The sequence below is a fragment of the Rousettus aegyptiacus genome, unplaced genomic scaffold, assembly GCF_014176215.1.
Source record: "Rousettus aegyptiacus isolate mRouAeg1 unplaced genomic scaffold, mRouAeg1.p scaffold_m13_p_12, whole genome shotgun sequence".
Lineage (NCBI taxonomy): Eukaryota > Metazoa > Chordata > Mammalia > Chiroptera > Pteropodidae > Rousettus > Rousettus aegyptiacus.
The window spans coordinates 44,356,847-44,501,025 of record NW_023416287.1 but is presented as its reverse complement, the minus strand read 5'-3'; the positions used below and the strand labels follow the sequence as shown (position 1 = coordinate 44,501,025).

The 144,179-nt window shown below is 39.5% G+C and overlaps 2 protein-coding genes and 1 pseudogene across 5 annotated transcripts; all 3 read left to right on the top strand.

Annotated features, from left to right (window-relative positions):
* The first annotated feature begins 33,797 nt into the window (after nt 1–33,797).
* Nucleotides 33,798–34,880, top strand: LOC118610018 (mitoregulin). The gene is made up of 2 exons (XM_036229807.1): nt 33,798–34,133; nt 34,750–34,880. Exon 1 carries the CDS (start codon nt 33,835–33,837, stop codon nt 34,003–34,005), a length of 171 nt encoding a protein of 56 aa, XP_036085700.1. The 5' UTR covers nt 33,798–33,834; the 3' UTR covers nt 34,006–34,133; nt 34,750–34,880.
* On the top strand, nt 34,004–114,357 carry NPHP1 (nephrocystin 1). 4 transcript variants are annotated; one of them, XM_036229806.1, is made up of 21 exons: nt 38,667–38,735; nt 40,324–40,419; nt 41,179–41,252; nt 42,807–42,867; nt 43,653–43,777; nt 52,681–52,900; nt 53,202–53,303; nt 70,714–70,805; nt 71,156–71,198; nt 72,005–72,092; nt 73,424–73,518; nt 75,180–75,308; nt 81,674–81,748; nt 89,950–90,060; nt 92,153–92,235; nt 94,074–94,150; nt 94,970–95,069; nt 105,179–105,291; nt 107,306–107,379; nt 112,311–112,355; nt 113,888–114,357. In XM_036229806.1, the coding sequence occupies exons 1-21, from the start codon at nt 38,667–38,669 to the stop codon at nt 114,158–114,160; spliced, it is 2,145 nt and encodes a 714-aa protein (XP_036085699.1). In that variant the 3' UTR covers nt 114,161–114,357. The 4 variants fall into 4 exon arrangements, with proteins under 4 accessions (XP_036085698.1, XP_015990005.1, XP_036085697.1 ...); XM_036229805.1 differs by lacking the exons at nt 38,667–38,735; nt 40,324–40,419 and adding an exon at nt 34,004–34,133 and having other exon boundaries at nt 113,888–114,160; XM_016134519.2 differs by lacking the exon at nt 40,324–40,419 and having other exon boundaries at nt 37,294–38,735.
* LOC107504883 lies at nt 36,406–37,172 on the top strand (annotated as a pseudogene).
* Nucleotides 114,358–144,179: the final 29,822 nt, after the last annotated feature.

The window sequence follows — 144,179 nt, the reverse complement described above, 5'->3', positions numbered from 1 at the left end:
CGCCGTAGAGGGCCATACTCTCAAACAGAACATGCTTTGGACTCTACGAACTCGTACGAGTTCCATGACAGCTTTTCTGGAGTGAGAGGGGTGGCTCTTCTCCAGTTCCAGTTTGCAGGGTCTCTTGGCCAAAGTTAAGAGAAGCCGCTGGATCCGGCTTCGCGTGTGCAGGGGATTGCCAGGAGAAAGCTTCAAGGCGAATTCGTGCTTGTGTGGCTTTATCGCATCGGCGCCGTCTCATAGCAGCATAAAGGCATCGAGGTATGTCCGTACTAGTGGCAATATCCCAGCGCGCTGACACACTGTCAGAGGATTGTGGCTGGCCTCTCTCTCAGGACTTCTCCTCATGAATTTTGAAGCTATCAGCGATCATGCTTGGACGAATTCCCTTGACTTGAGCCACCGGCATGCAGCACGCTTCAACCTCCTACGGGTACGCCAAACGCATCGCACATGGCAAGTGAAAATGTATCATGAGGTCTGCCTTCCGTAATGCTCTCAGAGTTGACTTGACATCGGCTGTACGTAGGAAAACTTGGACCCTCCTAACATCTTGCCACTATGCAAGCCACGGGTGAGAACGGAGAGTTTCATTCGGGAAATTCGTACGAAGCGGGATCAGCCTTCCACGGCTTGGACGGAGCCTCTTTGTTGAGGAGGACTGAAAGGTCTGTGAGAGACGACTCGGAGTGTTCCTTTGAGCACCTAATCCCTTTGTTCGCTCAGAGAGGACTTAAAACACTAGAAAGTTCGTGCATGTTTACATCCGCGTTCAGGCACGCTCGTCATTGAGTCCGTAGGTCTGCTAGGCCCGAAACACAGTTCACCGTTCAAGGGTACTGACAGGGTTTCTCTGCATCACTCAGACTACGTAAAGTACGGTGGTACGGTGTTCAGCACGAGTCGCTTAATGGGAGCAGTGTTCGCTGTCGTGTTCTCGACCGCAGGGGACAGGAAAGCCACGCTGATATGACTGTTGCTGAGAATTGCCCGCCACGTACCACACTAGTGACGAGCGTCGAAATACTCTTGGAGAGCTGTGCTCTCAAACAAAGACTCTCCAGCCAACATTTGAAGAGAACTGATGCTGTGACAGCCGTCCTGTAGCTGAGAGCAGTGAGTCTGCGTTACGAAGATGGTGGAAAATTCCCATGCGGAAAAGAGAGAGCGGCCCTCGCCGCTGCATTGTAGGGTCCGGGGTGATGCGAGGACAAACATTTGGGTGAAGGTGAGGTTGGAGTGTGTATCCTCAGAGAGCCCATCCCTAAATCAACGTTCATGAGATTTGAGACGCCTATGGACATTGGAAGTGACTTTCCAAGATGTTATCTCAGAGGCTCTGCACTCTGCTAAGTATCTTGCAGGAGGCCACGAGATTTAACAGGAGGTGTGTTGTCTGTGAGGATGAAGGCTTCAGGCAAGGGCTTTGAAGGGGTCCACGTGCATTCTGCATGCTTCTTTTTCAGAATGCATTGACCATGGCTTTCTAAGGAGTACTCTTTTCCCTGCTCTCCATATCTCCAGATACGGAGAGAAAGTAGAGATCGACGGTCATATCATCATCTGGTCTCTCCGGTCGAAAACGCCGGAGCGCGCCATGCTCCAAACACCCGTGTTCCCAGGTAACTCTGTAACATTTGAAGTAGTATGAGTGATGCCTTAGACCTCAGAGGTACCCTGTTAGGCCCATTGTATCGATAAGTGTGTTTCTGACTAGCAAATGTACCGTTTCAACAACAAGCGTCTTCGAACCTTGACACAAACCTTCACGATCCTTCACCGTGCTTTATGTCCTCTTCGAGGGTGAAACGAAATACGTTATTGCTACACAATACAAATGCTTTCCTCACAGACCTTTTTCAGTCCTCCTTCACCTAGCCGCTACCTTTCAACACACAGTAGGCGTATCCCGCTTTGTACGAATATCCACTATACATAGTGTCTCTGTTCACCACTTGCTTTCATAGTTCGTAGGGATTACATGTATCCCAGGCTGCTCACGCATTGCTGTTCCCAAGTCGCTTCCTAGAGCGATGGGGAAGGCAAATCTGACGTTGAATTTTCCCTTGACATATATGACGCATTTGGTGTACGTGTGGGAGGTAGAAACTTGCGGCACGGCAGTGGCTGGATTCAAGGCCCTTGTTCCAGGCATTCTTGCTTATGCATTCTAAGTTTATGAAGAAACGTCCTGAAATCCCAGAATGAATGCTCTTACAGCGCTTCAGTGCCCCTCGAACGAAGGCCTTGGCAAAGTTGAACTCTCATGTACATCGCACTAGGCGTTTCTGCCTCACATAAGGAATTGCGTTCATGAGAAAAAGCAATACCATCTCTTCCTTCCATAAAGATTTCTCCTTCCATCCCAGGGACACTACAAGAAGGATCCAGTGGCATCTGTTAATTCGGCCAAGAAATACGGTACAGTGACACGGGTGAAGATCCGCTACTCTCACTACAGGAAAGATGTCATTGTTTTCACATGTGTTCACATCTTTTAAGCAGAGGTTTTGTTTGAGAACATCGATCTCTAAGGAGTATTGCTCCCCCATAGATGATACTGAGGTCCGAGCGTGAGCAAGCAGCTACCATCGTGGGAGACAGGTTTTGTAAGTCCTTGGCATCAAGAACCTGGGCAAAGAGCTCTTTCTCAAATCAGAAATGCGCTGAATCCTATGTGAGGATAGAGAGCAAGGGGACATGCTTTGGACTCCAAGGAGCCCTATGGGTGGGCGAGAGCTCCTCAAAGGTCTACAGCCACGGACTGCAGATGACTGAACCTTCCCTACATATGCCCAGGCCACTGGGAAGCCTGTGCATTTCTCGCAAGAGAGACCATTTCTCGGAAAGCTCCCACTGCGGCTTGAAATTGATGGCAAAAACTGTGTTTCCCCAATCCTCCAAGTATATATGTATATATATAAAGATGTATATCTATATATAGATGTAGATATAGATATGTCTATATATATATGTGCAGATATAGGAATGAAATGCACATATATATGGAAGATTTTAAGTAAAAAAGGCCCCATTGCCCCAGACCTTGTAAAAATATAGGCCTCTCATCTCTCACCGTTGTGTCTCAGATCGCCGTTGTGGTCCTTTAATGCGCATTTCAGATGAAAAACTGGACCTCACAGAGGGGACCACAGAGGTGATAAGTGACCAACTCAGAAGTCAGGCGCACAGTGGTCTGAAATCTGCCAAAAATGACCTCTTTCCGCCACTTCGTGGCTCCACTACGCTTTTTCCTCGACCAGGAAGATGCGCATTGGGAAGATGCAACAGTGGGCCAGGCATGCCTGGGCAAGCCCACTGTGGCTGGCCCTGAATCCGCTGTGAGGAGAGAGCAGGGGAACATGCTTTGGACTCCAAGGAGCCCTATGTGTGGGCAAGAGCTCTTCAAAGTTCGACAGCCACCAACCGCAGATGACGGAAACTTCCTTACATATCCCCAGGCCACTGGAAAGTCTGTGCATTTCTCGCAAGAGGGACCATTTCTCAGAAAGCTCCCATTGCGTGTGAAATTGATGGCAAAAGTGTGTTTCCAGAATGTTCCAATTATATGTGTATATACATATAGATGTATATCTATATATAGATGTGGATATAGATATATCTCTCTATATATGTGCACATATTGGTATGAAATGCACATATATGCAGGATTTTAAGAAAAAATGCATCCATTCCCAAGACCTTGTAAAAATAGAGACCTCCCATCTCTCAGCATGGTGCCTCAGCTCGCCGTTCTGGTCCTTTCATGTGCATTTCAGATGGAAAACTGGGCCTCACAGAGGTGACCTGACAGCTAATAAGTGACTGAATCAGAAGTCAGACCCACAGCGGTCTGAAGTCTGCCGAAAATGACCCCTTTACACCAGTTCGTGGCTACACTCTGGGTTTCCCTCGACCAGGAAGATGCGCGTTGGGACGAGGCAGCGGTGGGCCAGACATGCCTGGGCAGGCGGGGTGTGGCTGGCACTGAAACCGCTGTGAGAATAGAGAGTAGGGACATGCTTTGGTTTCCAAGGAGCCCTACGAATGGGCGAGACCTTCAAAAAGTTCTACAGCCACCGATCACAGATGACTGAACCTTCCGTACATAACCCCAGGTCATGGGGAGGAATGGGCATTTATTGCAAGCAAGACCATTTCTCAGAAAGTTCCAATTGCAGCTTGAAATTGATGGCAAAAAGTGTGTTTTCCCAAGCCACCATATATATAAATATATCTATACCTATATTCAGATGTAGATATATGTAGATATAGATATAGATGTAGGTATAGATATAGATAGAGATGTAGGTATATATGTAGATATAGGTATGCGTATAGATATAGATATCGATACAGATATACATTTAGATATAGATACAGATATAGATATAGATACATGTGCAACGTATGAATGAAATGCCCATATCTCCGGCGGAATTTAAGAAAAATGGGCTGTGTTGCCCACAGGAGTTGTGAAAATACAGGCCTCTCATCTCTCCTCGTTGTGTCTCAGCTCGCCATTGTGGTCCTTTCGTACGCAGTTCACATGTCAACTGAACCTAAGTGAGGTGAACCCACAGGAGATCTGTGACAGAATCAGAAGTCAGACCTACAGCTGTGTGAAATCTGCTGAATCTGACCTCTTTCCAGCACTTCATGGCTCCACTCTACCTTCTTTTTGACTAGGGAGATGCGCGTACGGACGAAGCAGTGCCGGGCCAGGCAATGCCTGCGCATGCCCTCTGTGGCCTGCCCTGAGTCCACCGTGAGTATACAGAGAGCAGGGGGACATGCCTTGGATTCCAAGGAGGCCTACGGTTGAACGAGAGCCTCTCAAATTTCCCCAGCCACGGATGCCAGATGACTGGACCTTTTCTACATATCCCCAGGTCATGAGGTGGACTCTGCATTTCTCGCAAGCGAGGCCATTTCTCAGAACGGTCCAATTGCGGCTTCTAGTTGATGGCAAAAAAGTGTGTTTTCCCAAGCCTCCATATATATAAATATATCTATATCTATATCTATATCTATATAAATGTCGGCATAGATGTAGATATAGATATATATGTAGGAATAACTAGGAATACAGATGTAGGTATCGATGTAGATACAGGTAGAGATATAGGTATAGATGTCGATGTAGATATAGATACAGACATAGATAGATATATGTGCCATATACGAATGAAATGCCCATATCTACGGCGGAATTGAAGAGAAAATGGCTCTGCGGCCCACAGCAGTTGTGAAAATATAGGCCTCTCATCTCTCCGCCTTGTGTCAGCTCGCCGTTGTGGCCCTTTTCTACGCACTTCCCATGGAAACTGAACCTCGGAGAGGAGGCCCCACAGGTGATATGTGACAGAAGCAGAAGTCAGACCCGCAGCTGTGTGAAATCTGCTGAAAATGACCTCTCTCCACCAGTTCGTCGCTCCACTCTACGGTTTCCTCGGCTAGGGAGATGCGGGTAGAGTCGAAGGAACGCTGGACCGGGCATGCCTGGGCATGCCCTCTGTGGCCTGCCCTGAATCCACCGTGAGGATACAGAGAGCAGGGGGACGTGCTGTGGATTCCAAGGAGCCCAGCGGATGGAAGAGGGCTTCTCAAATTTCCCCGGCCACTGACCCCAGAATACTGAACCGTGCGTACATATCCTTAGCTCATGTGGGGGACTGTGCATTTCTCGCAAGCGAGGCCATTTCTCAGAAGGCTCCAATTGTGGCTTGAAATTGATGGCATAAAGGAGTGAATTTTTACCAATCCTCCATATATATAAATATATCTATATCTCTATGAGATGTTGGTATAGATGCAGATATAGATATATATGTAGGAATAGGTATAGATATAGATGTAGGTATAGAAATACTCTTTGATATAGTTATAGATATAGATATAGGTATGCGTATAGATATAGATATTGATACAGATATACATTTAGATATAGATACAGATATAGATATGGATACATGTGCAACATATGAATGAAATGCCCATATCTCCGGCGGAATTTAAGAAAAATTGGCTGTGTTGCCCACAGGAGTTGTGAAAATACAGGCCTCTCACCTCTCCTCGTTGTGTCTCAGCTCGCCATTGTGGTCCTTTCGTACGCAGTTCACATGTAAACGGAACCTAAGAGAGGTGAACCCACAGGAGATATGTGACAGAATCAGAAGTCAGACCTACAGCTGTGTGAAATCTGCTGAATCTGACCTCTTTCCAGCACTTCATGGCTCCACTCTACCTTCTTTTTGACTAGGGAGACGCGCGTACGGACGCAGCAGTGCCGGGCCAGGCAATGCCGGGGCATGCCCTCTGTGGCCTGCCCTGAGTCCACCGTGAGTATACAGAGAGCAGGGGGACATGCCTTGGATTCCAAGGAGGCCTACGGTTGAACGAGAGCCTCTCAAATTTCCCCAGCCACGGATGCCAGATGACTGGACCTTTTCTACATATCCCCAGGTCATGAGGTGGACTCTGCATTTCTCGCAAGCGAGGCCATTTCTCAGAACGGTCCAATTGCGGCTTCAAGTTGATGGCAAAAAAGTGTGTTTTCCCAAGCCTCCATATATATAAATATATCTATATCTATATCTATATCTATATAAATGTCGGCATAGATGTAGATATAGATATATATGTAGGAATAACTAGGAATATAGATGTAGGTATCGATGTAGATACAGGTAGAGATATAGGTATAGATGTCGATGTAGATATAGATACAGACATAGATAGATATATGTGCCATAAATGAATGAAATGCCCATATCTACGGCGGAATTGAAGAGAAAATGGCTCTGTGGCCCACAGCAGTTGTGAAAATATAGGCCTCTCATCTCTCCGCCTTGTGTCAGCTCGCCGTTGTGGCCCTTTTCTACGCACTTCCCATGGAAACTGAACCTCAGAGAGGAGGCGCCACAGGTGATATGTGACAGAAGCCCAAGTCAGACCCGCAGCTGTCTGAAATCTGCTGAAAATGACCTCTCTCCACCAGTTCGTCGCTCCACTCTACGGTTTCCTCGGCTAGGGAGATGCGGGTAGAGTCGACGGAATGCTGGACCGGGCATGCCTGGCCATGCCCTCTGTGGCCTGCCCTGAATCCACCGTGAGGATACAGAGAGCAGGGGGACGTGCTGTGGATCCCAAGGAGCCCAGCGGATGGAAGAGGGCTTCTCAAATTTCCCCGGCCACTGACCCCAGAATACTGAACCGTGCGTACATATCCTTAGCTCATGTGGGGGACTGTGCATTTCTCGCAAGCGAGGCCATTTCTCAGAAGGCTCCAATTGTGGCTTGAAATGGATGGCATAAAAGAGTGAATTTTTACCAATCCTCCATATATATAAATATATCTATAGCTCTATGAGATGTTGGTATAGATGCAGCTATAGATATATATGTAGGAATAGGTATAGATATAGATGTAGGTGTAGAAATACTCTTTGATATAGTTATAGATATAGATATAGGTATGCGTATAGATATAGATATCGATACAGATATACATTTAGATATAGATACAGATATAGATATAGATACATGTGCAACATATGAATGAAATGCCCATATCTCCGGCGGAATTTAAGAAAAATTGGCTGTGTTGCCCACAGGAGTTGTGAAAATACAGGCCTCTCACCTCTCCTCGTTGTGTCTCAGCTCGCCATTGTGGTCCTTTCGTACGCAGTTCACATGTAAACGGAACCTAAGAGAGGTGAACCCACAGGAGATATGTGACAGAATCAGAAGTCAGACCTACAGCTGTGTGAAATCTGCTGAATCTGACCTCTTTCCAGCACTTCATGGCTCCACTCTACCTTCTTTTTGACTAGGGAGACGCGCGTACGGACGCAGCAGTGCCGGGCCAGGCAATGCCGGGGCATGCCCTCTGTGGCCTGCCCTGAGTCCACCGTGAGTATACAGAGAGCAGGGGGACGTGCCTTGGATTCCAAGGAGGCCTACGGTTGAACGAGAGCCTCTCAAATTTCCCCAGCCACGGATGCCAGATGACTGGACCTTTTCTACATATCCCCAGGTCATGAGGTGGACTCTGCATTTCTCGCAAGCGAGGCCATTTCTCAGAACGGTCCAATTGCGGCTTCAAGTTGATGGCAAAAAAGGGTGTTTTCCCAAGCCTCCATATATATAAATATATCTATATCTATATCTATATCTATATAAATGTCGACATAGATGTAGATATAGATATATATGTAGGAATAACTAGGAATACAGATGTAGGTATCGATGTAGATACAGGTAGAGATATAGGTATAGATGTCGATGTAGATATAGATACAGACATAGATAGATATATGTGCCATATACGAATGAAATGCCCATATCTACGGCGGAATTGAAGAGAAAATGGCTCTGCGGCCCACAGCAGTTGTGAAAATATAGGCCTCTCATCTCTCCGCCTTGTGTCAGCTCGCCGTTGTGGCCCTTTTCTACGCACTTCCCATGGAAACTGAACCTCGGAGAGGAGGCCCCACAGGTGATATGTGACAGAAGCAGAAGTCAGACCCGCAGCTGTGTGAAATCTGCTGAAAATGACCTCTCTCCACCAGTTCGTCGCTCCACTCTACGGTTTCCTCGGCTAGGGAGATGCGGGTAGAGTCGAAGGAATGCTGGACCGGGCATGCCTGGGCATGCCCTCTGTGGCCTGCCCTGAATCCACCGTGAGGATACAGAGAGCAGGGGGACGTGCTGTGGATCCCAAGGAGCCCAGCGGATGGAAGAGGGCTTCTCAAATTTCCCCGGCCACTGACCCCAGAATACTGAACCGTGCGTACATATCCTTAGCTCATGTGGGGGACTGTGCATTTCTCGCAAGCGAGGCCATTTCTCAGAAGGCTCCAATTGTGGCTTGAAATGGATGGCATAAAAGAGTGAATTTTTACCAATCCTCCATATATATAAATATATCTATAGCTCTATGAGATGTTGGTATAGATGCAGCTATAGATATATATGTAGGAATAGGTATAGATATAGATGTAGGTGTAGAAATACTCTTTGATATAGTTATAGATATAGATATAGGTATGCGTATAGATATAGATATCGATACAGATATACATTTAGATATAGATACAGATATAGATATAGATACATGTGCAACGTATGAATGAAATGCCCATATCTCCGGCGGAATTTAAGAAAAATGGGCTGTGTTGCCCACAGGAGTTGTGAAAATACAGGCCTCTCATCTCTCCTCGTTGTGTCTCAGCTCGCCATTGTGGTCCTTTCGTACGCAGTTCACATGTCAACTGAACCTAAGAGAGGTGAACCCACAGGAGATATGTGACAGAATCAGAAGTCAGACCTACAGCTGTGTGAAATCTGCTGAATCTGACCTCTTTCCAGCACTTCATGGCTCCACTCTACCTTCTTTTTGACTAGGGAGACGCGCGTACGGACGCAGCAGTGCCGGGCCAGGCAATGCCGGGGCATGCCCTCTGTGGCCTGCCCTGAGTCCACCGTGAGTATACAGAGAGCAGGGGGACGTGCCTTGGATTCCAAGGAGGCCTACGGTTGAACGAGAGCCTCTCAAATTTCCCCAGCCACGGATGCCAGATGACTGGACCTTTTCTACATATCCCCAGGTCATGAGGTGGACTCTGCATTTCTCGCAAGCGAGGCCATTTCTCAGAACGGTCCAATTGCGGCTTCAAGTTGATGGCAAAAAAGGGTGTTTTCCCAAGCCTCCATATATATAAATATATCTATATCTATATCTATATCTATATAAATGTCGACATAGATGTAGATATAGATATATATGTAGGAATAACTAGGAATATAGATGTAGGTATCGATGTAGATACAGGTAGAGATATAGGTATAGATGTCGATGTAGATATAGATACAGACATAGATAGATATATGTGCCATATATGAATGAAATGCCCATATCTACGGCGGAATTGAAGAGAAAATGGCTCTGTGGCCCACAGCAGTTGTGAAAATATAGGCCTCTCATCTCTCCGCCTTGTGTCAGCTCGCCGTTGTGGCCCTTTTCTACGCACTTCCCATGGAAACTGAACCTCGGAGAGGAGGCCCCACAGGTGATATGGGACAGAAGCAGAAGTCAGACCCGCAGCTGTGTGAAATCTGCTGAAAATGACCTCTCTCCACCAGTTCGTCGCTCCACTCTACGGTTTCCTCGGCTAGGGAGATGCGCGAAGAATCGAAGCAATGCTGGACCGGGCATGCCTGGGCATGCCCTCTGTGGCCTGCCCTGAATCCACCGTGAGGATACAGAGAGCAGGGGGACGTGCTGTGGATTCCAAGGAGCCCAGCGGATGGAAGAGGGCTTCTCAAATTTCCCCGGCCACTGACCCCAGAATACTGAACCGTGCGTACATATCCTTAGCTCATGTGGGGGACTGTGCATTTCTCGCAAGCGAGGCCATTTCTCAGAAGGCTCCAATTGTGGCTTGAAATGGATGGCATAAAAGAGTGAATTTTTACCAATCCTCCATATATATAAATATATCTATAGCTCTATGAGATGTTGGTATAGATGCAGCTATAGATATATATGTAGGAATAGGTATAGATATAGATGTAGGTGTAGAAATACTCTTTGATATAGTTATAGATATAGATATAGGTATGCGTATAGATATAGATATCGATACAGATATACATTTAGATATAGATACAGATATAGATATAGATACATGTGCAACATATGAATGAAATGCCCATATCTCCGGCGGAATTTAAGAAAAATGGGCTGTGTTGCCCACAGGAGTTGTGAAAATACAGGCCTCTCATCTCTCCTCGTTGTGTCTCAGCTCGCCATTGTGGTCCTTTCGTACGCAGTTCACATGTCAACTGAACCTAAGTGAGGTGAACCCACAGGAGATCTGTGACAGAATCAGAAGTCAGACCTACAGCTGTGTGAAATCTGCTGAATCTGACCTCTTTCCAGCACTTCATGGCTCCACTCTACCTTCTTTTTGACTAGGGAGATGCGCGTACGGACGAAGCAGTGCCGGGCCAGGCAATGCCTGGGCATGCCCTCTGTGGCCTGCCCTGAGTCCACCGTGAGTATACAGAGAGCAGGGGGACGTGCCTTGGATTCCAAGGAGGCCTACGGTTGAACGAGAGCCTCTCAAATTTCCCCAGCCACGGATGCCAGATGACTGGACCTTTTCTACATATCCCCAGGTCATGAGGTGGACTCTGCATTTCTCGCAAGCGAGGCCATTTCTCAGAACGGTCCAATTGCGGCTTCTAGTTGATGGCAAAAAAGTGTGTTTTCCCAAGCCTCCATATATATAAATATATCTATATCTATATCTATATCTATATAAATGTCGGCATAGATGTAGATATAGATATATATGTAGGAATAACTAGGAATATAGATGTAGGTATCGATGTAGATACAGGTAGAGATATAGGTATAGATGTCGATGTAGATATAGATACAGACATAGATAGATAGATGTGCCATAAATGAATGAAATGCCCATATCTACGGCGGAATTGAAGAGAAAATGGCTCTGTGGCCCACAGCAGTTGTGAAAATATAGGCCTCTCATCTCTCCGCCGTGTGTCAGCTCGCCGTTGTGGCCCTTTTCTACGCACTTCCCATGGAAACTGAACCTCAGAGAGGAGGCCCCACAGGTGATATGTGACAGAAGCCCAAGTCAGACCCGCAGCTGTCTGAAATCTGCTGAAAATGACCTCTCTCCACCAGTTCGTCGCTCCACTCTACGGTTTCCTCGGCTAGGGAGATGCGGGTAGAGTCGACGGAATGCTGGACCGGGCATGCCTGGCCATGCCCTCTGTGGCCTGCCCTGAATCCACCGTGAGGATACAGAGAGCAGGGGGACGTGCTGTGGACCCCAAGGAGCCCAGCGGATGGAAGAGGGCTTCTCAAATTTCCCCGGCCACTGACCCCAGAATACTGAACCGTGCGTACATATCCTTAGCTCATGTGGGGGACTGTGCATTTCTCGCAAGCGAGGCCATTTCTCAGAAGGCTCCAATTGTGGCTTGAAATGGATGGCATAAAAGAGTGAATTTTTACCAATCCTCCATATATATAAATATATCTATAGCTCTATGAGATGTTGGTATAGATGCAGATATAGATATATATGTAGGAATAGGTATAGATATAGATGTAGGTGTAGAAATACTCTTTGATATAGTTATAGATATAGATATAGGTATGCGTATAGATATAGATATCGATACAGATATACATTTAGATATAGATACAGATATAGATATAGATACATGTGCAACGTATGAATGAAATGCCCATATCTCCGGCGGAATTTAAGAAAAATGGGCTGTGTTGCCCACAGGAGTTGTGAAAATACAGGCCTCTCATCTCTCCTCGTTGTGTCTCAGCTCGCCATTGTGGTCCTTTCGTACGCAGTTCACATGTCAACTGAACCTAAGTGAGGTGAACCCACAGGAGATCTGTGACAGAATCAGAAGTCAGACCTACAGCTGTGTGAAATCTGCTGAATCTGACCTCTTTCCAGCACTTCATGGCTCCACTCTACCTTCTTTTTGACTAGGGAGATGCGCGTACGGACGAAGCAGTGCCGGGCCAGGCAATGCCTGGGCATGCCCTCTGTGGCCTGCCCTGAGTCCACCGTGAGTATACAGAGAGCAGGGGGACATGCCTTGGATTCCAAGGAGGCCTACGGTTGAACGAGAGCCTCTCAAATTTCCCCAGCCACGGATGCCAGATGACTGGACCTTTTCTACATATCCCCAGGTCATGAGGTGGACTCTGCATTTCTCGCAAGCGAGGCCATTTCTCAGAACGGTCCAATTGCTGCTTCAAGTTGATGGCAAAAGAGTGTGTTTTCCCAAGCCTCCATATATATAAATATATCTATATCTATATCTACATAAATGTCGACATAGATGTAGATATAGATATATCTGTAGGAATAACTAGGAATATAGATGTAGGTATCGATGTAGATACAGGTAGAGATATAGGTATAGATGTCGATGTAGATATAGATACAGACATAGATAGATATATGTGCCATAAATGAATGAAATGCCCATATCTACGGCGGAATTTAAGAGAAAATGGCTCTGTGGCCCACAGCAGTTGTGAAAATATAGGCCTCTCATCTCTCCGCCTTGTGTCAGCTCGCCGTTGTGGCCCTTTTCTACGCATTTCCCATGGAAACTGAACCTCAGAGAGGTGGCCCCACAGGTGATATGTGACAGAATCAGAAGTCAGACCCGCAGCTGTGTGAAATCTGCTGAAAATGACCTCTCTCCACCAGTTCGTCGCTCCACTCTACGGTTTCCTCGACTAGGGAGATGCGCGTAGGGACGATGCAATGCTGGGCCAGGCATGCCTGGGCATGCCCTCTGTGGCTGGCCCTGAATCCACCGTGAGGATACAGAGAGCAGGGGGACGTGCTGTGGATCCCAAGGAGCCCAGCGGATGGAAGAGGGCTTCTCAAATTTCCCCGGCCACTGACCCCAGAATACTGAACCGTGCGTAAATATCCTTAGCTCATGTGGGGGACTGTGCATTTCTCGCAAGCGAGGCCATTTCTCAGAAGGTTCCAATTGTGGCTTGAAATTGATGGCATAAAAGAGTGTTCTTTTACCAATCCTCCATATATATAAATATATCTATATCTATATGAGATGTTGATATAGATGTAGATATAGATATATATGTAGGAATAGGTATAGATATAGATGTAGGTATAGAAATACTCTTTGATATAGTTATAGATATAGATATAGGTATGCGTATAGATATAGATATCGATACAGATATACATTTAGATATAGATACAGATATAGATATAGATATATGTGCAACATTTATGAATGAAAGGCCCATATATACGGAGGAATTTAATAAGAAACAATGGCCGTGTTGCCCACAGGACTTGTAAAACTTCAGGCCTCTCATCCCTCACCCTTGTGTCTCAGCTGGACATTGTGGTCCTCTTATATGCCTTTCACATAGAAAACTGAACCTCAGAGAGTTGACCCCACAGGTTGTATGTGACAGAATCAGAAGTCAGACCTACAGCTTTGTGAAATCTGCTGAATCTGACCTCTTGCCACCACTTCATGGCTCCACTCTACCTTCTTTTTGACTAGGGAGATGCGCGTACGGACGAAGCAGTGCCGGGCCAGGCAATGCCTGGGCATGCCCTCTGTCGCCTGCCCTGAATCCACCGTGAGTATACAGAGAGCAGGGGGACATGCCTTGGATTCCAAGGAGGCCTACGGTTGGACGAGAGCCTCTCAAATTTCCCCAGCCCCCGATGCCAGATGACTGAACCTTTTCTACATATCCCCAGGTCATGAGGAGGACTCTGCATTTCTCGCAAGCGAGGCCATTTCTCAGAACGGTCCAATTGCGGCTTCAAATTGATGGCAAAAAAGTGTGTTTTCCCAAGCCTCCATATATATAAATATATCTATGTCTATTTACATAAATGTAGACATAGATGTAGATATAGATATATATGTAGGAATAACTAGGAATATAGATGTAGGTATCGATGTAGATACAGATAGAGATATAGGTATAGATGTCGATGTAGATATAGATACAGACATAGATATATGTGCCATATATGAATGAAATGCCCATATCTACGGCGGAATTTAAGAGAAAATGGCTCTGTGGCCCACAGCAGTTGTGAAAATATAGGCCTCTCATCTCTCCGCCTTGTGTCAGCTCGCCGTTGTGGCCCTTTTATACGCATTTCCCATGGAAACTGAACCTCAGAGAGTTGACCCCACAGGTGATATGTGACAGAATCAGAAGTCAGACCCACAGCTGTCTGAAATCTGCTGAAAATGACCTCTCTCCACCACTTCGTGGCTCCACTCTACGTTTTCCTCGACTAGGGAGATGCGCGTAGTGACGAAGCAATGGTGGATCAGGCATGCCTGGGCATGCCCTCTGTGGCTGGCCCTGAATCCACCGTGAGGATACAGAGAGCAGGGGGACGTGCTGTGGATTCCAAGGAGCCCAGCGGAGGGAAGAGAGCTTCTCAAATTTCCCCAGCCACTGACCCCAGAATACTGAACCATGCGTACATATCATTAGGTCATGTGGGGGACTGTGCATTTCTCGCAAGCGAGGCCATTACTCAGAACGGTGCAACTCGCGGCTTGAAATTAATGGCATAAAAGAGTGTTCTTTTACCAATCCTCCATATATATAAATATATCTATATCTATATGAGATGTTGATATAGATGTAGATATAGATATATATGTAGGAATAGGTATAGATATAGATGTAGGTATAGATATACTCATAGATATAGTTATAGATATAGATATAGGTATGCGTATAGATATAGATATTGATACAGATATACATTTAGATATAGATACAGATATAGATATAGATATATGTGCAACATAGGAATGAAATGCCCGTATCTATGGCGGAATTTAAAAAAAATTGGCTGTGTTGCCCTCAGGAGTTGTGAAAATACAGGCCTCTCATCTCTCCTCGTTGTGTCTCAGGTCGCCATTGTGGTCCTTTTGTACGCATTTCACATGTAAACTGAACCTCAGAGAGGTGAACCCACAGGGGATATGTGACAGAATCAGAAGTCAGACCTACAGCTCTGTGAAATCTGCTGAATCTGACCTCATGCCACCACTTCATGGCTCCACTCTACCTTCTTTTTGACTGGGGAGATGCGCGTACGGACGAAGCAGTGCTGGGCCAGGCAATGCCTGGGCATGCCCTCTGTGTCCTGCCGTGAATCCACCGTGAGTATACAGAGAGCAGGGGTACATGCCTTGGATTCCAAGGAGGCCTACGGTTGGACGAGAGCCTCTCAAATTTCCCCAGCCACCGATGCCAGATGACTGGACCTTTTCTACACATCCCCAGGTCATGGGGAGGACTCTGCATTTCTCGCAAGCGAGGCCATTTCTCAGAACGGTCCAATTGCGGCTTCAAGTTGATGGCAAAAAAGGGTGTTTTCCCAAGCCTCCATATATATAAATATATCTATATCTATATCTATATCTATATCTATATCTATATAAATGTCGACATAGATGTAGATATAGATATATATGTAGGAATAACTAGGAATACAGATGTAGGTATCGATGTAGATACAGGTAGAGATATAGGTATAGATGTCGATGTAGATATAGATACAGACATAGATATATCTGCCATATATGAATGAAATGCCCATATGTACGGCGGAATTTAAGAGAAAATGGCTCTGTGGCCCACAGCAGTTGTGAAAATATAGGCCTCTCATCTCTCCGCCTTGTGTCAGCTCGCCGTTGTGGCCCTTTTCTACGCATTTCCCATGGAAACTGAACCTCAGAGAGGTGACCCCACAGGTGATATGTGACAGAATCCGAAGTCAGACCCGCAGCTGTCTGAAATCTGCTGAAAATGACCTCTCTCCACCAGTTCGGCGCTCCACTCTCCGTTGTCCTCGGCTAGGGAGATGCGCGTAGAATCGAAGCAATGCTGGGCCGGGCATGCCTGGGCATGCCCTCTGTGGCCTGCCCTGAATCCACCGTGAGGATACAGAGAGCAGGGGGACGTGCTGTGGATTCCCAGGAGCCCAGCGGATGGAAGAGGGCTTCTCAAATTTCCCCAGCCACTGACCCCAGAATACTGAACCATGCGTACATTTCCTTAGCTCATGTGGGGGACTGTGCATTTCTCGCAACCGAGGCAATTCTCAGAAGTTCCAATTGCAGCTTGAAATTGATGGCATTAAAGAGTGTTTTTTTTACCATTCCTCCATATATATAAACATATCTATATCTATATGAGATGTTGATATAGATGTAGATATAGATATATATGTAGGAATAGGTATAGATATAGATGCAGGTATAGATATACTCATAGGTATAGTTATAGATATAGATATAGGTGTGCGTATAGATATAGATATTGATACAGATATACATTTAGATATAGATACAGATATAGATATAGATATATGTGCAACATATGAATGAAATGCCCTTATCTACGGCGGAATTTAAGAAAAATTGGCTGTGTTGCCCACAGGAGTTGTGAAAATACAGGCCTCTCATCTCTCCTCGTTGTGTCTCAGCTCACCATTGTGGTCCTTTTGTATGCATTTCACATGTAAACTGAACCTAAGAGAGGTGAACCCACAGGAGATATGTGACAGAATCAGAAGTCAGACCTACAGCTCTGTGAAATCTGCTGAATCTGACCTCTTGCCACCACTTCATGGCTCCACTCTACCTTCTTTTTGACTAGGGAGATGCGCGTACGGACGAAGCAGTGCTGGGCCAGGCAATGCCTGGGCATGCCCTCTGTGTCCTGCCGTGAATCCACCGTGAGTATACAGAGAGCAGGGGGACATGCCTTGGATTCCAAGGAGGCCTACGGTTGGACGAGAGCCTCTCAAATTTCCCCAGCCACCGATGCCAGATGACTGAACCTTTTCTACACATCCCCAGGTCATGGGGAGGACTCTGCATTTCTCGCAAGCGAGGCCATTTCTCAGAACGGTCCAATTGCGGCTTCAAATTGATGGCAAAAAAGTGTGTTTTCCCAAGCCTCCATATATATAAATATATCTATATATATATAAATGTAGACATAGATGTAGATATAGATATATATGTAGGAATAACTAGAAATATAGATGTAGGTGTCGATGTAGATACAGATAGAGATATAGGTATAGATGTCGATGTAGATATAGATACAGACATACATGTATGTGCCATATATGAATGAAATGCCCATATGTACGGCGGAATTTAAGAGAAAATGGCTCTGTGGCCCACAGCAGGTGTGAAAATATAGGCCTCTCATCTCTCCGCCTTGTGTCAGCTCGCCGTTGTGGCCCTTTTATACGCATTTCCCATGGAAACTGAACCTCAGAGAGGTGGCCCCACAGGTGATATGTGACAGAATCAGAAGTCAGACCCGCAGCTGTCTGAAATCTGCTGAAAATGACCTCTCTCCAGCAGTTCGGCGCTCCACTCTCCGTTGTCCTCGGCTAGGGAGATGCGCGTAGAATCGAAGCAATGCTGGGCCGGGCATGCCTGGGCATGCCCTCTGTGGCCTGCCCTGAATCCACCGTGAGGATACAGAGAGCAGGGGGACGTGCTGTGGATTCCCAGGAGCCCAGCGGATGGAAGAGGGCTTCTCAAATTTCCCCAGCCACTGACCCCAGAATACTGAACCATGCGTACATTTCCTTAGCTCATGTGGGGGACTGTGCATTTCTCGCAACCGAGGCAATTCTCAGAAGTTCCAATTGCGGCTTGAAATTGATGGCAGAAGAGTGTTTTTTTACCATTCCTCCATATATATAAATATATCTATATCTATATGAGATGTTGATATAGATGTAGATATAGATATATATGTAGGAATAGGTATAGATATAGAGGCAGGTATAGATATACTCATAGGTATAGTTATAGATATAGATATAGGTGTGCGTATAGATATAGATATAGATACAGATATACATTTAGATATAGATACAGATATAGATTGAGATATATGTGCAAAATAGGAATGAAATGCCCGTATCTATGGCGGAATTTAAAAAAAATTGGCTGTGTTGCCCGCAGGAGTTGTGAAAATACAGGCCTCTCATCTCTCCTCGTTGTGTCTCAGGTCGCCATTGTGGTCCTTTTGTACGCATTTCACATGTAAACTGAACCTCAGAGAGGTGAACCCACAGGGGATATGTGACAGAATCAGAAGTCAGACCTACAGCTCTGTGAAATCTGCTGAATCTGACCTCTTGCCACCACTTCATGGCTCCACTCTGCCTTCTTTTTGACTAGGGAGATGCGCGTACGGACGAAGCAGTGCTGGGCCAGGCAATGCCTGGGCATGCCCTCTGTGTCCTGCCGTGAATCCACCGTGAGTATACAGAGAGCAGGGGGACATGCCTTGGATTCCAAGGAGGTCTACGGTTGGACGAGAGCTCTCAAATTTGCCCAGCCACCGATGCCAGATGACTGAACCTTTTCTACACATCCCCAGGTCATGGGGAGGACTCTGCATCTCTCGCAAGCGAGGCCATTTCTCAGAACGGTCCAATTGCGGCTTCAAATTGATGGCAAAAAGGTGTGTTTTCCCAAGCCTCCATATATATAAATATATCTACATCTATGTCGACATTTATATAGATATAGATGTAGATATAGATATATATGTAGGAATAACTAGAAATATAGATGTAGGTGTCGATGTAGATACAGATAGAGATATAGGTATAGATGTCGATGTAGATATAGATACAGAGATAGATATATGTGCCGTATATGAATGAAATGCCCATATGTACGGCGGAATTTAAGAGAAAATGGCTCTGTGGCCCACAGCAGGTGTGAAAATATAGGCCTCTCATCTCTCCGCCTTGTGTCAGCTCGCCGTTGTGGCCCTTTTATACGCATTTCCCATGGAAACTGAACCTCAGAGAGGTGAACCCACAGGGGATATGTGACAGAATCAGAAGTCAGACCTACAGCTGTGTGAAATCTGCTGAAACTGACCTCTGTCCACCACTTCATGGCTCCACTCTCCTTCTCCTTGACTAGGGAGATGCGCGTACGGACGAAGCAGTGGTGGGGCAGGCCTGCCTGGGCATGCCCTCTGTGGCCTGCCCTGAATCCACCGTGAGTATACAGAGAGCAGGGGGACATGCCTTGTATTCCAAGGAGGCCTACGGTTGGAAGAGAGCCTTGGGCAGCATCCAACGTGGAGGAAGCGTAGGATCTCTGAGTGTACATCCTTGACAACTTTGCTGAGTTGAGAAAGGGCTCTGGGTCCACCTCCAGAGACGCAAGGAAAGAGCGCGGCAGTCTCACACGACTGCAGTTTTCTGCTAAACCCCAGATTTCGGTACCATCCTACGCAGAGCAGTACGCCGTGGAGGGCCATACTCTCAAACAGAACATGTTTAAATCAACGTTCATGAGATTTGGGAAGCCTATGGATATTGGAAGTGACTTTCCAGGATGTAACCTCAGGGGCTCTGCACTCTGCTAAACATCTTGCAGGAGGCCACGAGGTTTAACAGGAGGTGTGTTGTCTCTCAGGGTGAAGGCTTCAGGCAAGGGCTTTGAAGGGGGCCGCTTGCATTCCACATGCTTCTGCTCCCGAATGCATCCACGATGGCTTGTGAGCATTCGTCATCATGTTCCCTTGCGTATCGAGCTCGAAGCAGATTGGACGTGGAATGTGTGTAAGCATTCTGGGACTCGTCTCACGTCACGAAAGAGGCAACCCGATTCGTGAATGCTGACAGTTTGGACAGCGGATAGTCGTATGAAGCGGGTGGGGACGGCCCTGTGTGGGAAGGAAGGGCGTGCGTGGAAGAGGATGAACCAGTCGTCATCCAGAGGAGTGGGTGCTGTTCTATACTGTACTTCTTTCTTCCCTCGTACTTGGCATGGGGAACTCTAAAAATGAGAGAAAGAGGGCACCAAATTCCAGGAAACGGGTGTTTGCTCATCTGCTTTGGGTGAGCCACTAGGGCAGGTAACGACTCGGTGTTGATATTGTGTGCCCTGTGGAGCCTCGGGCAGCACCCAATGCGGAGCAAGCGTAGGGTCTTTGAGTGTACATCCTTGACAACTCTGCTGAGTTGAGAAAGGGCTCTGTGTCCACGTACTGACTCGCAGGAAAAACCACGGCAGTCTCACACGTCTGCAGCTTTCTGCTAAACCGCAGATTGCGGTACCACCCTAGGCAGAGCAGTATGCCGCAGTGGGCAATACTCTCAAACGGAACAGGCTTTGGACTCTATCAACTCCTACGAGTTCCATGACAGCTTTCCTGTAGTGAGAGGGGTGGCTCTTTTCCAGTCCCAGTGTGCAGGGTTTCTTGGCCAAAGTTACGAGAAGTCGCTGAATCCTGCTTGGCGTTGTCCAGGGGATTGCAAGGAGAGGGCTTCATGGCGAATTCGTGCTTGTGCTGCTTTATCTCATCAACGCCGTCTCATAGCAACGTGAAGGCATCGTGGACTGTTCGTACCCGTTGAAATTTCCCAGTGCGCTGACACACTATTAGAGGATTAATGCTGGGCTCTCAGGACTTTTCCTCATCAATTTTGAAGCTGTCAGCGATAATGCTTGGACGAATTCCGTTGACTTGAGCCACCGGCATGCAGCAAGCTTCCACCTCCTACGGGTACGCCAAACGCATCACGCATGGCAAGTGAAAATTTATCGTGAGATTTGCCTTCCGTAATGCTCTCTGAGGTGACTTTCCCATCGGCAGTACGTAAGCAAATTTTTATTCTCCTAACATCTCGCCACTATGCAAGCCACCGGTGAAAACGGAGAGTTTCATCCGGGAAATTCGTACGAAGCGGGATCAGCCTTCCACGGCTTGGAGGGAGCTTCTATGTTGGGGAGGACTGAAAGGTCTGTGAGAAACGACCTGGACTGGTCGTTCCAAAACCTATTCCCTTTGTTCCCACAGAGAGGACTTAAAACACTAGAAAGGTTCGTGCACGTTTATATCCGCATTCAGGCACGCTCGTCATTCACTGAGGACGTAGGTGTGCTAGGCCCGAAACGCAGTTCACCGTTCAAGGGTACTGACAGGGTATCTCTGCATCACTCAGACCCCTTCAAGGAGAGGGTTACGCTGTTGACCATGAATACGGTTTTTTGGGAGCAGTGTTCGCTGTCGTGTTCTCGACCGCAGGGGACAGGAAAGCCACGCCGACACGACTGTTGCTGTAGAATTGCTCGCCACGTACGGCACTAGAGAAGAGCGGCGGAATACTCTTGAGAGAGCTGTGCTGTCAAACAAAGACTCTCCAGCCAATATCTGAAGAGAATTGATACCGTGACAGCCGTCCTGTAGCTAAGAGCAGTGAGTCTGAATTACGAATCTTGTGGCAAGTTCCCACGCCGTCGAGAGTGAGCGGCCCGCGCCGCTGCCTTGTAGGGTCTGGGGTGATGTGAGGACAAGCATTTGGGTGAAGATGAGGTTGTTATCTGTGTCCTCAGAGAGCCCATCCCTAAATCAACGTTCATGAGATTTGGGACACCTATGGATATTGGAAGTGACTTTCCAGGATGTTACCTCAGGGGCTCTGTACTCTGCTAAGCAACTTGCAGGAGGCCACGAGGTGTAACGGGAGGTGTGTTGTCTCTGAAGGTGAAGGCTTCAGGCAAGGGCTTTGAAGGGGGCCGCTTGCATTCCGCATGCTTCTGCTCACGAATGCATCGACCATGGCTTGTGAGCACTCGTCATTATGTTCCCTTGCATATTGAGCTCGAAGCAGATTGGACGTGGAATGTGTGTAAGCATTCTGGGACTCGTCTCACGTCAGCAAAGAGGCAACGCGATTCGTGAATCTTGACAGTTTTGACAGCAGATATTCGTACGAAGCGGTTAGGGGACGGCCCTGTGTGGGAAGGAAGGGCGCGTGTGGAAGAGGAAGAACCAGTCGTCATCCAGAAGAGTGGGTGCTGGTCTATACTATGCCTCTTTCTTCCCACGTACTGGGCATGAAGAACTATAAAAATGAGAGCTAGAGGGCACCAAATTCAAGGAGACGAGTTTTTGCTCATCTGACTCGGGTGAGCCGCGTGGGCAGGGAATAACTCCGTGTGAGACTGTGTGCCCCGTGGAGCCTCGGGCAGCACCCAACACGGAGGAAGCGTAGGGTCTTTGAGTGTACATCTTTGACAACTTTGCTGAGTTGAGAAAGGGCTCTGGGTCCACGTCCGGAGACGCAGGGAAAAACCGCGGCAGTCTCACACGACCGCAGCTTTCTGCTAAACCCCAGATTTCGGTACCATCCTAGGCAGAGCAGTACGCCGTAGAGGGCCGTACTCTCAAACAGAACATGCTTTAGACTCTATGAACTTGTCCGACTTCCATGATAGCTTTTCTGGAGTGAGAGAGGTGGCTCTTCTCCAGTTCCAGTGTGTAGGGTTTCTTGGCCAAAGTTAAGAGAAGTCGCTGGATCCGGCTTCGCGTGTCCAGGAGATTGCAAGGAGAAAGCTTCAAGGCAAATTCGTGCTTGTGTTGCTTTATCTCATCAACGCCGCCTCATAGCAGCATAAAGGCATCGAGGTATGTTCGTACCAGTGGAAATTTCCCAGCGCGCTGACACACTGTTAGAGGATTGTGGCTGGGCTCTCAGGACTTTTCCTCATCAATTTTGAAGCTCTAGGCGATCATGCTTGGACGAATTCCGTTGACTTGAGCCACTGGCATGCAGCAAGCTTCCACCTCCTACAGGTACGCCAAACGCATTGCTCGTGGCAAGTGAAAATTTATCATGAGATCTGCCTTCCGTAATGCTCTAAGAGGTGACTTGACATCGGCAGTACGTAAGCAACCTTGGACTCTCCTAACACCTACCAACTATGCAAGCCACCGGTGAAAACTGCCAGTTTCATCCTGGAAATTCGTACGAAGCGGGATCAGCCTTCCATGGGTTTGAAGGTAGCCTCTATGTTGAGGAGGACCGAAACATCTGTGAGTGAAGGACTCGGATTGGTCGTTCAAAGAACCTTATTCCCTTTTGTTCCCTCAGAGAGCTCTTCAAACACTAGAAAGGTTCGCCCACGTTTCTATCCGCATTCAGGCACGCTCGTCATTGAGTACATAGGTCTGCTAGGCCCGAAACACAGTTCACCGTTCAAGGGTACTGACAGGGTATCTCTGCATCACTCAGACTGAGTAAAGGAAAGTGTTACGGTGTTGACAACGAATACGTTTATTGGGAGCAGTGTTCGCTGTCATGTTCTCGACCGCCGGGGACAGGAACGCCATGCCGACACGACTGTTGCTGTAGTATTGCTCACCACGTACGGCAGTAGAGAAGAGCGGCGAAATACTCTTTCGAGAGCTGTGCTATCAAACAGAGACTCTCCAGCCAACATTTGAAGAGAACTGATGCTGTGACAGCCGTCCTGTAGCTGAGAGCAGTGAGTCTTAATTACGAAGATGGTGGAAAATTCCCATGCGGAAAAGAGAGAGCGGCCCGCGCCGCTGCCTTGTAGGGTCCGGGGTGATGCTAGGACAAACATTTGGGTGAAGATGAGGTTGTAATCTGTGTCCTCGGAGAACCCATCCCTAAATCGACGTTCATGTGATTTGAAACGCCTATGGACACTGGAAGTGACTTTCCAAGATGTTACCTCCGAGGCTCTGCACTCTGCTAAGCATCTTCCAGGAGGCCACGAGGTTTAACAGGAGGTGTGTTGTCTGTGAGGATGAAGGCTTCAGGCCAGGGCTTTGAAGGGGGCCGCTTGCATTCCGCATGCTTCTCTTTCCGAATACATCGACCATGGCTTGTGAGCACTCGTCATTATGTTCCCTTGCATATTGAGCTCGAAGCAGATTGGACGTGGAATGTGCGTAAGCATTCTGGGACTCGTCTCACGTCAGCAAAGAGGCAACGCGATTCGTGAAGGCTGACAGTTTTGACAGCAGATATCCGTACGACTGGGTAGGGGACGGCCCTTTGTGGGAAGGAAGGGCGTGCGTGGAAGAGGACTGAACCAGTCGTTATCCAGAGGAGTGGGTGCTGGTCTATACTATACTTCTTTATTCCCCCGTACCGGGCATGAAAAACTATGAAAATGAGAGAATGAGGGCACCAAATTCAAGGAAACGGGTTTTTGCTCATCTGCCTTGGGTAAGTCACAAGGGCAGGTAACGAATCACTGTTGATATTTTGTGCCCTGTGGAGCCTCAGGCAGCACCCATTGCGGAGGAAGTGTAGGATCTTTGAGTGTACATCGTTGAATACTTTTCTGAGTTGGAAAAGGGCTCTGTCTCCAAGTACTGAAATGCAGGCAAGTACAACGCCTGTCTTACACTACTGCAGCTTTATGCTAAACCCCAGATTTCGGTGCCATCCTCGGCAGAGCAGTATTCCTTAGAGGGCCATACTCTCTAAAGAAACATCATTTTGACTATATGAACTCCTACAGGTTCCATCACAGCTTTTCTGTAGCGAGAGTGGCGGCTATTTTCCGGTTCCAGTGTGCAGTGATTCTCGGCCAAAGTTAACAGAAGTCACTGGATCCTTCTTGGAGTGTCCAGGGGAATGGAAGGAAAAAGCTTCGTGGCGAATTCGTGCTTGTGTTGCTTTAGCTCATCAACGCCCTTTCATAGCAGCATAAAGGCATCGTGGAATGTCCGTAACAGTTGAAATTTCCCACTGCACTGACACACTGTCAGAGGATTACTGCTGGGATCTCAGGACTTTTCCTCATCAATTTTGTAGCTGTAAGCGTTAATACTTGGAACGGTCCTTGGACTTGAGCCCCTGGCATGCAGCAAGCTTCCACTTCTTACAGGTACGCCAAATGCATCGTGCATGGCAAGTGAAAATTTATCATCAGATCTGCCTTCCGTAATGCTCCAAGAGGTGACTTGACATGGGCAGTACATAAGCAACCTTGGACTCTCCTAACACCTACCAACTGTGCAGGCCACTAGTGAAAACTGACGGTTTCATACCGGAAATTCGTACGAAGCGGGATCAGCCTTCCATGGGTTGGAAGGAGCCTCTATGTTGAGGAGGACTGAAACGTCTGTGAGAAACGACTTGGGATGGTGGTTCAAAAACGTATTCCCTTTCTTCCCTCAGAGAGGACTTAAAACACTATAAAGTTTCGTGAACATTTGTATCAAAATTCAGGGACACTTGTCATTACCTCCTCAGCTCCAACTCAGATGGGTAGTGACTCCATTAGGGTGGGATGGAGCAGGCCAAAGCTGTTCAACCACACTCCCAATATACCCTGTCCCTCTCCATCCATGGCTCAGATCATATGGGAGACCTGGGCACAACTTGAGAGCTCAGAGGACAGGGCTTCTGTCAGTGGTAGAGATGGGGGTGAGGTGAGGGCAGCTAGGACAAAGCCTCTGGCTGGGAGGGGCAGGTGGCCTCTCCTCTGTGGGCCCCTGAGCCAGTCACTGTCCCTCTATTGGACTCTGTCTCTTCTTGTGGTAAATGAAGGGATCACTGCTCTGTGCTGCAAGCCTCACAGGGTGGTCATGAGGTTCAGGAAAGGACTGTGCAGAGCTTTTTGCCTTGTTCCACCTAGAAGCGTGAGCATGAGAACAATGATGGTAGTGACACTAAGCCCTCAGGAGAACCTGTGAGCTAGGTGGAGTTCTCTCACTCTCCAGAGGAAGAAATGGTAGGCCAGGCTCCAGGCCCAAGGTCACACACTGAGTAATGTTAGAGTGGAGATTGTTCTAGAATCAGAGCATGCTAGAGTCAGAGTAATATTGGTAGCAGCTGACTTTGGTCAGATGCCCAGGGACTGAGGTCAGGGGTGAGGGTAGAAAATAGGGTGAGAAAAGTATGAACTCAATGACCCTGTCTTTGATGCTGGCAGAAGCAGCTATCCAAATTTGTCACTCTGATAATGAACCTCCAGGGAGCTCAGAAGAGGCTGCATTAAAAGCAAATGAGCCTGTCTTGCAGGTGCTCCTGGGTTAGAGGAGAGAAGGCTCTGCTTTCCCAGATGGAGTCCTCCAAGTTAAGAGGGGGTGAGGGCCTTCTGCCTCCAGCATGCTTCCTGTTGCCATGGAGCTTGAAATCCTCCATTACAAGTGACAAGGAGGAGGGCCTAAAAGAACTGTATGCAGGATGTATATGGGGGTGCAGCTAGCCAGGAGACCACAGAACCTGTGATTTGCCAAAAAACAGATCCTGGAGGGGATTAGGATTCCAGAGTTCTTTGAGTGAGAGGAGGAAGGATTGAGGGGAGGCTGCTCCAGATGGGAACCCTAAGGTGGGCCAGGAGGCTGAGGGTCTGTGGGAGATCCTGAGAGCAGGAGCTCTTGGCCTACCCTCATCCCCATGGCACAGTGTGTCCCCTTCTTTGAACTCTTCCTTATCGACCCAGAGATGCTACATACTGTGATGGCAGATCATCTGGAATTTGGTGACCTGGGGCCCAGGCAAGGGTGACCAGGATTGAAATCTGGGAAGAGACAGCCCTGTACTGAGTGCTGAGCTCTCAGTACTTGACAGTCTTCCTGTTATGAGAACCTTACAGTTGCCCCTGGGAGTTGGGGCATCATGCCCATCTTAGGGAATTCATGTCCCTCCTTCTCTGGAGCCCAGAGCCTGGCCTAGGTCCAAGTCTTATTTTCTGTATATGTCCCCCTCTCCTAGAACCTGGTGGAAGTACAACATGAGAAGGGATGGGCATAGGGTATCAGTCATAGCCAGGGGGCTCTTTGTGATGGACTTTGGCTATCTGCCTTCAAGGGGAGTGAGATCACTTTAGGAAAAAATAATGAGATGAACAGCTATGGAGTTCCTGAGGGGCAGGGGAAGGGAGCAGGAATCAGAGATGCCAAGGGCAGGGGAAGGGAATGGGAATCAGAGCTGTCTCTGGGCAGAACACTCCTAGGCTCCATCCCCTGCATCTTACATTTATTGAAAGAGTTTAATAACAGAGAAATGGGAGACCCCTCCAGTTGGCGGCTGGGGGTAGGATGAGATCAAGGATAACTTCCTGGAGGAAGGGCTATTGATGCCTATCTCTAAGTACAGGTAGGGCCTGGATGGAATTAGGGGATAGAAGGGTTCCTGTGTGTGCAAAGACCCAGGACTGGGTCCCTGCCCCACTGCTAACCTCCTACAAGGCCCTACAGCATCCCTCACCAAGGTCATGTCTGCATCTTCTCCTTCCCTCTGACCCCAGGAACACAAAGTAATGGAGGAGATCATGCTGCTACAGAAGGCTGCCCATAATTAAACACTAGAGCCCAAGGAGCAATTTGGGGCTTGGTTCAGGGACATGGAGTACCTCAGTGAGAATAGGAGGGGAAGCTGGGCAGGAGTTGGGCAAGGTCAGGGGTAGATTATCCCTGCTGGACAGTACAGAAAACCTGTGTCTCTGGCTCCCTGGTCAGCCCCAGACCTTGCTGTTTAGTAATTCCTGGGGCACCTAACCCTGAGAGAGACACCTGAAGTGTGGCTCCTGGGAGTTCACAGGTGCCACTTTGTCCTATAGTTAAGCCTATCCTGCCAGCTAGAGCCCAGTCCTAGTTGTCCAGCAGAATAATCAAGGCCAAGAACATTAGGTGCAAATGGGTGTCCAGGTGAACAGCACAACCTATTCGTTACCAGTGGGAACACAGCCGGGCACCCAGGTACACTGGGCCAGCTCCTTCTGGATAGAGAATGTTATGAGGCTTTCCCTGGTGTCCCTTGAAAGCCAGGAGGAAAGGGATGACATTACTTCCCTCACAGCTCTTCCCCAATGCCTATCTGTCTAGTGGAAAGGGGAATATTTATTTGTTACACATAGTAAGGGCAGATTCAATATTATTAAAGTCCTGTTTCTATTACAGACTGGGAGTTGTGGTTTGTTTGTTTTTTTTCACTTCCCATGCTCATTTCAATGAGGTACAGAGTCTCACATTTCTTCTTGAACTAAGAAATATTGCATCATCATCACTGTATTGTCTGTGGGAGAAGGGAGAAGGGCTAGCCCCGCTCCCTGGCTACTGAAGGACACCTCCAAGTCCTCCTTCCTCAGAGGACATGTTCATTTCAGTATCATGAATCTGGGCTAGGAGCAGACACAGCCTCTCAGAACCCCTGAGACTTAGAGGTTGAAGGTACTTTCATAAGTAGAGCAACCACCACTGAAACTGGGTATCTTTAAAAACATCACTTGCCAGGGCCACTGCCTACTCCAGGACAGTGGCTGCCTTGCTACGACTGGGAGAAAAAGGAAACATTCTCTGCTCCTCATGTTGAAGTTTCTTTTGATCAAATATTTGTAACTTGTTTTCTAGTTCAATTTCAGGAATTGTGTCAGCACAAGTGGGGAAAAGCAAGTAAAAGGATTGAATCTTGGATGTGGAAAAAACAAGGTCACGGGAAGATCATTAGTAAATGGACTAAAGGAAGGCAGGACTGTCCATCCCCAAGCACCCCTCTAGGGGCTCAAGATTCGCCCTTTACTGAGATGTGAATCCTGGGATCCTGGCCCATGACCTCCCCATTCCTATTCCTGCAGGTTTCTTCTCTAGAGGAAAGATTTGTGATGCAGATTTTAGAGCTACAGCTGGGCCTCATTCCATAAACATCTATACTCTATGTTATTTAGGATATCCAGCCTCCCTGCCCTTCCTTATACAATTCTGTTTCAGGCAGAAACCCCCTGGAGGACCCCAGCCTCTCTGTCAGTTACATTGTGGCCACTCCTTCCTGGCTGGGTCCTGATGGATCAAAGATGGGTTTTCATTTGCCAGATTAGGCGTCCATATCTTTAGCCAGGGAAAATCCTCACACACTTCCTTGCTTGCTGGCCAAGGTGACTTCTGGGCCATGTGATTCTGAAGTCCATCGTCTTAGACAATCACCAATTTGTACACTCAGTTATGTTGTTACTGACTTGTCCTAAAGCGGCAGCTGAACTAGAGCCCACAGGGCTTGGAACCCCCCGGGACGACTTGGCAGAAGGATTGGGGGATCGAGCAGGGAAATGCCACCAAACTGATGATCTATAGGCATGCATGAATACAGCCTTACCTATTAAAATAATGTACTGAAATGCTTCCCATCTGGGAGGAAAACATACTGCTCTGAGCTAATCCTGAGGACCCAGCCCATGATCTGGAGCTACAAGGTTATTGTGGCCTTTTGAACATTATCCCCTGGAAACACCCTATAAAAGCAAGACCAAAATGAATTGCTGGGCAGTTCCAAGTTATCCCCTTACATCTGAAGGCTGCAAATGTCACTGGCTCTGCCAGGGAGGCCTTTTCTATGCAATAGGGTGCTGAGCATAAATCCTGATTCCTAACAGCCCAGGCCCTTCCTAACATAGCACAACCATCCACAAACATGATTTGCTTAAGGAAACACAGGTAAGACTAAACCTCCAAAGAGAAAGAGATGTCCAGGTTCCAGGGCTAATTGGGAAGGTAACAGTTCCCAAAGGGTTTCTACTGCAGGACTGTGAAACTCTTGAGAGCCAATCCTGCTTGAAGTAATATTTAATAACTCTTGTGCCTAATGATATAGCAGAAGAGGAAGAACTTATTGCCTCTTTGCGCATCCAATTTTCAAAAACACCCCAATAGTCATCCAGAAGAGAACCACATACGCAGCGAGGGTCACATATCATGCAATCTATTTTTTTACATTTATGTAAATTTAACTGACATATAAAACATACAGGAACATGCAAACTTATTTACAACTGAATACAAAAAATATAACAATCAAATCCATGCTTTTGCAGTTAGTCACTTTTTCAGAACTGGTATTTAAAACTACCTTCTTCCATTGCCCATTTCATATTCTCTTTGTTCTCAGCAAGCACCTCAGCTAGTCCTAGGTTTTGCCTGGTTGGATGTCCCTAGGGCCATCATGCCTGGATTGGTTTCTTATAGTTTTCAATTGATTGTATCACAAGGCATGATAATCCTAAGAAAGCCCCTAAAAGTCTCCTATATTCCTGACCTCCATTGTGGAGCAGTTCTCTTATTTCCCTTGGTAATCAGAATTACTCACCCAACCAGTACAGAATCTCCCTCTTTACTTATTGATTCAGAGGCATAAGGAATCTTAAGTGGCCGGGTGGCAGTCTTCATTTCCAGTCCAGTGAAATCGATGTGTTTCTCAGAGGAAGCTTTCCTCCCTTTGGAATGAAAACACCCTGACCATAAGGTCACATGGACATGAAGCATAAATTATGCTAGTGAATCACTAGTGACAACAGAGATAATAGCGGGTGGTGCCACACATCTATGTCCACATCAGTTGATGGACTTCTGAATCCTGGCTATGAGGAAATCAGTGTTATATAAGGGACACTGATTTAGAGCCTAAAGCAGCCTCCTGGGTACACTATCTCAACCATCCAAGGTATCACAACCTAGGTGGTGCTTCAACTGACTTACAAGCCCATTCTTCTGTTCTATCAGGTCAGCTGCTTCAGGATGGGGAACAGGGAAAGACCAGCAAATTCATGAGCATGAGCCCATTGGCACACTCCTGTGCAGTGAGTCTCTTGATCAGAAACCATGTTGAATGGAATACCATGATGGTGGATAAGGGACTCTGTGAGTCTATAGATAGTAGTTACCAGAAACACTGTGTGAAGGGAAGACTACTCTGTATCCAGAGTAGGTGTCTAACCAAATAAGAATAAAACTAGTTCATGTATGATAACCAAGCATACAGAAAGACTGAAGTTGGTGAAAGACCTACATCAGTACTTGTTCTTTCTGACCAAAAGAAATCTGAGATCTTTTGCTCTCACCAAAAAAAGGGGAAAGTGAAAAAAGCAACTGTTGTGGAGGCAGTGGCACTCAAGCAGCAAAAGTGGCCCTGCCAAGTTTCTTCCCTCTCGGCATCTCAGCATCCAGCCCCAGGACTCTGACTGTGTCTGGGAGAATTTGGGCTATATCTTCATTGACTCTGTACATCTGTTAGCAAAATGTGTTAAGTTCCTGTGGCAGAAAAGCCTGAGAGCAAGTGAGGGTGTTACACTTATTATAAAACTGGGCGTACTAACCATTTTGATCATGATTAACATGTTAAAGCCATTGTGCCTGCACTGAATTTTGAGTCTGGGAATGCTCAAAAATTCTCCCACAGAAATTAATGGTACTCACTTCTCCGCTTTCCGCCAGGTCGCTTACGAAGTTTCATAGGAATGCTCTACCTTTGGATATCTTGAGGGACACCCATACTTGTTGAAATAATGAATGAATTATAGATTGTTACTTACCTCAGAATTATGAGGAGACTGGCAGGTGTCTTACCCTGAGGATTTTCCCATTCTTCCTGAAAGAATTATACGAGGCCATTCTATTGTGCATTCTTCCAGAATTACAGACTGGAGGGGCTAACCTGAAGAAGTGTTTTATGGATCCTGTCAAAGAGAAGGATCAGGGCTCATCTTTCCCCACGGCATTCCCTGCATTCTTGCCTGCACACCAAGAGGAAATAATTCATACTTGGATCACAAAACCAGACACATTTATTTGGTACTGCTTGCCACCACCCCTAATGCCAGCCTCTCAGTGTGTGCACTGTAGGGGCAAGTGAGTGAGCTCAGCACAATACCCAGCCACACAGGGACTTCTCTTCCCACTTCCAATAGCGCTGGGGGAGAGGCTAGGAAACAAAGGCTCTGGCACTTAAAGACTCACAGGGTGGGCACAAGCCCAGCAAGAGTTTTTCAGAGGCAAAATTCAAGGACCTATTGAGGTGAATGCCCGTTTTAATCATGGCAAAGCTACACCTTTTATGGGGGCTGTAGAGTGTAAAATAATTGCTCTGTTGCTTAGGGTCCTGGAGCTGCAGGGAATACCAATTCCTTTACATGCTTTAAATGAACTTACAACCAGCAAGAGTCTAATACTATAAATGGTAACATCTTTTGCCTTGGCAAGCACTTCAAACAGCAAACTCAACAGTGGCAGTTAAAGTTTTACTCAAAAAACACTTGTAATGAATTCACTCATTAAACATGACTATTCAGCCTGTTAATCATTATCTCAAAGCAGGTTGACCATTATCAAGTCTACTAAAATGTCCCATTCAAGCAATTTCCCCCAGGGGGAAAAAAATGCAAACTTTCAAGCTGGGGACACAATGGCTCTTTAAAAGGGATTTTAAATCTTAGACCTCTCCCTCCTTCCCAAAAGCTTTCTCCCCGCTGGCCAGAATTTCCTCCTGCTAAAGTAAGGGCATTTCTATGGTCTCTGCCAGTTCTGCATGCCTAAGATGTTCCCATATTTAAGGCTCCAGTGTACATGATCTGGTTTATTTTTAACCAAAGGCCATTTAGTGGTGAGGCAAGAATTTCAAGCAAGGTTCAAATTTGCAATAATACTAGTAGCCCAAGTACAGCAAGTCCTCAAATAATGTTTCATTCAACATTGTTGTTTTAACATTGATGAAATGCTACAGGAACTTAACTCATTTATGTCAATTAGCATGTGGTAAAATTGGTTTCACCATACATCATTTCACTTAAAGTTGCAGAACATATCAACAACATTGAGGACTTACTGTACACAACCTCAGAATGCCAAACTGGCTTTAAAAATGTCTTAAGAGCTATAGAACCACATCAAACTCTGTATATTACAAATGAGGAAACTGAGACTCAGGAAAATTTAGTTTCTTCTTCCAAACATCCTACTTATCTTTCAAGAGCTTGTTCAGCCACCCACCCAGACGCCTTTCCTGCCCATTGCCTGCTATCATCAGCACTAAACTTTTACTGAGTGTTTTGTGTCAACCCCTGCTGTCATCACTTATGATTCGCCAGTATACAACTGAGACAAAAATCCCTGCTTCGAGTAGCTTATGTGATAGTGGGTGACAGGTAATAAACAATACCAGTAATGAGTAAGTAAATCCTACAGCACATGGATGGCAGTTCAGTGTTATGGAAGAGAAGAAAAGAGCAGGAAAATGGAGATCAGGAGTGCCAGAGAGTGTGGATTGGTTTGTTTTATGATTTTAAAATAGCCAGGTAGGCCTCATTGACAGGTGACAAGCACCTAAAAAAGGTGAGGAAGTTAATCATGCATGTACGTGGGCGAGGAGTATTCCAGGCTGGGGGACTGCACGTGCAAATATTTTTAGGTAGAATTATGCCTGGTGAGCTTCAGAAACAGTGAACAGAAAAACAAACAAAACAGTAAGCAGGCCAGTGAGACTTAAGGGGTAAGGTAAACTGATCCTTTTGACCCTGCCTTCGCAGCAGTAGGCGGCTCTGGGCACGCCCCGCCCCGCCTACTCCGAAAGCGCCTGCGCCATTTAACCCCGCCGCGGCGCTACAGGCCATTCTGCACGCCTAGTGACGGTGATGGCGGATGTGTCCGAGAGGAAGCTACAGCTGTCAGTGATTTTGGCCTTCGCCTGCGGAGTGCTCGTGGGCTGGCAGGCGAACCGGCTGCGGAGGCGCTACCTGGACTGGAGAAAGCGGAGACTTCAGGACAAACTGGCGGTGATGCAGAAAAAACTGGACCTGGCCTGAGCCCCTTGCTTTGGGCCCCGGATGGCCCCAGCGTGGCCACCTTTCTTGCCCGCTTGGGGCCTGTAGCCTGAGCCGGGCTTGCCTCACACTCACCGCCTGCCGAGAGCCAGGCTCCTCCTGGAGTGTAGGTGAGTAGTACTTAGAGTGGCTCTTTGGAGTTGGGCCAATGTCTGGGGGCAAGGATGCCTTTTGGACATCTCACAGAAGGTGGCTTGCACCTGCATGCACCAAAAAGAAGAGAATGTTTTGTTTTCCCCAATAACTTGCACTTAGTGTCGTAGTTCAGTTCACTGCAGTGTATTTAATGGGAACGTCCTACCACGTGCAATATCTCACTGTTGGCAGTATTCAGCTTCAAAATGCAAATACTGGAAAGAACGAAGATTAAAAGAAAAATGGACCATGGAGGTGTTCCTGCTATCATTTTCCCCTCTTATCATTCTTTTCAATAATATTCTAGGTAGCACCATAGTACCTCTTTGCATTCCTGTTTTGTAATCTCCAGTCTGAATTCTTCGGTTATTGGTAGCCTAGTGGAGTGGAAAGAGCGGTGGCCTGAAAGTCAGGAGCCTTGCATCTAGTCCTGGCCTTTTCATCAGAGCTGTGCAAATTTTCAGGTTCTCAGTTTTCTTACCTGTAACACTAGATCTTCTGGTTCATGGTATAACTCTACAATAAGATAATTTGAAGTTAATGATTATGTATTTCTAAGTTTTTTCTCCCTCTTTTTTCTGTTGCCAACAGCATGTTGAAGATGGATACAAAGCACTGGACAGAAATCATTTCACCTTGTACTCTATGAATCAATTTTATTTTTAAAGTAAACATATTTCAAACATCTTAGAACTTTTTTTTAATAAAATAAAAATTGGCAATGAGGAGGCTGGGAAACTCCTGCCGTGCAGTTTACTGCATTAAGAGATCTGGGTTCTCAAACTAATATATTGGTATTTTTGAGCAGCTATCTTGATTTTGAGGGAATGTATGCAATTTCCTTGGTACAGTTGCAAATTAGAGTTGGGCCAGGTACCATATTGAGTCATTTTGGTCAGTTATTTTACTGGACCTGTTCAGGAAAGCAAGAAGCTATGTAAACACAACTGAGGTAAAGGTGATCTATGTGAAATTTGCACGTCTAAGAGCGACAACATACTGCCAGTACAGAGTAAAAGTTTCATTGGCAAAAATTTTGTTTGTTTCAGTATGGAATATACACGTAAAGGAGAAACTCTCTTGAATAGAGCTTAGTGATAAATCCCAACTATATCTAAAAATCAAGAGTAAGTGACCGAGTCCCTGGTTATTTTTTGATTTGCAAGAGGGTTTTATAGAACACTGCTCTTGTTTCTCTAAAGATTAATTTCGTGTCTTAGCAAATTTAATTGTAGCATCATGTTAACATAAGAAAAATCAGAAAAGTTGTTTCCACAGGAGGTTCCCCTCCTCCCCATTTACAGGGGTCATTATGCTTTGCTATTTCCAACTTTTGTTCATTCTGTGAATGCAGTACTTAAAGACTGAATTGCTGGTTCTTAGAGCTCTGTCCCATCCAGGCTGCAGTTTGCTGAAGTATACTAGTCGCCATTGCTCATTGAGGTTCTCTAGGACAAGGTAGGATTTCTTAAGGCACATGGTGCTCCGACAGTGTTGGTATATGCCCTGATGAACATCTTGGTTATTATGACTAGTTCTGCCTGTTCATAGGCTATGTTACGGGTGGACCTGGTCTATCCAATGTTGTTTCCTTTCCCATTACTTATGTGTAGCCCCTGACACATTGTTTCCCTCTCCTGTCTTACCTCAATGTTCTGTCATCCCTGCCTTTTTGGGCAATTGCTGCTTACCTGAAGTCCTGTCTAGGTCCTTATATGGTTTTCAGCCATACCATTCCACTCTTAATCTTCCTCTCGTTTTCTGCTTATTGCCTCTTTACACTGTGGCTGTTTGTCCCCAGCTCTATGGTGGGGAATTCCCCTTCGCATTGCCTCTGTCACCATTTTTCCTCTAGCTCTATACCCCTTGCCCTACTTATGTGTTTGTTTGTATGTTTCCCCAAAAATATCTCACATGGAGATGTTACCTTTTCCAGATTAGCTGAAATTGGCAGTAGGAGGCTGGGAGATGGGTTATGATGCCAGTTGTGTATCCTGGAAATGACAAATTGTTCACATATCGAAATACATGTTCCACCCCCCACCCTCACCCTACCCTGCCATTTGATGTTAATGCTGTTCCAAGACTCACAAGGAAAAAAATGCTTTTAACTCTGAATATGGTACAAAAAATGTATAAAATCAGCTCTTCCCATAAGCGGCCTGAGGTAACCTCTGAAAATGGTTCTCTATTCACTTGACCCAGAAAACCCCACAAAATGATGCAAATCAAAAGGTTCACATCTTCATGTTTACTTTAAGAACACTCATGAAAACTGCCCAGGCCATCAAGGGTATGCATATCTGAAAAGCTGCCAAGTATCTGAAGGATGTCACTTTACATAAGCAATGTGTGCCATTCCGTTGTTACAATGGTGGAGTTGGTAGATGTGCCCAGGCCAAACAATGGAATGGGGCTGGACACAAGGTCGGTGGCCTAAAAAGAGTGCTGAATTTTTGCTGCACATGCTTAAAAATGCAGAGAATAATGCTGAACTTAAGGGTTTAGATCTAGATTCTCTGGTCATTGAACACATCCAGGTAAACAAAGCTCCCAAGATGCAGTGCAGAACTTACAGAGCTCGTGGGCGAATTAACCCATACGTGAGCTTGCCTTGCCACATTGAGATAATCTTCACTTAAAAAGCAGATTATTCCTAAACCAGAAGAGAAGGTTATGCAGAAGAAAAAGATATCCTAGAAGAAACTGAAGAAACAAAAACTTATGGCCTGAGTAAATTTAGCATCAAATTCTAATAAACATAAAAGCAGAAAGAAAATGTATAAAATCAAAGTCATCTTTCCACCTGAGGTGAATAAGAATAATGAACTTTTTGTCATCCTTCTTCATTGCTCCTACATATACACATATGTAGGGGTTCGTTTTTATTTTTACCGACATAGAGTTAAACTATATTCATGACTAATTTTTGCACTTAAAATGTGGAAATCCCTACAAATCAGATACAGAATATTTTCTATTTATAGACATTTAAAATAAGGATTTCATAAACAGATGGTCTTTAGTGTTTTTTTTTTTTGCTTACCTCTTACAAGATAACTTAGAAGTACTAATTTATTAATCCATTTAAAAATATTTTACAGCACTTACCACTTTCTCATTTGTTACAGACATTTCTAATGGAACTACTATGTGGTATTTAAGTGAACTTTTAAGTACAAGCTGTAATGGAGAAATTAATTCAAAATAAAGACATGAGCTACAAAAAGCTGACAGTACCAAGTGCTGTCAAGGGCATGAAGAACACAACATACACTGATGGTAGAAAGTAAATCAGTACAACTTTGGGAAAATAGGCAGTATCCACTAAAGCTGTACATAAAACATACCCTGTGGCTCAGCTTTGTACATATATGGTCCTAAGTAGCTGCAATAGGCTTAAACTGGAAACTACTCAGGTGTCCCAACAACAGTAGAACAAAGGAGTGTATTAGAGTACATCACACAATGAAATCTCACAATGAACAAGCTACAACTACACACACTGATGATACACCTCACGAACATGTTGAGTGCAAAGCCCTACAAGATGCCAGGATACATAGCTAGTGTTTACTTTTGGGGGAGTGGAGGTAGGTAGAGACTAGGAGAAGGAGAAGAGTACTAGGGTGATGGTAATGTTTTGTATCCTAATCTGGGTGATGTTACATGGGGGTGTGTTCACTTGGAAAATTTAGTGAGGTGGACGCTTGTTACTTTTCTATATATTATACTTGAAGATAAAAGTACAAAATAGTATGGTAGTTGGGCCTGTATGTAATATATGTTAGTGTAGTTCCCTTGAAAAGTGAGCTCAAATAGCGGAAAGTGGACATTGGATTTTAAAGATTCAGTCCCACTTGGGAAAGTGTTAGTAAAATCTCCATTAGGGTAGGTGTAAAATGGGCATAATTACTTGCTCATAGGCTTGCTGTAGAACACAATCACCACCCTCACAGAATTCCGTATGGACAACGTGCAAAACTGAGGTGAAATGAAACTTCAGCAACACCCCAAATGGCAAAGAACTAAAATCACCTTTTGAAATGAAAGTATGCGCAACAGAACCGGGTATCCCATAAAGGCCATATTGGAAAACTACCCTTGCAATAAATTTTAAGAGTTTAAGGTGCTTAAATGGGGTAGCTTACTGTTCAGCAAAACTGGCATCAGAAAACCAATGCCGTGACACCGAGTCCCCCAGCGGGCATGTGAGAGCAATATTTCGGTATCGTGGGACACACTCTCCCACGCCGTGAGCATTCCCCCACCTCCACCCCAGCTGGCCAGGAAAAGACGACCACCTGGGCGGGAAGCCTGAGAGCTCGCGCCCTCTGGAGGAAGTGGGTACTCACACAGAAATAACCTCGTACTCCGCCCACCCAGACGCCCGGCGTCGAGCTGCGAGGCGGGCGCGCGCTGATGGCGTAACCCAGTGTCGTCACTTTCCGGGACCGCCGCCGCGGTTCCCCTGGTGACCGGCGCGCGCCCTGAACGGAGGTGAGGAAATGTTGCCTCGGCGGCCGCGGGACCCCCTGCAGTCGCTGCATCGCCGGGGCCAGGAGCTAAAGCAGCAGGTATCGTCCGGCTGTCCCGCGGGCTTGGACTGTGCGCTGGCGGGGCGATACCAGGGCACCCGAATCTTGGAAGCCAGCTCGACCCACAGACCTTCCCTTCTGTGATGCTCCCATTCCCAGTATCCCCTACCAAACCCGACCTTGGGGGCCAAACCTCCCGAAATCGTGACCTTCGACTGAGCACCCACCCTCTGCCCTCCCCCTAACATCTCAGTCTCAACCGGAGCACCTCCCTTAATCCACTTTACTTCTAACCCTAAACTTAACAGTAACCATTTCAAACCACCTCTACGCCAACACTATTCTCTACTCTCCAGGCCCCTTTTTCTTCAGCCCTGCTCCAATGGAAGCTGTTACTGCTTCACGTGAATTCAAGCAAAATAGAGGAGTCCTCACGTGTAAGGGCAAAGAACTGAACTAAAGAAATACAAATAACTCATACATGAAAAAAGTTAACTTCAAAGATAAGTAATTGCAAAGGAAATAAGATATCACCGACATTTTAAAATCCATAATACTCAGTACTGGGGAGAGTGCACTATCCAGGGTATAAGTTAACAGCATTTCTGGATAGCAGTTTGTAGCAAATATTCATACTCCTAAGCTGGACGATTACATTTCCAGGAGTTTACCATGCATCATCATCATCATCATCATCATCATCATCATCATCATAATAGGACAGATATTGATGTATAAAAGTATTCATCACAGTATTACTTATAAAGTAATAGACTGGATAAAAAATGATCAGTAATGGGGAATGGATACATAACTTAGGATAGGCTATAACACTGTGTTTAAAATTTTGTTAAAGAGATTTTAATGTGTTAGGGAGAGTGTGATAAAATGTCAGTTGAAGAAAAGAACATAAAATTGAATATACAATATTTCAATAAATTTTTACATATATGTAGAAAAGGGAAACATGGTAGAGTGGTCACTGGTAGCATGCTCCTATGTTTCTTTTAATCCTTTTTGGTATTTTCATAATTTTGAACACCAACTGTGAATTACTTTAAGAAATAAAAAGTACATAGTAATTAGTGGGTTGTTAATTTGTTTTCTGAAATTCTTACTTCACTTTGCTAATTTTACTTTTTAATTTTCATATAATCTATTACTAAGTGTTGTTTTCACTAAATAAAGTATTTTCTAATTTTTGGCAGACAAGATTTACTGAATGCTCATATTTTATCCAGTTTTGGACTTTCATTTAAAAAGTACCGAAGATTTGATGGATAAATATTTCTTCAGTGACTCCATTGGAATTACAGTAGCGCAACAAAAACAAAATGCTCAGTATAAATAAAATTAAAAACTCAATGAGGCATTGACTTAAACTAAACTTTGGCTAAATGCTTAATATGGTTCTGTATCTAATTTTAAATTTAATGGGATATTGGGAGAACCAGGAAAAATGTGAAAAGTAAACTACAAATATTGTTATGAAAACAAAGATGAAACAAAAACTATTAGGTTTATTTGATGTGGATTATTCAGCGTGAAGAATAGGCTCAGGAGCCTTTGGTACCCTGAACGTCTGAAAGAGCTCTTTGTGTGAGCAAATTTCTCCCCAGCCCCACAGAGGATCCCTGAAGTAAAACACAGAACAGATTTCCAACTTGGTGTCCAGGGGACAGGTGATCAAGAGCTCATGCCTATGATGACTCACTGTAACCAGGTGTGAGAATTTTGTAACCACTCAGGCAGATGCAAAATAGCAAGAGTAGAAAAGAAGATAGTGAACCTTTATTTTTCTTTCTTCATTCATTTTGTTTTCTCTCCATCATTTATAGAGAAGAACCCAACGAAAGTATGTGCCTCTTTTGTGGATACATTGGCAAAGTTAAATGTAGTGTTTGGAAAATACTAAGTCAAGTTAGTATTCATGAAATGAATACTAAGCAATAAGAAGGAATAAACTAATGATAACACAACAATATGAAGTATCTCAAAAATATGCTATGTGAAAGGATTACAGAAAAGGGTACATACTTTCTGGGAACTTTTCGGTGTAATTGTAATTTTCTATGATGGGGTTTGAGTTACACAGGTGTATGTGTTTGCCAGAACTCAGCAAATGTACACTTAAGATTTGTACATTTTTATTGTATGTAAATTTTACAGGAAATCTGAGCTCTAGTTAGCTATCCCCATGGCGCATTATTTAGAAGGAAATGCATTGATGATTTGCAGTTTACTTTGAAATATATAAAAATGAGATGGACTGATGAACCGATGGATCAAATAACTATAGTAAAATGTTAATGGTAGAATCTAGTTGGTGGGTATATGGTGTTCACTGTAAAATTTTTTCCACTTTATTGTATGTTTAAACGTGTTCATCATAAAATATTAGGAAAAAATGATTAGAGTTTTATTTTCTAAGGTTATATGGTATTTTACAATTGATATTTTAAACAATCTCCATTTATTGTAGGTTGATAGTTTGCTTTTTGAGAGTCGATTGAAAGGAGCTCTAGAAGCCAGTAAAAGGAGAGAGATTTACCAAAGGTAAAGCATACTAAATTTTATAAGCTTACTGAGAACTGTACTTGCATTTAAATGAGTGGTGTTTGCAGAATAGAAATTGTTTGAGGCATTATTTCTTTCCTTTTTTTTTTTTTTAATACAGTTCCTTAAAAAGGCAAAATGGAAAATAATCCTGAGGTAACAATGAATGAAATTTTCCAAAACGTATTCTTAAATATTTCTTGCAATTATCTATATCTACCAGGTCTAAATATTGATAAATGATAAGATTAAATAGAGAATTACAAATGTTAAAAAGATGAAACTTAATTTATTTTTTACTCTCTACCAAGCAGTATGGTCCACACTTGAGAAAGTTTTTCTTAATTTTTGCAATAACATCATGAGATGATTATTAATATAATGTAAAAAATTAAGGTTCACAGTGGTTAGTTAATATGTCTAACATCACTTTGCTATAAGACATTAAGAGCAGGGAGACAATACAAATGTTTTAAATCTAAAAACTGCAGAATTCAGTCAAGCAAGAGAAGGAACTTTCACTGAAATCTCAGTAGAGTCGCAAGCTTTGGTCCATTTGAACAAATGGAAGAATTATATTGTGGTTTAACTTGGATCTAGGAGAAAACAACCAAAACTTGAAGGTTGTGGACTTGCTTTCATGATAGCAACTATAAACACTGCTCAGAGTGAACCTTAGTGGTTTAGGCAGAGTTATGGTAGATCCTTGGCCTGTGTAGCCCCAATCCTGTGACCTGGTCAGAAATCTCTTAGTAATTCCACCAGGATGGTGACCTTAACTCCTTTGAGGTGGAAAAACTGTTTTCTTGGTGGATAACTTTTTTCATTTTGTTTTGACTTAAAACAAAACAACAAAACCCTGGGAAAGTTTAAAATGAAATAGTGTTTAAAATTATGTAGTCCTGATGAACGAAATTGAATTAGACTATTAATACTTTTGTATTAAGTTTAGGATATCGTTAAGATAATCTGAGTTTGGGATATTTAAGAGTATATAACAGTCAAAGGAATGTGATATTCATACTATTAGTTTAAATGATTCATTAGAATCATTTGAAAAAGTTTAACTTAAATCAGGCATTCAAAGTACTTAAAAGCAAAATAAAATTTATACAAATTTTAACATGCTGAAGGGAAGTTAATTAACTACATTTATTAGTAGGATTGATTAAGGAGTTTAGATCAAGTTGAATTAATCAAACAATGAAAAAAGTAAAGGTGATTGTACTTGCTTTACTAGATTTTTAAATCGAATAAAATTTATAGGCTGAATTTAGCCCTTATGTTTGATTGATAATTAGCTGGATATAAATTAAAAATAATTTCTACATAAATCTTTGAAGACACGGTCAGATTTCTTTGCGCCCAGTGATGCTAAGGTTGGGGACCATTCCTTTATAATGTGCGGAAAAACATTTATATGTGAATTTTTAAATGTAAGCCATATAATTGCTAATTGTTTTGCCTGCTTAAAGACTTATGTATGATTTTATAAAACTACTTTCTGGTTTTAACAGTAGAAAAATAAATATTTTTTTCTTTTTAAAAATTTAGGTGTATTCAGTTGAAACAGACAATTGATGAAAATAAAAATGCTCTTCAAAAATTAAACAAAGTAAGTATTATGATTAATTTCTTTTTACAAACATTTTCATGAAGTGGGACTTCATTAGAGTGGGGAAGTTCTTGGGTTTTCCTTAGTGGTAAAGTTGGACTGTAGTCAGTGCTGACTCGTCCAGCAGGCTTACTGAGTGTGAGCTTTAGAGCAGAAAAGCCAGGGCCTCAAATATTGATGAAAATTCGGCTTTGGTGAACTTACCTAGCACTGAGGACTCAGAAAATCCAGGAAAAAACTATTTTTATTTTTATATTGTGTGAGTTTTACATTTTACACTTTAGGATTGTTTTAATTTGAATTACATTGTGGGAGAGAGTACATAAGCTGGCTGAGGGTAAGTGGTCAATAAGCTGCTTCTATCACATGGCAGCTCTAACATCAGTGACTCTGCAGAAATAAAAGGAACTTATTCCTTGCATTGCCTTCAGGAATTTTTCTTTTAACATAAGCCTGAGCTTCAGGTAGGTACCAGGGCTAGAAGACTCACAAACATTTATAGTGGGAAGACATCTGCTATCCATGTCCTATGGTACTGCATCTGAGACAAGTGGTCACTGGGCAATACCTAGCAAAGAAACAAAACAAAAAATAAGTTATATAATTTCATTTTTCATTTGGTTTGCTTTCTAACATGATAATCTACATTTCTCTAGGGTAAGCATAGTCTCACACTGATCTTTACTTTGTCTTCTAGCATTTACTGGAGTTTTTTTCTTTTAAAATAAATATAATATGAAACTGAAATAAATTTTTCAGTGAAATGGGCTTATCTTCTCTCATAGGCTGATGAACTTGCACCTGTCGGAGACTATCATCAGAAAAAGGAAAAGGAGCACTATCTCTTGGATAAACTTACTTACCAGCTGCAGGAACTTGCCATGTCCTTAAGTGGAGAGAATATAACAGAGTAGGCTTTTTTCCTTCCTTCTTTTCAGATACTATGTCACCAGCACTTTTAATGTTTTACTCAGGATAAAGACACAGTAGTATAGCTATAAACAAATGTCAGCAATGGGATAATCAATTGACATTTGTTTATTGAGTGTGGTAGAAAGTGTGAGATCCCATGAGAGCTGTAAAGGATATCAGCCCCATTTGGTTGATGTTCAGTGACTTCAAACAGCTGTTGTGTATATTTTCTACTTCAGCAGAAAAACAATGCATGTTTCTGCCTCCAATTTTTAAAGAATATTTCTGAAAGGAGGAAATATGCAAGTAGATAATCCAAATAATTTTTCTGACATATCAACACTGACATTAACAACATCATCCTTTTTTTCTAACATTTGTTTATTTAGCTTATCAGATCTCTGCTTTTTTTCCACAACTAGATTATAAATTATCTGACAGCAAAATTATGACATCCTTTCTTTACACCTCTTATGGAATCTCACACTTTCTACTTTATATCTAGGAATGCTACATAGTATTTCAGCTGTATGTTTGGGGGCCACTTTCAGTGACAGAATTATCAAAAATAAGCACAAAAATGCAAAATTGGGGCACTTGTTTACAATATAAGAGTGGGGAAAATAAAAAGGCAGAATGTCATCTTTTTCAACTTCAGCCAGGAGCATTGCATCAGGAAATTCAGAATTTTTGCTGCTTTGCACACATCCCTGAATGACCACAAAAGCCCTGCAAGTATTGATTTGGGGTTACAGATAAATTTTAGCAAGTAGATGAATTTAAAAATACAGAATCCACAAATAATGAGGGTCGACTCTATGTAAAAGTAGAATATATGACAGCAGTGGCCCAGCGATAAACAGCCAGCAGGGTCCATGGAATGATATCATCTTAAAGTTCTTTCATTTTTGGTGAAATGTAATATTAATTCAGGTTAGACTGTGATAAGTTAGGGATGAATATTGTAATATCTAGAACAATCACTATCAAATAATAAAGAAGTACCTGATAAAAACAACATAAATGATAAAATGGAATACTAAAAATGACTCCACTTTAAAGATAAGCTTCTCTGACATATGCTGTAGGAGAGCAACGGTCTATATTTTGTTATATCCCAAGCACATAGTGTCTTTCACACAGTAGGTGCCCCATAAATATTTGAGGACTTTGCTGAATTGTAAATCAATAAGTAAAGCTCAGAGAGATTTAATGACTTATCCAAGCCGTATTATTTGAGCTCCTCTTTTCTCCTTCACCTTCCATTTTACTTCTTTTATTTTTCTAAAATGTCTTCCTCTTTACCTCCTTAATGCTGTTTTCCTAGTTTATCCTGTTGTCATTTGTCATTTTTAACAGCCACTTTTCCTTTAGTCCTTCCTCCAGTCCATTCCCCATGTTGTAGTTACCTTTCTAAAGTGCAGAGCAGATCCTGCCCTTCCTTTACTTCTTAGGGGCTGCCTTAGAGATGACACTCATGTGGGCATCATTCTGCATACCTCTTCACAGCTTCACCTTTCTTATTTCTCCAGCCTCGTCCTACCTCCTTAAGGTTCCCTGATTTTGAGCCTACTTTCTCTACTCCCTCTGCCTCCTTGCTGCTTACCTCTTTACCTGATAACTCCAACTCACCTCTCAAGACCTAATTCCGACTCTTTCTTGATCCTCACACAAGTGGTCTAGGTGTCCTCCTTGAGTTTCCTTAGTATCTTGTGTATACCTCTGTTGTACTACCTATTGAACTATGATGTAATTATCCATTTTCTGGATTGATTTGTTATAAGCTTCCAAGAATTGTATCAAGAATTGTGTCTGGTTTACCTTTGTATCCACTGGTTAGACATGGACCATCATCATCATAGATGACTTTTGTTAAAAGCTTGTTATATCCCACATATGAGTAAAATCATATAGTTCTCAACATTTTCTATCTGACTTGTTTTGCTTAGCATGGTAATCTCAAGATCCATCCATATTGCAAATGGCAGTATTTCATCTTTTCTGATGACTGAGTAATATTCCATTCTATAGATACACCACAGCTTCTTTATTCAGTCATCTATTGAATACATGTTTTCAAATTTTGGGGAGTAAATATCCAGAAGAGGGATTGCCGGGTGGTTTTTAATTTTTTGAGGAACCTCCATACTGTTTTTCATAGCAACTATGCCAATTTACATTCCCACCAGCAGTGTATGAGGGTTCCTTTTACCCCACAACCTCCCCAACACTTCTTATTACTTGTCTTGTTGATGATAGCCACTCTTACAGGTGTGAGATGGTATCTCATTGTGGTTTTGATTTGTATTTCCCTAATAGCTAGTGAAGTTGAGCTTCTTTTCAAGTGTCTGTTGGCCATTTGTATGTCTTCTTGGAAGAAGTGTCTCTTCAGGTCTTCTGCTCATTTTTTAATTCAATAGGTTCTTTTTTTAAATTTTTCCTAGTTCTATTTTTCATTTATTTATATTTTTATGGTGACACTGGTTAATGAAATCCAGTGTTTTATCTGTACACTTTAACTGTAAAGCATATATATATATACACTGTGTGTTCACCTCCCACAGTTAGATTTCTTTCTTTACCACATACGTGACACCCTTTACCCCATCTACCTCCCTACTCCCCACCACTCCCTACCCTCTGGTAACTACTAGTCTGTATTCCATATCCATGAGTCTCTGTTTGTTTGTCCTATTCATTTGTTGCTTTTAGGTTTATATCTCACATATAAGTGATATCATGTGTTTATCAACCTTTTCTGTCTGGCTTATTTCACTTGGCATGATTATCTCGAGGTCCATCCATGTTGTTGCAAAAGGCAGTATTACATCTCTTCTTATAGCTGAGTAATATTCCATTGTATATATGTACCACAGCTTCTTTATACAATCATCTATTGTAGGACACTTTGGTTGCTTCCATATCCTGACCAATAATGCTGCTATAAACATCGGTGTGCAAATATCTTTTCGGGTATGGGTTTTCAAATCTTTGGAGTAAATATCAAATAGAGGGATTGCTGGATCATATAGTAGATCAATTATTAGTTTTTGAGGAAACTTCGTACTGTTTTCCATAGTGACAGTACCAATTTGCAGTCCCACCAGCAGTGTATGAGGGTTCCTTTTTCTCCTCGTCCTCTCCAACATTTGTTATTACTTGTCCTGTTGATTATAGCTATTCTAACAGGTGTCAGGTGGTATCTCATTGTGGTTTTGATGTGCATTTCCCTAATAGCTAGTGATGTTGAACACCTTTTCATACATTTGTTGGCCATTTGTATGTCCTCTAGGGAGAAGTGTCTGTTCAGGTCCTCTGCCTATTTTTTGATTGGATCATTTTTTGTTGTTGTTATTGAGTTGTATGAGTTCTTTGTATATTTTGTATATTAGGCCCTTAGTGAAGGCATTGTTTGCAAATATCCTGTTCAGTTGGTTACCTCTTTTTCTTGTTGATGATTTTTTCTGCTGTGCTGAAGCTTTTTAGTTTGATATAGTCCAATTCATTTATTTTTGCTTTTACTTCCCTTGCCTTTGAGGTCACATTCATAAAATTCTCTCTACATTCAAAGTCCATGTTTTTTTCCTGAAATTTCATTGTTAGTATATAAGAATACAATGAATTTTTGTACATTGATTATGGTATCCCACAACTTTATTGTATTTGATTATTGTTTCTCTAGTTTTTTTTATTGGAGTCTTTAAGGTGTTCTATATATAGAATCATGTCACCTGCAAAAAGTGACAATTTGACACCTTTATTCTAAATTTGGATGCTTTTTATATCTTTCTCTTGTCTGATTTCTCTAGCTAGGACTTTCAATACTATATTGATTAAGGTTAGTGAGAGCAGGCAGCCTTGTCTTGTTCCCGATCTTAGAGGGAAAGCTTTTAATTCTTCACCATTAAGTATGATATTAGCTGAAGGTTCGTCATATAAGGACTTTATTATGTTGAGGTACTTTCATTATATACCCATTTTATTAAGTGTTTTGATATTAAGTGGATGCTTTGTCTTGTCAGATGCTTTTTCTGCATCTATTGATATGATCATGTGATTTTATCCTTCATTTTATGTGGTACTGTATCACACAGATCGATATGCGAATGTTGAACCATCCTTGTGCCCCTAGAATGAACTCCACTTGATCGTGATGTATAATGTTTTTAATGTATTGTTGTATTTGATTTGCTAGAATTTGGTTAGAGTTTTTGCTTCTGTATTCATTAGAGATATTGATCTGCAGTTTTCTTTTTTGTGTGGTATCAGGTGATGTTGGTCTCATTAAATGAATTAGGAAGTATTGCCTCTTCTTCAGCATTTTTGGAAGAGATTAAGAAGAACAGATATTAAATCATCTTTGAATGTTGGGTAGAATTCACTAGCAAAGCCATCTGGTCCTGAACTTTTACTTTTGGGAAGTTTTCGATGATTGTTTCAATTTCTTACTGTTGATCAGTCTATTTATATGTTCTACTTCTTTGTGATTCAGTCTAGGAATATTGTATATTTCTAAGAACTTGTTCATTTCTTCTAGGTTATTAAATTTGGTGGCATATAATCTTTCCTAGTAGTCTTGTATGATACTTTATATTTTGGTGGTATCTGTTGTAACTTCTCCTCTTTCAATTCTGAATTTGTTTGTGTCTTTTCTCTCTTTTCCTTACTGAATCTAGCCAGGGGTTTGTCAATTTTATTGATCTTTTGAAAGAACCAGCTTTATGCTGCATTAATTTTTTCTATTGCCTTTTTGTTCTCAATTGTATTTAATTCTGCTCTAATTTCGATTATTTCCTTCTGACTTTGAGGTTTGTTTGTTCTTCCTTTTCTAGTTTTTAAAGATATAATGTTAGGTTGTTTATTTGGGCATTTCTTGTTTCTTGAGATAAGTCTGTAATGATATGAACTTTCCTCTTATTACCACTTTTGCTGTTTCTCAAAAGTTTTGATATGTTGTACTTTCATTCTCATTTGTATCTCTTGATCTTTCATTTCCTCTTGATCTTTCATTTCCTCTTTGACCCAGTTGTTCGTTAGTAGCATGTTGTTTAATCTCCACATTTTTACGGTTTTCCCTTTTCTTTTTGCAGTTGATCTTCATTTTCAAAGCATTTTGGATGGAGAGTATGCTTGGTATGATTTCAATCATCTAAAATTTGTTTAAGCTAGTTTTGGGTCCCAAAATATGGTCTATCCTTGAGAATGTTCCATGTGCATTAAAGAATAATTTATTAGCTGGTATTTTAGGATGAAAGGCTCTGTAAATGTCAGTTATGTCCAGTTGGTCTAATGTGTCAATTAACATTGATATTTCCACATTGATTTTCTGTTTGGATGATATGTCCATAGTTGTCAATAGGGTATTTAGGTACCCTACTATAATTATGTATTTTTCCATTCCATCTTTAGTTTGTTATAGTTGCTTTAAATATTTGGTACTTCCTGATTGGGAGCATATATATTGATAAGTGTTATGTCTTCTTGGTGTATTGTCCTCTTTATCATTATCAGTGTCTATCATTGTCTCTTATAAACTTTTTTATCTTGAAGTCTATTTCGTCATATGTAAGTATGGCTATACCCACTTTTTGGGATGCCATTTGCTTGGCATATCTTCTTCCACCCTTTCACTTTGAGTCTACATTGGTCCTTGCAGCTGAGATGTGTCTCTTGAAGGCAGCATATGATTGGGTTTTGTTTATTGATGTAATCTGCTACTCTGTGCCTTTCTGTTGGTGAGTTCAGCCCATTTACGTTCAGGGCAATTATTTATTTATTTATTTATTTTAATTATGTTTTCAGGGGAACATAGGTTAATACAATTATATAATTTTCAATTGTACATTATCATTTGACATCTGTATATTCAATTGTGTGTTTAGCACCCAATTCCCGTTTCAAGTCCAGTTTCCTTCAACTACCATATATTTGATCCCCTTTACCCACCTCACCCTCCCCCATCCCCTTATATTTGATTCCCTTTATCTCTTCTACCTCCCCCCTCCTCCCTCCACCTCACTAGTAACCACTAGTCTATAGTCCTCTGGTAACTACTAGTCTATAGTCCATGTCCATGAGTCTCTGTTTGTTTGTCCTACTCATTTGTCGTAGGGAGATTATTTAAATATGAGATTTTCCTGTAGCCATTTTATCTTTAATTTTCTGGTAGCTTGGTGTCTCTTGCTTCTTTGCCCTTTTGTTTCTGTCTATTATTTTAGTGTGGTGATTTTTTTTCCCGTTCCCTCTTGCTTTATGTTATGTGTCTTAGTTCTGGATTTTTTGTGTGTGGTTGCCATTAAGTTTATGTAAAAGAAAATTACACATATGCAGTGATCCTTTTTTCTCCATGAGTTTTATCTCCATTGCTCTTTGCAAGTTCAGACCTTTATTCCCTCCCTTGTTCTGGTTTTGTTGTCTCAAATTGTACCTATTTATGCTGTGATTCCATTTCTGAGCTGCAGTAGCTATTGTCACCTAATTTTAAAATATGTTTACCTCCTTTAACCATTTTATATAATTTAAGTTTATAATACCCTATTTTGAATAAAGGTTGCAATTTCCTATTTCTGTCTGTTGTTAGTCATCTTACACAAGGTTTTGTATCCTTTTGGTCTTTTTGTTTCAGGTATAAAAACCTTCTTCGGTATTACCTGTAATGCAAGCCTTAGGGTAGAAAAACTCAGCTTCTCTAAGAATTTTTTTACTACTCCTTCATATCTAAAGGAGAACTTTGCTAGATATAATATTCTTAGTGGGTAATTTCTCTCTTTCAATAGTTTAAATATTTGATTCCACTCCCTCCTAGCTTACAGAGTTTCTGCTAAAAAATCTGATGATAACCTAATGGATTCTTCTTTGTAGGTCTTCTTTCCCTGGATACCTTGAGAATTCTATCATTGTCATTAATTTTTGACAGTTTTAATATAATGTGTCTAGAAGAAGGCCTTTTTGGATTGAGATAATTATGGTGTTCTGTTTGCCCTTGGATTTGAGGATCCATTTCTTTTCATAAGTTTAGGAAGTTCTTGTTGACTGTTTGAATAGGCTCTCTGTTCCTTTCTCCCTCACTCTTCCTTCTGGTATAACAATTATTCTTATATTGCTCTTTCTGATGGTGTCAGATAGTGCTTGTAGAGTTTACTTTTACTCTCAAGTCTTCCTCTTCTGTGTCATTTCCAGATTTCTGTCTTCAAAGTCACTAATTCTTTCTTCCATCTGGTCGGCTCTAAGCTTGCTACTTCATTCTTCATATCCTTTATTGAATTCTTCAGCTTTGGAATTTCTATTTGGTTCTTTCTTAGAATTTCATTCTCTTTGGAAAGTATTTCTATTGTTTGTTGATTTTGTTTCTGAGTTCGTTAAACTGCCTATTGAGTTTTCTTGCATCTCATTAATTTTTTTCAGAATTACAGTCTTGAAATCTCTGTCATTTAGGCCTTTTGAGCCACGTTTCTCTTGCTTGGGTCCACTTCCATGTCTGGAAGTGTACTTTCTCTTCTCATAAAGCTTTTCTTTTCTGCTGTGAAAAAAAAATCTCTGTCATTTAAATTGCATATTTTTATACCTTTAAGTTTATTTTCCGGAGACTTTTCATTTTCTTTCTGAGCTGCCTTGTCATCTTGATTGTTTATGGTATTTAATAGATTATTTCTTTGCTTAGGCATTTATGGGAATGAATTCTGTTTTCTAAAAAATTTTATTAGTATCGATAGTACTCCCTCATTAGCAGGTTGATAAGAAGAGGTTTTTCTTTTGGTTTTCAGTAGGTATTGCACAAGCCTCCTCCACCACCTCGACTTCCCAGATCTCTACTGTGTGGCAGAAAAAAAAAAAATGTTCTTTGTTTCCTGGGGAGGTGTGTGTCTCTCTGTGATCAGGTCGCCTCGGTCCCAGGGCCCTACTCCTGTGGGAGAATGTGATGAGTGATAGGGTTCTGAGCCTCTAAAGAGCCCCTGAAGTCCTGGTGCTGCTCCAGCAGCCAGATGCAGTGTTATGCTGCCTGTGGTGGCTCAGTGCCTCCGTCAGGATCAGCCTGGATAGGTGGGCATGGACTGGGTTTGGAGAGCCTGTCAGTGTGCCTGTGGCTAGTAAGAGTGACCACCAAGTCTCCACTGACTCGCCTCTGTATCTCCACCCTTGTTCCTAGGACTAGATGCAGTGAGACATTGTGTCTGCCACTCAGAAGCCCTCAGTTCCTGAGGCTGCAGACTCCCTACTCTGTAGGAGGACACTAGCTGCAGCACTTTTTCCTGGGGCCTGCTGCTAGCTCTGCGAGGGTTCAAGGAGGCAGCTGTGGAAGAGGTGGGGGAGGTATCCAGGCTCCGTGACTCTCACTTTTTAGAACACAGCTCTCATACTTCTTATTCTGTCTCTGCCATTATCTCTGCACTGATCACTCAGGCAGGAGTGCTTGGAGTTACAGAGAGTGCACACTGCAACCTGATTCCTCTTCCAAGTCCCACAGGGTGCTCCAGTTTGTGTCTGTGGTACCTGTCTCCGCTCCTCTTCCTTTCCTCCTCCCTTGCTCTCCTAGTTTGCCCATCCTCAAATGCTTTGATGGGTAGATCTCTCAAAAGTGTTTGTGTGTTCAACTGAGAATCTTCTATTGGATTATAGCTGTCCAATTTGTTATAGTTTCAAGGGGAGAGATCAAGTGGGCCCCTCATGCCACCATGCTTCTGACGTCAACTCTCTTGAGGTATGTACTCTTAGCTAGATGATAGAAAACATTAACCATGCTTTCCCCTTGTCTCCTTTATTTGCCAGTTCCAAATACAGGCCAGATCTTCTATATATAGAATTTATACTTGATATATTCTAATATGCTATTTCAGGTGATCCTTGTCGCAGAAATCTTTTTTTTTTTTTTTTTTTTTTTTTTTTTTTTTTTTTTTTTTGCAGAATTGGGGCACATAGAGAAGAAGAGGGTGATTCTGCTGAAGAAGATGAAGAAGATGAAGACAGCGAAGAAGAAAGCGAAGAAAGTGGTGGAGAGGAAAAAGAAATAGAAAAGGAGGAGGAAGAGAAACAGGAAAATGAAGCTCACCGATGGGCAACAAGTACAGAATACATTGCTGTTGGAGGTTTTACTACTCAGCAGGCTGGGGATCTGACATTCAAGGCAGGTAGAAACAAGACTGGAACCTAACCTCAGGAGCAATTTGCATACCTAACAGAATAAGAAAACTCTACCTGTGTACCTGTATAACTTATTCCTGATACTAAGTTTCTAAAGGCTCAATTTGTTTAAGTAAAACAAGTAATAATGATTTACAGGCAGTATTCATGCAAAATTCTGTTATCAAAGTTACCTGGTAAAAGAGTAAATGCTCTTCTATTTTCTAAAATAACTTTAATGTTGATAAATTCCTATTTTAGGGGTAAATTTTAATTAATATTTTTAAATTTTGTTTTTCTTTAAGAAAGGAGAAATTCTCCTTATAATTGAAAAAAGCCCTGATGGTTGGTGGATGGCTAAGAATGCCAGAGGAAACATAGGTCTTGTTCCCAGAACCTACCTGGAGGTTAGTGTTTGTTGTTTATTCTTTCCTTTTTTTCCTTCCAAAGTTTTCCATTTTTAATAACACATTAAACTGTATTATCGAATCAACTGAGTAGTGGATGACTTGAGATAAAGAATTTGCATTAATTTTAGAGGGACAGGGCATAGGGAAAATATTATGTGTTAATAGTCCTGGGACCTATGTAGTGCTCTCATGCAGGTGAACTCTGGAATATTAGCCCACAATGGAGATGCTTTGTGGATTAATGCTAATTATAAAGATTAATAGGCATTTATTGTTTGTTGTAAAACAAAACCACAGTTAACTTTCTGTTAACTTCCACGAATATACAATCCTATACTAGGATATGAACATACTATATACATGCATGTTTGTAGCCTATTTTTTCATATTTTATAATACAGCATGGTCATTTTCTGTGCCAATATGCATAGATAATCTGTCTGGATCAGTGCTATCCATTAGAAATCTAATGCAAGCTACAAATGTAATTTAAAATTTTCTAGTAGCTATACTGAGATGTCTTTTTTTTTTTTTCTCTAATACAAAATATCTATTGTTTTTCCACACCCATTCTCTGAAACTAGCCAGGTGTCTAATAGTTCATTTCAATTCTGACACTGACTACTGGAGTTAGTACAGACCCCACAAATTACAGGCTTGGTTCCACGAACCACCCGATTTCAAATGCCAGTCACAAGTCCCAGGGGCCTCCTGTACTTCTGGGTGACCAGCTATAAATTTGGAGGTTCCCAAATTTGATAATTTGCTAGGACTTGCAGAACTGAGAGAAATACCTTACTGGTATTTAATATGAAGTATAGTCTCAGGAAGAGCCGCATGGAAGAGGCTCATAGGGCAAAACATTGAGAGAGAGAGTGAGACCTGGGTCTTCCATGCCTCTTCTGGGTGCCACCCTCCCAGCACTTTGTAGTGGCCACTGACCTGATAGCTCCTTAAACACTGTATTTTAGGGTTTTTTTAAATGGAGGTTTCATTACTTGGCCATGATTGATTACATCATTGGCTATTGATGGTTGAATTCAATCTCCAGCACCTTTCCTACCCCTGAAGGTGGGGCAGGGGGTACAATGAAAGTTCCAGCCCTCTAATCAAATGGTTGGTTCCTCTGGCAAGCAGCACTCCCTTGTCAATACCTCATTAGCGTAAACTCAGGGGTTTTTAAAAATAACAAAAGATACTCCTGTCACTCAGGAAATTCTAAGTTTTAGGAACTCTTACCAAGAACTGGAAATAAAGACCACATGAGCATTTTTTGTTATACCACACATTTAAAAAAAGTAAAAAGAAACAGGTGACATTTTTATTTATCTTATATATTTTTAAATAAATTTAAAAATTTTAAATTACAATTTGCACATAATATATTCGTTTCAGGAGTACAACATGGTAATTAGACATTTGTATGTCTTATAAAGCAATCACCCTGATAAATTACCTGCCCATCTGACACCATACATAGCTATTACAATATTGACTGTTTTCCTCATGCTATACTTTACATCCTGATAACTATTTTGTAACTACCAATTTGTACTTCTTAATCCCTTCCTTTTTGCACCCAGTCCCCCAACCCCGACTCCATCTGGCAACCATCAAAATATCCTCTGTATCTATGAGCTTGTTTATATTTTGTGTGTTTATTTTGTTCTTTAGTTTCCACATATGAGAGAAATCGTACGGCATTTGTCTTTCTCTGACTTACTCCACTCAACATAATACTCTAAAGGTCCATCCATGTTGTTGCAGATGGCAAGATTTTCTTTTTTTTTTTTAGGGCTGAGTGATATTCAATTGTATATATATACCACATCTTCTTTATCCATTCATCTATTGATGGACACCCAGGTTGCTTCCATATCTTGGCTATTATAAATAATACTGCAATGAACATATGGATTCACATGTCCCTTTGAAGTAGTGTTTTGGGTTAGTTTGGATAAATACCCACAAGTGAAATTAAATGGTCTTTCTTTGTCCTTTGTTATAGCCTTTGTTTTAAAGTCTATTTCGTCTGGTATAGGTAGTGCTACCCTAGCTTTTTTGTTTGCTTCCATTTTCACAAATACCTTTTTTTCATCCCTTTACTTTCAGAGTGTATGTGTCTTTCAATCTGAAGTGGGTCTCTTACAGGTAGCATATGTAATGGTCTTATTTTCTTACCTATTTACCCATCCTATCTCTTGAGTGTAGTATTTAATCCATTTACATTTAAAGTAATTGCTGACAGATATATAGTTATTGCCATTTTATTATTCATATTTTTAATCTTTTTTTCTTCTTAAAGAAATCCTTCTAAAATTTCTTGTAATACTGATTTAATGTTGATATATTTCTTTAGCTTTTTCTTGTCTCAGAAGCTCTTTATCTGTCCTTCTATTCTATGATAGATTTGCTGGGTAGAGCGATCTTGGTTGCGAGTCCTTGCTTTTCATCACTTTGAATATTTTAAACCAATCTGTTCTGGCCTGCAAAATTTCTGTTGAGAAATCAGCTGACAGTCTTTGGGAGCTCCCTTGTAGGTAAATAGATGCTTTTCTTTTGCTGCTTTTAAGATTCTTTCTTTGTCTTTAACCTTTGGTATTTTAATGATGATGTGTCTTGGTGTGGGCCTCTTTGGGTTAATCCTGTTTCGGTTCTCTGTACTTCCTGGGTTTGTATGTTTTATTTCCTTTGCTAGGTAGGGACATTTTCCATCATTATTTTTTCAAATAGGTTTTTGATTCCTTGCTCTCCCTGTTCTTCTGGTACCCCTATAATGCAAATGTTGGTATGCTTGATGTTGTTCCAGTAGCCCCTTAAACTATTCTCATTTTTTTTGGATTATTTTTTCTTGTTCTTCTCATTGGGTGTTTTCTGCTACCTTATCTTCTAAATTGCTGATTGAATCCTCTGCTTCATGTAATCTACTTTTGTTTCCTCCCTAGGGTATTTTTCATTTCAGTTATTATATTCTTCATTTCTGACTGATTCTTTATGTTTACTATCTCCATTTTTTGTGTTTTCTATCCCTTTGTTAAAGTACTCATCGAATTCATCTACTCATCTTCTAAGTTCATTGAGCATCCCTATATCTAGTGTTTTGAACTCTGTATCTGGTAGTTTTTTGTCTCCATTCTGTTTAGTTCTTTTTCTGGAACTTTGTTCTCTTTTCTTATTTGTGACACGTTTCTTTGTTTTCCCATTTTATCTGCTTCCCTGTGTTTGTTTCTAATAAGGTAGTGTTCCTATGTCTTCCAGTCTTAGTAGATTGGCCTTATGTAGTAAGAGTCCTGTGAAGGCTCAGTGGCATACTTTTCCCTGGTCAACTGAGCTGCATGCTCCAGGTGTGTCCTATGTATGGGTCGTGTGTGCCCTACTGTTGAAGTTGAGCCTTGGTTGCTGTTTGCACGTGAATGGGATAGTTTGACCTTTGGGCTGATCAGTTGTGAGGACTTGCCAGTGAGGGGCTGACCCTATGGAGTCGGATTCGCTTTAGCAGGGCTCTGGTTCCTGCCCAGTTTGCCCTTTGGGTGTGTTATTTATGGAGGTAGCCAGGTAGTGCTCTGGTGGATCCAAAGCAGCCACCAGGCAGGCCAGCCTTTGGGCCTCCCGGGTAGGGTCCCACCGCAGGCCAAGTTTAGCTGCAACTGGCCCACGGCCACCTGACAAGAGTCACCAAGCAATCTGAAGATGGCCACCACCCATGCTCATCTTGGCAGTTCCTTAATAGGCCAAGCCACAAACTGAGGCTGGCTGCCACTACTGCTGGGCTGGGCCTGCTCAGCAAGAGGTACAGGGCACACCAAGGGCAGATGCTGCTTTTTTGGGTTTTGTGAACCCTTGAGGTATTTTATGAAAGTCCAAAGCATGAGCCAAGGTATGCCATTTGTATGGAAAAGCCACTGGAAGCAGCCCACAAGTTTGATGGGGCAGGGTCTCAGGGAATCACTAGGGCAGGGCAACCATTGTTAGCTAGGTTGTTGGAGACTCAGATATGAGGGCCACCTGTGTTTGCATGCTCAACAAAATATAGTAGACTCTGCCAGCACTTCTATCTGGGATAAAGCTGCCCCTCCAGCCCTCATCCTGAAGCAGGACAATTCACTTCCTTCCCATATCTTCCTGGTGTCTTTCAAGCCACTGCCCCAGTGCTGTAACTCAGAGTGAGCAATTCTATCACCGAGTAAGTTTACACATGGGTCCCTCAATTTCAAGAGGAATGTCTGGGAATCCATCCACCCTCCATCTCATTTAGCCATAATCTCCACTGGTTTTCACAGCCAGAAATTTTGAGGACTTCTCTTCCCAACACTGGAACCTTGGGCCCCAGGGCCAAGACCCCTCACATCTCTGGAGAGACCATCATAGTCATTATATCCCTCCCGATTCTCATCTGCCACATGCGGATGTGGGGCCCAGTCTGTTCCTCATCTTTGCACCTCTTACCAGTCTCGAGGTTACCCCATTTGTATGTTCCCAGATATAAGACTTATGTTTAGCTAGACTTCAGGCGAATCCCAAGGATAGCTATTTTGCAGTTTAGTTTCAATTTTGATGTGGCTGTGAGAGAAGACAAGCACAGAGTTTTCCTACTCTGCCATCTTAACTGGAAACCTCAACATTATTTTTAATAATATATTTTGTATTCAGTATATCAAAAATATTATAGTTTCAACATACAATCAGTAATAAGAAATACTTTCTTTTCTTGTGCTAAGTCTTCAAATTTTAGTGTGTATTTTGTACTTGAATAGCACATCTCAATTTGGACTAGTCAAATTTCCAGTGCCCACAGGCACATGTGGTGAGTAGCTAGCTGCTGATTGCATAGTTCAGGTCTGGATCATCTGTTTCAATGTATTCCATAAGTAGTATTCCAGTTTCATAGAGATGGATATTTATGTTGTTTCCAACCTATAATAGCTATCAGTTACATGGCAATAAAGCTTTTGCTATGATTAACTTCCCCTATGAGTTACAAGAGATCCCCAGAATAGTGGCTTAAATAAGGCGGAAGCGTATTTCTCTCTAACATGGCAGAAGTATAGAGGTAGCAGTCAAAGGGTGGTGAGGCCAATTCAGTATTTCACTCTGTAAAGTAGCGGACAGCTCTTCCAGAGGGATTATCTCTGTAGTTTACATTGGCTGCTAAATCTTTTAATGATTCCAAAGAGCAAAAAAGGAGAAAAGGGGAAAAAGAGGCCTGAGCTGCCATTTTTAGGGCTGATTCCCAGAAGTTACACAAAAAACTTCCAATTATATCTCCTTGATCAAAGTTTAGTTCTTGGCAACATCTAGTTGCAAGGAGAGCTTGGAAACTAGTTTTTTCACCGACTCTTTGCTAAAATGAGGGATTCAGCAGTAGACAACCCGCAATGTGTGTTGTGATCAGTCTGCACAAATATCTTTGTAGACTTATCCCATTGTTACCCTTAGATTAATTCCCAGATGCTCTGTGCTGGTTAAGAGGATACACCTTTGAATTTTTTTTAATTTTTTTATTTTTCAGTTACAGTTGGTGTACAATATTATACAAAAGTGATTAGATAATTAACTTCCAAAGTTGTTACAATGATAAAGCCTAGTACCCATCTGACACCACATGTAGTTATTACAATATTATTAACTATATTCTCCAGGCTATACTCTACATCCCCATGACTACTTTGTAATTACCAATTTGTACCTCTTAATCCCTTCTCCTGCTTCACCAATTTCCCCAACCTCCCTCCCATCTGGCAACCATCAAAAAGTTCTCCCTACCTGTAAGTTCGTTTCTGTTTTTTGTTTGTTTGTTTGTTTTTTAGATTCTACATAGAAGTGACATCATATAGTATTTGTCTTTGTCTGATTTATTTCACACAGCATAATATCCTTTAGGTCTATCCATGTTGTTATAGATGGCAAGATTTTACTCTTTATCTGGTGGCTGAACAATGTTTCATTATGTGTATGTACTACTTCTTTATCCTTTTATTTACTAATGGACACTTAGGTTGCTTCCATATCTGGGCTATTGTGAATAATACTGCAGTGCATGTAAGGTTGCATATGTCTTTTTGAATTAGTGTTTTCAGTTTGTTTGGAAAAATACCCAGAAGTGGGATAACTGGATCCTTTTTTGTCTCTTGTTATAGCCTTTGTTTTAAAGTCTATTTTGTCTGGTATGAGTATTTATGAGTATTGCTACCCTAGCATTTTTTTCGGTTTCCATTTTCACAAAATATCTTTTCTTTCCCTTTACTCTCAGTCTATGTGTGTCTTTCGATCTGAAGTGAGTCTCTTTTAGGCAGCATATGTAAGGGTCTTTTTTTCTTATTCATTCAGCTACCCTCCATCTTTTGATTGGAACATTTAATTCATTTACATTTAAAATAATTAAATATATGTAGTTATTGCCATTTTATTATTAATACTTTTAATATTTTTTTCTTTTTTTAAAGAATTCCTTTTAACATTTCTTTTTTAAAATTTATATATTTATTTTTGGTGACATTGGACAACGAAATCCAACAAGTTTCAGTATGAACTTTAACAGTAAGGCATATATATATTGACACTGTGTGTTCACCTCCCACAATTATATTTCTTTCTGTCACCACAATTTGACCCCGTTTACCCTGTCTACCTCCACCGCCCCCTCCCCCCGCACCCTCTGGTAACCACAACTCTGTTGTCTATGTCCATGAGTCTCTGTTTGTTTGTCCTGTTCATTTGTTGCTTTTAGGTTTATATCTCACATATAAATGATATCATGTGATTTTCAACTTTTTCTGTCTGACTTAATTTGCTTAGCATGATTACCTCAAAGTCTATCCATGTTGTCACAAATAGCAGTATTTCATCTCTTCTTATGGCTGAGGAATATTCCATTAAATGTATGTACCACAGCTTCTTTATATAATCATCTATCGTAGAACACTTTGGTTGCTTCCATGACCTGGCCACTGTGAATAATGCTGCTATGAACATTGGTATGCAAATATCTTTTCAGGTATGGGTTTTCAAATCTTTGGGGTAAATATCCAGTAGAGGGATTGCTGAGTCATATGGTAGATCAATTCTTAGTTTTTTTGAGGAAACTTCATACTGTTTTCCATAGTGGCTGTACCGTCAGTAGTGTATGAGGGTCTCTTTTTCTCCACATCCTCTCCAACATATGTTATATCTTGTCCTGTTGATTATAGCCATTCTAACAGGTGTCAAGTGGTATCTCATTGTGATTTTAATTTGCATTTCCCTAATAGCTAGCGATGTCGAGCATCTTTTCATATATTTGTTGGCCATTTGTATGTCCTCTAGGGAGAAATGATTGTTCAAGTCCTCTGCCCACTTTTTGATTGGATCATTTGTTCTTTGGTTGTTATCGAGTTGTATGAGTTCTTTGTATATTTTGGATATTAGGCCCTTATCGGAGGTGTTGCTTGCATATATATTTTCCCATTCGGATGGTTGTCTCTTTACCTTGTTGACAGTTTCTTTTGTTGAGCAGAAGCTTTTCAGTTTGATGTTGTCCCATTTATTTATTTATTTTTGCTTTTACTTCCCTTGCCTTTAAGGTCAAATTCATAAAATCTTCATTAAGTCTAAGGTCCTTGAGTTTCGTTCCTATGTTTTCTTCTATGCATTTTATTGTTTCAGGTCTTATATTCAGGTCCTTAATCCATTTTGAGTTAATGTTGGTGTGTGGTGATGGAGAACAGTCTAGTTTCATTCTTTTGCAGGTGGCTTTCTGGTTTTCCCAGCACCATTTATTGAAGAGGCTTTCCTTTCTCCACTGTATGTTTTTGGCTTTTTTGTCAAAAATTATTTGGGTTAACTTCTGGACTCTCGATACTGTTCCACGAGTCCGTGTGTCTGTTTTTCTGCCAGTACTATGCTGTTTTGATTATTGTCACTTTATATTATAATTTGAAGTCAGGCAGAGTGATACCTCCAGCATCATTCTTTTTTCTCAGGATGATTTTGGCAATTTGATGTCTTTTGTGCTTCCATACATATCTGATGATTTTTTTGTCCTGTTTTTATTTTGTTTTTTTTTAAATGCTGATGGGATTTTGATGGGGATTGCATGCAATCTGCATAATGCTTTAGGTAATATATGGTCATTTTAACTATGTTGATTCTCCCAATCCAAGAACACAAAATATTTTTTCATTTCTTTGTATATTCTTCGATTTCTTTTAATAGGGTCTTATACTTTTCATTATATATGTTCTTCACATGTTTTGTTAGATTTATTCCTAGATAATTTTATTCTTTTTGTTGCAATTGCAAAAAGAATTATTTTTTCCACTTTTTTTTCTGACACTTCATTATTAGAGTATAGGAAAGCTATGGATTTTTGAATATTGATTTTGTACATTACTGAATTTGCTTATTGTTTCTAGCAGTGTTCTTGTGGCGTCTTTAGGGTTTTCTGTATGGAGAACCATGCCATCCGCAAATAGAGACAGTTTGACTTCTTCATTTCCTATGTCCTATTTAAATGCCTTTTATATCTTTCTCTTGCCTGATTGTGCTTGCTAGGACCTCCAATGTAATACTGAATAGCAGTGGCAATAGTGGACAGCCTTGCTTTGTTCCTGATTAAAGGGAACATTTTTTGTTTTTCACCATTAGGTATAATGTTGGCTAAGGGTTTGTCATACATGACCTTTATTATGTTAAGGTGCTTTCCTTCTATACCAATTTTGTGAAGTGTTTTGATCATAAATGGGTGCTGTATCTTGTCGAAGACTTCTTCTGCATCTATTGATATGATTATATGCTTCTTGTTGTTTAATTTGTTAATGTGGTGTATCACATTAATTGATTTGCGTATGTTGAACGATCCCTGTACCTCTGGGATGAAGCCCACATAATCATGGTGTATAATCCTTTTAATATGTTGCTGTATACGGTTCTCTAGTATCTGATTTAAGACTTTTCCATCTGAGTTCATGAGAGATATTGGTCTGTAGTTTTCTTTTTTTGTGTTATTCTTACCAAGTTTTGGTATCAGAATAATATTGGCTTCATAAAATGAGTTGAGAAGTATTGCCTCCTCTTCGATTTTTTGGAAGATTTTAGGAGAATAGGTATTAAATCTTCTTTGAATGTTTGGTGGAATTTACTGGTGAAGCCATCTGGTCCTGGACTTCTACTTTTTGGTAGGTTTTTGATGATTGTTTCAACTTCCATACTGCTGATCAGTCTATTTAGATTTTCCAGTTCTTCTTAATTCAGTCTAGGAAGGTTGTAGTTTTCTAAGTACTGGTCTGTTTCTTCTAGCTTATAAAAGTTGGTATTATATACTTTTTCATAGTACTCTTGTATGATCCTTTGTATTTCCTGGTGTCTGTCATAATTTATGCTTACACACCTGATTTTACGTGTGTCTTTCCTCTTTTGTCTTTAGTGAGTCTAGCCATGGGTTTGTCAATTTTATTAACCTTCTCAAAGAACCAGCTCTTTGTTGCATTTATTTTTTCTGTTTTTTTTTTTTCAATTTCATGTATTTCTACTTTAATATTGATTATTTCTTTCCTCCTGTTGACTTTAGGCTTCATTGATTCTTCTTTTTCTAGTTTTTAAAGATGATGCGGTAGGTTGTTTATTTGGGCTCATTCCTGTTTTTTGAGATAGGCCTGTAATGATATGAATTGCCTCTTAGTACCACTTTTGCTGTGTCCCAAAAGTTTTGATATGTTCTGCTATCATTATCATTTGTTTCTATGTATCTCTTGATCTCTCTTTTTATTTCTTCTCTGACCCAGTTATTCTTCAGTAGCGTGTTGTTTAACCTCTATGTATTTGTGGTTCTTCCCACTTTCTTTTTACATTTGATCTCAGCTTCAAAGCATAATAATCAGAGAATGTGGTAATTATGATTTCAAACCTCTTATGTTTGTTAAAGCTATCTCTGTGTCCCAGTATGTGGTCAGTCCTTGAGAATGTTTCATGTGCACCAGAGAAGAATGCATAAGTAGTAGTTTTGAGATGGAAGGCTCTGTAAATGTCAATTATGTTCAGTTTGTCTAATGTGTTATTTAAGGATGTTATTTCCTTATTGATTTTCTGTTCGAATGATCTGTCCATTTCTGACAGTGGGGCATTTAGGTCCCCTACTGCAATAGTGTTTTTGTCTGTTTTCCATTTAGTTTTGTTAGTAATCGTTTTATATATTTCAGGGCTCCCTGATTAGTAGCATAGATATTAATAAGTGTTATGTCTTCCTGGTGCATGATTCCCTTTATGATTATGAAGTGTCCCTCAGTATCTTTCTTTACCTTTTTCATTTTGAAGTCTATTTCATCTGATATTAGTACCACTTTTTTCTGCCATTGGATTGAAATTTTGTTTTACCTCCTTTTACTTTGAGTCTGTATTTGTCTTTGGAGCTGAGATGTGCCTCCTGGAGACAGCATATGGTTGGGATTTGTTTTTTGATCTATTCTGCAACTCTGTGCCTTTTTTTTTTTTTTTTTTTTTTGGTGAGTTCAGTCCATTTTCATTTAGGGTAATTATTGAAAAGAGAAGTCTTCTTATAGCCATTTTATCTTTTGCTTTTTGGTAGCTCAGTGTTTCCATTGTTTCCTTGTCCTTGTGTTTCTGTTTTCTTTATTTTGGTTGGCTTTTGTGGTTTTTCCCTCTCGTCCTTCTTTTTTATGTTATATACTTTAGTTCTGAATATTTTGCATGTGGATATCATTATGAATATGTAAATGATAGTTATATACATACAATTGTCCTTTTTATTCTGTGTGTGCCTTATCTCATTACCTTTTGCAATTTTGGATCTTCAGATACCCCCTTTTTCAATCATTGTTGTCTCAATTTGTCCCTATGTGTGCTGAACATTCACTTCTATCTTGCTATAGCAATTCTCTCCTTAATGTTTAAGCTTATAATGCCCTGTTCTTAGTAAGGGTTGCACTTAGTAAGAGTTGCTTTTATTTGCCTGATAGTCACTTTACTTCTAATTATGTATATTTTTTTTGTCATTTTATTTTAGGTGAGCCGACCCTTTTCAGTATTTCCTGTAATGTAGGCCTTGTAGTGGAGAAACCCCTCAATTTGTGTATGTCTGGAAAGGTCTTTGTTTCTCCTTCGTAGTTAAAGAGCTCAGCTAGGTACATTATTCTTGTCTGGTAGTTCCTTTCCTATAATAGTTTGAATATTTGATACCACTCCTTTCTAGCTTTTAAGGTTTGTGCCAAGAAGTCCGACAATAATCTAATGGGTTTTCCTTTATGGGTTACTGTCATCTTCTCCCTGGCTGCCTGAGAATTCTTTGTTTGTCATTGATTTTTGATAATTTTAATATAATGTGTCTTGATGAAGGCCTTATTGGTTTGAGATAATTGGGTGTTCTGTTGACTTCTTGAATTTCAAGCTCCAGCTCATTCCTAGTTTGGGAATTTCTAGTCAACTGTTTGCCCGAAAATGCTTTCTAGTCCTTGCTCCTTTTCCTCACCTTGAGAATGCCCATTATTCTTGTTTTCCCTTTCCTGATGGTATTAGCCAGTTCTTGTATTTCTCTTTCATTATTTTTCATTCTTCAGTTTTTTCTTCCTTCTGACTTATTTCTGGATTTCCGTCTTTGATATCATTGATCCTTTCCTCCATTCGATCGACCCTATTTTCCAAGCTTGCTATTTCATTTTTCATCTCCTGCAGTGTGCTCTTTATCTCCAGAAGTTCTATTCAGTTCTTTTTGAGCGTTTCAATCTCTTTACTAAAAACTCGTTCTGCTCATCTAGTTGTTTTCTCAATTCCTGAAATTGTTGCTATGAATCATTTTAGATTTCATTGAGTTTTTCAGAAGTATCAACCTGAATTCTGTCATTTAAGTCATATATTTCTATGTCTGTAAGCTTATTTTCTGTAAAATTTTCTCTTTCTTTTTGAGCTGCTTTTTCATCTAGGTTGTTCATGGTGTTTAATGGAATGTTTCTCCACCTGGGCATTAATGAAAGTGTATTCTACTTTTTTCCCAGAAAGATTTATTATATAAAGATCTCTCCTTAGCCTGTGATAACTCTTATGCACAGATCCCAAGCTCAGACATGCTGTTGTGCCTTTTGGGTGTTTTTCATTGAGTTTTAGTTGTTCAGCTTCTTGGTGTTTCAAGGGGAGACATCTTGGGATGTCTTTCACTCTACCATGTTTCTGACCTGAACATTTCTTGGTTTGCTTTTGATATACTCTTTACCTTTTTCTTGTCTCAGAAGTTCTTTATCTGTCTTTCGATTCTAAATGACAGCTTTTCTGGGTTGAGTGATCTTGGTTGCAGGTCCTTGCTTTTCATCACTTTGAATATTTTAAACCAATCCTTTCTGGCCTGCAAAGTTTCTGTTGAGAAATCAGCTGATAGTTTATGGGAGTTCCCTTGTCATTAACTGACTGCTTTCCTCTTGCTGCTATTCTTTTTCTATATTTTCGTCTGTCTTTATTGAAATAGACAATTATTTGCTTGTATTTACATTGAACAGTTCAATGAGTTTTTTCAGTTACAGTTGGCATACAATAACATACCAGTTTCAGATGTATAGTATAGTGATCAGAGATCCACATATCTCATAAACACTCCACTAAATCTAGTACCCGTCTTCCCCATTACATTATTAACTATCTTCCTCATGCTACACTCTACATCTCCATGTCTATTCTTCAACTACCCATTTGTACCTCTTAATCCCTTTACCTTTCTTTTTGTCTTCAAAACCCCCTCCTATCTAGTATCCCTCTAAATATTCTCTATATCTTTAAGTTTATTTCTTCTTTTGTTGTTGTGTTGTTGATTTTGTTCTTTAGAGTCCACATGTACATGAAATCACGTGATGTTTTTTCTTTCCCTATCCAACCCATTTCATTCAGCACAGTACCCTCCAGGTTCATCAAGACAATAACTTTCTTTATCTCCTTCCTTTCAGTCTGTGTTTCTATTTTAATCTGAAGTGAGTCTCTAGTAGGCAGCATATGTAAGGGCCTTGTTTTCTTATCCATTCACCACTCTTATCTTTTGATTGCAACACTTAATTCTTTTTCATTTGAAGTATTTGTTGATAGGAATGTAGTTATTACCATTCTTTATTTCTGTTTTTGAAACATGTTTTTTTTTTTTTTCCTTAAAGAAGTCCTTCAACATTTCCTATAATACTGGCTTAGTGTTGATAAATTCCTTTAGCTTATTTTTGTCTGGGAAGCTCTTTATCTGTGCTTCAACTCTGAGTGATAGTTTTGCTGGATAAAATATTCTTGGTTGTAGATCCTGGGTTTTCATCATGTCAAATATTAAGTGCCAAGTGCTTCTGTCCTGCATAGTTTCTTTTGAGAAATCAGCTGCCAGTCTTATGGGTGCGCCCTTGTAGGTAACTAACTGCTTTTCTGTTGCTGCTTTTAAGATTTTCTCTTTTGTGTTTAACCTTTGGCATTTTAATTATTTAATTTTGATGTAGATCTCTTTGGGTTCCTGGATTTTAACCTGGATATTTTTGCTTTTCATAGTGTTCCATAAGCTCCTTAAATTATTGTTATAGTCTTGGCTTCTTATTTCTTGCCATTCTAATTGAGTGTCCTTGGCTTCCCCATCCTCTATATTGATTATTCAATCCTCTTCTTTATCCACTCTGTTGATTCTCTCTAATGTATTCCCTTTTATAATGTCCATTTCCATTTTTATGTTTTTTCATCTCTTTATTTAAGTTATCACTGAATTCATCTACACATCCCCTAAGTTTATTGAGCATCTCTATAACCTGTATTTTGAACTCCACAACTGTTAGATTACTTGACTCCATTATTTCTGGATCTCTGTTCTGTTCTCTCATATAGTTTCTGCTTCTTTGTCTTTCCATGTTGGCTGGCTTTCTGTGCCTGTTTCTGTGTACTAAGCAAAACTCTTAAGTCTCCCAGTCTTATTAGTGTGGCTTTGTTTAGTACGTGTTCAGTGGCACAGTGCTGAGATGGGCTCAGCTGCAGGCCAAGTTTAGCCCCAGCCTTTGTCCTTCCAGAGCCACATGCTGTTATGATTCAGCAAACAATCCACAGACGCTGTGCTTATAGTTGCCTCAACAGGCCACACCAGAAACCAAGGCCAGCTGCCACCAGTGTGTGTCTAGTCACTGCTTAGCAAGGGACACCTAGATACGGCTTGGGTGGGACTGCAAGTTGGGGGAGGCAGAGTTTCAGGGAATTCTCTGGGCAGAGTGACTTCTGTTAATTAGTTTGATGACATCTCCACTATGGCAGCACTGGATCTGCACACTGGGATGGGGGAGAGGTCAACAGAGAAACAGTGGATGCTGCTGGCACTTCCGTACACAGAAAGTCTTGCTTCAGCCTTCACTCCAACAACTCACTGTCCCCTGTAAGTCTCTGGTGCCACCTGCACAGCCAGACCAGCACTGGTGCTCAGAGAGAGCAGGTCCAGTACCGTGAAAGTCTGCTCACGGTGATAGCCTCTTTAACAGGCGTCTGCAGCCACTGGAGCCTCCATCCCACTCAGCCACTTGGGACTAGGCAGCCTCACGTCCTCTCCTCATCCTGCCTTCTGCCATTGCAGGGTGATTTATTGGATTTCTTCCTAGTCGCATGACTTGTTCATGTACATCCCAGGTGATTTTCCTTGCTGTTTGCTCCTTGTTTCTTTCCCAACTTTGATTTGGTCACCAGAGGAATGAACAGAGCCTCTATCATTTATGACATTTTTTTTCCCACCCATATCTCTTACTGCTTTTAAGATTGTCTCTTTGTCTTTAACCTTTGGCATTTTAATGATGATGTCTTGTTGTGGGCCTCTTTGGGTTCTTGTTGTTTGGGTCTCTCTGCACTTCCTGGGTTTATATATCTATTTTCTTCACCAGGTTAGGGAAGTTTTTCCTTATTATTTCTTTAAATAGATTTTAAATTTCTTACTTTCTATCTTTTCTATCTGGTAGCCCTATGATGTGACTGTTGATATGCTTGATGTTGTCCCAGTGGCCCCATAAATTATTCTCATGTTTTTGGATTCTTTTTTCTTTTTGCTGTTCTGATCATATATTTTCTGCTACCTTATTTTCCAAATCACTGATTCAGTCTTCTGCTTTATCTAATCTACTGTTAATTCCCTCTCATGTTTTTTTTTTAAATTTCAGTTATTGTATTTTTCATTTCTGACTGGTTCTTTTTTATGTTTTCTATTCCTATTTTTATTTTCTATATTTTTAAGTTCACACTAATCACCAAGCATCCTTATAACCAGTATTTTGAATTTTGCATCTGGCAGTTTGCTTGTTTCCGTTCACTTTAGTTTTATTTTTTTCTGGAGCTTTTTCTGAGCTTCATTTGGGACATGTTTCTTTGTCTCTTAGTTTTGGCTACCTCTCTGTGTTTGTTTCTATATATTATGTAGAGCTACTATATCTGCCAGTTGTGGGAGAATGGGTTTATTAAGTAGGTGTCCTGTGGGCCCAGTGATGAAGTTTCTCTTGTCACCTGAGCTGAGTGCTCCAGGTTTGTCCCTTGTGTGGGTCTTGTGTGCCCTCCTATTGTAGTTGAGCCTTGGCTGTAGTCGGCAGAGTTGGTTGCAAGGACTGACCATGACTACAGTGGGGATGCTGTTGTGCAGGGGCTGACCCTGTAGAGCAAGATTCGCTTTAGCAGGGCTCTGGTGCCTGCTGCATCTGTCCTTTGTGTTTGTCATTTGTTGAGGTACTGGTGTAGTCTGAAGCTGGCGACTGGGTTTGTTGGTTCTTGGGCCTCTTGGGAGGGTCTCTGTTGCAGGCCAAGGTCAGCTGCTGCCTGTGCCCTGCCAGAGGCCACTTGGTATAGCTACAAAGTGATCTTCAGATGGTTTCCACTTGTACTGGGCTTGGAGTTGTCTCGCAGAGGCTAAGCTGCTGCTAGTGCCAGGCTTGAGGCTGCTTAGTAAGAGGTACGGGGTATTTGAAGCTAGATGCTGCTTATTTTGGGTTTGTGAACCTTTGATAGATTTTAGGAAAGTCTGCAGCATGAGCCAAGACAGGCCATTTGTATGGAAAAGCCCCTGGAAGTAGCTTGGGTGATCCTACAAGTTGGGCTGGGTGGGATCTCGGGGAATTACCAGGGCCAGGTGACCAGACTCATATAGCACCTGCTTGGGTTGGGGTAGGGCTCAACAAAGGAACAGTGGCTTCTGCCAGCACTTATGGCTGGGGAAAAGCTCCTGCTCCAGCCCTTGCCCTGAAGCTAGACACTTTAGTTCTCCATATATTACTGGCACCTTTTGATCTGCTATCCTAGCACTGGAGCTCAGAGAGAGTAAGTCAGTTCTTCAGAGTTAAGTTCATGTGAGAGCCCTTTTGAGGAATGCCTGGGACTCCAGCAGCCCTCTGTCTCTACTTTTTTTCACAGCCAGAAGTTGTGGGGACTTCTCTTCCAGGCACTAGAACCCTGGGAGGGAAGCCTGGTGTGGGACTAGGACCTCTTGTTCCTCCAGGGGGACCTCTGCAGCTAAGATACCTCTCCCGATTTTTAACAACCATGTCTATGTGGAGCCAGTTTATTCTACATCTCTGTCCCTCCTACCAGTCTTGATGTGGCTTCTTCTGTATATCTTTAGTTATAGGACTTCTGTTCATCTAGACTTCAGGTCGTTCTCAGTGATGGTTGTTCTGTAGTTCTGTTGTAATTTTGAAGTAGTCATGGGAGGAGGCAAACACAGTGTTTACCCACTCTGTCATTTTGTTTGGAAGCTCCCTTACACATTTATATTTGATTTAATTTACCATTTTGACTTTCAGGAAAGTTAGGCCTATTTGTACTCCCACCCCCCAGCAGCTGAGAGTATGTATTCCCCACACATTTCCAGTGATGGCTGTTATCATTCTTTCTGCCAATGTGATAGGCAAATATAGGGTGCATTATTGTTTTTATTTGCATTTACTGTCCTGCTAATGTAGTTGAGCATCATTTCATGTTTTTTTTTTTAATAATATTTTGATAACAAGGATATCAGCCCTTGGAAATTTCTGGCAGATAGTCTCTTCATTGACTTTAAACTATGTTTATTTTTATGTTGTTAATTCTGTCAGTGTTTCCATTCATGATTTTTGTAATTTTGAAGTAGTCATGGGACTACTTCTTAAGTGGAAAGGGCTTTCCCATCTCTAGATCATTTTCTTCTAATACCTATAAGTTCTTTTGTTCTACCCTTCTTTTTTTTTTTTTTTCATTCGAATAAATTCCACCTGGAATTTATTTTGATGAAACGTGCTCTCTACCTCTATCCTTGTTATTTTTTCAGTGGAGTCATCAGCCACATGTTGGAATACTTTGCCCACTGATTTTTGATATGTCCTATCATATAAATTCCCATCTACACTGAGTCTTTCTAAAAGTCTTTTTATTGGTTGATTTTTGCATTGGGTAAAAAAGCACTTCATATTTCAATCGATTTCAGTCATATCATAAAGAAGAAGGCCAAGGGTCAAGTGAAGAAGTCAGTGAAGATGTGGAGGCTGAGACAGCAAAGGAAGTGGAAGTTAAACAAAGGTAAAAAGGCATGAGAGGATATAAAAATAATATAAATAAGAGGGTAAAGAAATTTTTTTTTATTTTTACTATGATAAATATAACAATTTCTTGCAATGGAAACAACTTGGAGTTTAAGAATAGTGCTTATCATATTACTATTTGCTTAATTTTGTGAATACTGTTAATACATTATGTTATTCTGTCTTGGTTTCATCTAGAGACTGTTAGGTTTTCAGAACTTACAGACAATTATGTACTTTGTTCTTTGATTGATGAATTTCCCTAACTGAGTGAATAGGTGGAACCTGTCTTGGACTCAACCTTGTTGGGTTTTTTTGGTTTTTTTTGTTTGTTTTTTTGCCACCCAGAACAGATTCTCATTGGAATGCTGTCCGAAAAGCTCTCTCAGAGGTTAGTATTTCCTGTCTTGTCAATGATGTCTCACTTTGTTACCTAACAGTCTGCTAGAGTTCAGATTCAAACTTTGAAAGATAGCACTGAATCTTAAACAGGTTCCAGGGCATGGAATGTACAGAGCATACATTTCTGGTTTAGTAAGCCTGTGCTCCAAGTAACATTTCCTCTTATATCTTTTCTATAAGAAGAGTAGATTTCAGGGCTTGTAAATATCTCTCATTGATTCTGCCTGAATTTTCTATCATTTGGGTAAAGATTACTGTTAAATTTCAGTTAACATGAAAAATTCCAGAAAGCTCAAAAAGGTAAGAAATTATCCATAATTTTGTCATTTAAAAATTATATAACAAAATGAAAATCCATTCCCCTCCATAAGTAACCACTTTTAACAGTTTAGTTAATATTCTTTCTGACCTTTTACCCTGCTTCTCACTTATATGGACATACTCATGCGTGTGTGTGTGTGTGTGTGTGTGTCTGTGTCTGTGTCTGTGTCTGTGTGTGTGTACATATATACAAAAAAACCCATTAGTTCTTTTGTATGTATCAGTTTATGACATTAGCTCATTTGTTACATGACATACCTTAGAGGGACATTTTGACGAGGGATGTGCAGGAGCACAGAGCTCTGCTCATTGGGTGCAGCATGGGGGTTAGATCCTTGAGAGAGGCCAAGATTCAGTGATGGCCTCCTCTAGGTACTGGCGGTTAAATTGCTGTGTTCGTCTGATAAAGGGAATACTGTAAATGTGAAGAAACGAATAAAAACAAGTAAATCAATTTGTTTTCACTGTCTTCAGCAAATAAGTACTATTGATGTGTTGACCACGATGGGAGCTATTCCTGCGGGATTCAGGCCTTCCATGCTCTTCCAGCTTCTGGAGGAAGGTAACAGGTGTCTATCAGCCACCACAGACTTTTAGTTAATCAGTCAAGCTTTATGTCTGATTTTCTTGTTTTAGCCAAAACAAATTGTTTAAAAGATATTGAACCTCACATCCCATTGATTTTCATCTTTTCCTTGTCTTTCCTATGACAATAGAGAAGGACCCATGGTACTGTCAGAGGCCAGCCTGTCTACTCGTGCTCTGGGCTCCAGCCCCTTTCTTTTATTCCAGAAACGTGACTGTCTTAATGGTCAGCCCTTCCCTCTATCTTCAGCCCACTTCCCTTCTCTCACCAGCTTCTTCCCTCATCAGTAGTACTAGCATGCCCAATACCTCCCACCTCAAAGAACCAGCCTCTCCAGCCCTGTCCCTTTCTAGGTGAAGGCTCCCTTTTTTCACTTTTCTTCACAGCAAGACTTTTCTAAAGTTATCTCCATTCACCTTTTCTGTTTTCTTACTTGTTCTTGGGTTTCCCTGTACTTGACAATATTTATCTATAAGCTTATTTTAAAGAAGAATGATGTTAGGGGAGGCTGTCCTGATACCTTGAGTTGTGGAGTTATCCATGAAAGGGCTGCTTTGAGGTTCCTCTGCTCTCAGCACCCTAACTTCTCATGAACACCCAACTCCTTCTCTTCCTTTGGGTCTCAGGGTAAATTCTACCTTCCCAAAGAAGACTTCCTTGAGTAATGTAGTTCCCCTGACTCCTGTCCACCTGAGCACCCTTTATGGATCTAAGTCAGCTTATAATTATTTATTCTCTTGTCTACTTAATTTGCTACTCAACTGTAAGCAAATAAGGATAGGAACATATTTCCCCATTCACATTTGTATTTCCAGATCCTAGCATAGTACCTGGCACAGAGTAGTAACTCAAACGATGATTTCTTGAATGAATATATGATTTTGTAGGTAAGTATTCTTCATGACTGCACTATGGGAGAACAGTGTCAAAATGGTTTTAAGATGTGAAATTAACTATTTTATATACATATTTTAAATCTCTGAAAAGTTTTTACAGATTTTCTGCATATTTCAAAAATATTTGAATGGATCATCTTCATCATGGGACATGTTATTGGCCTAACATTCTTTCAGATCTTCCTTAAAGCTGCTCTGAGATAGCAATTAGGTGCTTCTATTTTTACATTTCATCTGTTGTTTTTATGTGTAAATCTCTGTTGGTGCCTCTGTCTTAGGAAGCCCATTTCCAGCAAGCAGCTTGGCCTTTTGGGTGTCTGTTTCCTAAGTTTGTAGTAAAACATTGTAGATTTTGGCTTTGAATTTTATTCCTTTCTTTGTAAGAAAATAAAGGAAAAATTATTTTTGCAGGGAATCAGTTTCGAGCAAGTTACTTCTTACAGCCAGAGCTCGCTCCTTCACAGCTGGCCTTCAGAGATCTCATATGGGATGCTAAGACAGGCACTGTAAGTATAGTCACTACCAGTAGGATTATGATTGTGTCATTATTGCAGGTATATTAGTAACATGTAAGTTGATTAATACATTCTAGAAAACAGAAAAAAAGTGGTTTCTGTATCGTAAGTTTGAACCACTGAGTGAGTTTCAGCTAACATAAAAATTGAGTTTGTTACTGTGACTTCATCTTGTTTCTCTTATTTATTACTCTTTTCTCCCATCGTTACAAAGGGGATAGTACTATGTATCTATCTTAATCACTTTTTGCCTCAATTTCTTCATCTGTGAAAAGTGAATAATAATAATAATACTTCCAAAATAGGATTGTTATAATAATTACATGTTTGAAGGGCCTGACAACAGTGCCTGGCTTATGATAACTCAGAAAATGTTAGCTAGTATCATCATCAGTAGTAGTAGTAGTAGTAATAGTAATATTATTTTGATTAAGCAGGATCGAGGACATTGGTAATACTTTATGATTATACTTCTTTGGGGATAGCTTAGAGTAAAAGATTCTTGTATCCCCAGTATTTGAAGTAGGAAATACTCTTGATATTTAATTGTACACTCTGATTTTTCAGCAGGTTTAAACCACATTAGAGCTTATCACTCCCCTTCCTGTTTACCTTCTACTTTTTCTCCCTTCCAGAACCTCAGGGGAAGAATAAAAGGACCCAATGTGGCCACATTTTGTGGGATGGGGTGGCACAGAATTTTAGTGCCCTTTTCCCTGTCAACCTGATCATTGCCTGGAATTTTCTTAGTATTAAGTATCTTTTATTAAAAGTCAACAAAGATGTTGTATTTGGTCCATAAGTGTACTACTACTAGAATAAATAGCATTTTATTGTGCGGACCTCTACCCAAATAACTAAATATTCAGCTCCCATTTCTTAAATTGCAAAACCGACAAGCTTTTACATGTTATCTTATTTTTTTCAGTGATATAGTTAGATGGAAAGGCCCATGACCAATAAAGAAGAATGTTAAGAATTAAAGATATGCTTAAATAAGAAACCAAAATGTCACTTTATTTATTTACATCATGAACTATACCTGTGAAGTAGAAATGAATAATTGTTTCCAATGCAGGTCATTTTCTTTGTCAAAACATCTGCATAAGGCCTTTGAGCCACACTTCTCTTGCTCAGGCCCGCTTCCACATCTGGAAGTGTACTTGCCCTTCTAATAAAACTTTTTTTTTTGGCTGTTAAAAAGACAAATCTGCATAAGAAGCTAAGTAACAGTGTAGATGAATACTTGGAATTAAACCAATGAGGAGCCAACTGGGTGCTTTGAATACTAGTTTGACTGTATATACTTACCCACAGAATGACTGTGAATGAACCTGGAGTAGAGTGATTCAGTAGTCAGGTTACACATTTTATCTGATTGTATCGACACTTCATCACAAATTTTATGCATTTATCCATCCCCCCATGCAAGTATTTTACCTATGTATGAAAAATTTACCTAAAGTTTTGATTTAAATTGAACATATTCTTGACATTTTTCTTGTGGATATATATTTGTAAGTAAACTTTTTCCTTTTATTCTTTTTTATTCTATGTACATATTCTTAAGTATTTATAAAAGGTGTTTTGAAAATGATTTTGTCTCATAAGTCATAAAAGTAAACCTTTTTAATGACTAATTTATCTCTCAGATTAGGTCAAGACCAAGTCGTGTTTTATTGATTCTGACCCTGTGGAGCTGTAAAATGATTCCTCTTCCAGGAGTGAGCATCCAGGTTCTCAGCAGACATGTGCGCCTCTGCCTGTTTGATGGTAATAAGGTGAGCTTACTGAAGATCACATCGGTTCATTTCAGGATGGAAAATGTTTTGTTAATGCACGGGGTCCATTGTCTCTGTGTCTTTCTCTCAGTCTCTCTTCTTTGTTATATATCTACATGTGTGTGTGTGTATGTGTATCTTTATGTACAAGTGTATGCATATGTGTATGTATAAGTGTATGTGTGTATATGTATATGTGTAGATATTTGTGTTTGTATATGTTTATATGTATGTATATGATTATGTATATGTTAATATGTATGTAAATGTATATGTGCATATATATGTGTACTGAATAGGATCTGTCTATCTCTGTCTTGCATTCTCTCTTTTGTTATATGTTTGCATGTGTGTATGTGTATGTATAACTATGTTTATATATAAATATATGTGTGTATATGTCTGTGAATATGTATATGATTATGTGTATGTATGTGTATATGTATGTAGCTATATGTGTGTGTGTTCATATGTATGTTTATATGTGTATTTGTGTATGTACATGTGTGTATGTGTATGTTATACTCATATATTTGTGCATGTGTATATGTTATGTGTATATGTATGTGTATGTCTATAAAATTATGGTAGAATACAAACCACATGGGTTTTGATGACCTAGACTTAATTCCTGGCTCTTTCAGTTGCTAGGTATGTCATGTTGGTATATATATCGCAGTTAACTCCTCTGATCCTTAGATTTTTCACCTACAAAAAGGTACTGATGCCTGTCTTCTAGTATTCTATACAGTTCACTTTTTAAGTGCACAGTGTGTTGCATTTTTGACAAATATACAGAACATAGAGTATTACCCTCACCTTACAATGTTTCCTTGTATCCTTTTCTATTTAACTTCTCCCTGATTCTTAAGAGAATATTTTTTACCCAGTACCAAGGAAAGAATTTGAATGACTCTAAAAAAATTGATATGCTTATGTGCTACAGTTTAAATAGTGCATAGATGGAAATAAATATTTTTAATTACATGTGCTAGACAAGAAGAAAAAATTTTAATCAGTGATCAAAGCTCTCAACTCAAGAAGCTAGAACAGGAAGAAAAAAGAATGGAGGAAATAATAAAGATAAGATTAGAATTTAATGAACAAAATAGAAAATCAAAAAAGGCAAAAGTTTATTCTTTGAAAAAATTATTAAAATTGAGAGTTGCATAGTAAGACTCATCAATAAATTTTAAAAAGTGATAAAGAAAACAAATGATCAATATCTGACATGAAAATGAAGACTTCATCACAGATCCCACAGACATTAAAAGGACAATAAGGGATATTATAAACATCTTTATGCCAATAAATTTAACAATGTAGATAAATAGATAAATCCCTTGAAAACCTTAATTTATTGAAACTGATACAAGAAAAAATAGAAATTTTAAATAACCTCTGTTAAAGAAATTGAAACTGTAATTTAAAATCTTTCAACAAAGAGAACTTTGGCCTACATGGCTTCAATAGTGAATTCCTCCAAACATTTAAGGAAGAAATAATGCCAGTTGTACACAAATTCTTCCAAAGAATAAGTAAAGAGGAAATGCTTCCCAACTCCTTTTATAAGGCCAGGAAAAACATGATTCCAAAATATGACCAGACATTACAGGAGAGAAAAATTATAAGACCAGTATCCCTCATGAATATCAAAACTAAAATCCTAAACAAAATAGTAGCAAATTAAATATCATGACTAATTGGGAAGTATTGAATTTGAATTCTAGGGATATAATGGACATAGCTGTGTAACCAACATTTAACATTTGAATATAGATCATTGTAATAAGCCATAGTAACAGAACTAAAGAAGAAAAATATATAGTCATCTCAATGGATTTAGAAAAAGTATTTGATGAACAAGCCAGATCCCATCTGATCTTGGAAGCTAAGTAGGGTTGGGCCTGGTTAGTACTTGGTTGGGTGACCACCTAGGAAGACCAGGTGCTATAGACATAAATAAAATAAAAAATAAGGGATTATAAGATGACAAGGTCCTTGCAATCTGTGAGGTCAACTAAGGGTTGCCTCACCTTAAAGAAAAAGCATTTGACAAATTTCAAGACCCATTCATAATTTTTTAAAATTTTTCAACAAACTAAGAATAGAAGGGGATTTCCTCTTTACCGATTTTCCAGATTGGTAAAGGGCAACAAGAGAAGACTGAAGCTAGTTTCATCATACTTAATGGTGAAATACTGAACATTTTTCCCCTAAGATCAGGAAAAAAGTCAAAGGATAAGGTAATCAATTGGGTGAAAGACTTGAACAAGCACTTAAAAAAGGAAAATATATATGAAAAACTAAGAGGCATATAAAAAGATGCTCAGCATATAATAAGTCATCAGGAAAACACAAAACCATAGTGAGAGAGATCCAGCCATGGGCTATGTATAAGAAACCTACCTTAAATATAATAACATAGGCAGTCTAAAAGTAGAAGAAAAAGACATAGCACTCAAAATATATTAATATCAGACAAAATAAACTTTAGATCAAGGACAATTATCAGGAATAAAGACATACACTACATGATGAAAGGGACTGTTCACCAAGAAGTTGTAGTAATCCTAAATGTGTATACACCTAACATCAGAGTTTCCAAATACATGAAGTAAACATTGATAGAACCAGGAGAAATGGGCAAAGTCACAGTTATAATTGGAAACTTCAACACTTTTCCCTCCATAATCTATAGAACAGGCAGACAGAAAATTAATAAGGATAAAAAAGAATAATACCATCAAGCTGTATCTAATTAATATTTGTATAACACTTCACTCCCAAATAGTAAAATACACATTCTCTTAAGTGCAGAGGGAACATTCAGCAAGATAGATGAACCCGAACAAATTGAAAGGATTGAAATCATACACTGTATGGTCTTCAATTCACATGGAATTGAATCAGAAATCAGTAACAAAGATATCTGGAAAAATCATTAAATAATTGGAAATGAAATTTCTAAATAATAGGTTAAATGGAAATTAGAAAATATTTTGAACAAAATTTTTTGAACAGAAAAGGAAAATGTAACATATAATCTGTGGGATGTTGGCTAAAGCATTGCTCAGGGATGTTGATAGCACTAGGTGCTTACCTTAGAGAATTCTCAAATGGATGGTCTGACTCTCTCCTGAGTGGTGAATAGGCCTTTACAAGGCAAAGAGAAAGGGACATGTGTACCTGTTTTAAGAAGCAGCACAGATGAAGGTCTTGGTAAGAAAAGACTTGGGAAATGAGAGGCTAGTATGGCTGAGGGGAGAGAGCGAGGGGAAGTGCAGACTAGGATGAAATGGGAAACATCAGGAAGGAGTATAGTATTGGACATTGTAAGCCATGGTGTTAGGAAGTTTTGTCTTTATCCTAAAAATAGGGAGAATTGGGTAAGGGGCACAATTTAGATTTATGTTTCGGAAAGATCTCTGACTCCTCTCTGGAAATGAATTAGAGGGGACAGAAGGGGCATGAGTAGACCATTTGGGAGTTATAGTACAGTGTGGTGGTCAAAGGGCAGCATGTGTCACCTTCAAGAAAACAAAAACTGGAGCCAGCCTGCCTAGGATTAGCCCTGGCTCTACAGTCTTCTAAGTATGGTATGCTGACCAGAGTACTCGACCTTGCTCTCACTTTCCTCAACTGGTATACATACATCTCTTAGGGTCAGTTTGAGGAATAAATGAGTTAACATAAATAAAGCACTTACAACAATACATGGAAAATAGTAAATGTGTGATAGATGATAAGACTTAGATTAGGGAAGTGGAGGTAGAGATGAAAGGTAAAAACCAACACAATTTGGTGATGGAAGGATATGGCAGGTGAGGGAGAACGGGTGTCAGTGGTGGTGATATTTATTGACATTGGGAACACTGAAAGCAGATCAGATCTGGACGAGTTTGTGGATTTAGCTTTGCTCACATTGAGTATACTTCTAACTCATGTCATGAGGAAAGCACCTTCCTTTCATCTGAACTGGGGGTAAATATATGAACTTGTGTTATAGTGATCCTTACTTCCACATCTGCACAAAACCACTGCCACTAATGAGACAGTAGGTGTCATCAGTGACCAAGAAAAGATGAATTGCCTTTTCCTTAGATCTGGTTTGATATTTTCTGCTATACCTCTCTCTGTTCTCATATATGAGAACATAAGACAAAGATTGGAATTTTGTTTTAAATAACATCAAAATAATAGAAATTATTTTACAGAAAAAATAATAGAAATTGTGAAATTAATTCATCAACTTTCCAAATTGAGAAGTTATAGAACAAATACTCATGCTATTGACTTGAGTGGTTCTTTAATAAATCTAAACCTAGTTACAACTAAAAAGCATTTTTACAAAATTAACAAGACACTGCTTCCAATAATGGCCAAATAAGCTCTTCACAGAACAACTTGCCCAGAGGTGATAATTGAATTCTGGGCGATATACCAAAAGCAACCCCCTAAACCCAATGAAAAGCATTCAAAGCAGGCAGATACTGGAAAGGAATCTGAAATCATTAGTGTGCTGTCTTTTGGGGTGGGGTTTACTATTGATTTTCTCTCCTTTTCATTCTGTTTTCTTTTCCCTGCCTTGGTGTATATTACTTGAACATTTCTTAGAACTCCATTTTGAATTATCTGTAGTGTTATTGAGTGGATCTCTCTTTTTAGCTTTTTTAGTGGTTACTCCAGATGTTATTTATACATACACAACTTACCACAGTCTACTAGTGACACTGTTCCAGTTTGAATTGAGTATAGAAATCTTACCTCCCTTTACTTCCCTTTACTCTCTCCTTTATAATATAATCATCTTAAATATTACCCTCACATACATTGAGAACCACATCACACAATATTATAATTTTTGCTTCAACTATCAAGCACAATTTAGAAAACGCAAAAGAAAATGTGTTGTACTTACCCTTTATTTTAATTCTTCCCATTGTTCTTCCTTTCTTCCTGATTCTCAGAGATTCCCTCTTTTATTGAGTCCTTCCTGTTTGGAAAACGTCCTTTAACCAACCTTTTTGGGTCGGCCTGCTGGCTGCAGACTGTCTTAGTTTTTCTTTATCTGAGAATGTCTCTTCCCCCCCTCATTTGTGAAGGATATTTTTACTAGATATAGAATTTGGGGTTGGTGATTCTTTTGACACTTGACAAATATCATGCCACTTTCTTCTGGCCTCTGTGGTTTCCCATGAGAATTGTTGCCCTGTCAGTTAATCAAGCTATTGTTCCTCTCACTGCTTTCCAGATATTTCTGTTTAGTTTTCAGACGTTTATGCTGTATCTTGGCATGGATTTCTTGAGTTTATCCAGTTTGGAGTTTGTTCAGCTTCTCGAATCTGTAGGTTGATTTTTTTTTTTTTTTTTTTTTTTTTGCTATTGTTTTCTCTAATATTTTTCAGCTGCAAACTCTCCTCTCATCTGGGAGCTCAGGATAGATAAAATGCAGTCTCACATAACACAGCATGTAATAATCAGGAGGAGTTTGCTCTTTAGAAGTCCAGGTTGAGAATATATATTATTTTAGGAAGAGTTTAAGTAAATTCATATATATTAGCTACTGATGGTAATGGGAACTTACTCTATTTAGAGAACCACTTAGCTGCCTATAAGTTACTCCTAGCTGCCTTCCAGTAGGGACTTAGCAGTGAAATGAATTTGACCTAATATGATATGTTTAGGAGAATTTCTAATTACTTTTAAAGGTTAGTTTTAGAAGTGCTCTACTGAAATGTTTTTATCAAAAATAAAAATATATTATCTGTTCCTTTGGAAGATGTCAATTTTAGCCATGACTTTACAGAATTTGAACTCTTCTTTATACTTTTTGCTCCTTTTGCATTTCATTGTCTTATGTATATTATAGGACTAGCTTCTTGCTATAGCATTTCCCAAGAAATTAAATTGCAGGAAAAATATAACTTGTGGGCCTAGAGATTTTAAAGAAAACTGAACCATTTTTCTGAGCTGTTAACATTGTCTGTCTTGGGGGTTACATTTCTTAAAAGGTCATTTGTACCTGAAATTTCACTTACTTTTCTGGTATACCTATCCCAGATATTAAGCATTTCTCTTAATAGAATTTATTGTCAACACAAAGATCTGAGTCAATTCATTTTATCAGTTCTTTCATTGTTTTATAAGTAACTACTATGACACTCTTTTGTATGTATTTAAAAAGTTATGTATATACTTGGTGTTAATAAAAAAGAAATTACAGAATTACACAAAGCAAGAAGCGAAAGACTCCCTCTCCCTCTATTTCACACAGTATAGCCACTGTTAACCATTCGGGGTATGGATGTGGTGATGTTTCAGAGAGCTATCTACATGATTTCAATGGGAAAATCTCATTTCAGGTTCTGAGCAACATTCATACAGTCAGAGCCACATGGCAACCTAAAAAGCCCAAAACATGGACCTTTTCTCCCCAGGTGAGTCATCCATGGAGTGAATGGAGTAAACATACTTTATCTGTTAAGTGTTGTGTAATTAATGTCTAAGGTGAGGCTATCAAAGTGTATTTCTGAAATAACATGTTTAGGGCAGAGTATATGAGGTCAGATTCAAATCTTTAGATAATTTAATGTTCTTTGAAAACTTTGATAAAAAGTACTCACCAAAGTTATTAATTCCTATGAGTCATCTCATTCAATGGATTTCATAGTTCAATTCTAGAAAATTCCCTCTGATGAAAAACAAAAAAAGATAACCTTTAGAAAGCATTTTTCAAAATGAAGTCTCCAATTGTGTTCTTGAGAACTGTGCTTTCTTCAGATTAAATCAAGGGTGATGCCTAGGGGACTGATACATTGCACCCAGGGACTGCCAAGAGTAGAACAAAAAGGACTCTAGTGAGATTTGGTGGTTTCAGACTGCTGAGTCAATACTATATAGGGACCATGAAGATGAAGATAGCCATGTTCCTTTTTTAAAAAATTTTTATTTTTTATGATGACACTAGTTAATGAAATCCAATAAGTTTCATCTGTACACTATAACAGTAAGGCATATATATGTTTACACTGTATGTTCACCTCCCATAGTTAGATCTCTTTCTGTCACCACCTATTTGACCCCCTTTACCCTGTCTACCTCCCTCCCCTCTGATCTCTGGTAACAACTAATCTATAGTCCATGTCCATGAGTCTCCATTTATTTGTCCAGTTCATTTGTTGCTTTTAGGTTTATATCTCACATATAAGTGATATCATGTGATTTTCAGCTTTTTCTGTCTGGCTTATTTTGTTCTGCATGATTATCTCGAGGTCCATCCATGTTGTCGCAAATGGCTGTATTTCATCTCTTCTTATGGCTGAGTAATACTCCATTATATATATGTGCCGCAGCTTCTTTAGCCAATCATCTATTGTAGGGCACTTCGGTTACTTCCATATCCTAGCCACTGTGAATAATGCTTCTGTGAACATCGGTGTGCAAATATCTTTTTGGATATGGGTTTTCAAGTCTTTGAGGTAAATAAATACCCAGTAGAGGGATTGATGGATCATATGGTAAATCAATTCTTAGTTTTCTAAGGAATTTTTATACTGTTTTCCATGGTGGCTGTACCAATTTGCAGTCCCACCAGCAGTGTATGAGGGTTCCTTTTTCTCCTCATCCTCTCCGACATTTGTTATTACTTATCCTGTTGATTATAGCTATTCTAACAGGTGTCAGGTGGTATCTCATTGCGATTTTGATTTGCATTTTCCTAATAGCTAGAAATGTTGAGCATCTTTTCATATATTTGTTGGCCATTTGTATGTCTTCTAGGGAGAAGTGTCTGTTCAGGTCCTCTGCCCATTCTTCGATTACATCCTTTGTATTTTCGTTGTTATTGAGTTGTATGAGTTCTTTGTATATTTTGGATATTAGGCCCTTATCGGAGGTGTTGATTGCAAATATATTTCCCCATTTGGATGGTTGTCTCTTTACCTTGTTGATAGTTTCTTTTGCTGAGCAGAAGCTTTTCAGTTTCATGTAGTCCTGGTCATTTATTTTTGCTTTTACTTCTCTTGCTTTTGAGGTCAAATTATTAAACTCCTCTTTAAGACTAAGGTCCTTGAGTTCAGTTCCTATGTTTTCTTCTATGCATTTTATTGTTTCAGGTCTTATATTAAGGTCCTTAATCCATTTTAAGTTAATTTTGGTGTGTGGTGACAGACAACAGTCTAGTTTCTTTCTTTTGAAGATGGCTTTTCCAGTACCATTTATTGATCAGATTTCCTTTCTCCACTATATGTTTTAGGCTTCTTTATCAAAAATTATTTGCCCATATTCATATGGGTTTTCTTCTGGACTCTCGATTTTGTTCCACTGGTTCATGTGTCTGTTTTGCTGCCAACATTATACCATTTTTGATTACTGTCGCTTTGTAGTATAATTCAAACTCAAGCAGAATGATACCTCCAGCCTCATTTTTTTTTCTAAGGACAGCTCTGGCGATTCGAGGTCTTTTGTGCTTCCATACAAATCTGATGATTTTTTGTCCTGTTTGTTTTTCTAAATGCCAAGGGGATTTTAATGGGGATGGCATGAAATCTGTATAATGCTTTAGGTAATATATGGTCATTTTAACTATGTTGATTCTCCCAATCCAAGAACACAAAATATTTTTTCATTTCTTTATATATTCTTCGATTTCTTTTAATAGGGTCTTATACTTTTCATTATATATGTTCTTCACATGTTTCGTTAGATTTATTCCTAGATAATTTTATTCTTTTTGTTGCAATTGCAAAAAGAATTATTTTTTCCACTTTTTTTCTGACACTTCATTATTAGAGTATAGGAAAGCTATGAATTTTTGAACATTGATTTTGTACATTACTGAATTTGCTTATTGTTTCTAGTAGTGTTCTTGTGGAGTCTTTAGGGTTTTCTGTTTGGAGAACCATGCCATCCGCAAATAGAGACAGTTTGACTTCTTCATTTCCTATGTCCTATTTAAATGCCTTTTATATCTTTCTCTTGCCTGATTGTGCTTGCTAGGACCTCCAATGTAATACTGAATAGCAGTGGCAATAGTGGACAGCCTTGCTTTGTTCCTGATTAAAGGGAACATTTTTTGTTTTTCACCATTAGGTATAATGTTGGCTAAGGGTTTGTCATACATGACCTTTATTATGTTAAGGTGCTTTCCTTCTATACCAATTTTGTGAAGTGTTTTGATCATAAATGGGTGCTGTATCTTGTCGAAGACTTCTTCTGCATCTATTGATATGATTACATGCTTCTTATTGTTTAATTTGTTAATGTGGTGTATCACATTAATCGATTTGCATATGTTGAATGATCCCTGTGCCTCTGGGTTGAAACCCACTTGATCGTGGTGTATAATCCTTTTAATATGTTGCTATATTTGGTTCTCTAGAATCTTATTTAGGATTTTTGCATCTGTGTTCATGGGAGATATTGGCCTGTAGTTTTTGTGTGTGTGCGTGTTATCTTTAGGAGGTTTTGGTATCAGGGTAATACTGGCCTCATAAAATGAGTTGGGAATTATTGCCTCCTCCTTGCTTTTTTGGAAGAGTTTGAGGAGAAGAGGTATTAAATATTCTTTGAATGCTTGGTGGAATTCATTAGAAAGCCATCTGGTCCTGGACTTTTACTTTTCGGTAGGTTTTTGATCATTGTTCAATTACCGTTTTGCTGATCGATCCTACTTAGATTTTCCAGTTCTTCTTAATTCAGTCTAGGTATTATACTTGGTGTTATACTTTTTCATATTATTATTGCATGATCCTTTGTATTTCTGCAATGTCAGCTTTAATATCCCCTCTTTCATCCCCGATTTTGCTTATTTGTGTCCTTTCTCTTTTTTCTTCAGTGAGTCTAGCCAGGGTTTTGTCAATTTTATTAACCTTCTCAAAGAACCAGCTCTCTGTTGCATTTATATTTTTTTATCATTTTTTAAAAAATTTTATTTATTTCCGCTCTAATTTTGATGATTTCTTTCCTTTTGCTGACTTTAGGCTTCATTTGTTCTTCCTTTTCTATTTTTTTAAGATGAAGCATTAGGTTGTTGATTTGGGCTATTCTTGTTTTTGGAGATGGGCCTGTAATGATATGAACTTTCCTCTTAGTACCGCTTTTGCCATGTCCCAAAAGTTTTGATATGTTGTACTATCATAATCATTCGTTTCTATGTATCTCTTGATCTTTTTTTTTTCTTCTCTGACCCAGTTATTTTCAGTAGCATGTTGTTTAATGTATTTGTGGTTTTTCCTGATTTCTTTTTGCAGTTGATCTCTGGTCTCAAAGCATTGTGGTCAGAGAACATGGTTGATATGATTTCAACCCTATTATATTTGTTGAGGCTATCTCTGTGTCCCAGTATGTGGTCAATTCTTGAGAATATTCCATGTGCAGTAGAGAAGAATGTATAAGCAGCCATTTTGGGACAGAAGGCTCTGTAAATGTTAATGTCCAGTTGGTCTATTGTGTCATTTAAGGATGTTATTTTTTTATTGATTTTCTGTTTGAATGATCTGTCCATTTCCAACAGTGGATATTTAGATCTTCTACTACAATAGTGTTTTATTCTGTTAGTAATTGCTTTATATATTTTGGGACTCCCTGATTGGGAGCATTCATAAATGTTATGTCTTCTTGATGCATGATTCCATTTATCATTATGAAGTGACCGTCAGTATCTTTCTTTACCTTTTTTATTTTGAAGTCTGTTTCATCTGATACCACGACTCCTGCTTTTCTCTGGATGCCATTTGCTTGAAATATCATTTTCCAACCTTTCACTCTGAGTCTATATTTGTCTTTGGAGCTGAGATGTGACTCCTGGAGGCAACATGTAGTTGGATTTTGTATTCTGATCCATTCTGCAACTCTGTACCTTTTTATTTTTGAGTTTAGTTCATTTACATTTATGGTGATTATGAAATATGAGTTTTTTTATAGCCATTTTATCTTTTGCTTTCTGGTAGCTCGATGTTTATATTGCTTCCTTGTCCTGTTTTCTTTATTTTGGTTGATTTTTGTGAGTTTTCCCTCTGGTTCTTCTTGTTTTATGTTATATACTTCAGTTCTGAATCATTGGTGTGTGGTTAGCATTATAAATATGAAAAGGATAGTTGTGTGTGTGTGTGTGTGCGCGCGCGCGCGTACACACACACACATATATATAGTTCTCTGTTTTCTTCTGTGTGTGCCTTATCTCCATTCCCCCTTATGAATTTGGATCTGTGAATCCTCCCCTTTTTAGTCACTGTTGTCTCAGTTTGTCCCTATGTATGCTGAACATTCATTACTATCTTGCTATAGCAATTCTCTCCTTAATGCTTAAGCTTATAATGCCCTGTTCTTAGTAAGGGTTGCATTCCTCTGCTTCTATTTGACTAAGAGTCACCTTACTCCTAATTATCTTTTGTGGGTTTTTTTTTTTTTTTGATCATTTCCTCTTTCGTTATTTCCTGTAGTACAGGCCTCGTACTGGAGAAATCCCTCAATTTTTGTATGTCTGGAAAGGTCTTTATTTCTCCTTCGTATTTCCTTCACTATTTTTGGCTGATAGTTCCTTTTACTTAATAGTTTGAATATTTGATTGCACTCCTTTCCAGCTTATAAGGTTGGTGCTGAGAAGTCTGACAATAATCTAATGTGTTTCCCTGGCTGCCCTGAGAATTTTGTTTGTGTCGTTGATTTTGATAATTTTAATACAATGTGTCTTGGTTTCTGTGACCTGCATGGCTAGAGGGTTAATATACCTGAGAAGGGGCAACAGAATGATTGAGAAAAACACAGAGGTAGTAGATACAAAAACTGAGGCCAGGCAGGGACACTGCACTTTGCTTAGATACAGTGAGTGACCCCAAGCTCAATGTGATTATTATATACTTTTGAAGGTCGAGGAGGGAATGGGAGTCTTCTTCTCAGGACTTGAAACTTGCTGACAGCAGTAATTTCCCAAGGTCTGTCTGTACCCAGTTATCCATGCTAAACTAGAAGCAGCTGTATGTTAACTGTTTTGCTTCTCTGTCCTTGGCAGATTGCTACACAGCCAAGAATGGCTTTGCCAATGTTTCGATCAGGTCCAGTTCAGATCTGGCTCTCTACACTTGGTGAAGACCTTTTTGGGTTGTGATAATTGAGTGTTCTGTTGACTTCTTGAATTCCAAGTTCCAGCTCCTTCCTTAGATTTGGGAAATTCTTGTCAACTGTTTGTCTGAAAATACTTTCTAGTCCTTGCTCCTTTTCCTCACCTTCAAGAATGCCCATTATTCTTATGTTTCCTCTCCTGATGCTTTCAGCTAGTTCTTATATTTCTCTTTCATTATTTTTCATTCCTCAGTTTCTCTCTTCTTCCTTCTGATTCATTTCTAGATTTCTATCATTAATATCACTGATCCTTTCCTCCATTTGGTCGACTGTATTTCAACTCTTGCAGTGTGTTTGATTCATCTCCAGAAGATTTATTGTTTTTTTTTTTTGAGAGTTTCATTCTCGTTGCTCTACTCATCGAGTTGTTTTTTTCAATTCCTGATTGTTGATATGACTCATTTAGAAACTCACTGAGTTTTTTCAGAAGTACCATCCTGAATTCTCTGTCATTTAAGTCACGTATTTCTGTCTATAAGCTTATTTTCTGGAGTGCTTTCTCTTTCTTTCTCAGATGCCTTGTCACCTTGGTTGTTCATGGTGTTTAATGGACTATTTCTCCACCTGGGAATTAATAGGAGTGTATTTGGCTTTTTTTTCAGAAAGATTTGTTATTATAAAGGTCTCTCTTTAGCCTGTTGCAAAGAAGGTGCTTTTCTTTTGGTTTCCTGTAGGTGGCGCCTAAGCATCTTGTATCCCTGCTTTATTTAAAGCCTTGATAATGCCCCCTTTTGTCTTATAGATGTTTAATTGCGTTTACTAGTCTCAGTCAACCCCTGTCAGTATTAGCGACAGTTTCAGTAGTGTTTGCTCAGATTCCCCTGGGACTCCTCAGTGTTCAGTCTCTGAGGGTGTGAGGGGAGGGGCCCTCTGGGTTGGGTGATAGAGGCTGTGGCTAAGCCTCGGTTTTGCAATTGGGACCAGTAATTATCAACTGTTGTTTCTCTGCCTGCTGCTTCTCTGCTTTCTGCCCTAATGACTGGCCTCTGCCGCTGTCCACGTGGAGCTCACAGCTTTCCCAGGCCTGGCTGTTCAGGGACTCACACCACACCTTCTCCTCCCCCACTCCTACAGAGAGCTCTGGAGGCTGCAAGCAGCAGCTTCTTTATTTCTCCCAGTGCACCGCCCCACTCCCGGGGTTTTGACCTATAGTAACTCTTATGCACAGATCCCATGCTCATACATGCTGGTGTGCAGTTTGAGTATTTTTTGTTCAGTTTTAGATGTTCAGCTTACTGTTGTTTCAAAGGGAGAGATCTGAGAACATCTCTCACTCCACCATGTTTCTCCAAACTTTCCATGTTCTTTTAATAAGATTAGTTATCTGCATCCATGCAGATAAAAAAGTTTATTTTACTTTAATTATTCTTCCTCCAAGTTTTCATTGCTTTCGTATATACTTTACTCCAACACTAGCTTGTGTGTGTCACTGCAGCCTAAGAACCTTCATTAACTTCCTCTTATGGCTTCAAAAGATATTAAAGCAAGATAGAGTTTCAGTGAGAAGGTACCAGATGTGGCGGAGGCCTGGCCACGATGCTTATGTGTTGCATGTATCCACATGTTTCTAGAGCACAACTGAAAATCCAGTGTGATCTTCTATATTTTGGTACATACAACACTTCACAATTCTGATATGGCATCTCTGTATATATGAAATGTTTAGGGCAGAATTTTCCAATGTTTTCCCAGATATAAAGATGAACTGTTTGGAAGGATAAATAATAAATAAATGTTACTTTGCTGAATTAAATTAAGCATCTGTTAGGTGTGAGGCATTCTTCCTAGGTGTTGTAGGAACTTACATGGTGCTAGAGAAGAGACATACAAATATATAATAACTATTTTATGGAATTCTAACCATGTGTATTATCTCATTTAATACTTAGTGTACTCCTATGGAGTGGGCACTATTGATAACTATCACAAAGGCAGAATAGAATGGTTATGGGGCTCCAAATGCTGTGGAAGCACAGAGGAGGAGGGTGAAATTAATTACAGGCTTGGGAAGATTTTGTAGCAGAGAAACTAGACCTTGAAGGATAGGTGGGATTTTATAGGCAGGAAGGAGGGATGTGGTGTTGCAGGGAAGGGGAATGGAATGAGCAAAAGGGAAGGGAAAGGGAAATTCACAAAGCCCACCTAAGGAAAGTTGACCAATGTGTGTAAGAAGCCTTTAATTTTAGTTCTGTTCACAAAGAACAATGGCTACTATAAATATCTTATATGTGCAAATGATTTTTGTCCACCTCTGGGGATCTAGATATACTACCTGTTTCACATTAGCCTCTCCTCTAAGCAAAGAGTAGGTGAAAGTAAAGGTATTTCCCTTTAACACAAAATTAAATTTTTAACTTTCAATTCATTGGTGTAGATGAGTCCAGTTTATCTGCTTTTTGTTTCCTTTAAAATACTTTTATCATGATGCAAAGGCATAAACCATTTACAGGTGAATGAAGCTGAAACCTGCCTCCCAGTTTAAATTTTTATTAATAACTTTGTTTTCTTATTGTTTCAGATTACTGGTATCTTGCCCTGTTTGCTTGATGGTGATTGTTTTCTCAGGTCCAATTCTTCATCTCCAGATCTTGGAATATTATTTGAACTTGGAATTTCTTATATTCGCAATGTATGTCATTTGACAGATAAAGGTTTCTAATGTATCAGTTAAAAGAAAATTTAAAAAAAATGCTTGTATCTATAAGTAAAATAATTGAGGTTTTTATATGTAATAGAATTTTAATCCTTGAATATTGAGAAAGGCAGTCATTCTAATTTATATTTAGTGCTTCTTTTTCAGTAGCTCTTAAAATTAAAGTGTAGATTTCAACATCACTAATCACCAGGGAAATACAAATAAAAAACCACAAAATATCACCGCACACATATCAGAGTGGCTATTATCAAAAAAAGAATAAGAAGTGTTGGTGAGGATGTGGACAAAAGGGAACCTTCATACACTGTTTTTATTAATGTAAATTGGTTCAGTCTCTATGGAAAACAGTTTGGAAGCTCCTCAAAAAATTAAAATATCACTACCATATGACCCAGCAATTCTACTTCTGGGTATTTATCTGCAGAAAACAAAAACACTAATTTGAAAATGTATGTGCACCCCTATGTTCACTGCTGCATTATTTACAATAGGCAAGATATGGAAGCAACCTAAGTTGAATGAATGGATAAAGAAGTGTTACATATATACAGTGGAAAGGAAACCCTGTCATTTGTGACAGCATTGATGGACCTAGAGATTATTATGCTAAGTGAAATAAGTTGGAGACAAATACCACATGATCTCACTTATATGTAGAATCTAAAACAAAAACAAAAACAGAAAAAACAAACTCATAGATGCAGAGAACAGATTGGTGGTTGCCAGAGGTAGAGGGGTGAGAGAAATGAGTAAAGGGGGTCAAAACATAAAAAGGAAAAAATAAATAAGATGCATTACTGAGCAGCACCAGAAAAGTTTAGTGTTGTCTAGTGATTTGTGACCAAAAAAAAAAAAAAAAAAAAGCTCTTTTAAGGAAGAAAAACAATCTCAGATTGCTCACATTGGATGTAAGCTGCAGATATACTAAAACTAAACTTAACAGTATCAACAAGTCTAAAGGTCCTCTGCCACATAATATATAATATATACCTGGAGGAAATACACCACAATTCAACAACAGTTACTTCTAATCTTAAATATGACCAAGAGCTTAGAAGGTGAAAAAACAAAACAAACCAATCTGTTCCCAATAAAAGAATTTTCCTGAGGAGGCCTTGCTCAGAAATTTACATCTGTATCTCAATAGCTAGAATTAGAAGGGACATATGGCCACCCCTAACTGAAAAGGAATCTGAAGGGAAAGCACTTTTTTAATAGCTGGGCATATTACCTTTCCCTCCCTGGAGGGGGAAAAAAAAGTGAAGTCCTCATAATAAATAAAAAAGGTAGGGAGAATATTGGGCAGGAAAATAATTTAAAATAAATAAAAGTGTATTTGTTTGCATTTATAGCCTGAGTGGCATCCATATTTTTAAAGAATGAAGACATGAAAAGATGGGACTTTTCAGAAAGTGATAGAAGATTCTCGGTGGCATTCCAATGTAGTAGTTCCCCTCTACCGTAGAGTACAGAGCACAGTTAACATTGTGTAAGTGTTCTAATTAAAGGACCTGGCAGAGTGGTAATTTTTATAAAGGGAACATTGGAAATTTGTATTAACTTAACATCATGTAAACTACTGAGTTTGTGGGCATGGGTCTGTTATAGTAATCATATGCCTCCATATTCTAATAGCTTGAAAGATATAGTATATGTATGTGGTCTCATGGTAACCCAGAGAGCCCACTGTTCTGACATGAATGGTATTGCACCATCTTTTCATTTCTTTAAGGCAAATTCATCTATATGTGTCATAGTAGGTAGGATAAGAAAGCAGGTCCCCCAAGTGAATTCCGGTGGCCTCTGACATTCGACAGTAGGGTAAAGTTCTGAGCAGGAAGATTTTTGATCAATTTTAACTTTCTCAACGTGATGGGGTTTTCACTTTACCATCTGCCCTGCACATACAAAGGGACTCTGCTGTGCTTCACTTTGTTTTTTTTTGCGAAGAATATTTTTAGTTCTCAAGACAAATAATAATTTTGTTCCTTTAAAAGGACCTGGTATGTGCTTATAAATTTGACTGCTTCAGACTTTAAGTTTCATCTACTTTTTTATTTCCTAGTCAACAGGTGAAAGAGGAGAGTTAAGTTGTGGCTGGGTGTTTCTTAAACTTTTTGATGGCAGTGGAATTCCTATGCCAGCAAAGTAAGTTGGCTATGTATTTTTTCCAAGTGGGTAATTTTATAGAAATTCATTTTTTAAAATCTAGATACCTCAGATTTACAGAATGTATGTTCTGTTAGCATTTTAATAACTTGTAGAGATGGGGCTTTTAATGTTGATTTTAATGTTCTTTTAGGTAATATGTGAAAATAGTATTTGCAGTTTCATCCTAGAAAGAAGTAAGTAACACATATAGGAAAGGGATTTTAAAACCTGTTTGCACCAACTGTCTGCTGAGAACATTCTTTCAGTAACTTCCTATGGAATTAGCACATTTCACAGTGCTAAAATAGAGCCTGATTCTCTCTAAAGAGGGAAAGCTAAGTCCGGGATCCCCAAATCCTCTGTGACTGCCTTTCTTCTGTAGATCATACATTGAAATTGTTCTGGTGGCCACTGTAAACAAATTTAAAACTTGAGACCAAAAGACAGACCAGTAGCAAATATTTGCAATATATACATGACAGTTAGAATATTATTATCCCTAATATAAAAAGGGTTCTCAAAAGTTGAGAGGAAGAAAATCTAAATTTTAAATGGCACACACAGAAATCTAAGTATAGGATATAAACAAGAAATTAACAGAGAGACACAAATGGGTGCTTGGTCAGCAGGATGATGACAGAGATCTCAGATTTGCAATTATAAAATTCAGAGCTCTAGTCCTAGCTCTGCCTGTGTTACTGTAGGCAGATTCCTTAATGTCTCCAAGCATCAGTTTCCCCCAACTTTAAATATTATAATAGTTCCTAACTTCAAAGGTTTGATTCAGATAATGCTCCCTGCTCCATCTCTACTGACATCACAGATGGATGTGACCCCCTTACCACAGGACAGGTGAAAGTCCTTACTCCACTAGTCCTCGGACATCACCCAGTAGAAGAGGGAGCAGCACTTTATTACCGCCTCCACCCTGCCATCTTAGATGTAGAATCCCAGGCTTCTTTAAGATTTGGAGGGTTTGTTTGTTTGTTTGTTTGTTTGTTTTTAATAATGATCAGGGTTTTAGTTGTACTTAGTAGGAAGGAAAGGTATGTCTACTCAATCTTTTCTAAAGTGGAATCATAGCTATTATTTTTAATGAGTTGGAGGCCTGTGTATTGATATAGAAACATATACAAAGTGTATTATTAAGTGAAAAAAGCAAGCTGCAGAATAGTACATATACTATGACTCAACTTTTGTTTATGAAAAACTATGTGCATATCTGTGGGAGGATTTATGTAAACTGTCCCCAGAGGTTGCCTCTGAGGAGCAAGAGCCGGAAGCTAGTGCAGTAAGATGAAAGAGGCCTTTTACCTTCTGCTTTCTACACTTTGGCAGTTTGTAGCTGTAAAAGAAAACATGTTTATTTTGAGACTTAACTGGGTGTATGTATTTTTTTGCACTTGCATAGAAAAAAGATGGGTTGAGGGGCTACCAAAAGGAGAGGGATAGGGAGGGAGTTTTCATTTTTTACTTATTATTTTTATGCCATTCAAACTTTTACAACAATTTAGATGTTACTTTTATATTTAAAAATAATATAAATTCATAATGGCTTTATTTCAAACGTTGATTTAAACATTTGAAAATGTCAAAATAATGATGTCAAAATAATGACATCAATTAACCTTTCTTATTTTAATGTGGAAAAATATATTTCTGCAGTTAATAGTTAAGAAAGAAAGAAAGGCTATTTACTTAGATGATACCTCACAGAAGAATCAGCAGCTTTCATTCTCATTTACCAATAAAACATAAATAAAATGTCTCCAAATGTATCTGTGTTTCAAAATGTTCATCACAGGTCTTTGTCATAGCATACCCTTCTTTTGTAGGACTTACGAACTCTGCCTGAATGGTGGCACCCCTTATGAAAAAGATATTGAAGTGGACCCTTCAGTATCCAGAAGAGGTACAGCTCTTATAATTCGCTTTCCTTACTTTCCTTAGAGATCAAAAAAACAGAAGAGTCACCAGAGAAAATAGCCGTATTCTATTATGTAAATAATAAAGTCACATTTTAAAAATGTATCATTCGATATTAAAATTTCAGTCTTTTTTTTTTTTTTTTTAGTGCTTATATTCATGGTGTTACCTATGAGACTCTACTGTAGGAAATGAGGAATCATGAGGAGGGCACATTTTACCCTCACTGAATACTTTGTTGAATTAGTAGAACAGGCTAATTCAGAGATTGCCTATCACTAGTCAACAGGTGGAGACATTTGAAGTTGTGATGTACATGCCAAGTTGCCCTCCAGAAATATTCAGCACCTGTTAATATGTTCACTTACCAGGCACTGTACTAGATAGATAATGGGGAATGGAGAGTAAGACAGATGCGGTCCTTACCTCAAGTGGCTCAGAGCCTGACAGCATTTAATCTCCCCCTCTGCCCCTCTTTGTTTCATGACTCAGGACACACAGCACTACTGCTGCCCTGGCAATGCCAGTACCCACTTCTTGGAACAGGAAGGAGTTGGGGTTCAGAGATGCAGGTGGTTCAACCTAAACTCTGACCTGCTTTATAAACTCCCCTTTTTTCTTTGTAAGTTGGTGCCAACATCACTGTTTGAAGCTTCTGATGAGGTGGCAGCTCCAGGAGTAGGCGCTGGTGCTGAAAATATTTTGTTCTATTATAACAAACTACTTCAATTTATTATTAAAAGACTGGTATTATACTCACTGTCCCAGCACTTGAAATTTTGGCATTTATTAACTTTTTTGAAAGGACATGGGAATGTTTTCCATCAGATGATGACGATGAGAAGGCAGCCTCATCTTCTAGTAAAACTGAGAACTCTGAACAGAAGATCGAGAGACATACTCAGGTTGGTATAGCTTTGACTTGTCCAGTAAACTTTGGTTACTCAGCATATGTAGAACATCTCTGCTTTTGACCTTTCCTCCTGCTTGAACATCTTTTGTTGGTTATTTTTTCCCCATTAAATCATCTGCCAAAGATCAGCTTATTCTTCTATTTACTAGTTAATGCAAATGATAGATTTGGTCAGAAATAGTATAGAAACTTCTAAGTGAGGCTTACTGATCCATGAGCCTATCTTCAGGAAACTTTTTAAATGTTTCTTGAGCTATAATTTAGGTACAACAAAATTAATCCTTTTACTTTATAGTTCTTCGAGTTTTGACAAATGTATATAGTTATATAACTACCACCACAATCAAGATAGAGAATGTGTCCATCACTCTAAGCCAGTTATCTCTGCAGCTTTGTCATCAGTGCCCCAGTGCCAAGCAACTATTCATCTGTTTTCTTTCCAAACAATATTGCCTTTTCCAGAATGTCATATAAATGAAATCATACAGTTTGTAGCCTTGTAAGTCTGGTTTTCACTCATTATAATGCTTTTGAGATTCATGCATGCCATTGTATGTGTTATTAGTTTGTTCTTTTTTTGTTCTATTTAGTACAGACACACCTCATAGATATTGCAAGTTTGGTCCTAGACCCATTGCAATAAAGCGCATAGCACAACAAAGTGATTTTTTGGTTCCCCAATGCATATAAAAATTATATTTATACTCTACTGTAGTCTTTTAAGTGTACAAGAGCATTATGTCTAAAAAACAATGTATGTGCCTTAATTAAAAATACTTTATTGCTAAAAAATTCTAACCATCATCTGAGCCTACTGGAAAAACGGTGCTGATAGAATTGCTTGATGCAGGTATGCCACAAACCTTCAATCTGTTAAATCACATTCTCTTCAAGACACAATAAAGCGAGGTGTTCCTGTATTCCATTTGGTGGATGTACCATAGTGTGTTTATCCAGTTACTAGTTGATAGACATCTGGGTTTTCTCCAAGTTTTAGCAATTAGGAAGAAGCCACTCTAAATATTTGCATATGAGTTTTTTGGTATGTGGACATATGTCTTAATTTCTCATGGGTATAGACACCTACAAGTGGGGTTGCTGGGACAAACAGTGTTTGTTTACTTTATAAAGAGCTGCCTAACTGTTCTCCAAAATGACTATACCATTTTAAATTCTCACCAGCAATGTATGAAGAATTATTCCATCTTCTTGACAACACTCAGTATTATCAGTTTTTTTCTGTCTGGACTATTATAATAAGTGAGTAGTGGTATCTCATGGTAGTTTTAATTTGCATTTTCTTCAGGGAGTTTTTACACTAGTAGAATCCCAGGTCTATCAGTTTCTAACTCAGGAACCTCTTGGACAAGTCATTGAACTGTTTCTCTGAGGGTCTCACTGTCTACATCTTTAAAATGGGCACAATAGAAATATCAACCCCAAAAGCCATAGTGAAGTTAGATTTAATGAAAAAAAAAAAAAACCATATAAAGCACTTAGCTAATATTTATAGCGCATGGCACATAGTAAAGCACAGTAGTTATGAACTATAATTATTGACTACAGTTATGATTATGTGAATAGATAAATGCAAATATAGTGCCAGGTAATTGGTGCTATATGTCAGGGGTCTCCAACCACCAGACTGCATATTGGTACCGTGGCATAGCCTATTAGTAATCAGGCCACACAGCAGGAGGTGAGTGGCAGGCAAGTGAGCAAAACTTCATCTGTATTTGCAGCCACTCCCCAGCACTAGCATCACTACCTCAGTTCTACCTCAGATCATCAGGCATTAGATTCTATAGGAGTACCAGTCCCTGGTGCCAAAAAGGTTGGGGACGGCCGCTATATATCATAAAATTTGACCAAATGAAGGTGTGATATGTAGCTGGTAAGATCAAGGGGCATTTGAAATAAGCTTTAAAAGACTGGAGAGAGACATTGTGTGAAGGTGTGAAGATGTGGAGGAAAGGGCCTTTTCACAGAGGGTACAGTGGATGGAGGTAGAGGGAAAACATGGCACAGGGACAAGACTGATGCAGTTGGACTGTCCCACCACAATCTGCTTGTTGTTACAGTTATCAAGAAGTAGGGTAATATTTAACATCGCTCTTAGCAATAACTTGAATATGTCTCCTCCTCCTATGTAAAAACATGGCTTACCCCTGAATGCTTGCTTTTCTCATTCTTTCAGTAACCATTAATAATGTGTTTATGGGTGTTATTCATTCTCTTGGCTTTTTTCCCCTTGGATGTTTATAGAGCCTATGCATGCCCTTTCTTCCCTTCCTATGCATTCCCAATCTTTCCTCAAAAAAATTGTTATTTTTCAAGATAAAAAAGAAGTACAGTAGCAGTCTTTGTAACAGAAAAGCTAACATTCTGTTTGGCCTCATTCTTCCTCCTCCTTCACCCCTTTCTACCCACCGTTGATGAGCCCAGCACCCAGAGCTCTCCAGAGCATGTCCTTCAGCACAGCTCTTTGACCCCAGATACTGGTTTGCAGATATGTTTTACAATCTAGAGATCAAAGCTGACCGGGTGGTGCAGAGTTCGGATAGGTGAGCCCTTCTTCCAAGGCAATGAACATTCTGTGTGCTGGGCTTTTAAAGAAAGGTCCTAAGTCCTTGCTCTCCAGACCTCAAGAACTGGAGGGCTTATTTGATTGTACCACACAGTAGGCACCGAATATGTTTGTTAAGTAATTTCAAGGTAAAGATCTTCCTTCTAGTTTAAACATGTATATCTCGGGGACTCTGCTCAGCCTCCTACTATCCCTGGGCCTCCCCTGTCCCACCTTGTCTTAGTGTGTTCCCTCCTTTTAGAACGCACAGCAAGACTTAACTACTGTCTTGAAATTGCTGCTCCACTTTGGACTGGACTGGAAACATATATACCTGGTAGTGTCACGTGCAGGTTGGGGCACCTTGCTGGTGGGCCTTAAGCTCAGGCTGGCTCTCACAGAAACGAGGCCATAGGTGTAATGAAGCCAGAGGACCCAGAATTGCTTCAGTGCCAGGGGGCTGTGGCTGTGGGTTCCAGGCAAAAGGCTGGGAACCAGCATGGGTACTTTTAGATACCATTGCTCTGAGCTTATATGCCCTGTAGGTAGAGACTAAGGCAGAACTGATCCATCTCTGTCTCCTCTTCCCCAACCTGCCACCTTCAGTGGATGGAGAAGGCATCAAATAATGGTACCATCATCTTCTTCCTCTCCTTCAAAAGTACCTCCCACTTCTGTCCCTACTCTGTGTTGCTTATAAACTTCACCTTGGTTTAGCCAAATTTCTCTGTTTAAAGGAGAAAGGACAAAGGCTCTTTGCATTATGCCAGTAGGCATACAATAGTGGTGTCAGAGCCATGGGCAGGAACCCCAGTTCAAATTTGTATTAATGCCCATTTTCACCCAGATCCTTGCCAGTTGGCCTCCTACTGCCCCTTCTCCAGCTAGCAGGCATACATGTGAGTACACTTGGTGTCAGGAGACCTGTGAAGATGCAGTGAATCAATGTAGATTTGCCTCCTTTATCAAAGAAACAGTAGTAGAGTCTTGCCCATGGGTCTCATTTTACAGAGACAGTGACCCTCTCTGCATGAGATGAAAGAGGAAGCAAATAGATTCTTCAGTTTCACCAAGATGTGCCTCTAATTCTGGGGTTGAAGTTAATTGATATGGTTTTCCACAGGGGTTGAAGTTGATACGATTTGTCCAAATGTCCCTGATGAGGGAAAGCCCTGAATTTAGGTTCAGACTCCCAGTGCCTAAGTTCTGAAGACCAGGAAGTAGACTGCGTCTGTGTGTATATATTTGTTATAAATTTGTTTTATTTTTCTTTTCCTTTTTTATGCATTCCATCTTTTTTCTCTTTCACTTCTATTGTATTATTACTAAAAATAAATGAGGCAATAGTGTTACCTGCCTAGGGCCCATTATTACGTGCACTGCACTTCTGTCACCAGTTTGTTGGTCTGTCTGTGAGTACAGGAAGTATATTTTTACTTCTTCAGTTCAGCCAACCTTTTGTAATTCAGAGCTCTCAGTCTTCTTGGGTTTGGGAAAATTGGATGATTTCCCTAAAGAAAACTCTAATATAAAAGAACAAGCAGCATCACTTCATGTTCTGGAGAGGTATCAGAGGAAAGGAGTGCTCGCACTGTGTGAGGAGCAAGCTGGAGGTGATGCTTGCCAGACAGAGATTGCAGGTGGATCTGTGAAAGAAGAAAAGGGTAAAATAGAAGGAAGAATGGTTCCACTCTTTCCCTAGCAAAATTAATGGCTGTTCTTCAGCATAAGACATGAGTTTGGGCATGCAGCTGCAACACTGCCCACATGGGCCATCAACCAGTGGGCGAGACATAGAAAAGCCCTTGGGAATCACAGCATGGACACTAGGAAGGCATGTAAAGGCATCAGGGCCACTTAAATGGCACCCTGCAGCTAGTCTTTGAAATCTGGGTCAGATATATACAAGATCAGAACTTTAGCAGAGTAGGAAAGAGATGATTTCTAACTTTGTGTACCAAATGTTATATATGAATGTAAGTGTGACAAGTGAACCTGTCTTATATTTTTAGATATTTCTGGAAATGCAGGGGTCATGGAGTAGTCAAGATTACTTATTTAAATTTCACGAAATTAATTGCCCATGGGGGCCTATTTGCTTCTGTGCCATCATAGGGGTCACATTTATTCTGTTCGCTGTCAACAGGCTGGAAGCCTGTTACCTCTGTGAATCGCGTGTGTGTGTCCAAAATCCTCATTCTAGAAATGACAGAGGATTAATTTATAAAAGTTAAGGTCTTTTTAAAAAATTTTGGTGTTTCTTCTTTGCCCAAAGACATAGTCCTTTTCGATAGAGGACATTGTTTGCAAGGTTTCTGATATTATCTATATGGTCTTCCTTCAAGTTTAGTGACAAAGTTCATGCATTTCTAAGAGTAACATTTAGAAAATGTATATTGAGAATGATTCAAGACATTTTCATGAGTATCTTCTAAGATGACTCTTATATTCAATATATTCTCAGTAAGTATTTAGGATTTTGAAGCAATTGTCATGTTTCTAGATTATTATTTTGAAATTTAAGTATTGAAATTTTTTTATTCTTAAGTATTTTCTTCTTTTTGATGCTATTGTAAATGGAATTGTTTTAGTTTCCTTGTCAAATTGTTCTTTGTGAGTGTATAGAAACATGACTGAATTTTGTATGTTTATTTTATATCCTGAAACTTTGCTGAATTCATTTATCCTAACATTTTTTTGTGGCCTATTTATGGTTTTCTACATATAAGATGATAATGTCTATGGACAGAGGTTATTTTACTTTTCCTTCCAAATTCGATGCCTTTTATTCCTTTTTCTTGCCTTATTGCTCTGGCTAAGACTTCCAGTGATATGTTGAATAAAATTGGTGAAAGAAAGCATCCTTATCTTGGTCCTAATCTTAGATGAAAGCTTTCAGTCTTCCGCCATTAATAGGAATATTAGCTGTGGGGTTTTCATGCACAACCTTGATTATGTTGAGGTATTTTCCTTCTATTCCTAGTTTGCTAAATGTTTTTTATCATGAGAAAGTGTTGAATTTTTTCAAAGGCTTTTTTAGCATCAGTTGGGAAGATCATGTGGATTTTTCCCTTCATTCTCTTAATGTAGTGTATTACACTGATTGATTTTTTACAATGTTGAACCATCTGTGCATTCCAGGAATAAGTCCCACTTGATCATAGTATATAAACCTTTTAAAATACTGTTGAATTCAGCTTGCTAGTATTTTGTTGGAGATTTTTGCATCACTGTTTATTGAAGAACCAAAGTGACTCCATTTTGTGACGGGCCTCCATTTTAGCCATTCCTGGAAATTACCGTGTGAATGCATGTGTGACCATCACTATGGGGACGCTGTGGAAACGGTAGCCACTCCACCCCCCCCCCCCCAGTAAACCTGTAAGAATGGCCCTGGAATTCCCCTTCTATTGTTTGCTAGTTAGACCTCCCCTGCGGCTACCTGCCCACCAATCCTGCAATGCCAAGACCTGTCACCCCAGCTTGTAGTTTTTCCCTTTAAATATGTCTGTAAGATTAAGAAAGGGGCCCTTCTCCTGCACACTGCTTTGGCTGTGTATGGAGTTGGGTCCAAGCTAGCTCGCTAATAAACTCCCTTGTGTGATTGCATCGGCCGTTGTTTCCTTCACGGCTCGTGGGGTTCCGAATCGGGGCACAACATTTATAAGGGTTATTGAACTGTAGTTTCCTTTTCTTGTGTCTTTGTCTGGCTTTGGTATCAGGGAAATGTTTCCTTTTACTTTTTTGGAAAAGTTTTAGAAGAATTGGTTCTTTAAATATTTGGTAGAATTCACCAGTGAAGCTATCAGTTGCAAGATTTTCTTTGTTGGTAGATTTTCGATTACTGATTAAATCTCCCTACTAGTAATAGGTCCATTCAGATTTTTTATTAATTTGTGATTTAGTCTTAGTAGGTTTTGTGTTTCTAGAAATTTATCTGTTTCATGTAGATTATCCAGTTTTTTGACTTAACAATTGTTGATAGTACTCTCTTATAATCCTTTTTATTTGTGTAGACTTAAAAGGGATGTCTGCATTTTCAGTTCTGATTTTAATCATTTGAGTCTTTTCTCTTTTTCTTAGTCCATCTAGCTAAGGGTTTACCTATTTGGTAATCTTTACAAAGAACCACATTTGGTTTCATTGATTTTCTCTATTGTTTTTCTGGTCTCTATTTCATTTATCTCTTCTCTAATCATTATTATTTTCTTCCTTCTGCTATCTGGGGGTTTACTTTGTTCTTCTTTTTTCTAGTTCCTTAAATTATAAAGTTAGGTTGTTGACCTGAGATCTTTCTTATTTTTTAACGTAAGTATATATAGCTATACATTTCCCCCTTAACACAGCTTTCACTGTGTCCCAAAAATTTAGGTATGTTGTGTTTTCTTCTTCATTCATCTTTAAGTATTTTCTCCCTTCCTTTTTATTTTTATTTTTTTACTTTTTTTCCGGCTTTATTGAAATATAATAAACAATTACTTTATAATAAACAATTAGTTGCTCATATCAAGGTTTTTTTTCAATTGTAGTTGGCATATTTTAATTTCAGTTGTACAGCATAATAATTAGAGATCTATATAACTCAAAAAGTGATCACTCCACTAAATCTAGTACCCTTCTTCCCCCATACATATCTATTACAACATTATTAACTATTTTCCTTATGCTATACTTTATATGCCGATGTCTATTTAATAACTATGCATTTGTACTTTTTAATCCTTTGCCCTTTTTCGCTGTCCCTCCAACCCCCTCCCATCTAGTAGCCCTCAAAATATTCTTTGTATCTATGAGTTTATCTCCATTTTTGTTGTTGTTGTTTGTTTTGTTCTTTAGATTCCACATGTATGTGAAAGCATGAGATATTTGTCTTTTTCTGTCTAACTTCATTCAGTGCAATACCCTCTAGGTCCATTAGGGCAATATCTTTTTCTATCCCTTTCCTTTTAGTCTGTGTGTGTCTTTTAATCTGAAGTGAGTCCTTTGTAGGCAGCATATGTATGGGTCTTGTTTTCTTATTCATTCAGCCACATGATCTTTTCCATTTGCGGTACTTGTTGATAAGAATGTAGTTATTACCATTCTTTATTCCTGTTTTGACACATTTTTTTTTTCTTCTTAAAGAAGTCCCTCCAGCATTTCCTGTAATGCTGGCTCCTTTAGGTTATTTTTGTCCGGGAAGCTCTGTATCTGTCCTTCAATTCTAGATGATAGCTTTGCTGGATAAACTATTCTTGGTTGTATATCCTGAGTTTTCATTACGTTGAACATTTTGTGCCAAGCCCTTCTGTCCTGCACAGTTTCTTTTGAGAAATTGGCTGCCAGTCTTATGGGTGCTCCCTCGTAGGTAACTAACTGCTTTTCTCTTGCTGCTTTTAAGATTCTCTCTTTGTATTTGTATTTAACCTTTATCATTTTAATTATGATGTGTCTTGGTGTAGGCTTCTTTGGGTTCTTCTTTGTTTGGACTCTCTGAGCTTCCTGGGGTTGTATATCTATTTCCTTCACCAGGTTAGGAAAGTTTTCCATCATTATTTCTTCAAATAGCTCTTCAATGTCTTGTTTCCTTCTGGTAATTTTATGACACAGATGTTTTTACATTTAATAGTGCCCCATAGGCCCCTTTAAGAGGCATCTGCAAATGCCACTGTCATAGCCTCTCCCACTCAGCCACTCAGGGATAGGCAGCTTCGCGTCTTCACCCCCTCCTACTTTCTACCATTGCAAGTTGATTATTTCTTTCCCTACTTGTAGTGCTTCTGTTCATCTAGATCCCAGGTGACTTTCCTTGCTGTTTGCTCCATATTTCCCTCCCAACTTTGAAGTGGTCACAAGAAGGATGAACAAACCTGCAATCATCTATGCCATTTTTAGGTTCCTCCTCTCCTTTTCCTTATGATTTCTCTTTTGGCCCATTGGTTGTTTAAGAGTGTGGTGTTTAATATCCACATATTTGTGAATTTTCCAGTTTTCTTTCTGTTATTTTCACTTTTCTTCCACTGTGATCAGAAAAGATACTTTGTATGATTTCACTCTTTTAAATCTATTAAGACTTGTTTTGTGGTCTAACGTATGGTCTATCCCAGAGAATTTTTCATGTACATTTGAGAAAAATGTGCATTCTGCTGTTTTGGGCATAGTGTTCTGTATATATCTGTTAGCTACAATTGGTCTACAATTTTATTCTTTATTAATCTTCTGCCTGGTTGTTCTGTCCTTATTGAAAGTGCAGTATTGAAGTCTCTTACTATTATTGTAGATCTGTTTCTCTCTTCAATTTGTCAATGTTTGTTCTGTATGTTTAGGAGTTCTAATGTTTGGTGCATATATAAGTGTTGTAACTTGTTGGTGAGTTGACCCTTTTCTGATAATATATCTTTATTTGTCTCTTTTAACGGTTTTTGAGCTTAAAGACGATTTTGTCTGATATTATTAGCCATCCCCCCTTTCTTTTGTTTACTGTTTTCATGGAATATCTTTGTTCATCATTTTATTTCAACCTATGAGTGTCCTTAGATCTAAAGTGAGTCTCTTGTAAGTAGTATATAGTTGGATCCTGTTTTCCATTCTGCTAATCTGTCTTTTGACTGGGGAGTTTAACCCATTAATATTTAAAGTAATTATGGATTAGGAAAGACTTACTATTGCCATTTTGTTGTTTTCTGTATGTCCCAATGATGTTTTAGTCCCTCATTCCTACCTTACTGCTTTACTTTGTTTTTGATTTTTTGTAGTAACATATTCTCTCTTTATTTCCTTTCAGGAATATTCTATAGATTTTTTCTTAGTGGTTACTATGGGGACTACACATATGACATCCTAAAGTTATAACTAACAATCTATTTTCTACTGATACTAACTTAACTTCAATACTGAAATTTATTTTTTGTTTTTGAGCTCTTACTGTGTACCAGACATTGTGTGAAGCACTCTTTTAATCCTTTAGTATCTTTCTAAAATGCAAATATTACTCTCTCCATTCTGCATTTGAGGAAATCAAAACACAAGGAGAATAATTAATTAACCCAAAGTCCCATAGCTAAAAAGTTGCAAAGTCAGAATTCAGTCCAGGTCTGCCACACTCTCCCATGTTCCACCCAGCACCATGAATGGTCAGAACTTACCCTTCTCTGGGTAAGGCATATTTAAGGTAAGGCATATTTATCACATCAGGTGGGGTAGCTACATGGATTTGTTAAAACCTGTAGCTGACTAGTCCCTTTCTTTCCAAAACACATAATTGATGACTTTCAGTTTTTATTTGACATTTAACATGAGTCTATATAGTAAAATGGAAGCATAGGAATGGCAACGCAGAGTTGAGACTTGAAAGTGTACACATAAAAAGGTAAGTTGTATAAAGTTTAATGTGGCCAACTTAAAGTGGAAATTTTCCTTTTAATTGTTACAATTTTTTCGATAATGGAACAAAACTTGAAACTGTTCATTAAAGTAATAAACATACCTTTAAAAGACATTGTACATTGGATTGTAGGGCATTGGTTAATGAATACATTTTTTTTCTTCTTTAATAGTCTACTGCCAGAAACATTAATTGGAAGTATGAGCTCCATTCATTTGTTGATATTTTATCGCCAAATTCTTGGAGATGTGCTCCTGAAAGACAGGATGAGCATGCAAAATGCCGGTAAGGGGTCTTTGGAATTTTCTTTTGTACAATAACTCATGATGCTTTGAGTAAACATAACCTATTTCAGCCTATATCATCTTCTGAAGGTGACATTTAAAATAAAATGTTAAAAATATCAAAGTCAGCAAAGTACTGCAGATGCAAAGCACTGTGCTCAGTGTGTATCCTAAGTGAGTATCCTAAGTGAGTGTGAAAATATACATATTTTCACATTTTAAATTCTAGAGATCTGAGGTCCTGAAATTAAGATATAATCGCATTTTATTTTAATGTCTTTGAATAATCTGTTTTACCATGTGTTTGATATGTACATCTTTTTAGGAAGAGACTGAAATCACCCAAAATAACTGCTTCTTAATGCACAAAGTGTAAATATTAATGGATTAGCTAAAATTGGTGAATCCAGATAACAGATATTCTGGAGTTCTGTGTACTGTTTTTACTCTTGCAACTTTTATTAAGCTTGAATTTTTTTCCATGTAAAATGTTAAAAAATAAATTTTAAAAATTAATGAGTTGTCACACATGATTGAACTTGTGAAGGGGAATGCATGTGTTATAAGAAATGTCTTCAAAAAACAGTTTTATTTTTTGGACATTCTCAAATTCAATAAATCCGTAGGAAGGTATTATTGAGTGCCTGCTATATGCCAGGTATTGTGAGATAGGCATGGCTATTCCTACCCTAGTTGAGCAACAGACCTTAAACATAAAATTACATGAGTAATCCTTTTCCTCTTTTATAGTAAGTGTTCTGAAGGAAAATACACAGTGAGAGCATACAGTAAGAAGACTGGAATTAATATGTAGGTTGAGGGAAGCCTTCTCTGGGTAAGGCATATTTAAGATAAGACCTGAGAGAGGAATTAGAAATATTGGGGAAGTGAGTAGGGAGGTGACTCTGGATAGAGAAACCAGCATGTCTGAACACCCAAGGCAAGCAAATTGTGTTTGAAATTGAAGCGATTGAAATTGAAAGCAGCCCAGTATGGCTCAAACAGAGAGAGTGAGAGGGAGAATTCTGTGATGGCTTTAGCATTCAGGACTAATAGAATTTATGATTAGACAGGAGTTCTCTCCCAGCAGCTTACCACCTGGATAAGTAAGTAGAAATAGAACTCACAGTCAGAGGACCACATACATTTCTCAAGGAGTAATTATAACACAAAGAGAAGGACAGTTAAACCTTTTAATCATCACTTACCTTTGAATTTATTTCAATGACTACAAAAACTTCATGAATGACATTACTTCCTTTTTTCCCATGGCACCATAAACCTTATTTATTTATTTTTATTTATTAAATTTATTGGGGTGACATTGGTTAATAAAATTATATACATGACTTCTTAAATGGATAAGGCTTATTACTCAGAATTACTGATTTCATTTGAACCTGACCATCAGAATAAACCTAGTAAAATCTAGAGAAAGAATTTTTCTCTACTAAAGACACAAAATCATTTCCAAACTGTCCTTCCTGATGTGCTTCCTTGCATAGGCCTTTCATGTGCCATTACCTATTGCAGAATATCAGTATTCTACACAGTATTTAGACATGTGGCCAGAATCTCCAGTTCTTGAGTCCTTCCATTTTCATCTACCACCATCCGTGTATCTGAGATCTTTCCCTGAATGCTGGTGGACTAGAGTCAAGCTCAAGCAGCCTCCTTTCTTTTGGCACTTCCTGATTTCTCTTACCACACCACAGCCATAACGAAGAAAGAGGTTGAAGAAAAAAAATGTCTAGCCTTATTCTGTTCAGAGCCTAAATGCTCCCACCCTAAATGCTCTACTTGGTACAAGATTCATTCCAGAACCCTGGGGTATAAGAATAAGAGCAGATAAAGCTTGAAGGGCCAGCTTTGAGCTCCTAGAGGTTAAAGTGTGAGAGTGTGTTATCAACATATGTGGTACAAAAATTCTAATCTAAATGAATGTTTTTATGTCTATTGCAGTAAAATACATTGGATAAAGCTTGTATAAAATCCTGTTGGTCTTGGTGTTTCAGAATTTATCAGTAATCCTGTGCTGGCCACCTTCCCCAAGCTCTTGGAGCAGCCTGATGTGATGGATGCACTCAGGGTGGGTAGTATGCATCATCATGGGAACTTGATGGATTCTGCAAGCAAAAGCTTTACCGCCGAACTATACCCTTGCATCTGATGGGTTCTGAAAATAGTTAAACACCACATTAATGAGTTCCAACACCTGCTCTAGGGCTTTTTCCTCTTATTTGGATGACGTCTCCCAATCCTTGTCCATTTTCTAGCTAACGTGGGCTCATCCTTCCTTTCTTAGCTTGAGTATTATCCTGCAATCCTGGACCCAATAAGGAGATGAGTTAGCACCTGCTACGTTCACTACTGCAATCTCTTGTCTGATTTTTTTTCTTAATAATTTTTAATTTTTCAATTACAGTTGGCATACAATATTATATTAGTTTCAGGTGTACAACATAGTGATTAAACATTTATAAAACTTATGAAGTGATCACCCAATAAATCTGGTACCCATCTGATACCATACATGGTGATTACAATATTATTGACTAATTTCTTTACGCTGTATTTCACATCCCCATGGCTATTTTTTAACTACCAATTTGTACTTCTTAATCCCCTGTTTTCACCCAATCCCCTAACCTGCCTCCTATCTAGCAAAAGTGTTCTCTGTATCTTTGAGTTTGTTTTTGTTTTGTTTATTTTGTTCTTTAGATTCCCCATGTAAGTGAAATCATATGGCACTTGTATTTCTCCCTCTGGCTTATTCCACTCAGCACAATACCCTCTAGGTCCATCCATGTTGTTGCAGTTGGCAATATTTAATTCTTTTTTATGGCTAAGTAATATTCCGTTGTATATATACTTACTCTTCTTTATCCATTCATCTATTGATGGCACCCAGATTGCCTCCATATCTTGGCTATTGTAAACAATGCTGCAATGAACATATCGATGCACATGTCCCTTCGAAGTAGTTTTTTGGGTTTCTTAGAATAAATACTCAGATGTGGGATTACAGGGTCCTTCTTTGTCTCTTGTTACAGCCTTTGTTGTAAAGTCTCTTTTGTCTGGTATAAGTATTGCTACCCTAACCTCTTTTTTTTTCATTTCAATTTTCATGAAATATCTTTTTCCATCTCCTCACTCCCAGTCTGTGTGTGTCTTTGATTCTGAAATGAATCTCTTGTAGGCAGCTTATGTAAGGGTCTTGCTTTTATTATCCACTTAGTCACCTTATTTTTTGATTGGAGCATTCAGTCCATTCATATTCAAAGCAATTGTTGATACATATGTAGTTATTACCATTTTATTATTCATACTTTTGGTCTTTTTATTCTCTATTTCTTTTTAAAGAATTCCCTCTAACATTTCTTCTAATACTAGTTTATCATTGATATACTCCTTTAGCTTTTTCTTGTTTGGGAAGTTCTTTATCTTATTTATTTATTTATTTAGTTAGTTAGTTAGTTAGTTAGTTAGTTAGTTAGTTATTTCGAATCTAAATGATAGATTTGCTGGGAATGATAATCTTGGTTGTAGGTCCTTGCTTTTCATCACTTTGAATATTTTGAACCATTCCCTTCTGGCCTGTAAAGTTTCTGTTGAGAAATCAGTTGACAGTCTTAGGGAGGACCTTGAAAGTAACTAACTGCCTTTCTCTTGCTGCTTTTAAGATTCTCTCTTTGTCTAACTTTGCCATTTTAATTATGATCGATGTGTCTTGGTATAAGCCTCTTTAGGGTCACCTCGTTTGGGACTTTGCTTCCTGTACTTGTACGTCTATTTCTTTCACCAAATAAGGGAAGTTTTCCATCTTCAAATAGATTTTCAATTCCTTGCTCTCTCTCTTCTCTTCCTGGTACCCCTATAATGCAAATGTTGGTATGCTTAACATTGTCCCAGAGGCAGGTACAGCATTTACCAACTCTGCCATCTTGACCGGAACTCCTCTTGTTTATTGTTTGATTCTTGACTTAAGATGGCTACTAATTGTGTCTCAAGAACAAAAATATAAAATGATCTGTTAGATAAAAACTGAGTTCTCAGGGGAGAGTCAGGGCATGTATATAATTTTTTATTTAATTTGACATATTCTTTCTGTTGTATGAAATAGCAGCTAGTTGAACCATATGAAATCTCCAATTTTCAGCCATTTTTTGACCTTCAAAAATGTCAGTTTTATAAGTTCAATTTAGTATATCAGGGTCAACAAATATTACAAGACCTGTATGACTGAAGGCAGATGCTCAGATACCATAGTGAGAGCCATGGCAACTGCCCCAGGGGAAGTATGACCTCAGTCCTTGGAGACTTAATGAAGGTAACAAATGAGGACCAGGTCCGTGTTTCATTAAGGAGATCCTGGGTGAAGTGGACCTAATACAAGGCTGGGGCCACATCAGATTTTGACATGCTGAGATGGGATCAGAGCAGAGATCCAATGTGCCATGTTGGATATCATCAGTAGATGGTCTTGACCGGTGTGAATCTTATGTCCAGGGGAAGAGTCCCTAGGTTATGGGTAACACAGGAGGTTTTGCTTCAGGAAAACTACAGACAGCACAGAGAGGTAGAAAAGCGCTTGTGCAGAAGGAAAGTTAGCTGTGTTTGGAGGTGACTTCTGTTGGTATGGAGGAAGGTCATATGGGTCTGACAGAGAAATAAAAGATTTTTATGAGACTTTAAAACTGATTTCATTTGCTGGTTTGGCTGGGGTAAAGCGTTGTTAATGGTACCAATGAAGTTTTTAGCAAAAACACTTCAGAAAATGTTCATGGTATATGATTACCCATAATTTCAGACAAATTTATTTGGTACTGTAGCTAGATAATGCAAAATTTCTTTCTTCCTTTATAAAGTTATTAGTATCACAATATTTATTCATTATACAGAATATATGTGCATTGATGCATTCAACTAAGATTTCCAAGAGCCCACTCCGCTGGGCACTGCCAGACACTGTCACTGAGGTGCTGTGCTGGGCTCTGTCACTGAGGCACTGTACTGGGTGCCATGGCTGAGACACTGTGCCGGAATCTGTGCTGGACACTGTGGCTGAGGCACTGTGCTGGACACTGAAATGTTTCCTAGGTGTGTAGTAGTCACAGAATCTGGACTTTGTTGTTATGAGGAATTTAAAGGCTAATCTAGTCCAAATTCTACATTTCCTGATAAGCAGATGGCTCAGAGACATGCCATGACCTGGCTGACCCTGGAGCTCAGCAGGGGCCAATCCAGCTGCCACTGCAAGTCAGCTCTGGGTGCATCCAGCTATGCCACAGGTTCTTCAAGAAAAGGGTAAAGTTGTTCACATATATTATTAAGTGAAAAATAAGTGCATTTGTGGTATGATTAGTGTGTGAGCGTGTGTGTATTTGTATATGTGGCTATGAAAAGATCTGGAAGAATAGACTCTAGAAAGGTAACAGTGATTACTGCTGGCTATCATGGGTTGTTTCATTTCTCTATTTTCTTAATTTTTCCAGTGAATTATTTGTATAATAAATGATAAAATTTTCAAAGTGGTTTGTTTCTACAGTCTTGTACCTTCTCTTGGTGGTGCCCTGTATGGCCTAGGATAAGCCAGGCTGTGCAGCAGTAGCTAACTTAGATTTCTCTCTTGCTCATGGTACCTTCGGATCAATGGAAGGCCCTACTCCATAGTCACCCAAGGGCACAGGCCAATAGTGTCATCTATCATGAACAACTGTCTCCCTCCACTGCCAGCTGCCAGAGAAAATGGGGAATTATCCTTGGGCTTCCCACTGCCTGTGCCCTGAGGTGATGTGGACCAGAAGCAGTTACCTGGCCCCACTGAACTTCAAGGGAGCTAGTGGGTAGAGTCTCCTATTTGTTCCAGAAGAGAAAGAAGCAATCTTGGTGCATAGTAGTGAACTCCCCTCCCACATGCATTCTCTGTTCCCTGCTGAGTTACTGTGAGTGAAACCCCTGACTGGTAACTCAGTAAAAAGTGAAGTGGGACCCTAAAACTTATATAATGAACATAGACAAATGCTACCATCTGGTAAGTCTAAAGTTGCTGAGTGATATTTGTGTTAAGCCAGATTTCTTTTAAGTTTACATTATGATGTGTGTGAGCTTCCTAGTATTAGTTTAGCTAAGTTCAGTTTGTTGGTGGTGGTTGGGTGATAATAATGGCACCTGGTCTATTTAGTGAAACACTCTGCTAAGTATCAAACTTTCCAGGACTCACATGCACAGCAGTTAGTAGGTGGAGGACCACATCCTTTAAGGTAGTTCTTCCCAGGAGTAACTTAGAATGTTTTGGGACATGGCTCGTGAGGGGCACAGCAATGGTCTCTTGGTGGGAAACTTCTTTATTTCATGGAGAATCTGTCTCGGTGCCACCCCAGGCTTCCATACTGAAAAAGAGCTGATGCTTCCATAGAACCCATGAAATCAGGTGCCAACCGGCACAACCTAAGGCCCAGGAATGAGCAGTTTAGTGTGTGAAACTGGTACTACAAACATTTGACTCAGACTTCTGTGAGAATAATGATACTCTGGGTTTTTGTTTCTTTAAAGAAGCATTGGTAAAGCCTCCTGGACACATTGAAAATGTTTACCACAAGCTGTACTGTATTTATGTCAACCTGACAGTGTCATCAGGGCAGACAGAATTGCAGACAAGTGTGGTATTTGGCAGAGTTTTCTATTGTCATTACTGTCTCACCTTAAAAGCTTGCTAATGTTTTATTGTTCGGGCTCTGTGTTTGTGCAGTTTGAATGTACATGTTAGTGTTTCACTGATTCTGTTCTTAAATTAGTTTTAACTTGTAAGAAGCACAGGCTCCTGGGCATCTTTCCCCTGTACTGTCAGTCTGGTTCCTGGTTATTAGTAATAACTGCCTACTGATTCAGTTCTTATGGGTGTGGGTTCCACACAGTGTTTTAAACCTTGTCCATAGTTTCAATTACAGTGACATTGTGGAACTGTGGCAAATACTTGTGAACCATGAGATTAATATAATATTTCTACTTCCTTTTTAGATTTCATGGGCTGAGAAAGAAAGCACATTAAAGAGATCAGAGAAGGTAATATGCTTTTCCACACAGAACTTAATATTTACAGTGTTCAGTGTGTGCTTGCACATCCTAATAATGCCTCTTTTTTAACTAAAGGAGCCATATTCATAATTCTTCTTAATCCATTAAGCTGTCATTATGGTTACAGATAGATTCCAAGGGCCTGGATGACTGATTCCTAATGTGAAAAGAAACACTTGATCAGGTGAAAAGAAACATTCAGATCATTGAGTTTCATTTAGTTGAGGGGAAGTTTCTAAACTAAAGTATCCTAGTTGACTATCAGATTTATCTTATTTTTAAAAAATTCCTCTAGCTCTCAAAGTCTATATCAAGCAACAAAAAGGAAGAAGAAAATTAGCTAAGCTGTATCATATATTGAAAAAGTGCGTGGCTCGTGCATGCATTGCTTTAGAAGCATGGTCTTTACAAACCAAACAGCACCTGCACTAATCAGTAAGCAGTGGCAACTACTCTAAATCTAGGATTCAACAAACATTTTCTGCGAAGGGCCAGATGACTTTGCGGACCATAAGGTCTCTGTCACAACGACTTGGCTTTGCCATAGTAATGCAAAAGCAGCCATAGGTAAACATCTGAGCCTTGCTGTGTTTCCATAAAACTTTATTTATAAAAAGAAGCAGTGGGCCTCATTACACCCATGATTCATGGTTTTTGTACTTCTAAAAGTGTTATCTGCAAGCAACATGGGAGAACAAACTAAAAACCCTAAAAATTGGAGGGAAAGTATAAAAATTGTGTTCTTAGTTGAGCTTCCCTTTGACTAGTACCAGCTACATTTGACCTTTGCTAAATGGGCAGTTTTAATGGTATTCTAGCACAGCTGTGGACAAGGTCTTGGGTCTGAGGCCTGTAGAAATTTCCCCCTACACAAGGTGCACTTGAAGGGGCGCATCTGTGTGCAGACTCCACTGCATGTGGAAACTTTCTCCTTCAGAATGCTGTGCTCTGTAATTCCCACCGCAGCCTGTCAGTGTCAGCATTGCTGACAGTGCTGACATTGCAGTGGTCTTGTTATCGTGAGCGGGGCATGCTGGGGGCGGCCTGACTACAAATCCTTACTCCTGGTGTCTCCTTTCTCTGGATTTCATGCAGAACTCTTGCTGCCCTTCTCTTATAACAACTTGACAGTTCTCTAATGTGTTATAATCAAATTAAGTGGATACAGCTGACTTCAGATGGTTTAGTTGTATTTACTTGGACCCATACTCTTGTCACCAGAATGAGACTTCAGCACCCCATTCTCCTTGAAAGAAAGTGAGACACCCTCAGTAGGGTGTAAGAGAGCTCAGGTGTCAAGGAGCCTCCCCCAGATCCTCAAAGAACTGCTCAACTCTGTTCCATGGTGACTTTTCTTCCACTGAGAGGGGCTGTTTCCTGACTGAGTGGCTGGTGCACAGCTGATGACCTGCTGGGTACCATGGCACCTCCATTCCATCCCTTATGGCTTTTAGTTAACAGAGTTTATTGAATTTAACACTTAACAAATAATGATGCTGTTAACTGTGGTGTTTTCTCAGAAAGACAGAGAGTTCCTGAAAACTGTGTTTCTCCTGGTTTACCATGACTGCGTGGTCCCCCTTCTCCATTCAACACTCCTGCCCCCATTCAGGTGGGCAGAAGAAGAGACTGAGGCTTCACGATGGAAAGTCATCGCAGACTTCCTGAAGCAAAACCAAGAAAACAAGGGCTCCCTCCAAGCTCTGCTGTCACCAGATGGAGTCCATGAACCTTTTGACATTTCAGAGCAGACCTATGACTTCCTGGGTGAGATAAGAAAGGAAGCAGCCTGACATGACCCCCATGACCCCCAGTTTCCCACCAAATCTCATGGACCCTCCATGATGTCCTGAATAAAGCGACAGAACCAAAATAACTGTCACATTTAATTTAGGCTTTACTCTTCTTCGTACAGACCGCATTCTGTAAGAAATATTTATGATAAGTCGAATTTATTTTAATACAATAAAATAAGATTTTATAAGGAGTACTGTTATATTTAAATTTAAAGAGAATTATTTTTAAATACCAGCTAACTTAACTTTAAATTAACTGTACTTACAGATTTGTATAAAAGGAAGACTTTATCAAAAGATAAATTTATGATGATTCAAGTAAGTGAAAATTTGGAATTGAAGATATTTGCAAATCATATATCTGATACATCTAGTATCAAGAATATATAAATATATGATTATTGCTAATAGGATTTATTTTCTGAAATGGGTGGGGAAATCCGAGTAACCTATTTGAGAAAGTTATGTTATTAATCACTTAATTCAGTCTAAGATTTGAATGTGATTTATCCTAATTAGACATAAAGGAAGAGTTTTGCCTTTTCAAGTCCATATAATAGGAACTCTTTCAAAAAATATTGTTTGGGCTTTGGAGAATGTGTAACCCACCCTGTGTCTAAGAACATAGGTTTGTTGCATTTCAGATAAAACTGTGAGTGCTAATAAGTTGTCCAGTTCATTGATAATGATGGTACAGCTGGCATCTATTGAGTGCCAGCTGTGCATGCTCTCAGTTAACTAGGTTAATCCTCACAGCTTCTCCAGGAGCAGGAACAGTTTTATTCCATATCACTACTGAAGGGACAGACCAGGCAGGTTAATGAATTGGCCAGGGTCAGAGCTAGTAAGCGACACAGCTAATAAATCAAGTAAAGATATCATGTATCGTTTTCTATAACCTAGGGTGCTGCCCTAGCCAGTGCAAAATGTTGAAGAATTTTATGTGAAAATGAAACATGAGAAGGCATTTGAAGAAAAACATGGTGAAATTAGAAAGAATGTAACCTAAAAATCAGAATAGCAACTAAGGTAACTTTTTTTTACAGGTGCTACCTTAAAAGAGGCATTTATTTTTAGAGATCCATCATATTATAAAACTTCTGGGCTACATCTTACTCAGTTTATCCTAAATTCTTAAACTAAACTTAACCTGGGACTCATCTCAGAAGTTAATATGGTACCAAAGGTTCCCAGTCACAAATATGACGGGAGAACTTGGCTTTGGACAAGATATTCTGCTCTGTCTCCAAGAGCAGGTTTCTCTGCCTCTGTCTCCTCTGCCCTTGGATGACATTTTGGAAGCCGAAAATCAGATGCCTCCTTCCCAAGATGGTACCCCTTCTTCCCCTGGGCCCACTACCCTCCCCAGTTCCTGCTCCCGCTTAGTGGGAGGTGGTGAGAGTGCACAAGGACTTCAAACCACTCTGTCACTGAGTTGCCTCCTCTTAGGTCCCTGCAATCTTATCTGAAGGAATATGAAGCCATGTCACTCCCATTGTGAAGATCATTTTTCTATAGAATCTGTAATTCCTAAATTCCATCTTTTTGAATCATTAGCTTATTCTTAGCTTTAAGCTAGATTTGGGCATTTTAAATGAAAGAAACTATTGCTGATGAATTCCTTTCAGTGAATAAAGGAGAGCTTTCTTGGAAGGTGTTTTTACTTTCTTCCATGTTCATTTGAATGTGTCATGATTGATAAGTTGGGGCAACTTCATAGTTTCTGACACATGAGAAAAACACAGAGACATGAGAGAAGATGTAATGCTTAGGCCAAAAAGTGAGGTACCCAGGCAGATAGTCTGAATGAAGGAGACAATTCTCAGGGGTGAGGATGGCTTCACCATCAAGAGACTCCACATTCTCTCTTCAGTCAATGGAATCTTTCTTTTTAAGAAACTAATCCTTTTAAATGCCACTTTTTGGCTTCCAAAACAGAAAGATGTTGTCAAGGAGCCAAAACCATCCTGGAAATGAACCTTGGGGGGAGGTGCATCAAGAATTAATCATGCTAGTCATGTTGGGAGGCAGCAGCAGCCTACATATAAAATGGCTGCCTGTGAGGCTGGGGACTCCTCACATCAGAACCATTGTGCAGGCCAGGGAAGAGATTCTGAACTACAAACAACTTGGCCCACTCCCCCCAACCTCTCATTCTCTTTTAACTGGTTAAGTGTAGTATATATATCAGGTCTGCTGGAGGTGAAAAATGTTGCCATTCCTTTGCCTGGGTGCTTGGCTAGATGGTAGGTATGTAACAAAGAGCAGTGGTTTTTGTGATCTAAGATGTGAGGCAGAACAATTCACAAGGAACCAGCTGAGATATATAATACCACATACACAAGGAGAAGGTTTTACCTGCCAACCCAGTAGCACTTGGGAAACCCATCTGTTTAACAAGGGAGGGAGTTGGAAGTCATCGTCTAGCTAAAGGCTTGTTTGTTTGCAGTATCATTGGAGATTCTTTGCCATAGACTGGCTCAGCTTCCTCTGGTATGAATCATTCAAGTGGCAGGGAGGTGATCAGAGCTGGCTGTCATCTAGCTGTTTTGTGTTCTGTTTCCTCAAAGAGTCTGAGACAAAATCTCACTCCTTCAAAGCACTGAGCATGTGAACTTAATGGTTTTTCGCTATTCATTCTCCTATTCAAAATGTGCTCATTGAGCACCTTCGATGCTCCAGGTACAGCATCAGGCTTGGAGGACACAGTGGGAGCAGCCCTGACGATCCCTGTCCTGACTTACAATGCACAATGTAGACAGTAATCCCACAAAGGAAGAGTGCAGACTGCTGGAGGGCCTGCCATGTTTTTTTATTGCTATTATATTTGATCAATGCCATGGCCTGGGATGTTAGTAGCACTGGGCTGGCACAGAGTCATCAGGCATATGGGCAATCCATACTGTCCACACTCTCCATACTCCACTGTCCGACATTGGGGACTACTAGTTCAGATAAGTTTTTTTAATGGATCCCTCACTGAGCTCCCAACATTCATTGTCTGACTTTGGAACTTGTGGATTAGATACTCCTCAACATGCAGACTTGCTATCTGAACTCTGGACATTTAAGCAAAGTAATTGACAGACTTGGAGAAGGAGGGAGGGCTGGTTTGAACCATAAGTAAGAGTGAGTGAAGGGCTGCGAGTCTTGGATACAAAAAATGGGGCCTGTAGCTCTGTGATTCTGTGATGACTGACGTTGAATGAGGGCATGCAGGTTAGTGGGTAGTGATATAAGACAGAAATCATTAATGGAAAAGAGCTCAATCTTAGGACTTTGGTCATACGCCTGTTGTGTAGTCCGTCTCTCAGGCTCTGGAGCCAGGCTGTAGCTTAATCTGTTCATTTGTGTCTGAGTTTGCCAGCAAAGATAAGTTTGCAAACTTTGCCCTTTTGAAGAAGCTGCCTTGGGGGATAAGAGAAAAGCCTCCCAACTTTCTTAGCTCTTCTCCAGGTAGACATTTCTGGATGACCCAGACATTATCCTGTTGAGTCTTCCCTCTTTCTAAGCAACTTTCCTTTGACCCTGAAGCATTCTGTGCCTGCCCAGACCCCATAGACCCTAGGAGCCAGACGCAATTCTGTCTGATGCCACAAATACAGCATTAACCACCCATCTGAGCCAGGGCCTGGCAGTGTATGCATTCTGTCTCCCCCACTTGAGAGTCAAGGTGACCTTGATTTATACATAGTGGTTGCAATCCAGCTATGAATCAGCAGGCTAGAGCCAGTAGGACACAGGTGTCCCTACAGCACAAAGGGGGAGGGTTTGGCTCCTCTTTCTAGAAGGAAAGCTACTGGAGTGGGCATCTGGTGCTTTTGTTACCTAATATCTATATGCTTCTCTCATGGTAGCTTCACCCCTCTTCCTTTTCTGGAGGGTCCCCCTTACTCTCTCTGATTGGCTCAGGCAGAGCAGCATGTCCCATCCCCTGGTCATGGTGATTAGATAGAGATAGGCCAATAGAGAGTGAATCCCAGAGGATTTCCTCATGAAAGCACTCCCTCCCTGTCCAGTCTAGTGGGAGAGGTGAGGTCTGGAGCCACTGTTGCTGCCAGAAAGAGAGAGCCTAGGGCTGTGTGTGCATGGGGGTGGCACTGGGCGAGGTTAAGAATGAAGCCAACTGCAGTTACAGTGACAGGCAGAGATGACAAACAGGATCTATGTCCTTGGTAGCATTCTTTGAGTCATTGGATCAAGTCTCACCTGAAACCAACAGTCCCTTGAACTTCTCGCTTCCCTGAGGCAGTAAATGCCCTCCATGGTTATGAAACAGGTCCTTCTAATCCTTGTAATAAGAAAACTCCTAATGGATACAACTATCCATTTTCCCAAGGCCTCTCGGGCTTTCTCCTGGCTTTCCCCTGTTTGTCAGGTGACCAATAAATCTTTTCTGAAATATGTGCAAACCAATGTATGGTGGGGAAAGAGTTTGAGAAGGAGTAAAAAAAGAGATAAGCAGTTGTCCCCAGAGTATTTATGACTGAGAGGGTTGTTTTAATCATTTGAAAACATGTACTGAGTGCCTACTGTGTACCAGGCTGTATTCAATATAAACCAAGTGACTGCTCTGAAGCCAGCATCCTGGAGAGGGGCAGTGGCGGGAAACACAACATACATATGAATCAATAAACAAAGAAATTAGGTAGTGACAGTGCTAAGCATAGAATCAACATAAGCTGGTGCCATTTCAGTTCTGGTCAAATAGGGGCATATCTGCCACTCTCCTCCCAGAATCCCTGGACAGAGGCAGGGGCAGTTATCTGAGTACTCTAAACAGTAAATGGGAGGAGGAAGATTTGGAGAGGAAACTGGAATTAAAATACTGCCAAACTGGTGGTGGTTCCCATTTCCTTCCTCTGGTATCTCCAGGCCCAGGCTCAGAGACAATGTGGAATGAAAACTGCAAGGAGACAGACAAGTAACACCTCCAAAAGTAGATCTCAGTTGCTGGTCTGAGGAATGTGAAAGAGCCCCAAAAGTCAGAATGTAGAATACCCTCTGATTTCCATTTGCCTGGCCAGCCCCCAGGCATCTAGTGACAGTAGTGCTGGCAATGGATCTGGCAGCCAGACAGGTGATCAGACTGCTCAGACCAAAGAAAGTGTAGTTCTAAGAACAAGTGAGAAATCCTGTTGCTTATTGCTTTTTGGAACAGCAGAGTAGGGAAACTAAAACCCTGGATTTTTAGCCAAAAAACCAAGGAGAGGTTGGAGGGGACAGGATATCCTGGGAACTGAACAGTGTTTTGGGAGATTATGGAAAGGGCAGCGCTAAAGAAAATGATCCCATAAAGTAGTGTATGAATGTCAGCTCACCCCAAAGCTGACCCTGCATGGCATAGCAAAGAATTTGAGAACTGAGCTCCCAGGTCCAAGACTAGCACATGCACCAATCAGGTTGGAATAGCACTGCAAAACCTTAAAAACTGAACTTACATTGTTTAGTAGTTTCAGCCCAGATAAGGCAGGCAAAAACTTGCAGCCTGAACCTAACCAGGATGATTTCCTTATTTTAAAAAAAAAAAAAAAGGGGGCAGAAAAATCTACATTTTTCATAGGATTTAAGTAAGACCCATAACCCCATAACAATATTCAAAATGTTCTTAAGATCATTCTAAATTAGTTGACATTTGAAGACTCAGGAAAATCTTGATGTCTTTCAAGGAAAAAAGACAAGAGACACAACTCTGAGATGACAGAGTTGGAATTGAGACATTAAGGAAGCTATTGTAATCATGCTCCAAGAAATAAGGGCAAATCTCTTTGAAATGAATAGAAAGTCTCATTAGAGAAGTAAATGATACAGAAAGAACCAAATTGAAGTTTTAAAAATAAAAATATAACAATCAAATGAAGTCATTGGATAGATTCAGTAACAGAATATAGCTGACAGTCACTGAACCTAAAGATAATTCAATAGATCAATATTGATAGATCAATGTAAGTTGATCTATAGATCATTATAAATTATCCAGCTGAATGGAGTTCCAGTCAAGATGGTGTAAAGGGTAGAGGCTTTGTACATCTCCTCTCACAACCACATCAAAATTGTGATGAAATCACAGAGCAAACAGCCAGCAGAGTCACCTGGGGTGTAGACAAACAGAAGGCCTATAACTAGGGAGAGAAATAGGAAATCTCCTTGGAACAGTAGGAGGGGGTAGAGATGCAAAGCTGCCTGGTCCCACACGTGTTGAGTGAGACAGAGGCTACGGCAGCTGCAGCCACTGGGTGCAGGCATTCTTCTTAAAGGGACCAGGACTGTGACCATGACCAGACTTTCATTGTGACAAACTCACTCTGAGCTTTAGCACTGGGGTGGCTGCTCGGGGGGTGCCAGGGACATACTGGGGGACAGAGTTGTAGGGCTTTGGGGCAAGAGCTGAAGAAGAGAAGTGCCCTTTCTCCTAGGCAGAAGTGCCAGTGGTATCCATTGTGCCTTTGTTGAGTCCTCTCCACTCCCAGAATGCAGATGCAGGCACCACCATAGCTGAGACATCATCAAACTGGATGACACAGGTCACTACACCCAGAGGACTGACTCCCTGTTCATCCCAACTTGTGGCCCTACCAAAGCCACATTCAGTGGTGCCTCTGTGAGCCCGGTGCCTCTTGCTGAGCAGCTCCAAGCCCCACACTGGCAGTAGCTGGCCTGTTTCTGACGTGGCCTCTTGAGGCAACTACAAGCACAGCACGGCGGCAGCCATCTGTGGATTGCTTGCTGACTCTTACTAAGCGGCTGTGGAGGGGCACAGGGTGGAACTTGGCCTGCAGCTGGAGCACTCTCAGGACTGTGCCACTGGGCCCTACAGGACACCTACTACAGAAAGCCATGCTACTAAGACCAGGAGACTTAGGAGCTTTACCTAGTATGTAGAAACAGACACAGAAAGGCAGCCAAAATGTGGAGAAAGAAGTATGTTCCACATGAAAGAAAAGAACAGAGATCCAGATCCAGAAAAATATCTAAACAAACTGGAGTCAAGCAATCTAACAGACACAGAGTTCAAAACACTGGTTATAAGGATGCTCAATGAACTTACGGGAAGAGTAGATGAACTCAGTGGAAAAAAAAAAAATGGAGATGGAAATTATAATAGAGAACCCGTCAGATGAAGAATACAATAACTGAAATGAAGAGCACATTAGATGGAATAAACGGTGGATGAAGAGGATGATTGATTCACTGACATAGAGGATGGGGTAGAAGAGAACACCCACTCAGAACAGCAACAGGAAAAAAGAATCCAAAAAAAATAAGTAAATAAAAGATAATTTAAGGAGACTATTGGACAACATCAAGCATAAAAATACTTGCATCATAGGGGTACCAGAAGGAGAAGAGAGAGAGAAAGAAGTTGAAAACCTATTTTAAGAAATAATGATGGAAAACTTTCCTAACCTGGTAAATAAAGTAGACGTACAAGCCCAGGAAACTTAGAGATCCCCAAACAAGATGAACCCAAAGAGGCACACACCAAGAAACATAATTAAAACGCCACTTAGCAAAGAAAGAATCTTAAAATCATAAAAAGAAAAGCAGTCAGTTACCTACAAGGAGCTCCCATAAGACTGTCAGCTGATTTCTCAAAAGAAACTTTGCTGGACAGAAGGGCTTGACATACAATATTTAAAGTAATGAAAACCCAAGATCTACAACCAAGATTACTTTATCCAGCATAGCTATCATTTAGAGTTGAAGGACAGATAAAGAGCATCTCAGACAAGAGAAAGCAAAAGTAGTTCATCATCACCAAGTCAGCATTACAGAAAATATTGAAGGGACTCTTTTAAAAATAAGAAAATATATGTATCAAAAATATGAATAAAGAGGGATTTGACGGAAACATGGCGGAGTGAGAGACATCCCTAGATCTCTCCCCTTGAAACAACAATAAGCTAAACATCTAAAACTCAACAAAAAACACCCACACTGCACACCAGCACACCTGAGCGTGGGATCTGCGCATAAGAGCTACCACAGGTCAGAACCTCAGGTGTCGGAGGTGGACTGGGAGTAATAAAGAAGCTGCCTCTCACAACCACAGGAGCTCCCTGTAGGAGGAGGGGAAAGGGTGAAGGTGCAGCAGCTTTCCTGAACAACCCTGCCTGGGGCTTGTACGCAGCCGCAGCAGACTGGAGGGCCCAGTCATCAGGGCAGAAAGTGGAGAAGTGGGGTGGGACTGCAGAGAAACAATAGCTGATTTTTACCAGTCCCAGTTGCAAAACTGAGGCTGAGCCGCAGTCCCCACCCACCAACCCAGAGGGCCCTCTCCCCATACCCTCCGAGACCGATTACCTTGGAGCCCCAGGGAAATCTGAGCAAATGCTGTCGAGACTGAAGCTGTCTCTCAAAGCCTCTGGAGCTCCCTGCAGGAGAAGGGGGAGGGGAGAAAAAAGTGTGAGTTCCTGTGGCAAGTTCCCTGAACAGCTCCGCCTTGGAAAGCTGTGAGCTGTGGCCAGCTGGCTGCAGGGTACAGTCTACAGGGCAGAAAGCAGAGAGGTGGGGCAGGACCGCAGAAGAACAACAGTTGATTTTTGCTGGCAGAGGTTGCAAAACCGAGGCTAAACCGCAGCCCCCAATTCCCTACCAAGAGGGCCTCCCTCATACCCTCTGAGGCCCATCACCATGGAGCCCAGGGGAATCTGAGCAAACAATACTGAAATTGCTCGGGATCCAAGAAGCTTAGATGCCACCTACTGGAAACCGAAATAAAAGTGCTTTCTTTGCAACAGGCTAAAGAGAGACCTTTATATAATAATACATCATCTTTCTGGATAAAAAGCTAAATACACTTCCATTAATATCCAGGTGGAGCAATAGTCCATTAAACACCATGAACAACCAAGTTGACAAGGCATCTCAGAAAGAAAGAGAAAGCACTCCAGAAAATAAACTTACAGACATAGTAATATGCGACTTAAATGACAGAGAGTTCGGGATGGTACTTCTGAAAAAAATTCAATGAGATCCCAAATAACTCAAATAAACAATTGCAGGAATTGAAAAAAACAATTACATGAGCAGAGCAAGGAAACTGAAATCCTCAAGAAGAACAGAATAGATATTCTGGAGATGAAGAACACACTGCAAGAGTTGAAAAATAAAATAGCAAGCCTGGGAAATAGAGTCGACCAAATGGAGAAAAGGATCAGTGATATCGAAGACAGAAATCTAGAAATAAATCAGAAGGAAGAAGAGAGACCAAAGAATAAAAACTAATGAAAGAGAAATTCAAGAACTAGCTGACACCATCAGGAGAGGAAACATAAGAATAATGGGCATTATCAAAGGTGAGGAAAAGGAGCAGAGACTAGAAAGCAATTTCAGACAAATAGTGGATGAGAATTTCCCAAAGCTAAAGAACGAGCTGGAGCTTGGAATTCAAGAGGTCAACAGAACACCCAATTATCTCAACCCTAAAAGGCCTTCACCAAGACACATTGTATTAAAGTTGTGAAAAATCAACTACAAAGATAGAATTCTCAAGGCAGTCGGGGAGAGGAAAATGGTAACATATAAAGGAAAACACATTAGATTATCATTGGACTTTTCAGCACAGACCTTACAAGCCAGAAAGGAATGGAATCAAATATTAAACTATTAAGTGAAAGGAACTACCAGCCTAGAATAATGTATCCAGCCAAGCTCTCCTTTAGATATGAAGGAGAAATTAAGATCTTTCCAGACATACAAAAATTGAGGGAATTCTCCACTATGAGTCATACACTACGGGAAATACAATGACAAAAAAAAAAAAATTACATAATTTGGAATAAGTGATTATCAGGCAAATAGAAGTGGAGGACTGCAATCCTTACTAAGGACAGGGCATTATAAGCTTAAATAATAATAAGAGAATTGTTATAACAAGATAGTAATGAACATTCAGCATACATAGGAACAAATTGAGATAACAATGACTGGAAAGGGCGAGATTCAAAGATCCAAATTCACAAAGGGGAATGGAGATAAGGCACATGTAGAATAAAATGGACGACTATATATATATGTGTATATATATACACACACACACACATATATATGTATGTATGTATATATATGTGTATACATACATACACATATATAACTATCCTTTGCATATTCATAATGATAACAACACACCAAAGCTTCAGAATTGAAGTATGTAACATAAAACAAGAAGGACCACAGGGAAAACCCACAAAAGCCAACCAAAATAAGGAAAACGGAAGTATAAGGACAAGGAAGCAATGGAAACACCGAGCTACCACAAAGCAAAAGATAAAATGGCTATAAGAAGACCTCGTATTTCAATAATCACTCTAAAAATAAATGAACTGAACTAACCAATAAAAGGGGACAGAGTTGCAGAATGGATCAAAAAACAAAACCCAACCATATGCTGCCTCCAGGAGACACATCTCAGCTCCGAAGACAAATATAGACTCAGAGTGAAAGGGTGGAAAATGATATTTCAAGCAAATGGCATTCAGAGAAAAGTAGGAGCAGCTGTACTAATATCAGATGAAATAGACTTCAATATAAAAAGATAAAGAAAGACACTGAGGGACACTTCATAATGATAAAGGAAATCATGCACCAAGAAGACATAACACTTATTAATACTATGCTCCCAATCAGGGAGCCCTAAATATGTAAAGCAATTACTAACAGAAATAAAGGCAGAAACAGACCAAAACACTATTTTAGTAGGGGACCTAAATACCCCACTGTCGGATATGGACAGATCATCCGAACAGACAATCGATAAGGAAATAACATCCTTAAATGATACTTTAGTCCAACTGGACATAATTGACATTTACAGAGCCTTACATCCTAAAACAGCTGCTTATACATTCTTCTCTAGTACACACTGAAAATTCTCAAGAATCAACCATGTACTGGGAAACAGAGATAGCCTCAACAAATATACCAGGGTTGAAATCATAGCAACTATATTCTCTGATCACAATGAAACTAGAGATCAACTGCAAAAAGAAAACAGGAAGAACCACAAATGCATGGAGATTAAACAACATGCTACTGAAAATAACTGGGTCAGAGAAGAAATAAAAAAGATCAAAAGATACATAGAAAAGAATGATAATGATAGTACAACATATCAAAACTTTTGGGACATGGCAAAGCGGTCATAAGAGGAAAGTTCATATCATTACAGGCCTACCTCCAAAAACAAGAACAAGCCCAAATCAACAACCTAACACTTCATCTTAAAAAAAACTAGAAAGGGAAGAACAAATGAAGCCAAAGGCAGCAGAGAGAAAGAAACCATGAAAATTAGAGCAGAATCCAATGAAACTGAAAACAAAAGAACAATAGAAAAAATAAATGTAACAAAGAGCTGGTTCTTTGAGAAGGTTAATAAATTGACAGGACACAAATAAACAAAATCAGGGATGAAAGAGGGGAATTTACAACCGACATTGCAGAAATACAAAGGATCATACAACAATACTACGAAAAAGTATATAACACCAAATTTAAAAACCTAGACGAAATAGACCAGTACTTAGAAAAATAGAACCTTCCTAGACTGAATTAAGAAGAACTGGAAAATCTAATAGACTGATCAGCAGTATGGAAATGGAAACAATCATCAAAAACCTACCAAAAAGTAAAAGTCCAGGACCAGATGACTTCACCAGTGAATTCTACCTAACATTCAAAGAAGATTTAATACCTATTCTCCTCAAACGCTTCCAAAAAATTGAAGAGGAGGCAATAATTCCCAACTCATTTTATGAGGCTATTACTCTAATATCAAAACCTGGTAAAGATAAAAAAAAAAAAAAGAAAATACAGACCAATATCTCTCATGAACACAGATACAAAAATCCAAAATCAGATACTAGTGAACCAAATACAGCGATATATTAAAAACATTATACGCCATGATCAAATGGGCTTTATCCCAGGGGCACAAGGATGGTGCAACATAGGCAAATCAATTAATGTGATACACCACATTAACAAATTAAAAAATAAGAATTATATGATCTTATCAATAGATACAGCAAAAGCCTTTGGCAAGATACAGCATCCATTTATGATCAAAACACTTAATAAAATTAGTATAGAAGGAAAGTACCTTAACATAATAGAGGCCATATATGACAGACCCTCAGCCAATATTATATTTAGTGATGAAAAACTAAAAGCCTTCCCTCTACAATCAGGAACAGGGCAAGGCTGTCCACTATCACCATGGCTATTCAATACAACATTGGACGTCCTAGCAAGTGCAATCAGACAAGAGAAAGATATTAAAGGCATCCGAACAGGAAATGAAGAAGTCAAACTGTCACTATTTGCAGATGACATGAATCTCTACGTAGAAAATCCTAAAGATTCCACAAGAACACTACTAGAAACAATAAGCAAATACAGTGAAGTTTCTGGATACAACATCAACGTTCAAAAATCCATAGCATTCCTATACTCTAACAACGAAGTGTCAGAAAAAGAAGTTAAAAAAAATAATTCCTTTTGCAATTTCAACAAAAAGAATAAAATACCTAAGAATAAATTTAACAAAACATGTGAAGGACCTATATAATGAAAACTACAAGACCCTATTAAAAGAAATCGAAGATACATAGAAATGGAAAGATATTCTGTGTTCTTGGATTGGAAGAATCAACATAGTTAAAATGATCATATTACCTAAAGCATTACACAGATTTAATGCAATCCCATCAAAATCACATTGGGATTTTTTTTTGTTTTTTTTTTTTTAAGAAATAGAACAAACATTCATCAGATTTGTATGGAAGCACAAAAGATCCTGAATTGCCAAAGCCATCCTGAGAAAAAATAACAAGGCTGGAGGCATCACTCTGCCCAACTTCAAATTATACTACAAAGCAACAGTAATCAAAACGGCATGGTATTAGCAGCAAAACAGACACATGGACCAGTGAAACAGAATCGAAAGTCCAGAAGTAAACCCACAATTATATGGGGATATAATTTTTGACAAAAAAAGCCAAAAAACATACAGTGGAGAAAGGAAAGCCTCTTCAATAAATGGTGTTTGGAAAACGAGAAAGCCACCTGCAAAAGAATGAAACTAGACTGTTCTCTATCACCACACACCAACATTAACTCAAAATGGATTAAGGACCTGAATATAAGACCTGAAACAATAAAATGCATAGAGGAAAGCATAGGAACTAAACTCAAGGACCTTGGACTTAACAAAGATTTTGTGAATTTGACCTTAAAGGCAAGGGAAGTAAAAGCAAAAATAAATGAATGGGACTACATCAAACTGAAAAGCTTCTGCTCAGCAAAAGCAACCGTCAACAAGGTAAAGAGACAACCATCTGAATGGGGAAATATATTTGCAGGCAACACCTCCAATAAGGGCCTAATATCCAAAATATACAAAGAACTCATACAACTCAATAACAACAACAACAAAGAAAATGATCCAATCAAAAAATGGGCAGAATACCTGAACAGACACTTCTCCCCAGAGGACATACAAATGGCCAACAAATGTATGAAAATATGCTCAACATTAGGGAAATGCAAATCAAAACTACAATGAGATACCATTTCACAACTGTTAGAATGGCTATAATCAACAGGACAAGTAATAACAAATGTTGGAGAGGATGTGGAGAAATAGGAACCTTCATACACTCCTGGTAGGACTGCAAATTGGTACAGCCACTATGGAAAACAGTATGGAGTTTCCTCAAAAATCTAAGAATTGATCTACCATATGATCCAGCAATCCCTCTACTGCATATTTACCCCAAAGACATGAAAGCTTATACCTATAAAGATATTTGCACACCAATGTTCATAGCAGCATTATTCACAGTGGCCAGGACAAGGAAGAAACCAAAGTGCTCTACAATAAATGATTGGCTAAAGAAGCTGCGGTACATACATTTAATGGAATATTATTCAGCCATTAGAAGATATGAAATACTGCCATTTGCAACGACATGGATGGACCTCGAGATAATCATGCTAAGAAAAATAAGCCAGACTGAAAAAGCTGAAAATCACATGATATCACTTATATGTGAGATATAAACCTAAAAGCAAAAAATGAGCAGGACAAACATTCAGAGACTCATGGACATGGACTATAGACTAGTGGTTACTAGTGGGGCAGGTAAGGAGGGGGGAGGCAGATGGGGTAAAGGGGGTCAAATATAGGGGATGGGGGAGAGTGAAGTGGGTTAAGGAGACCAAATATCTGGTAGCTGAAGAGAACTGGACTTTGGGTGATGAATGCACAATAGAATATACAGATGTCAAATGATAATGTACACCTGAAAATTATATGATTGTATTAACCAATGTTACCCCAATAAACTTAAAATGCACACACACACAAATAAAGAGTGGCAATAACTACATATCTATCAACAAGTTCTTCAAATGAAAAAGAATTAAGTGTTCCAATCAAAAGATAGCATGGCTGAATGGATATGATAACAAGACCCTTACATATGCTGCCTGCGAGAGACTCACTTCAGATTAAAAGACATAAACAGACTAAAAGTAAAGAGATAGAAAAGGTATTGCATGATGGACCTAGGAAATTTTCTGCTGAATGGAGTAAGTCATATAGAGAAAGACAAATGCCATGTGATTTCACATACATGTGGAATCTGAAGAACAAAATAAATAACAACTATATCAACAAAAAATGGAAACAAATTCATAGATACAGAGAATATTTTGAGGAATACCAGATGAGAAAGGGGTTAGGGGTTTGGAGAAAAGGGGGAAAAGGTTAAAAAATACAAATAGGTAGTTACAAAATAGTCATGGAAATATAAAGTATAACATAAGGAGTATAGTCAATAATATAATAAATATGAATGTGGACAGGAGAGTACTAGATTTATTGGGTTGATCACTATGTAAGTTAGATCTCTAATCACTGTGCTGTACACCTTAAACCAGTATAATATTTTATGCCAAATATAATTGAAAAATAAAAATATTTTTAAAAATCAGAATATATGGTTTGTCAAAGGAATTTTCTATGCTATTTCTGGGTGTAAGAGGTTACCTGAGTGATGTTTTCACTTTTTATAAAGCCAGAGACTGTAACCTCTGAGCATTTTAATGGTTTATGCTAAAATGACAGAATCTATGAAGTCTGAATTATTCCAGAAAACCCAGTTAGTATGGTCACCACAGTTACAGTAACCATAACTGAGAGCTCTCCCTGTACTTATTCTATCAGAAAGGAATTGTGACTCTTTTCTTTCTTCAGCATCTCTTTCAGGAGAGGTTGAGAGGGATGGCAGGAGATCAGCCACCACTGATTGAGGTCCTAACAGCTGCCAAAAGTCCGATGTAGAGATAATTTTGGGACTGATATACTTTCCCAAGAAGTCCTGGACAAAGGGAGTTGTAGTGCTACTAAGAGTTACAATTTAGGGAGCATCTAAATGGAGCATTTATTCCAGGCCCTAAGAACCACCCCATGTCTGTGGGAATCCCTACACTATCCCCAGCCAGCCCCTTCTCCTTCAGTGTGGCCCCTCAGTAGCTGACCTCAGCCAAGGCAGAAGCAGGGACAGCATGAATACTCTGAATTCACCCACTGGCCAGCCAAGTAAGTCCCTTGCTCTCAGCCAGGGTAATCCCAGAGTGGTTTCTGGGAAGGAGACCTCAGATACTTATATAACTTAGGAAGTGATCCCCCTACCATTAATCTAGTTTCCATCTGGCACCATACAGAGTTATTACAATATTATTGACTATATTCTGTCACTGTTCTTTAAATCACTCTGACTATTGTGTAACTGCCAATTCCTACTTCTTAATCTATTTACCTTTTTCTCTTAGTCCCATAATCCCCCTTTTACCTGGCAATCATGAGTTTCTTTTCTATATCTATTAGTCTGTTTTTGTTTTGTTCGTTCATTTATTTTGTTCTTTAGACTTCACATATAAGTGAGATCAGATGGTTTTGCCTTTCTCTATCTGACTTATTTCACTTAGCATAATACCCTCAAGATACATCCATGTTGTCACAACTTGTAAGATTTCATCTTTTTATGGCTGAATAATATTCCATTGTATATATGTACCAAGTATTCTTTATCCAGTTGTCTATTGATGGACACTTAGGTTGCATTCATATCTTGGCTATTGTAAATAATGCTGCAATGTTTTTAATTTTTTCAGAAAAATATACAAACGTGGAATTGCTGGGTCATAAGGTAGTTCTACTTTTAATTTCTTGAAGAACCTCCATGCTATTTTCTATATTGATCGTACCAATTTGCAATCCCACTAACAATGCATGAGGGTTTCCTTTTCTCCACATCCTTGCCAGAGATAGCCACTCTGACAGGTGTGAGGTGATATCCCATTGTGGTTTTGATTTGCATTTTCCTGATGATGATGTAGTGATGTTGAGCATCTTCTCATATATCTGTTGGCCATCTGTATGTCACCTTTGGAGAAATGTCTATTCAGGTTTTCTGTCCACTTTTTCATTGAATTGTTTGATTTTTTTGTTGTTGTTGTAAAGTTCTACAAATTTTTACAAACTTTGGATATTAACTAGTTATCATTGACAAATATAATTTCCCCATTCAATAGGTTGTCTTTTCATTTTTTTATGGTTTCTTATGCTGTGCAAAACCTTTTGTTTAATTTAGTCTTATTTGTTAATTTTTTTCTTTTGTTTCCCTTACCTTAGAGAAATATCCAAAAAAAAAATTACTAAGAGCAATATCAGAGAGTTTACTGCCTGTTTTCTTCTAGGAATTTAATGGTTTCAGGTCTTACATTTAAGTCCTTACTGCATTTTGAGATTATTCTTTTTTAATTTATTATATTTATTTTTCAATTATAGTTGATATATTATATTAGTCTTAAGTGAACAGCACCATGTTTAATCATCTATATAATATACAAATTGATCCTCCAAGTTACAGAAAGTTGTCTAGTTTTATTTTTTCGCATATATCTGTCCAGTTTTCTCAACATCATATTTTCATTTCATTTGTCATAGGTTAATCAACCACTTAGGAATGAGATTATTTCTGGGCTTTCTATTCTGTTTCATTGATGTATGTATCTGTTTTTTTGTGCCATTTCCATGCTCTTTGATTACTATGGCCTTATATAGTTTGATACCAGGTAGTGTGATACCTCCAACCTTGTTCATTCTCAAGATTGCTTTAGCCATTCAGTGTCTTTTATGGTTTCATAGAAATTTTAAAATTATTTGTTCTAGGTCTATTTAAAATGCCATTGGTCTTTATGGGTTTCATTGAATCTATAGATTGCTTCAAGTAGTATGGACATTTTAACAATTCTAATTCTTTCTATCCATGAGCACAATATATGCTTCCATTTATTTATGTTTTCTTCAATTTCTTTCAATGACATAATTTTCTGAGTGTAGGTCTTTTACCTCCTTGGTTAAATTTATTGGTAGGCATTTTATTTTTATTTTATTATGTAATTGTAAATGTGGTTATTTTCTTAATTTCTCTTTCTGATAGTTTTTTATTGGTGATAGATTTCTGAGTATTAATTTTGTATCCTGCTACTTTACTGAATTCATTTATCAGTCCTAATAGGTTTTTGATGGAATCTTTATGGCTTTCTGTATAGTATCATGTCATCTGCAAATAATGACGGTTTTTCTTATTCCTTTCCAGTTTGGATGGCTTTTATTTCTTTTTCTTGTCTGATTTCTGTGGTTAAGATTTCCAAGAGGTGTGATGAAGATTGCAGGGTAAACGCTGTGCTTGCCTCCTCTCATGACCACATTAAAATTACAACTAAATTATTTAACACTCGATTTAGAGAACCATCTAAAAACTAGCCGAACATAACTTTTATAACTAAGGATATAAAGAAGAGGCCACATCAAGATTATTAAAAAAAAAAAATACTTCCAGTACTATGTTGAATGAAAGTAGTGGAAGTGGACATCCTTGTCTTGTTTCCGATCTTAACGAAAACTCTTTTAGCTTTTCAACATTCAACATAATGTTAGCTTTGGGTTTGTCATATATGCCCTTTATTATGTTGATGTATGTTTCTTTATTCCTACTTTGCTGAGATTTTTTAAATCATAAATGAATGCTAGATTTTGTCATTTGCTTTTTCTACATCTATTAATAGATCATATAACTTTTGTCCTTCATTTTTTATGTGGTGTATTATATTAATTAATTCACAAATATTGAAACAACATCATATCCCAGGAATGAATCCCATTTGATGGTATGTGATTATTTTAATATATTGCTAAATTCAGCTTGCTAATAATTTGTTAAGTATTCTGCATTTGTGTTCCTCGGGAATATTGGCCTATAATTTTTTTTTTATATTGTCTTTGTCTGACTTTGGAATTAAGCTAATGGTGGTGTTGTAAAATAAGCTCAGGAGGCTTCTCTTTTCTTGAATTGTCATGGAATAATTTAAAAGGATAGGTGTTATTCTTCTTTGAATAATTGGCAAAATTCACCTGTGTAGCCTCTGGTCCAGGAATGTTTTCCTTGGCAGTTTTTGATTACTGTTTCAATTTTATTAATAGTTTTATCAGTCTGTTCATATTTTCTGTTTCTCCTTGATTCAGTCTTGGAAGATTTCTAGAAACATCAATTTCTTTTAGGTTGTCTAATCTGTTAATATATAGTGTTCATTTTATTTTCTTGTAATCCTTTGTATTTCTGTGGTGTCAGTTGTCATTTGTCTGGTTTCATTTCTGATTTTATTTATTTAGGTACTCTCTCTTTTTTCTTGAAGAGTCTGGCTATAGGTTTATGAATTTTTTAATATCTTGGACAAACCAATTATTAGTTTCATTGATATTGTTTTTTTTAAAACTCTATTTTGTTTATTTCTGCTCTGATCTTTATTAGTTTATTTCCTCTACTCACTTTGGCCTTTGCTGTTCTACTTTTTTCAGTTACCTTAGGTGTAATGTTAGAAAATTTATTTAAGATATGTTTTATTTCTCAAGTTATCCCGTATTGCTATGAATTTTTATCTTAGAACTGCTTTGGCTGTGTCCCATGGGTTTTTGGATCAATTTATTTTCATTTTTATTGTCTCAAGGTATCTTTTGATTTCTTCCTTGATGTCATTGTTACCACTATTGTTTAGTAGTATGTTATATCTTCCCTGTGTTTTTGTTTCTTTCAGTTTTCTTCTTGTATTAATTTCTAGTTTCATAACACTTTGATCAGAGAAGTTGCTTGATAAGATTTTGGTTTTTCTAAATTTATTGAGACTTGCTTTGTGGCATAGCATGTTGTCTTTCTTGGAAAATATTCCATGTTCACTTGAAAATACTGTAAATTTTGCTTTTTGGTGAAATGTCCTAAAAATATCAATCAAGTTCATCTGTTCTAATGTATCATCTATGGCCATATTTCATTGTTAATTTTCCATCTGAATGATCTATCCATTGATGTCAATGGGATGTTAAGGTCATCTACTATGATTATATTACTGTCAATCTCTCATTTGATGTCTGTCAATATTTGCTTTATATATATATTTAGGTATTTCTATTTTGGGTGCCTAATGTTTGCAAGGATTATATTCTCATGTTGAATTGATCCCTGTATCATTACGAAATATCATTCTTTGTTTCTCGTTATAGCCTTTGTTTTAAAATCTATTTTGTCTGGTATAAGTATCACTACACCATTTTAATTTAAATTTCCACTTGCATGAAATATCTTTTTCCATCTCTTTAATTTCAGTTTGTTTGTGTCTGTCATTCTAAAGTGGGTCTTTTGCAGTAAGCATATGTATGGATCTTGTTTTCTTATCCATTTAGATACCCTTTGTCTTTTGATTGCAGCGTTTATTCAATTTCTATTTAAAGAAATTGTTGATAGGTGTGTAGTTGTTGTCATTTTATTATTCATACTTTTTAAACTTTTTCTCGTTCCTTCTTCTTAAAGAAGTCCCTTTACATTTTTTGTAATATTGGTTTAGCTTTTTCTTGTTTGGAAAGCTCTTTATTTTTACTTCAATTTTAATTGATAGCCTTCCCGGTTAGGACAATCTTGGTTGCAGATCCTAGGTTTTCATCAATTTGAATATTTGTCTCAGTTTCTTCTGGTCTGCAAAGTTTCTGTTGAGAAGTCAGCTGACAGTCTTATGGGAGCTCCCTTGTATGTAACTAACTGCTTTTCTCTTGCTGCTTTTCAGATTCTCTCTATGTCTTATCCTTTGGCATTATAATTGTGATGGTCTTTGTGTGTGCCTCTTTGTGTTCATTATGTTTGAGACACTTTGTGCTTCCTATACTTGTATGCCCATTTCCTTCACAAAGTTAAATAAATTTTCCGTCATTATTATTTCAAATAAGTTTTCGGTCTTCTTGCTCTCTGTCCTCTTCTGGTACCTCTGTAATGTGAATGTTGTTACACTTATGTCCAAGAGGTCCCTTAAACTATCCTCATTTTTTAAAATTCTCTTTTCTTTTTAACGTTCCTACAGTTTGTTTTCTGCTACCTTGTCTTCCAAATCACTGATTCAATCATCTTCATTTAATATGTTGATTCCATTTAATGCATTCTTCATTCAGTTATTTATTCTCTTCTCAGACTGGCTTTTAATGGTTTCTATCTCTTTTTGTAAGTTCCCACTGAGTTTATCTATTCTTCCCCTAAGTGCATTGAGCATTTATATAACCAGCATTTAAAACTCTATGCGATTGCCTGCTTGCCTCCATTTCATTTAGTTCTTTTTCTGGAGTTGTGTCCTGTCTTTAATTTGAGACATATTTTTTTTTCTTTTTCATTTTGCTTTCACCTCCCTCCATGTTTGTTTCTATGAATTAGGTAGATCTGCTATGCCCCCAAGTATTGGCAGGGTAGTCTCATGGAGTAGGTGTCCTGTGGGGCCCAGGGGCATAGTCCCCATGGTTACCTGAACTTTGTGCTCCAGGAGTGATCCTTGTGTGTATTTTGTGTGCTATCCTATTGTAGTTCAGTCTTAGTTGATGTTGGCATATCAGTGAGTGGGATCAATCCTCGGTCTGTGAGGACTAGCCATGACTACAGCATATGAACCATTGTGTAGTAGTTGAACCCAGTTAGTGGTATTCTGTTTGGGAGGACTCTTGTTCCTGCCAATTCCACCCTTTGGGTGTGTCATTTGTGGAGCTAATTGGCGTGGTCTGAAACTGGCCACCAAACGTATTGGTTCTGAGGCTTCTTGAGAGGAACTCCAGTGCAGGCCAAGGTTAGCCACTGCTTGTGTTCAGCCCAGGACTCTTGGTAGCTACAAAGTGACCAGGGTTTCACAGCCACCTTTTCTGGGCTTGGAGGTGCCCGTAAGAGGCTATGCCTCAAAAGCTGTCATTAGTACCAGACTTCTGGCCACTTAGCAAGAGCCCAGCTGCTCTTTATTTGGTATTTGTGGACCTGTGAGAGATTTTAAGAAAGTGTGCAATGGGGGCTGAGGCATAGTGCTTGTGAGAAACAGCTGCTGGAAGAGTTTTAGGGCAGTGCAAGAAGTGGTCAGGCTGGAGTCTCAGGGAAGTAACAGGGTGTGGTGAGAATGTTAGCCGGTTTAGAGGAAATTCAGATTAGGTGCCCATCTTTGATTTCAGGCTGGTTGAAGGGAGGGCGCAACAAAGTAACGATGGTGCCTGCCAGTACTCTTATGTTGGAGGGCTGCCTCTTCTGCCCTTACTCAGAAGTCAGACAATTCAGTATCTCCCCATATGTCCTGGGCACTTTTCTTAAAATTAAGTTTATTGGGGTAACATTGGTTAATACAATTATATAATTTTCAGGTGTACATAATCATTTGACATCTGTATTTTCTATTGTGTGTTTACCATCCAAAGTCCAGTTTTCTTCGGCTACCATATATTTGATGCCCTTTTCCCACTTCATTCTCCCCCTAAACCATATATTTGACCCCCTTTACCCTGTCTACATCCCTCCCCTTCCTCCACTCCACTAGTAACCACTAGTCTATAGTCTTCTGGTAACCACTAGTCTGTAGTCCAAGTCCATGAGTTTCTGTTTGTTTCTCTGGCTCATTTGTTGCTTTTAGGTTTATATCCCACATATAAGTGATATCATGTAATTTTCAACTTTTTCTGACTGGCTTATTTCGCTTAGCAAGATTATCTCGAGGTCCATCCGTGTTGTTGTAAATAGCAGTATTTCATCTCTTCTTATGGCTGAGTAATATTCCACTGTATATTTGTACCACAGCTTCTTTATCCTATCATCTATTGTAGGACGATTGCTTCCATGCCCTGGCCACTGAGAATAATGCTTCTATGAACATCGATGTGCAAATATCTTTTTGAATATGAGTTTTCAAATCTTCAGGGTAAATACCAAGTAGAAGGATTGCTGGATAATTTGGTATATCAATTCTTAGTTTTTTGATGAAACTCCATACTGTTTTCCATAGTGGCTGTACCAGTTTGCAGAACCATCAGCAGAGTATGAGGGTTCCTTTTTCTCCTCATCCTCTCCAACATTTGTTATTACTTATCCTGTTGATTACAGCCATTCTAACAGGTGTGAGATGGTATCTCATTGTAGTTTCGATTTGCATTTCCCTAGTAACTAGCGATGTTGAGCATCTTTTCATATATTTGTGGGCCATTTATATGTCTTCTAGGGAGAAGTGTCTGTTCAGGTCCTCTGCCCATTTTTTGATAGGAACATTTGTTTCTTTGTTGTTATTGAGTTGTATGAGTTCTTTGTATATTTTGGAAATTAGGCCCTTATCGGAGGTGTTGCCTGCAAATATATTTTCCCATTCAGATGGTTGTCTCTTTACCTTGCTGACAGTTGCTTTTGCAGAGCAGAAGCTTTTCAGTTTGATATAGTCCCATTCATTTATTTTTGCTTTTACTTTTTTTGCCTTTGAGGTCAAATTCACAAAATCTTTGTTAAGTCCAAGGTCCTTGAGTTTAGTTCCTATGCTTTCCTCTATGCATTTTATTGTTTCAGGTCTTATATTCAGGTCCTTAATCCATTTTGAGTTAATGTTGGTGTGTGGTGATAGAGAACAGTCTAGTTTCATTCTTTTGCAGGTGGCTTTCTCGTTTTCCAAACACCATTTATTGAAGAGGCTTTCCTTTCTCCACTGTATGTTTTTTGGCTTTTTTTGTCAAAAATTATATCCCCATATAAATATCGGTTTACTTCTGGACCTTCGATTCTGTTTCACTGGTTCATGTGTCTGTTTTGCTGCCAATACCATGCCGTTTTGAATTACTGTTGCTTTGCAGTATCATTTGAAGTTGGGCAGAGTGATGCCTTCAGCCTCGTTCTTTTTTCTCAGGATGGCTTTGGTAATTTGGGCTCTTTTGAGCTTCCATACAAATCTAATGAATTTTTGTTCTATTTCTTTAAAATATGCCAATGTGATTTTGATGGGATTGCATTAAATCTGTGTAATGCTTTAGGTAATATGGTCATTTTAACTATTTTGATTTTTCCAATCCAAGAACAGGAAATATATTTCCATTTTTATGTATCTTCTTTGATTTCTTTTACCAGGGCTTTATAGGTTTCATTATATAGGACCTTCATATGTTTTGTTAAATTTATTCCTAGGTATTTTATTGTTCGTATTCCTAGGTATTTTATTCGTTGTGTTGCAATTGCAAAAGGAATTATTTTTTCCACTTCTTTTTCTGACACTTCATTATTAGAGTATAGGAAAGCTATGTATTTTTGAACGTTGATTTTTGTATCCAGAGACTTTATTGTATTTGTTTATTGTTTCTAGTAGTGTTCTTCTTAAGCTTTTATGGTTTCTATGTAGATAATCACTTCATCCGCAAATAGTGACAGTTCGACTTCTTCGTTTCCTGTTTGGATGCCTTTTATATCTTTCTATTGTCAGATAGCACTCGCTAGGATTTCTAATATCATATTGAATAGCAGTGGTGATAGTAGACAGCCTTGCCTTGTTCCTGATCTTAGAGGGAAGGATGTTAGTTTTTCACCTTTAAGTATAATGTTGGCTGAGGGTTAGTCATAGATGGCCTTTATTATGTTAAGGTACTTTCCTTCTTTACCGATTTTGTGAAGTGTTTTGATCATTAATGGATGCTGTATCTTGTTGAAGGCTTTTTCTGAATCTATTGATATGATCATATGATTCTTATGTTTTAATTTGTTTATGTGGTGTATCACATTAATTGATTTGCGTATGTTGAACCATCTCTGTGCCTCTGGGATGAAGCCCACTTGATTGTGGTGTATAATCTTTTCCATATTGTGCTGTATTCCATTCACTAGTATCTTATGGTCAGAGAACATGGTTGATATGATTTCAACCCTCTTATATTTGTTGAAGCTATCTCTGTGTCCCAGTATGTGGTCAATTCTTGAGAATGTTCCATGTGCACTAGAGAAGAATGTATAAGCAACTGTTTTAGGATGTAAGGCTCTGTAAATGTCAATTATGTCCAGCTGGTCTAATGTGGCATTGAAGGATGTTATTTCTTTATTGTATTTCTGTTTGGATGATATGTCCATATCCGACAGTGGGGTATTTAGGTCCCCTACTACAGTAGTGTTTTGGTCTGTTTCTCCCTTTAGTTTGTTTGTAATTGCTTTACATATTTCGGGGCTCCCTGATTGGGAGCATAGTATTAATAAGTGTTATGTCTTCTTGGTGCATGATTTCCTTTATCATTATGAAGTGTCCCTCAGTGTCTTTCTTTATCTTTTTATATTGAAGTCTATTTCATCTGATATTAGTACAGCTGCTCCTACTTTTCTCTGAATGCCATTTGCTTGAAATATCATTTTCCACCCTTTCACTCTGAGTCTATATTTGTCTTCGGAGCTGAGATGTGTCTCCTGGAGGCAGCATATGGTTGGGTTTTGTTTTTTGATCCATTCTGCAACTCTGTCCCCTTTTATTGGTTAGTTCAGTTCATTTATTTTTAGAGTGATTATTGAAATACGAGGTCTTCTTATAGCCATTTTATCTTTTGCTTTGTGGTAGCTCGGTGTTTCCATTGCTTCCTTGTCCTTATACTTCCGTTTTCCTTATTTTGGTTGGCTTTTGTGGGTTTTCCCTGTGGTCCTTCTTGTTTTATGTTACATACTTCAATTCTGAAGCTTTGGTGTGTTGTTATCATTATGAATATGCAAAGGATAGTTATATATGTGTATGTATGTATACACATATATATACATACATACATATATATGTGTGTGTGTGTGTATATATATATATATAGTCGTCCATTTTATTCTACATGTGCCTTATCTCCATTCCCCTTTGTGAATTTGGATCTTTGAATCTCGCCCTTTCCAGTCATTGTTATCTCAATTTGTTCCTATGTATGCTGAATGTTCATTACTATCTTGTTATAACAATTCTCTTATTATTATTTAAGCTTATAATGCCCTGTCCTTAGTAAGGATTGCAGTCCTCCACTTCTATTTGCCTGATAATCACTTATTCCAAATTATGTAATTTTTTTTTTTTGTCATTGTATTTCCCGTAGTGTATGACTCATAGTGGAGAATTCCCTCAATTTTTGTATGTCTGGAAAGATCTTAATTTCTCCTTCATATCTAAAGGAGAGCTTGGCTGGATACATTATTCTAGGCTGGTAGTTCCTTTCACTTAATAGTTTAATATTTGATTCCATTCCTTTCTGGCTTGTAAGGTCTGTGCTGAAAAGTCCAATGATAATCTAATGTGTTTTCCTTTATATGTTACCATTTTCCTCTCCCCGACTGCCTTGAGAATTCTATCTTTGTAGTTGATTTTTCACAACTTTAATACAATGTGTCTTGGTGAAGGCCTTTTAGGGTTGAGATAATTGGGTGTTCTGTTGACCTCTTGAATTCCAAGCTCCAGCTCGTTCTTTAGCTTTGGGAAATTCTCATCCACTATTTGTCTGAAATTGCTTTCTAGTCTCTGCTCCTTTTCCTCACCTTTGATAATGCCCATTATTCTTATGTTTCCTCTCCTGATGGTGTCAGCTAGTTCTTGAATTTCTCTTTCATTAGTTTTTATTCTTTGGTCTCTCTTCTTCCTTCTGATTTATTTCTAGATTTCTGTCTTCGATATCACTGATCCTTTTCTCCATTTGGTCGACTCTATTTCCCAGGCTTGCTATTTTATTTTTCAACTCTTGCAGTGTGTTCTTCATCTCCAGAATATCTATTCTGTTCTTCTTGAGGATTTCAGTTTCCTTGCTCTGCTCATGTAATTGTTTTTTTCAATTCCTGCAATTGTTTATTTGAGTTATTTGGGATCTCATTGAATTTTTTTCAGAAGTACCATCCCGAACTCTCTGTCATTTAAGTCGCATATTACTATGTCTGTAAGTTTATTTTCTGGAGTGCTTTCTCTTTCTTTCTGAGATGCCTTGTCAACTTGGTTGTTCATGGTGTTTAATGGACTATTGCTCCACCTGGATATTAATGGAAGTGTATTTAGCTTTTTATCCAGAAAGATGATGTATTATTATATAAAGGTCTCTCTTTAGCCTGTTGCAAAGAAAGCACTTTTATTTTGGTTTCCAGTTGGTGGCGTCTAAGCCTTTTGGATCCCTGCTTTGTATAAAACCTTAATAATGCTTTTTAAATTATCTTGTAGATATTTAATCACTTTTGCTACCCTCAGTTTCAGTCCCTGTGTGTCAGCAACAGTCTCAGTAGTGCTTGCTCTGGTTCCCCTAGGACTTTGCAGTAATTGGTCTCAAAGGGTATGGGGGGAGGGGCCCTCTGGGTTGGGTGTTGGGGGCTGCAGCTCAGCCTTGGTTTTGCAACCACAGCTGGCAAAAAGCAACTTTTGTTCCTCTGCAGTCCTGACTCACTTCTCTGCTTTCTGCCCTGAAGACTGGGCCCTGCAGCTTTCTCAGGCAGGGCTATTGGGGGAACTCACCGCAGGAACTCACCGCTCCTTCTCCCTTCTCCCTCCTCCTACAGGGAGCTCTGGCAGCTGTTAGAGGCAACTTCTTTATTACTCCTGGTCTACCACTTGACACCTGGGTTTCTGACCTCTGGTAGCTCTATGCGCAGATCACACTCTCAGATGTGCTGGTGTGCAGTCTGGGTGTTTTTTGTTGAGTTTTAGATGTTCCGCTTATTGTTGTTGCAAAGGGAGAGATCTGGGTACCTCTCTCACTCCATCATGTTTCCAATGATCTTGGGCACTTTTTAAGCTGCTGTATTTTATCTGGAATTTAGGGTGAGTGTTCGTGAGTGATTGAATCTATTCTGGGCTCAGTAAGAGGGCACTTTGATCTACAGCAGTCTTCTGTCTCACCTGGATAGAATCTCTACTGATTTTCATAGCCATATTTTGTGGGGACTCTACTTCTTGCCACTGGTTCTCTGGGCTGTGGACCCCTTGCTCTTCAGAGGGGACCTCTACAGCTGAGATATCCCTTAATAATTCTTAATCATCACCCGTGGGTGTGGGACCAGCCCATTTCCTGTCACTATCTTTCCTACTAGTCTCAATATGGATTCTTATTTAGTTATAAGAGTTCTATTCAGCTAGCTTTCAGTTTGTTCTTAAAGATGGTTGTTCTATAATTTACTTGTAATTTTGATGTAGTCATGGGAGAAGGCAAGGACTGCATTTACCTATTGTTCCATCTTGACTGGAAGTCTTGGTACACATTTTTATATGACAAAAATCTCTATATATTTTGGCTTGATATACTTTACAAGATACATAATGCAAATTTCATCTCCCAGTCTGGTTTTTCAACTTCTCTCTTACTGATGAATTTTGATAAGTAGTAGCTACTTTTATATCATCATACGAGTCAAGTTATAATTTTCTCTTTTCTATGTTGAGTTTTATTATATCAAAAGAAAAATTATCTTCATTGATTGTGAGCTTCTCTTTCAACATTTAAAGGATTTTTGTTATAGGTGGCATATACTATTATATTAGTTTCAGGTGTACAACATACCGATTTGACATTTATATACCATATGATGTGATCACCGTAAATCTAATAACCATCTTTCACATTGCAATGTTATTATATTATTGAATATATTCCTTGTGCTGTACATTACAACCTCATGATTTATTGAATTATCTTTGATTTCTCCACAAAGGTTAGCAACTTTCATCCAATTAATAAACAGGAAAATACACAGAATCAGAAAACATCTTGGATTTCAGGACTGTTTTTGGAATTAAATTAACTGTACTGTTCTCAATACAGTTAACACTTTGCCACCTCTGGAATTAAAAATCCCAGCGACAACCTTATGGATTTGCCTTTAAGTAGATAATTATGGCTGAATCTCATTAATTAGCAAGAGTCCTTGGAAATGTGTGCCTTCTTATGGGTCATAGTGAGAGGTGCAGTCATACAGAAATGAGCTCATTATGGAATGGTTTGCAAGGACACTGGAACCTGTCTGGCCTCATTTTTAATTTCAGCTGTGGCAGAATTCCTGGTTTAGCTTACATGAAATCACATAGGAGCAGAAGGGAGAGATGCAGAGAGCAGTAGTGGCTAATATATCTATCACTATTTGTTCTTCTAAGAGGCCCCAGGATTGAACATGGGTGAGCTTTGTTTTCACCCTCCCTTCCATCCCCTTGTGAGATATTTAATGCCACAAAACTTTCCAAGCATTTATTCAGCAATAGAAACACTCCTCCTGCATTTCTGTGCTGAGCCATTGTGTTTTGCTTCTTATTATAAAAGACCTGAGAAGAAATACCCTGGTGGTTCATTAATATGTTTAATCTATAAATACGGATTTAGATTTTAGAGGTGACACTTTTTTCATCAAAAGCATGGTCTGTCTTCTCTCTTTTACGACTCAGAAACCATTTGCTCATCAGAGAGAGGCAGAATAATATGGGTTATTATTAGTCCTTGAGTGAAAATATTGGCCAATATGTGCGGTCGTTGTGTGCCAGGTGTGATCTACATGGTTCCACATGTGTTCACCCATTAATCCTCAAAACAATTCTACAAGGTTACACTGCTACAATTTTCATTCCTATTTAAAGATGAGAAAATGGAAACCCACAGATGCTGCGTGGACCTGCAAGGCTCCCCAGCTGGCACATGCACTAAGGCTTTTGGAGAAAGTCTGCTACTCACCCTGCACTGAACCAACTCTTCAGAGCTAGCTGATATCCACCAAATCCTGAAGGTCCAGTTTACAGTATGACCAGCAGTTTACAGATATGAATGTATTGGTTTCTTCTCACCAGGTGCCTATACACAGATATCATCATTCTAGGCACTTATGAACTGTTGTTTCCTTAGTTTGGAACCTGCTATGTCTTATTTAGGGCATTGAGGTACAGTGGGGCAGCACTCCTGACACTGTTGACGGTAGGTTTCTGGTCTCAACCAGGTAACAGAGGAGATAAAGTTGAAGCCTAGGGAAGGTGGAGGAGGAACTGAAGTTGCTTATGACAGGGATGAAAACAGGCGTAGCTCTCTCACACAGCAATGGGAAGCCACAGAAAGTTGTAGAAAAAGATTTTGTCCCCAGAATTTTCCAGGGATTCCTCTTGGCCAGTGCTGAGGCCTCAGCCACATTCACCCTCACAGTATGGTCCTCTGAACCCCTCCCACCTTCCACCTTGAAAACTCTCACCTTTGCCCTTAGTGAGGTCGGACATGGCTGCAGGGAAAGCCACAACAAACTAGATGTTTGGTGCTGAAAATAGCTTTATTCAATGCCCTCATGTTTGCAGAACCAGGGACTAGAACTAGGCCTGCAATGACCCAAACCTAGCTATGCAGTGCACTCTATATGATCATGGGTCCTGGAACCACGGCTTTCTGCTCATGTAAGGGGAAATCCCAAGCTTATGGGAAGCTGTTCCCCATAAAAGATAACCTTGCCTGGTTCTCTGAGTCCTTTCATAATTACCTTTCCATCACATAAGATGACCCAGCTGTAGCCTCCTCCTCACCAGTGAACCCTGGTCCCTTCATCTCAGGGCTAGGTAAGAAAGGTGAGCAGAGAGAAGAGGGGTGAGGAGGGATCAGAGAATGAGCCATGCCTGCAGGGGTTCTGCAGCTACCTGC

Coding starts and splice junctions, on each gene's coding strand:
- LOC118610018 (XM_036229807.1), top strand. CDS start 33,835: ATGGCGGATGTGTCCGAGAGGAAGCTACAGCTGTCAGTGATTTTGGCC.
- NPHP1 (XM_036229806.1), top strand. CDS start 38,667: ATGTTGCCTCGGCGGCCGCGGGACCCCCTGCAGTCGCTGCATCGCCGG. Junction 72,093..73,423: donor CTTCCAGCTTCTGGAGGAAG/GTAACAGGTGTC, acceptor TTATTTTTGCAG/GGAATCAGTTTCGAGCAAGT. Junction 92,236..94,073: donor GGAATTCCTATGCCAGCAAA/GTAAGTTGGCTA, acceptor CTTCTTTTGTAG/GACTTACGAACTCTGCCTGA.